Genomic DNA, 129,909 nt, shown 5'->3' on the forward strand with positions numbered 1-129,909 from the left:
GGGAAATGGGAAACGGGGAGGAGGCGGTAATTTTTCAAATAAATAAATAAATAAATAAATATTTAAAAAAAGAAAAGAAGTCACTTGGGGAAATGGCTCCTGCAAGAAAGGGTTTGTTGGTGCAAGTTCTGCAAGCCTTGGTGGTGGCAGTCAAGTCCTCTTACCCAGGTATCCCCAGGTAGCCGCACTTAGAAGCTTTCATCTCAATCTGAGGAATTTTTTATTAAAAAAGAAATATTTGGAAAAATTACTGAAATGACTTTTGATGCTGATAATGCTGTCATGTGCTTACTATACCCAAATGGTAATAGAATGACTGAACAAAAAGATTAAATAAACTGTGAGTGTACACACAGATGAGGCTGCCTTGGTACGTCAGCGGAGTTGGAGGTGCTCTTGTTATTTGTCTTACAGTCTTCCTTGAGGTCTTCTAAGATAGGATTGACCTTGGCTTTTGACCTTGACTAATGATTACAATTATTTTATCAATCCCTGAGAAGCAGCTCTTTATTACATCTTTGCTGTTGCATTTATCTCCTTCCGAAACACTCCAAAACCATGACTGTCTACTTTGTTGCAGCAAGCTTTGGAGCATCTTGTCTGAGTTCTTTCTTTTGCTCACTCATCCTTCCACTCGGGTTTAATGTCCTTTGTGGGAAGAGTTTCTTCATCTTTGATGGAAAATGAGAGTTACAACACCTTTCTAAGTCGGAGGCGAACCTGGATTGCATCACATCGTCCAGTTCTCCTTTTTAACAGACCTTCATTGGTGCAAGGATGGTAGCAACAGTGTAAGCCACCACTGTTAACCCATTTTATACCAACAACTTTTATACCCCAAGTCCCTCGAAGGTTCATCATTCGCGTTGAAGGTGATCAGAAAGAGTGGTTAGAAAGGGAGCCTTTGACCTACTTTACTGTTGAGGAAGCTAACCGATTAAACATCCAGTTGATCTTTTCAAGGTCAAACAATTACCGACTAGCCTGATCTCAATAGCAAGACCTCAGAGCTGGAGATGTGTCTTAACTCTATAGCACTTAGCTAGAATGCGAAGTCCTGGTTTCAGTCCCCAACACCTTTCTGCCAATTAAAAAAAAAAAAAAAAAACGTGGAAAACCCCACATGACTAGGCATGGTGGTACATGACTAGGCATGGTGGTTCATGACTAGGCATGGTGGTACACGCCTATAATCACAGTATTTGGGGAGCAGTGATCAGATGAACAGGATAGCATGGCTACAGAGTGGCAGGCTGGGTACACAGTGCCATCATGTCTTTAAAGTCAACAAAATAAACAACAAAGTGAGTCAAACAAATCATACTGCAGATAAACGGCTATAGGTCTTACAACTTTTAATGCAAAACCTACAAAATTATATCCAACAATTATGGAAATAATAGATTCTTCACTGAAAATGTGCAGAAAGAACAGGCGTGATGGTGGTCGAATGCACTAGGGTGGGCTGCACCCCAGGCTTGAGCACATACTGAATTTCCTGAGGTGAACAGGCATGGCCCCTGACAGAGGATTTAATCCTTTCATAACAGAGACAAACGCTAATCAAATAAACACAAAGCAAACACACAAGCGCACATTGTGGAAAGCGTGAATAGAGGCAGGCTGCTACGAATAGCATCTAATTAGTACAAATGACAGCTGACGTGGCTTTGTGCACATCAACTGAAGCTGAGAAACAGTACTACAGATTAACCTGGTTGAAGATGCTGAAGAAAAAGTTCATGAATGTTTTTTTTTTTAAAAAAAAATGTTTTCTTTCCCTTTCTGACTTAACAAATCTCTGCAAAACACAAGCGGCCGCTTTGTAAGACAACCTTGTCTGAGTTCTAATTTTGTCTGAAGAAACCTCTTGCCATAAATAACTCTACAAGATGACGTTTAAAAGGCTATATTCAAGAGGAGGAGGAGGAGGAGGAGGAGGAGGACGAGGATGAGGACGAGGACGAGGACGAGGACGAGGAGGAGGAGGAGGAGGAGGAGGAGGAAGAAGAAGAAGAGTTTAGCCACAAAAAAACATGAAGAAGAAAAAATCCATTATGGTAATACAAAATCAAAATACCAAGTGTTTTCCCTTTTTCGGGAACATTGTAGCCTTAGCCTACATTGGTGTATAGATTCACAGAAAACAGCAGGCCCAGGCTTCCGAGTGCCTGCAAAGTCAGAAAAATAAGAATGAGAAGAACCACTGGGGACTCAGACCGGAAGGGTACCCGGGAAAGCGACAGCAGTGTACCCAGACACCCCTTCATGCTTCCTAGTCAGGGGTTCCCTCCAAGGTTCTTAAGGTAAGTGTTAGAGAAAGCAGACAACTAAGAATTTTCAGGAATACCATATTTTCACTGACAGGACTGGACACATGACAAGGACACCAGCGAATCCGGACTCCTCACAAACAAAATGAACTTTAAAACTATTATTGGTGTGTGTTTACATGAAATAATAACTTAGGGACACATATCACGGTAGAGTACTCATTGAGCATGCATGGGGCCCAGTGTTCACTTCCCAATACAAACATAAATAATAAGGTAAGATATATTTGATGAAAACACCAGAATTTATGAACAAATTTGCGACAAGAGCAGTAGATTAGCTGACATAGACACACTGACTGTATAAAATAACTCTTCCTTTATATAGTGTCTTTTCCCTCTGCGGTGATAAATTAGGCCGACAAAATCGATTTAAGAGAGAAAACATTGTACCCCAGACATGGGACAGTTCTGCCCAGTGGGCGGTGCGCCCTTCCTAGATGAATGTAGTTGAGGACGTGTCCAAAGTCACACCTCCCAGGTGACTCCAGATTCTGACAAGTTAACAATTAATGCCATCACAAGGGGCAGAGCAAAATAAGGAGACCTTGTCCAACTGAAATCGGGCTGTCGTCAGTTTCAAAGCAGTTGACATAACCATAATTTACTGTTGAGGGGCTCATTGGAAGAGAGGCAGTATTGGGAGTGATAAGCTCAGAAGAGTACATTGAATTAATTAATCAAAGACATCAAATCAGTCAGACAAAATTCAAGACGCTCTACATCTCAGAAAAATAAAACACCCCTGGGCAAAGTGAAAAATATTAAAGCACATAAGGAAAGAGACACATTGCCTCCAAAGGAAAAACAACAAAATATAGCTGCATTTTCAAATGAAGCGTTAGGAGCCAGAAATAATGGCATGATGGTTTTGGTGTCAAAAGTGATGAAGTGCTAAGCAAGGAGTTTATAAACCTCTAAAATATATTTCAAAGGAGTATTTTCAAATGAAGAAAAATGGAATTCCAGGCTATGGGCTATTATTAAATTAACCACTAAAAATGCTTGTTTAGACATAAGGAAAGAGATTCCAGAAAGAAGCACGAAAAGGCAAGATTGGATTGAAATGGTATTTAAGTAGATACTAACTAGCTAAATCAGAAATGATAATAGTGTCTTTTCTGATTCAATGTATAATATATTATTATATAAAGGTAAAATAAAATATAACATATTTCCAGTGCTAAATTACCAAAAATAATGATAGTGTCTTCTCAGACTCAATGTATATAAAAGGTAAAATAAAATACAACATAGTAAAAATGCTAATTTATGTTAAATTAAGGGAAAGCCAAAGGGTTTGTGGTGATTTCTTAGTGACCATTAAAAGAATAACAGAAAAACAATTATGAATTTAATAGAATATTAAAAATATTTGATTTTTCAAATTGTTATTCTAAAAGAACATTTTTAAAAGGTATACAAAGAGTAAAATAGTATATAGAAACTAAAATAAAAATTATATTACCGCCCTGCAAAAAAAAAAAAAAACACTAATAGCGTAGACAGGAAGCCTTCGAAGAGAACTCCTAAAAAGAATAACGAGGATGGTGAACTGTGTCTCTCCACAGCTGATGGCTTCTGGGAGGGAAGGAGGAGGACTCAGCTCTATTTAAGTGGCTGACCACTGAGCATCTGACCATGCTCCAGTGGGTATATAGGCAACACAAATTGGACTTGTTTTTTGTTTTTCCTTGTTTTCTATTCTTTTTTAGTTTTACTTTTTCGGGGGTTCAGAAGAGTTGGGAGAGGACATGGAAGAACTAGGAAGTGTGATCTGGGTGCATGGTGTCAAATTCCTAGAGAATCAATAAAAAATTATGTTAAAATGATTATATTAGATTATGTTATATGAAAAAGGCCCATTTGAATAAAAAATGAACAGCTTTATGCTACTTTCAAAAGATGTATTATAAAAAAACATCAAAATAAATGATATGATGTAAATGGGTGAGAGAAGATACTAGTTACTTTAAAAAAAAAAAACAATGATTCCTAGAAATACCTCTTGCTTGTGATGGAAGAGCATAAATTTCTCCATAACATACTCCAAGTGTGCAAGCAGTGTTGGAGCCTAAACGGCAAAAGTGGACGGAGAGCATTCCATAGTTTGATACACTCCTCATGAACATTTTCCAACAGGCAACCGAATTCAAACAGATGCTAATACTCAAAGAACTCTACACAAAATTGAGGGAAACAAAAAATCGATATGAAGATATGGCCTGAATTTTTCCCTTATGCTGTGACCAGACACAGTGTCACTGTTTAAAACTCCACAGCATATGGCTGCACACATATTCTCAAATGCCAGGGAGAGTTGCTATGCGTATTTATCCCCAAATGTGCGTAAACTATGCTTCAAAATTATGAATGAGTCTATGAGAAAAATTAGGACATATTTTAATTTAAATAACAAGTCAACACTTCAGATCCAACAATGGAGGTAAATCAATGGTTAGAGTAAATTTATTTATTTATTTATTTATTTATTTACTCTTTTTTTAATTTATTTATTTCTTTATTAATTAATTAAAGATTTCTGTCTCTTCCCCACCACCGCCTCCCCTTTCCCTCCCCCTCCCCCAGTCAAGTCCCCCTCCCTCGTTAGCCCAAAGAGCAATCAGGGTTCCCTGCCCTGTGGGAAGTCCAAGGACCACCCACCTCCATCCAGGTCTAGTAAGGTGAGCATCCAAACTGCCTAGGCTCCCACAAAACCAATACGTGCAGTAGTATCAAAAACCCATTGCCATTGTTCTTGGGGTCTCAGTAGTCCTCATTGTCCGCTATGTTCAGCGAGACCGGTTTTAACCCAGGCTTTTTCAGACCCAGGCCAGCTGGCCTTGGTGAGTTCCCGATAGGACATCCCCATTGTCTCAGTGTGTGGGTGTACCCCTCGCGGTCCTGAGTTCCTTGCTCATGCTCTCTCTCCTGGTGCTCCTTGAGATTTCAGTCCGGTGCTCCAATGTGGGTCTCTGTCTCTGTCTCCTTTCATCACCTGATGAAGGTTAATATTCAGGAGGATGCCTATATGTTTTTCTTTGGGTTCTCCTTCTTATTTAGCTTCTGGTTAGAGTAAATTTAAAGTATAATATATATGATAGTAAAAAGAAGACTAAAAACAAATGATATGAGTGTATAACATTTTAAAACTATTAATTTTAAGGTAAACTATAAGGAAATAAAACTAAGAGTAGAACTTTTTAAAGCAGGACAAAATACTAAAGGAAAAAAATCAGCAAAATACAAAGTTGGAGATTTTAAAATACTAACAAAATTGAGAATAAGAGACCAATTAGTAATAATTTAAAGTCAAATAATCATATGATCATATTCTGAATATATGTGAACAAAATAGCCTGAAAAGATAAATTCTTGATAAACTAAAATAAGTTATTGAAAATGACACAAGAAATAGATTGTTTATGTGGTATTATTTCTGTTAGTTAGAACCTACATTTCACTAAGTCTTGAAACTTTTAGAAAAGGAAATTTAAAAACTTTTTTCTTAAAATAAAGCCACCGTAAGCTTATATGAAATGCTGACAAATATAATTCAACAATAGAACATTACGGAACCAAGATACAGAATTCCTAAATCTACACTGAGATATTAAAGATAAATAGTACCAAACAGTTCTCATTCCCAAAATGTAACAGTTGTTTGAAATTCAAACTTCAATTGATATGATACTCTCAGACAAATCTAGAGCTAGTCTAAAAATATCTGACCTTTATTCTTCAAAATGTCAGGGCATTGAATGAAGACAAAAATTCAGCACAACCCTCCACATGTTGAAGGACATAGAGCAACCTTTTATGGAAATGAAACATGTGACCCTGAGCTAACCCTGCACAGGACAGAAAAAAAATCAATAAGAGATACTATTTCAATCATTAGTTCTAATAAAATATGAATTATACTCTAAGTATATATTGTTTGTTTCTAAATTTGTTCACTGTAGTTGGACAAAGAGTAGACTTTAAATTGTGAAGTTCCTACAGTATGACTTAACTTTACTGACTTTGATACATCTGTCAAAAATTTACAGATTTAATTGTAGGTCTAAAAGACTTTTCTTGATGGGTCTATAAAACTGAGTGAGTTCCCTATGGCTAACTGCAGAACGAGGGGAGGAGGCACTAGGAAACAGACATGAAAACTCATTCCAGGTTACCTTTTGGTAAGGGCTCAAGCTGAAATGTCTTCTTTGATACCTACTTGGGGAGAGTGAGAACCCCTGTCTTCAGGAAAGGGGTCAGTGATGAGTTGCTTTGTTTTGGAATCTGCTTCCACAAAGCTTCAGTGTGATTATTTGACTTTGAACAACTCAGTTTTGTGTGTTGTCTGTTGAGACCTTGTACAGCTCATTCCCAAACAAGGGCCACTAGGAGTGTTTGCCTGTGACTACCAAGCCTAAGAGAAAACACTGATTATATTAAAATAGGCTATTCACATTTACCTTCAAATTGGCAACTGGAAAATTGTGAGCCAAACTAAGCACATGCAGAGTCAAGTCAGGAGTATTCCATACTGCCAAGAAAAGGACTGTCTAGGCCTCCCTTCCTGTGTGGCAGGGCTATGAATACACTATGTCCAAACCATTTTGTGGATTTTGCATGGTGAGTTGGCTCTTGAGCTTTCCCACCCACCCAGCCTATTGTATAATTATTTTCCCCCATTGCTTTTCTCTTGAATTACTCCCAAGACAGCAGAGGCATTTTTATTCAGGGACATTTTCACTCAACCAGCCAGTCCTTGTAGAACAATGAAATCACAGTTCTGTGAATCTAATTCTCTTGTGTTTCCTTCGCTTTCCTGCCTCCTCTGACATATGCCTCCCAAGGGCCGAATGTGAGAATAGTACCTGCTAATCACTAAATGCCAGCGAGAGGAGAAACCGCAGAAACCAAAGCACTTGCTTATTGCGGTAGTGCCAGAGACAAGTTCAGCTTCAGATAAATGTGTATCTTTCCCTCACAGTAGTGTAAAGTGCAATATGTGTGTATGTATATTTAATATGTATGTATCTTTGATCAAAATAGATTAGAAGACCTACTTTACAATAGAGGGCCAAAATAATTTGACCACGAGAAAGTAAGTGGCTTACGGTGAGAGAGGAAGCTAGGGGGCATATATGCTTAAGTGGCTATTGTGAAGAGATTAAATTCATTCACATGTGGCGGCTGTATGAATTTTTAGTTGCTATGGTGGCTGAACACATGGGCTCATGTTCATCAGTCTCCCATTACAATAGAATGGGAAAAAAGTGCTACAGAGCCCAAAGACAGAGCCAATAGAGGAAATCTCCATTGACATATTCCTACAACTTTCAGAGGATGATGCTATGCGGTGCCTCAGGTATGAGAGGTTTGTGTGTGAAAAGGTGAGTATTGAGGGGATGGTTTTCACCTGCTGGCTGCCCAGACAAAGGACTGGGTTTCCTGACCCAAACGGGATATTGCTAGGCTTATCTAGGAGCAAATGCTAGGCTTGGAAAATCAGATCTTACTCACGGAATGAAGAATACCAGAAACAATTTGAAAATAATCTATAAAAATAAATGATTGTTCTGGTTATTCTTTAACAAATACAGAAAATAGCTAACACCGACTTTTCGACCTTCATTATTTCCCTGAGGAGTCTCGCAACTATCTTTTCCTTAATCACCATCTTCCCACTGGCGATGACAGGAACGGCTGGGGGAGAGACTGGCTCTCCACAGAACAGGTGTCATCCTTCTCATTGGCTATTGAATTCCTCCTCAGCTGAAGTCGCTTTTGATGTGCATTTAAATGGGTCACAGGTATCTTCACATCTTTGGCCCATTTGGAGAGATCTGTGCACATCCTTCTTCCACAGTTTTCCAGCCATGCTCTTTCCAAGTCCCTGACTATCCAACCAACCCACTGGCTACAGCCCATGAATCAGTGAACAACTGCTCATCTGGCTATTCCTCCTTCCAAATAGAATTATAATAATGAATACTGCCCAAAGTCCTGCCCACTGTGAAGATTTCCCTTTGCCTTTTAGGGCTATGCAGTCAAGGTATTGTAATGCTGCAACTGCCCACTTCTGGGCGGGACCTGAATAACATGCAGAGCTAGCAATAAACCAGGCCCAAGTCATCTCTTCCCCAGTCAGCTGGTCATGGATAACACTCCATGAGGCTATCAGTGCCTGCTTGGCAGCAGACAGCATTTTAACTGGAGTTAAAACCATTCTTTTTTTGTGACTTCAGGACCTGTTTGGGCCTGGTCACAAACATACCACTTCCGTTGGATAGTAGATTGCTGCTGTGCACATTATAACTTGATATCTACACTTGGCTCATGATTGGCAGTTCAGGTTGCATGGTTATCTTGGCAGTCCACCGTCAAGCATTCAGTTTCCTCTAAGGCCCAGCAGCAGGCCCAGAGCTGTCTCTTAAAGAGACATTGGGTTTTTGCAGTTGATGGTCGAGCCTTGCTCCAAAATCCCAAAAAGTCCACTGTTTGATTCACCGGTAGAAGCTTGCCAACGGTTCTAAACTGCATCCACATCTGCTATGAACACCTTAAGCACCAACAGGTCTAGTTGGTCATATGGTCCAAGTGGTAGAGCAGCCTGGACAACAGCCTGGACCTGCTGAAGAACCTTCTCCTATTTCAGGCCCCACTAAAAGCTAGCAGCCTTCTGGGTCACTTAATGAAAAATATGCTGTCTCCAGAGTTGAATAGGCCCACTAAATGTTCTGCTTCTTTCTTGGGCATACAAGGGGCCAGGTGCAATAACTTACCCTTCATCTTAGAAGGAATATCTTTGTATGCCACACAACACTAGACTCCTGAGAATTTCACTGAGGTAGAAAGTCCTTGAGTTCTGCTGGTGTTTCTTCCCCGTCCTCTGATATGTTTCTGTGTTACCAACAAGTCCAGAGTGGTTGCTGCCTCCTGCTCACCGTTATGTCTTGCATAGAGTGGACCAATGTGACATTTTGTGAAAGATACAGATGAACAAGATCCCTTCAAACTAAGTTATGACACAGAGCTGCAAACTTAACATACCCTCGAGGTAAAAGTGTAAAGATACACTGCTGGCCTTACCAACTGAAAACTGATTGCTTCTGGTGGGGTTCTTATGTCCAGATGCCAAGAAAATGACATTTGCTAAACCAATAGCTGTATAGTTTGTACTAGGAGGTGTGTTCAGCAGCTGGAGTGAGGGCATTGAATCTGGTACAGCAGGTGCCATCAGAGTCACTACCTGACTGAGTTTTTCAGCTGTCAACTGTCATCCTTCATGACCCATTTGTCCTCTTCATTGACCAGATAGGAGAGTTAAAGGGAGAAGTGGTGAGATCCACCATCCCTGCATCTTTCAAGTCTTTGACGATGGCATAAGTTTCTGCAGTTCCTCCAGGGATGCAGTACTTACTGTTTTTGATTCACTATTTGCCCTGGCAGAGGTAACTCTAACAGCCCCCACTTAACCTTTCCAACCATGGTAGCCCTCACTCCACAAATCAGGGAACCAATGTGTGGATCCTGGCAACTCATTCTACATATCCCAATTATACATTCTGGGACTTGGAAAATAGCCTCAGGACGAGACTGGGGATGCACTGGACCTACTGTGAGTCACACTTTAGCTAAAACTCCATTAATCACCTGACCTCCATATCTTTAACTGGAGGGCCACGTGTTTTTGGTTTACCCAGAAATCAGTGTCAATTCAGAACAAGTATCCAATAGACCCTGGAAAGTCTAGTATTTTTTTTTTCCTTTTCCCAAGTGTACTGTTACCCTTGTTAAAGGCCTTAGGTCTCTCGGGGAAAGACTGTAGAAAGGCTAACAGTAAAACTTAAATTTTTTAGCAAAGCCCTTCCTCGGGGGTACCTGAACTCCCCTCTGTTCCAGGGCTTCTGGATGTGTAAACTGGGTCCAATCTGGACATTGGTTCACCAGCTGAGAGTCCCTCTCAGTGCAATCCACTGTGACCTTCCTTTCACTTGTTGGAGAGTTTTACTGATCAAACAAAAATTCAGTGGGCTTCCTATCTATATCATACCTGAAAACACAATGATTAATTAGCCAGTACCAAAGGTCCATACTAACCATGTCACCATAAAAACGACTCTGCCGTTATGGACATTAATTTATCTATGCTCCTTGTTACGATCCCTGTGATCACCATGCCTTTGGTGAGTCAGTGCTGCCACCTGGCCCCTGCTACTTAGGGGTCCAGTGAGGCCCATTCGTCCATCTGAGCAGCAGGGTCTCCAACCAGGATCTGGTACCAGGAAGAAGGCAACAACAAAGCTCTCCAAATGCGTTGGCGCCCTTTCCCTAGCTTGAGTCTCATAGAGTAAGAGAAGGGTGTGCCTTCTGGGCCTTCCCATTCTGAAGGATTAGGGTTCACACGGTGTACCCATTCTAACCTTGTAATTTCCCTGAGCCTTAAAATCCCTTCATCAGCACTAAGCCAAGAAGTATCTGGCATCTCCAACTGCTTTTCTGTAGGTCAAACTGCTTTTGACAATCAGTTCATCCAGCCATCCAAACAAACTTTTGACACCTTTTTCAACTGTGCTAGCTTCCATAGGAAATCAAGAATGGCCACTCAGTGAATCCATATCAATAAACTCAGCCTGACTGATCCAGTTTTAAAAATCCCTTCCCACACATCTTCCCCCGACTTCTCCTGGAATGAATTAGCAAGCTCTTTAAGCTCTTTAGTAGTCTAGCACCCTTCCTCGTGGACTACACTTCCTACCTCCTGTCTAGGAGCCTGCTTTGCCTTTAGTCTGATTATAGGTCTAGAAGCAAATATTGGTGGGCCCTGGGGGGATTCAGTATTATCTTTTCTGGCATTGCCTTCAGGAAAAAATCACTTCTGGGTTAGCTAAGAATGGAGTATTAATTTTCTCAGTCACCAGCAGAAGAGGTAGTATTTCAGGGACTGGGAGCGAGTGCATCTTCCCCTGAGAGTAGAGAGGAGAGGAGGGGTAGAGGGGAAGCAATGGTTGCAGTCCATTCTCTTCTTTGGATAGTGTCAATGGGCACTAGCATCCTGAAACTGATGAATTATGGAGCAACAGAGAATGGGATGATTGTAAGTCTACAAAATAGGTGAAACATTCAAAAGAGAAAAAAGAAAGACAGGAGGAAGGAGAGAGGGAAGTGAGGTGAAGATAAAATCTCAGTTAGTTAAGAAAAAGAATCAAGGAGAGGTAAAAGGAGCTTCTCGGGTGTTCAAAGAAACGCAGACATTGTGTCACATCTAGGAAACACAGTGGGTTAAGAAGAGGGTGCTTTGGTTGGCAATTTAAAGGGAGCAGAAGCCAATGAAAGAATGGCATGCAGGCTAATCATATCGATAACTTAGAGCAAAGTGTACAAGCCGTATGTGGTGACATTAAGTTCAATTAATTTAAAGTCGATTTCTGGTTGTTTTAAAGTAACACCATAAAGGGGAAGCGTGTGACAGCTGAGGCGCTTCCATTTCCTCCACATGAGAACTTTGATCTACGGTTTCCCAAGCACAGTGGCTCAGTTCACCACTCCACTTTATCTACCCCCATAGTGACCAGCAAATTACACTTGCTAGGCTTGTGGAACAGTGTGATTACCATGTTCTTTGGTGCGAACTTACAGTATTTGTCTGCAATAGTGATCCATTGGTGTGTGGATACACAAGAGGCAGAAAGCCTAGTAGATAGGATCAGAATTTCCGCTGTTTGTTGCCTTATACTTGGGGTTTACTAGGCAGAAAGTGTCCTTTCGCTCTGAATCTGCTGCCATTAGCAGAAAAATAATGGTTTGTAACTGAATTCATGTTCCCTCGGTGTGTGTGTCAGGGGGCGGGGGTGATTGTTTCATCTTAACTCTTAATTTCCTTTGCTACCGTTTTCCTCCTTTAAAATTACATGCTGTCTTACTAATCAGTTGCCAACAACTTTTCACATTATAAAACTACAGGGCATGTTATCTGATCTGGATTCTTTGGACGTGATCAACAATTTTAACACTCTGAAACAGCTCAGCATGTAAGCTTCCTGGTACGTTTGTCTTTCGGTAGCAAATAGCCAAATATGACTTACAGAGCACATATATCCTTTGCATAGCCAGAAGCAGATCAACGCACAACTTCAGGCAAGTATTTGATTCCCATCCCTAGAATAATCCCTCACTCTACAGGACGAGTAGGACCACACCTACTTCCAAAGAAAAGTTTCACCACAGTGACAAGAGCTATTGCAGCAACCCTGAATGAGGAAATCACTGAAAAAATGCAGGACCTTGTATAATCTGCTATGCTTTGAGTTTCAGGGTTTCTGCCTTTGGGAGTAATTATTTCCAAAGTCAGAGTTTCAACACAATGTTTATTTTGATAACAGTCTAAGTCACTAACTCTAGGGCTGCACTCTCTGCTGTCACCCAGCAGTATGAAGAATGCCTTTCTGGCATTCACACAAACCCCTTTGCTTCTGCAGCCATTCACAGCTTAGGCTCCTGAACAGGACAAATCCATTTTAAGGTAAGTGATCTAATCACTTCCTTTAAATTTGAATACTTAATTGTAGATCGGGGTTGGTTTCCAAGAAACTCCCCACACCAAGACTGAAAGTATAGCCCTCAGACTACCACCATTTCATTGTCTTTCTTTTGAACTAAGATGTAACTACTTTGCTTAAATCTCAAAAGAATCAAATGCTCACATACTCTGAAGAAATGTCCTTTTAGGGGACATTTGATATTAAGTCATTTTATGAGTTAAAAGAAGAGCGTACACACTCTTCAGCCAAGGTCAGCTTTGTGTCTGGACCCCCAAACTGCAATGAGCAGTGTGAGTGTCTCTTTTTGAGCCCCTGGGGCACACACGGGGCGTGGGGGGGGGGGAGACAGGGAGGCAAAAAATAAGAGGTTCAAGAAGTCTGCAAGCAAATGAAAAAGGAAGAAAGCACAGCTGAGGTTAAACTATAGCGTCTGTTGAGATCTGCAAGGTCAGAGTCACTGAACTGCCCTCCAGATATGTTCTTAATGTGAGTAAAGTGTGCCCAAAGGTGACGGGGTCTGATGAACTCCCTTCTTAACCAGGGTTCTCTAATGCTCACAACGCTATCTTCAAGGGTTCAGCCAGATTGTTGACTTTTGCAGAGGTCAAGAGGTGATAGCAATTACCAGAAAACTGCACAGTGACTGCTCTTCTACCCTGACCTGGAGTGGAAGGAGTTTCCCAACTATTCTCTCTCTCTCTCTCTCTCTCTCTCTCTCTCTCTCTCTCTCTCTCTCTCCNCTCTCTCTCTCTCTCTCTCTCTCTCTCTCTCTCTCTCTCTCTCTCTCTCTCTCTCTCCCCTTCCCTCCCTCCCTCCCTCCTATCCCTACTGAGCATTTGTTAATTTTATATTTCCATAAAAATGGATGTCCAAGTGAGTCTAATACTTGCATTGACTTTTAGTTACCCTTAAAGTATTTAAAGAAATTGAGAATGAAAAACATGGAACTATATATTTTCAGCTATGATAACAATAAAGAAATAGTTCTCTTTGAGTGGGAATTGTCCTTTTAACACACAGTCACCTTTATTTCTAGTTCATCTGTCGAATTTAGTGTCTGATGGGCACACTCCGCATCTTGCACACGCATGCCAGGCAATGTAGGCAAATGCCGTGCTACTGACTGACACCCAAAAGCCAGCGATTTTTTCATCAAAACAAAAAATGTTATGAAAGAAGATGCTGCCAGCCAGCTATGTTACTACCAGCTCATCAAATTAGTTTTGGTATCACCATCTTTTTTTTTTCACCGCCATCCAAATTTCTCCCCAGAAAAATTATAATTAAATAACAAGTCAGAATATTCTCTATGAACCTTGTCCTGGGAGTTCTGATGATAATAGGGATGAAAAGGGCAGCCATGATTTCTCAAGCTTCTATAAATCAAGGCAGATAGCATTTGCTAAGAACAGGTATGATAATGTCACGCAGTTCCACTTACCTCAATCATTTGTGTGCTAATTAAACTGAAAATTTAAGAACTTGTTTTCTTTTTACTATAAAGGGAAATTCTGAAAAGTGTATGTATGTCTCTGCCAAGAGCGACATTGCAGCATTTACTCTGATACTCACCCAGATTCTCTCTGTTGCCTGTCATCCCTGTTCTACTATGATGCTGGGGGTGCAGGGGTGGGGGGATACGAGTAGGGAAGTAGAGGAGTCTGTAAAGAAGACCCATTTTTATCATTCAAATAGGCTAGGGCTACAGCAGCTTAGGAATTGGATTAAAGGAGACAAAAGCATTGGTAGGATCTTCAGCATCCGCCTACCCTCTGCAGTCAGCGACATCGGCTTCTACTGATGCCCAGCGGCATCAGATATGCAAGAGCAGGTAGATCACCACTTACAATTAAGGGCATAGCCAGCATATGGCTGGGGATCTAGTTGCTGACGCCAACCCTTTCCTCTGATCCGGCAGAGAAGATAAAAGGGTTGAGCAACTCCTTAACAGCAAGTCCTCATTTCTGGAGAAACAACTCGGCCTTATCCATTGGCTTGAAATAAGATTTATTAAATAAGTAGTCCCATACTATTGTTCTTGACATATCCTTTTACCACAACTAAGAAATATAAGCTCATTACATTAAAATATAATCAGACACTAGCCCTCTGAGACAGTTAAAAGAACTATAATTCATTACATTAAAGTATAATCAGAAACTAACCCCCTGAGACAGTTAAAAGAACTATAATTCAGTAGGATAATTGGGCAAGATTAAAACTTGTATATTTAAAAAAGGCTTGACAGAACAGTTCTGCTGCAAAGAACATACTTGCTATCTCCATGTATATACATCTGAAATATGCTAACACCTAATTACAAAGTTACTGCGACTGCTTGTACTGACTGAATCTCCACAGTGATTATAATGGTTCACTGCAATTAGTGTATCCATATGGCATAAAACTGCACAGTCAACAGCGACAACAAAAAGAAAAATAGCTAGCACGGTGGCCCAAGTTGTAATAAGTATTATCTACCAGAAGTCTGAGGTAAGAGGTTCCTAAGTTCAAGTCCAGTCTGAGGTGCAGAGTTAAGAGGGTTCAAGGCTACAAAGAGTGACTTACTGAGACCTTGTCTCTAGATAACAAACAAAAGGAGTTCTGGAGACATAAAACATCACTAGAACGTTTGCTTAACACATATGAAGCTTTAGGTTCAATTTACAGATTCAGAAAACCAAGCAAAAACAAGCAATATGAATCTCCCTATTAATCAGAAAGATCTTTAAAGTGTATAATTTCTTGAGAAAGCCGAGCAGTGTTATAGGATTTCTTCCTCTATACATGTTTAGTGTGTGTGCATTCATACATATATGTAAGTAGATACAGGGCAGAATTTTCTCTCTCCTGGACACTCGTAAAACAGAGGCATGGGGGTGGTGTTCTTCTTTGAGAATCTGGTAGAATTCTGCCCTGCATCCATGGACCTAGACTTTTTGGAGTGGGATTTTTAGAATCTCTGCTTCAATATTATTAATTACTATAGTGCTACTTAAAGTATTTATTTCATCTAGATTTTAAGTAGGTCATATGCATCTAAAATTTATCCATTTCTTCAAGATTTCCCAGTCTCATGGAACATACATTTTTAAGTTATGCCATCACGATTTTCTTGATTTCTTTAGTATTTGTTGTAATGCCTCTCTTCTCATCTCTGATTTTATTAATTTGCATATTCTCTCTTGTTTGTTTAATTTGGTTAGGAGTTTGTCAATCTGAAATATTCTTTCAAGAATTAATTTTAAGTTTGGTTTGTCCTTGTTTTCCCAATGTCTTTAATTACATTGTGAGGTTGCTTATTTGAGATTTTTCTAATTTTTTGTTTTAATGTAGGCACTTAGAACTACAAATTTCCTTGATAGGACCTTTTATATTCCATCAAAGTAGGATAAATTTGTTTATGAAACAAATGCCTTAAAACTTGTTTTAAATTTACTTAAAAATAATATACATGTTAGGACAGATTATATAAAAGAAAAATAAAGTAGCACACATATCGCTTTATTTAATATCAGAACACATTTTCAATCTTCACGTGCTGTGATTTGGAGAGGCCCTGATTTTAGAAAATATGCGTGACTAATAGCTGCTCAGTCTTCAGTGGTCTTCAAGCTGTCAATTTGATAATTTAATATTTGCTATGTGGCGATTCTATGCTAAACATATTCTATGCATTTTACATAAGCTTTGTACTGGCATACAACAAGAGTAAAACTATTATTCCTGTTTTACAGATAAATAAATTGAGGCACAAAGGAATATTCCTTTTTGTTTCGGATGAAAGTGGATGTGTTAACTGCAGGAGCTTTGTATGCGTGCTGTATGTATTACTAGAGCTGTTAATAGCAAATTGTGAATACCAGAGAACAGTGATGACTTTGTAAACAGCTCCCAGATACTCAAGGCCCCACAGCACACCAGTAGAACATGCATGTCATGGCTTTTATTCTAACATTAGACCTGTAAAATCTTCTTGTTCTTAGGGTAGTATAACTCTGGAAATCTCAGTGCGCCAGGAATCTGATAATCAGGGTTGCTAGAAAGTCAGCAAAAGGATGCACCTTATCCAAAAATCAAGGGACGTGGTTGAGTTCTTGTCATGCTAACTCAATTGTACAGCCTTGAACTTCATGGCTAATGATGCAGAGAAGTATGACCTGAAAGCTTCTTCCTCTTTGTTTCTATTTTTTCTTTCATTTAAAAAAGATTGTTTTCATACACTATATTCTGATCATTGTTTCTTCTTCCTCTACCCATCTCAATTCTCTCCATCTCCCCTCCTGTTCAGATCCACACCCTTTCCAACTCTCCTCAGGAAAAAGCCATCTACAGAATAGGCTAGAATAAGGTAGAATAGGATAGGATAGATAAAAAACAAATCACAAGATGACAAAAAAACAGCAAAAAATAAAAAGAGCCAAAAAAGCACATGACAAACTCTCTCTCTCTCTCTCTCTCTCTCTCTCTCTCTCTCTCCCTCTCTCTCTCTCTCTCTCACACACACACACACACACATACACACACATTTACACAATCAGAAATCCCATAAAACCCAAAACCAGAAGCCACGATATATATGCAAAAGATCTATAAGTTAGAAAGGAAAAAAAAAAACTTTAACTTAACATTGTAAGACAAATAAACCCCGAAGATGATGCTGAGTTCATTTTGTGTTGGCCATCTCCTGTTGAGCATGAGATCTACTCCTAGGGGCTTGTTTGTTCCCCCGGTGAGCCTTCCTTGGAGAAAATCAAATTTTTGTTTATCAGTTTGAGTTAGCTTTTGGGTTAGGGATGGAAGCATGTGTCCTCATCTCCTTTCAGCTCTAGGAACCCATCTGGGGCAAACCAGACAGGCCCTGTGCATGATGCCCCAGTCTCTGAGTTCATATTGCTTGGTCCTGTTGACTTAGAGTCACTGTGGCCCTTAAATTCTTCCCCCTTCCTCTTCTACAGAGTTCTTTGATTCCTTGGGGGAAGGATTTGATGGTGGCACCCCATTTGGTGTTTAGTGTTTCAAGGTTTGCAACTTCTCTGATTATTGTCTGGCTTGGGTCACTATATTTGCTCCCATCTGCCAAACAAGAGGAAGACTTGTATGACAAGCACGTTAAATCTTTGAAGAAAGAAATTGAAGACAACAGAAAATGGAAAGAGGTCCTCAAAAGAACAATACTTAACTTCGTATGGAAAAGAAAAAAAAAAAAAACAGGATAGCCAAAACAATCCTGTACAATAAAAGAACTTCTGGAGGCATCACAATCCCTGATTTCAAACTCTACTACAGAGCTACAGTACTGAGAACAGCCTGGTTTGGGCATAAAAACAGACAAGAGGACCAATGAGGCTGAATTGAAAACCCAGATATTAATTCACACACTTATGAGCACCTGATTTTTGACAAGGAAACAAAAAATATAAAATGTAAAAAAGAAAGCATATTTAACAAATGATGCTGGCATAACTGGATATCAACATATATAGGAATTAAAATTATATCCATATCTATCACCATGCACAAAACTCAAGTCAAATAAGACCTCAACATAAAGCCAGCCACACTCAACTTCATAGAAGAGAAAGTGGGAAGTACACATGAATGCATTGGCACTTCCAAAATATAATCCCAGTAGCACAGACACTGAGAGAAACAATAAATGGGACCTCTTGAAACTGAAAACCTTCTGTAAAGCAAAGGACATGGTCAACAAGACAAAACGGCAGCCTACAGAATGGGAAAAGATCTTTACCAACCCCACATCAGACAGAGGTCTGATCTCCAAATATACAAAGAACTTAAGAAACTGGTCATCAAAAGAACAAATAATACAGTAAAAATAGAGTATAGATCTAAACAGAGAACTCTCAGCAGAGGAATCTAAAATGGGTGAGAGACACTTAAGGAAATGTTCAACATCCTTAGTCTTCGGAGAAAGGAAAATGAAAACAACTCTGAGATTCCATCTTACACCTGTAAGAATGGCCAAGATCAAAAACATGATGATAATTAATGCTGGAGAGGTTGTGGGGTAAAGGGAACACTCTTGCATTGCTGGTGGGAGTGCAAGCTGGTACACCATACATAGCTGTATGGTGATTTCTCAGAAAAGTAGGAAACAACCTTCCTCAAGACCCAGTAATACCACTTTTGGGTATATATCCAAAGGATCATCAATTGTACCACAAAGACATATGTTCAACTATGTTCATAGCAGCTTTGTTAATCATAGCCAGAACCTGGAAACAACCTAAATGCCCCTCGACCGAAGAATGGATAAGGAAAATGTGGCCCATTTACACAATGGAGTACTAGACAGCAGAAAAACAAATGACATCTTGAATTTTTCAGGCAAATACATGGAGCTAGAAAACATCATATTGAGTGAGGTAACCCAGACACAGAAAGACAATTATCATATGTACTTACTCGTAAGTCGTTTTTAAACATGAAGCAAAGAAAACCAGCCCACAAATCACAACCCCAGAGAACCTGGACAACAATGAGGACACTAAGAGAGACATACATGGATCTAATCTACATGGGAAGTAGAAAAAGACAAGCTCTCCTGAGTAAATTGGGAGCATGGGGACCATGGGAGAGGGTTGAAGGGGAGGGGAGAGGAAGGGAGGGGAGCAGAGAAAAATATATATCTCAATAAAATCAATTAAAAATATTTATGTATAGTTCAACAGCAAATGAATCCCTTTACACAAAAAAAATAATATTTTAATGAATTAAATGTCTTGCAAATACATATTACATAATTTGTCTTGTACATTGTCGCTAGTTACTGGACTATAATGGAGGTTACTGTTGGGAGCTGTGAATCCCCAGATCCTGAATTTCTTGTAAACAACTTGTTTTCCCCTGATCTGAGTGCCTACAGCTGCTCTGAGCACGAGACCTTCAGGAGTTCCTGATGGCAGGGGAATGGTTTCTGCTGCGTTTGGCTGGGGTGTGACTATCCCTTTATAAGCTGCCCTAAACACAATAAAGGAGGCATTCTTTTTTTTATTTATTTATAAAAGAGGCATTCTTGAGGCTTCTGGCTTCAAGGATGACCTGTGTCTCTGTCTGTATGTCTTCGTGTGTTTCAATCTCCAGCCCCTTGCCCGGTTCACGAACTGTATGGTGGTGCATAGAGTACAAATGGGCGCTGTGCACCACAGGTTACAATTCTGTTCATCTTTATGCTAAAATCTTTCAAAATAACACTTAATATGTATTCACATTTGAATTTATGTATTATCTTACCACATGAAAAGTAGAGAAAGAGAAATGATTTCTATAATAATATGAATCTGTAACTCAGCACTGCTTCTAAAGTTTTATCCCCTAAAGACACTGAATATCTATGCTGTTCTATTTCAGGGCCTGGGAATTGTCAGGGCATGGCCAAACATCTCATCTTGAGCTTCATTTTACTAATCATAGTGATTGACAAGAGCAAAGCCTGTTTTTGTGACCACTACCCATGGAGCCACTGGTCCAGCTGTTCTAAATCTTGCAATTCTGGAACCCAGAGGAGACAGCGGTGAGTATGAGATTAGTGATTTGTGCTCTGACATATCTCAAGGATGGAGTGGGTACTATAAAATAGATCACACTATGCAGTGAAGGACCGTTAGATCTCAAATGGGAACTTGGGACTTGAGACAGAATTTCAGTTCTGTCCTACTCGAAGTTAAAATGAAGTCTACTTTTTTTCTTTTTGCAAAATTAAAGAATTTCAAAGAAACTTGATTCAGTTTCTTTTTAGTTCGTACATGCCTACAGTTAGTGAGTTAATCATAGACAATTTTATAGTCATTAAACAGAGTGTAACAAAACCTCAGCTGAGCAGCACTAATAGCCATTTGCTTGATTCTTGGCATTATCACGATGGCAAGGAAACTGTGCTTACCTGCTAGGATTTAATACTTCGGTTCTTTCACCCTTCAGATTACTCGCCTATGCACCTTGCTTGTTTCTATTAATGTTCTGTACAATGGTAGTGCTCACATGACTTAAGGGAGAAACTCGTGTTTCACGTTTTCTTACTATTATAGCACTTTTAGAGAAATATTTTAGAAAAAGTGTTTTTTGTGAATCTCATTACATTTACCAATTGACTTCCAATAAACAGTCCATGAAGCATGAGAAGAGACCCCACTGTTCAAGAGGTCTTCTGTAGTTCTCCACTGACTGCCAAAGAGAGACCCTCCCTTTCAGTCAAGCACAGTCAAGCTGTGCCCAGGATACCCAAGCTCTCTTTAGCCTCTAAGTTCTGCTCTCCCTTCTTAGGTCCTTCGCTTTGCTACGTAGGGACTTTATGTGAGTTTTGTGCATTGTTCTCCCTTATGCCAATATCCTAATCCAACCCAGTCATTGTATTTATATACATCGGCATCTTTCAAGCACAGGACAATTCACGAACATCCTGCACAGTCAGACAGACCTGTACCCTTGGAAGGGTTTCTCACATGGGTTAATGGTTTGCCATCCCTGTCAAAATTCTCTCCTTTGAACTCCCATACTCGCCGCGGTGCTGTGCTCGGCTAAGTTGCACCATCTTATACATAAACCAACCTCCCTGGTTTCTTTATGAAAGGTTTCTCTTTTACTCTTGGTAGCCATTTTTTCTTATTTGTTGTCAAATCAATTTTGTTGTGGATTTGAAGGCGCTGTGAAAAGACAAACTCAGGGTAGCTTTTCTGACTCTTACAGGCAAATAGAAGTGAATGACTACTATCGGCAAAACTATTGTGACCAGCTTTGTACCAAGCAGGAGACCAGAGAGTGCAATGTGCAGGCATGTCCCATCAACTGTGTCCTTGGCGACTACGGGCCATGGTCAGACTGCGACCCTTGTATTGAAAAGCAGGTATGTGAGCTACAAGCATACCCAGATAGTCTGAATCGCACATGAGTTCCAGTGACCGTATCATACTTATCCACTCTCTATGCCTCCTGACACTTCTGAAAGGCTAAGAAATTCAGTTTTCATGTAGTGCTTAAAAGTAAACAGAAATAAGGGGAGATAAATCAAAACCCTGGCTCTGTGTTTTTCTCCTATACTCTGTCTGCCCATGAGAAAGATCCACAGCTTGTTTATTTTCCCAGCTGCAATATTTACCCTGCTCATACTCTTTCCTGGAAGGGCCACATCATATGACCCATGTCAACTTCAGACAGAATCCTCTGTTCCCAACAACTGCACATCAGAGAGAGAAAAGAAACTGAAACTCATTTGTAGAGACCAATTTCCGAGAACCGTGCTGCGTCCCTGACATGAACCACACAAACTTCACATCATAGTGTCCGTTTACAGGGGGATATGCTCCAGTTCCTTAGGGGCTAAGCATTTCCAACAAGGATGTACCACTAATTAATAATTGAACTGTATTTTGAACTCAAGTTTTTCTGCAATTTAAGACAGCATTGGTTAATCCTGTCATATTTCTAGTCTCTACTCCTCACCAAAATGTTTTTAAAGTGTGGATATTATGTCAAGCCAGTTTCCATAGTGACTTTCTTATGCAAAGGAATCTCAAAATCCGTTCCGATTTATCGCTTCACCCTGCCTGGGATATAAAAGAGCTACTTCATGCATGCACAGAGGAGAGTCTCAGTAAAGTTTTCATTTGTTGTTGGTATAATTTATAGTCCTTTGACTTCAGAGTAATGAAAAGCATTGGAAGCCCTTTTGCCCAGTTTCTCATTTTGCATGGTGGGAAACAGAGGCATGCCAAGTGGTGACTTACACATTATAATGACTGGAGGAAAGTATTAGTACCATTCGGGAGTTGTCACCACGGGGATGATTATAACCATGACGGGGAAAGCCATTCTTGGATGAATTTTCACTTTAACCTTGACCTTGCTTTGGAATTATTCCCCCTCCTCTACTTCTCTTTCAGGTTAAAGTTAGATCTATCCTGCGCCCAAGTCAGTTTGGAGGACAGCCATGCACAGAGCCCCTGGTGACCTTTAGACCCTGTGTCCCATCCAAGCTCTGCAAAATTGAAGAGACTGATTGCAAGAATAAATTCCTCTGTGACAGTGGTAAGATGCTCCGCTAGACTATTCAGTCTCTACTGAAACTACTGAGCGCCAGCTATAGCTAAGAAGGAAAAGTCCCTCCCCACTATAAGCAAGGCGGGGGGTGTTGTTATGCTACACATTACCAAGGCATTCAGGTGTGAAATTACAGCTTTCCAGATATAATCCTCTTGACCAGTTACCTGACCCATTGCTTAAGTAATAGTGTTCACATCCATGCTTTGTTATAGTGGTAGAGAGGAAGAAAGGAAGGCAAAGGAAAAGACACAAGCAGATAATTTAACAAATGGACAATAATAAACACATATCTATAATGAGAATAATTAAAAGGAAGGGGCAGGTTGGGGACCTAAAGACCGCCCAGTGAATAAAGATGCTTGTCACCCAGAACCTAGAACTGCAAAGATAGAGAGAACTGACTGCTGATATTTGCTCTGGCTTCTGCATGTGTGTATGGCACATGAGTGCCCATCCTCGGGCACACACACACATGCACACACCCCAAATAGATAAATAAAAGCTTAGTTAAATAAGAAGTGACAGATTAAGCTATATTTAAGACAAACTTTTAATGGTTTGTTAAGAAAAGACTGTTGGGATATTATTATGTCAGATGAATCCTAAATAAGATAAATTTTCATGATTGGTTCCAAAGGTTGTCCTCACTCCACAATAATGAGATATCATATTGGTTTAAACATTAACATCGTTCAAGTGTACTGCATGCTGAAATTTCTAAGAACTGATATTTAAGTTATATCAGAATTTTGTCAAATCTTGAATACTTTATTTATAGATACTCATCTGTTAATTACTAGCTCATTAACTCCCACCACTTTGGATAGTAAAAATTGAATTTTTATAAATGCTTTAGTGAACATCAAAATGACCAATATCAGCTTTATGATATGTGTGATTATCTTGTTGTTAAACTTCTCAATTGGCCTGGATCATCAATCCTCTTATATCAATATATGAGCATGATTGTGTTCCAGTAAAACTCTATTTACAAAAATGAATGCAGGTCAATTTTAGCATATAAACCATAGTTCATAGTAGTTCATTGAATTCCCACATAAATATCCAACTTTCAGTTAGAAAAACAATAAATTTCAAAGGGATAAACCCCACATTGCTTCTGTGTACTCTGGGTATACAGAAAAGTAACTAGCCAATTTTAAATGGCATAGATAATTGACTTAAGGCCTTGGAACTAAAATTTCTTCTTCCTTACACACTGCTTCCAACCTTCATGTTTGCCAATTTTTTCTAAATATAGATGGTAATGCTGATGTCAGGGTTTTCCTAACCCAGAAAAGAGGGTAGGTTTTGGGTGTAGGGGGGTATATCTTGTACCTTAGTGACGAGGTCACATCACAAGTTAATGTAGGCAGGGAGATAATAAAATCCTTGATGGAGTGGCTGAGAATAATCCAGACTTGCACAGCATATCCAAAATCCTAAAATCCAAGTTTAAAATTGAAAGGCAGCTATTTCAGGTTTTCAATGCAGTAACTATAGTGAACAACTGAGAGAGACTCATTTTAACAGATGATAAACCTATGAAATTAGTTATAGAAGAGATTGGTACAAATCAAGTGTTCACAAGCCTGCAAACATCTTAGATTCACACTGATTGTTAGCATACCATGGCTAATTTCAGACAAGTCAGCAACTGCAGGCGCTGGTTTCCAGGTCAACAGCGCTATGTCCACGGCCACTGTGTAAAAATTGGGAGGGCTAGATGCTTCAGTGGCCTGATGGCCAGAGTCCAGTCTCTGAGAATCACATGGCAGGGAGAGAGAAAATCAATTCATGCACATTGTCTCCTGACCTCATGTGCCCACCGTGGCTGGTATGTCATCACACCTCCAACAAAAACTAATTAAACAGAATGTAATAAAATTAATAATTAAAACATCCCAATTGTTGCAATGTCTGTAATTGTTGGTAAGCTGATGTGAGCCCGAACTCTATGCTGCCCAAGCCACATTACCCTGAGTGTTCAATATCTCTATATTCCAGCTACCAGTGGATAGATACCAGTTGATAAATCCCTGGCAATAATGTGGTTGACATCCTGTCGGAATAGGTGATGCACTGGCTTTTTTGGTTGTTAAATGTTTCCATTGAAAAGGATATGCTACTGTACTTTCCAAAAATCACCTAATATGAACAGAGAGGTTGGATGGACATTGATTTGAGGTGACACTCTGTCCCTTACTTAACAAAGAATGAGATTCATTATCCTGTCCCAAAAGGACAGGATACCTTGCAGGGCAATACATGGCAGCCTTACCACGGCATTAGCTGCAATGCCAACTTATCTCCCAAGCACTGAATAATATATTTATTTAGCCTTTTATATGTTTATAAAAATTATGTACAATCAATATAACACATAAATTCCAAGGAGAAAAGAAGGTGTACAACTTCTGGATGACTATATGGCTTCAACTAGCAACCCTCTTATCTATAACTTCACTTAGTGATTACAGCCACTCATGGTCAACACACATTGAACATATCAGTTAAATGAAAATTTCCAGAAATAAATGATGTTAACTTTTAAATTCCATGTCAGAGTGGAATGAGGAAACTGTGTGCCATCCCACTCTGTCCTTTCCAGTGTATTTATCACCTCTTCTTATAGCGTATACATAACAGATGGAACCTGCCCGTCATCTCAGTTATAAGATCAACACGCCAGTGAGCTGTAGCAGTACACCTGTTCACAAACCCTTATTTTCCTTATTAATGGCCACAGAGTACCAAGGTTGTGGCAGTGGTGATTCATGTGAGCCAAGGAGAAGCATAAAGTGCCAAGGCGCAAGTTCTCAACTTGAGGGAATCAAGGAAATCGTCTCCGGAGGATCCTCATACCTAGGACAGTCACTAACTCGTAAAGAGGGGAAAGTAAACTATCGCTAGCTTTCCTGTCACATCTCAAACTGGAGTTTTGGACAAAGTGTATGAATTTTGGACAAGGTGCTTAAGATAGGCACGATATGAATTCAGGGTTTAGTGCTCCCTGTAGTCTTGGATGTGGGAGGGTCTTAAAACTCGTTCTTCACAGAAAAGGGGGATTACTGCATAGGTATGCACTGACCTCAATAGATTATGCAACATTCAAACTGCTCTTCGCCTTTCCCCGCCCCTCTTTGGTATGGGCTATATTAATGGTTTATAAAGCTGCATTCTTTCTACTTTTTATTCCATTGATTCAGTATTGTCTATAGTCATCCTCAGCTGTGATCCAGCTTGCCTCCTAAACATCACTCAAAAGGTGTCTTTCCTCTTTCATCTCAGCACTTTTTGGCAGGTCCCTTCCAATGTCTAGAAGTATCAAAGCTTGGCAAAGAATCGTGTGCTCCAAGAGTATCTGTACCACTATCTAGGAAAATAGAAAGGAAGCACTACCCAAAACAGGAATTCTTCTTCAATCTGTTAGAACCAAGAACTGAATTTAAAAAATATACCGTGAGTCAGAAAGACACTCTTCTTTGTTTCAAGTTAAATAACCTAAATCAAGATCAAAAATATACAACAAACCCCTAGAGATATAGTTTTCTAAAAGTAACCTCCTCTAGGCTATATCTTAAAATTGAAAGAATCTACGCCCATCTTTTAATTTTGTATGATTATGATGCTCATGGCCATGATTATAATAGCTGTCTGAACATAAGACAAGATCTTGAATAATCTAAAGAATTATTTAGAATATTCTTTACCTTCTAAAGGGAAATTTTTAACCAAAAGATGGGAAACTTTGTGTTTTCAGGAGACTTTTGTAGCAATAAAAATTTTAATTCAACAGATACTCAAATTCCCCCCTCAAGCATTTATTTAGTCAAATCACTTATAAATGATTGCATGTGAGACACTGGACACAGGCTAAACTTGTCAACCTTGTAATTTGCAGTAAGAAGTACGTGAGGTGGCTGTTAAGTGTCTGGCTTCTCCCTCTCTACAAAAACTTTTAGATATTTGGAAATGTATTGTTGGCACAAGTAGATTGTTTGTGTGCTCATACTTATAGGGGTTTTAAACAAAAGTAATCTAGACTCTGCCATAGAGATCAAAACAAAATTCTGAACCAACTACCAACTTTCTTCAAACCAATTACTATAATGTAGTTTTAAATTTTCTTCTTCAAACAGAAAAAGGCAGAGAAGAAAATTCTATTATTGAAAATAGCCCAACAGCAACTAAACTGTCCTACGGTGACTCTTAGACTCTCAAGCCCTAGAGGGGACATCAGTTTATTGCTTCATTTAATGCTTACTTAACCCTCAACTTTCTCTTGATGTATAAGGCGTTTGTGCTTCACCTTAGTGAATGCTTTCCTAGCTGATAGCGGGTGGGTGACGCTGTGGTGCACTTTCTTGACCAGGGCGCTGCATTCCCAGAAAGTTAGAATGCAATGGGGAAAACGACTGTGGAGACAATTCCGACGAGAGGCACTGTGGGAGAACAAAGACAGTATGCCCACGGAAATACCTTCCCATTCCTAGCGCGCAGCTGATGGGCACTGGGTATGTAACATCATTTTTGTTTTCATTTGGGAAAGAAAAAGTATTCCTGAGATAATGAGAAGTCCAGCAACAACACACACGACCCAGACTCATGGCTAATAAACACCACACTGCTGCATGACATTTGGGTGACTGAGGAAATTGGTCAGGAAAAAGAGAATAGTGCTTATGGTTGTGTTGTAAGTCAAAATCCTATCAGGAAAATCCATCTTTTTGGTGTGAGAGAGTAAGACAAAATAAGACAGACAGAAAGAGAAGGTGGGAGGGAGAGAGGGGGAAAGAAAGAGAGTTCCTCATCACCTTCAAATGTGAGAATTGTTTTAGGAAGAGCACTGGACTCCCCCACCCCCTGTCACTTCATCCTCATCCATGCCAAACCCTAGCTTGGCCATTGGCAGAGTTAGAGTTCCTGACTGGCCCTCTCCCACCTGGCATATTCTCTCTCTCTCTCTCTCTCTCTCTCTCTCTCTCTCTCTCTCTCTCTCTCGGCTTTTTCCTTCTTCCTTTTCTTGTGTCTTAAGGCAGAGAAAAAAAATCCACTCCTTCTCCTCACTTTTTAATTGTTTTGTCTTTTTGTTTAATTCTGATAATAAAGTATTCAAAACAAAAACAAGAAGAAATAAGGGAGGGATGGAGGAAGGAAGAAGGGTTAAGCAGTCATAAAAAAATACAGGAAAAATAGAACCATGTGGGAGAAAAAAACAGAATAAAATGTGTGTCAGTGTGGCTAGAGATCCCATCCCATAGAAAATGTGATTTATGGGTAAATCAGTGATTAACCAACAGGCAGAAGGGCAACCTTGTGTTATCATCTTTTCTCACCTTAGTAATGAGAAACTGAACTTCAGAAAATTTAATTAGGTCTGCCAAGCCATGAATGGTAGTACCAGAATTCAAGGTCAGATTTCAAAACCAAATCTGTTTCTCTAACTCCACAGCAGCACCCTCTTAAATACTCAAAAACACCCAAGAGCATGCATCATTTGTTGACTGAGACTTAAAATCCTGATGTTTTTATTTCAGAAAGGCACTGGCAATTTAGCAAGGGGATCTACATTTATTATGCTATGTCTATGTTTTCAAATAGTTTAGAGAATATGAAAGAAGTCAAGGAGAATGGAACTAACTTCAGTTGTTTGAAATGTAAGAAAAATTGATAATCTCCTTTGTCCTCCATTCCCATGATGAAGAACCCATCCTTTAATTTGGGGTCAGAAAGAAGCCAATTGGCTGTCAGGTTCTGATGCTTCATGCTGGAATTTTAAAACATTTAACTCTTGGGCACGAGAGATGGCTCAGTGTGTAAAAGCAATGGCTGCCCAGGTGTGGTCATCTGAGTTGGGATCCCCAGAACACACATAAGAAGGCTGGAATGGCAGTGTGTACTGTAATCAAGTTCCTCTCCTGTGGTACTACGGTGCAGACAGGGGCAGGAGCCTGTACTGGATGCTCACAGGTCAGATACTTTGGGGTTCACAGTCGAGAATCAGAAACAATTGGTATCCTATCTCAAAAGAAGTGGAAGGCCAGAACAAACTCTTCAATATTGACCTCTGACCTCAATATGTGTGCCATAGCATGTATCTGTGGCACTCATGTGCCCTTACCACACACATGAATGCGAAATGAAGTTTTGAGTTTTTAATTTAATTTTAGAAATGAAAACACCTTCACTGATGTTATCAACATCACAGTTGCATACTGTGGAACTTTGAAGTCTGAAGGACAAACAACTGAAATGCAGTCTCATTTGATTTATAATAAAAACAAGTAGCTATTGGGCCAGCCTCTATGATACTTGTGAAGTAGAGAAGACATTAGTCCGAAGTAGTAGAGGACATTGGATTCCACACAGTTTTCTACATTAACTGTCAGAGCCAAGTTGTTTATGGTCACATACAGTCTCCCCGTGCGTATCTTGTATGACGACACACTGATCTGCCCTTCTGCCCCAGACTTTCTAATTGCTTCTCTCGCCCATGACAGTGCTTTAACATATTTTTTTTATCACCGTGTAGAAATGTCTTCCCTGTTATCCTTTGCCTGCAAGAAAATCATAGCCCCACATGCCCACTGATAACCACAATGTTTCAGATTTTCAAAAGTTTGCAATGTTCCGACTGATGTAGGGAACATTCTAACTGATCTCTTAGCCTTTGGGTCTAGTCTCCAGAGCTAAGATGAGGAGGACCGCATGCTACGTGGACTTTGGCAGACAAACTGTGGCTTCCTGACAGCCAGGGCTGTTGTCCCAAGGATTCTTAGAAATGAGCACAGGCTTGAGGACAGCCAGTCCTCTCTTTTTCTCTCCAGGGAGAGAGTCTTGAGATTTACTATAATTTCTTTCTAATCAACTGGCCCCAGCATCTCAGCCTCCTCTCCCTTTCCCTTCCAATATTTTTCTGCCCACAAAAGATATCTTCTAGGCGTCTGGCTGTTTTTAAAACTTACATCTTTCAGAGAAAAAAATTAACAATACTTATGTTCCCAGCATCCATCACTAAGCCCCATACCTAAAGCAAAAATCAAACAATACGAACACGTGGCTTGTTTTCTTATCAGGCTCAGCCAAAGCGTACATATAAATACATTTGGCCATGTGTATGTGTGCATATGCCTATCTTTTAGTTGATGTGTTTTTAACTAGCACAAGGCCACTTGCCCAGCATATGTGAGATTCCAGTTCCTCCAGCACAGAGAAAAAAAAAAACGATGAAATAAAGCAACACATTAGAAAGCTAAAGCGTTCATTGCTGGTGAGTATTTAAAACACAAAAATATGGGGGTCAATATACATCTCAAAGACTGAAAATACAGGAGCTAGAATCTTCTCCATAGTTGGTTTAGCTCTGACCAAGAAGCAACTTTGAGAGGAAAGAGTCTAATCTAGTTTATACGTTATAGCCCATCATTGAGGGAATCCAGGATAGGAGCTAAAGGCAAGAACCTTGAACGGAAGTGGAAACCACAGAAGAACGCTGTTTGCGCCTTGCGCCTGCCAGTTCACTCAGAGACATTTCTCATACAGCCCAGGCTCGCCTTTCCAGGCATGGCGCTGCTCACAATGGGCTGTGTCCTCCTCTTTCAGATAGCAATTAGGAAAATGCCTCACAGCCAAGCCACAAGCCAACCTGACCTGGGAAATTCTGCTGAGGTTTCTCCTTTCCGGGTGACACTGAGTTTACGTCAAGCTGACAGAGCTAGCCATGACAAGCTACAAAAGATTCCTCAGGTCTGCTCTGGTGGAGTGACCTTCATAAAAATCCTGCCTTTAAACTCCACAAGCAGCTTCACAGATGCCTGGCGACCAGGAAGTTAGTTTTCTTTTCTCTAGCACCTTCTCCCTGGCTACAGATACAGATCCATAGCAGGCGCCAGCTCTCTGAGAAGCATTCTTTACTCCTCTGGCATCCTTCTTAACTTATGATATGCAAATATAGGCATCACAGACACTTGTGCTTGTTCTGTTGAGTTCTTTAGGAAGCTCTTCCCAAATCAATTTCCCATAATTCTCCACTCAAATACCCACTGATAGAAATTCAAGCATGAATAAATGCAAATCTCAAGTTGTACTTGGAGCTGTTTGGGTGTGCTGTGCATCTTAGAGAACCCATAGAAACCATTCCTCCTCAAGATAACATTTAAGATATAGGATATATTTCACATCTACCGTACAATTCAGTCTTTGAAGCATACATATCACAAGTTGAGAAAACACACACACACACACACACACACAAAAAAAAAATCCTGAGTTGCAGGGTGCCAGGCTGGACTATAGAGCATGGTTCTATTTTCAGACACTGCAAATCTATAATTTCTTCGTATATCACAGATTTATATAGTCATCACCCGAATAAAATTTTAGAACATTTTATACTAATTTTTCAGAGTGACTACAATGTTTTATGTTTTCATTGTTATGTTTGATTGAGAAATCAGTCTCATTTCAGTTTGCCTACACATTTTTATGACGCAAACCTTTAATTACTGCTCAGTGTTGGAAGCATGTTACTGAGGCAATCCTATTTTAAATATGGCAGTCACTTATTTCAAGTCATTAGTGGTACTTTCTGGCCTCTAAAAAATTATTTATATATTTAGTATGTGTGTGCATGTGAATGTAAGTGTGTGTGCCTATATATGCACGTGTGTGTGTGTGTGTGTGTGTGTGTGTGTGTATGAGCATCCATGAACCACAGGCCACATGTGGACAATAGAAGATAACCTTTCTGGAGCTGGAAGACAAGGTTACCTGAGCAGGCATATATGGAAACTTAATGTATTTTTAAAGACTCTAGCATAATCTTTATAAATATCATTTTGGTCATCTACATAAATGCAACATTACCAAAGTTTTGATCAGAAACCTGTTTACTCAGATAATATGTATTAACCTCTCTAAGAAACTGGGAGACTATATGAGATAAATGAAAAATTTCCTCAAGCTATTAATAATTTCTTGAATACATGAATTTAGCTCAGCTAATCCTTAGTGCCTCAATTTCTTTATTTGTAAAATAAGTATAAATAATCCTATCTATAAAATATAGTCATTAAATGTTAAATTGTTTAATGTTTGTAAATCACTTACTATTTCCTGTTTCATAGGAGGTTAATAAATGATACATAAACATTTGATAAATAAAATAATTTAAATGTAATTATACCACAATATAGAACTATTATTACAATACTATTGTTTCCATATTACTATTTCATAATTTACTCTCTATCAATTTTCTTTTACTTACCTTAATATGCTTCCATTGTCTGTATCAACTTTATAAATGATAAAAACTGAAAGTTCAAATTTATTTCATGTTAAAATCCCAGAACTTTTTGAGTTAATGGGGCTGAGTTTAGGATAGCCAGTACTTTACAAATGATTCATCACAGAGAAGAAAAAGTGAGCCTTCCCTTGGAGTCATTTGTCAGAAGTCAAGAATGTCTAAGAAAAGGAATTTCTTTCATATAAGTAAGGTAAATTTTAAAGATTGCTCTACATCTATTGAATTCTTGAAAATTGCTTTGTTTCCAGGTTTCATATTCTGGCAGGAGAGCCCAGAGGAGATGTCCTTGATAACTCTTTCAATGGAGGAATATGTAAAACTGTCAAAAGTATTCGAGCAAGTAATCCATACCGTGTTCCAGCCAATCTGGAAACTGTTAACTTCGAGGTATGGCGGTGTAGTGTGGTGGCTATGCAAACATTACACACTATATGCTTCTATTTAATCCTTCTAAAACCCAATGAGGTCAGTATTATTTTCACTTATTTACTGGAGGAAGGAAAAAAAGGTAACCAATTTACCCAACATCAAATAAACATCTGTACTCCATGAACATATAACTTCAAAACATGTTCATACCCAAAAATGGATTATTTATTGAGAATATTCTCTTACCATAGATTTTTCACTCAGATAACCATGAGACAGATGTAAAAATAGTCTCAAGTTCTTACCAAAAAACAAACAACAAAAAACATGATAGTTCTGAATATAAAACACATTGGCTTGTCTCCTGTCTATTTTACTGATTTGCTAGTTTTCCTGTATGGTAATGAGCACCAGAGGGCAGTGCTGGATAGTGACCTAGGAACCAAAAAGAAGGGAATGTGGTGGTCTGAATAAGAATGGCCCTTCTAAGCTCATATACCTGAAGGTTTGGTCACCAGGGAATGGAACTGTTTGGAAGGATTAGAAGGATTAGGGGGTGTGGCTTTGTTGAAGGAAATGCATCATTAGGGGTGGACTTTGAGGTTTCAAAAGCCCAGGCCAGGCTCAGTGTCTTGCAGATCAGGATGTAGCTCTCAGCTACTTCTCCAGCACCATGCCTGACTGACAATGGCTTAAACCTTTGAAACTGTAAGCAAACCCTTAATTAAATGCTTTTTTTTATAAGAGTTACCTTAGTCATTGTGTCTCTTTACAGCAATAGATCAGTAACTAAGATAGTAACCAATACCTTTTTTGATTTTTAATAAGAAAAATGCAAAATACATTATGTTAGTCATCACATTTTTTCCTTGCAGATTTGACTGCTAAGGAGAATTTCGGAACCTAACAATTTGTGAGGCTTTCTTCATGGTAGTAGGTACTCAGTAAGAAATATGTCAATACTGCTTTAAAAAGACTTCTTCAGTGCCAACAGCAGCACTCATGGGCAAATGTGCTTGTTGCCGAAGTCCAAAGACTTAAGTTCAATCCACAGAACATACACTGTGAAAGGAGAAAGCAGACTCCTGTAAATTGTCCTTTATGTCTAAATGTGTACTGTGACATGAACCTGCCCACACATATAGACACAGGATAAATGAATAAATGCTTGCACGCATACATAAATGTAATGTTTTAAAATAAAAATGACATCTAAATACAGGCACTTTCCAATCTAGTAAACTCAATTTTAAAAACTGTATAATATACACTATTGGGTTTGGAAAGTGACTTAGGAACGAAGGCCACATTCTAATGTCTCTGGAAGACAAATAACAATATTCTTAGGGTACACAATTTTGAAGAGGCTTTGAAGAAAAAGATTTGCTTGTGATATTCTACTAGAGGGTCTTTTCTAATTCCCAAATAAAACTTACTCTTACTTACACTTACTCTTACGCTTACTCTTAAATATGCAATTTTCAACAGCAGTCGTAGCCACAATAACCTCAGCAGAAATCAACTTCACAGTTTACAGAGTGGCATTCCCATGATCCTACATCCCATCTCTCTCTTCTTAATGGGGATAAGGTCATACAGAATCTCTTCCCACCCTCTTTTGCCTCAGTAGTGGCTCTCTGAAAAATACTTTAAATTAAATCCAGCACCACACTAAAATCACAGGCAGTCTTAAAACTCGGCCTCACCATTGACAATATCATAAAGAAACACTTTACTCTGTATAATGAAGATATGCAAAAATAGCCTTCTTGGGGGGCTGAAGCGATGGCTCGATGGTTCAGAGCACTTGCTGCTCCTGCAGGAAGTCGAGTTTGATTCCCAGCACTACATGACAGATGGTGACCGATTTCTGCAGGCACCAAGCACATGAGCAGTGTGCAGGTATACACACATGCAAAATGCTCATACACGTAAAATTATAAAAATGTCGAGGTCCAGGGCACGTGTTGCTGCTGGAGATCATGAGGATGTCTGTGGTCTGTGCGGTCACCAGAAACCATGTGGAAGTCCATGATCTGTGACTGCGCTGACTGTAAAGGGTGAGGAAGCTACGGCTACAGTGGCATTGATGACTGCAGACTCAAGGTTGAAAAAAAAAAAGGACATAGAAGATTTCTGTGACAACCCCTACAACCCCAACCCCCCAAAAGTAACCTCCTAGACAGGAAGACATCAAAGATAACTATTAAAACCATGACAAGGATACTGTAGCATAGCTCTCTCCAATTGATGGCTCCTAGAAGGACTGTGGTTGGGGAAAGATTCAGTTTTCTTTAAGGGGCTGGCCACCAAGAGTCTGCCCATGCTCCAGTGAGCATGTGAGCAACACAAATTGGACTCTTGTTTGTTTCTTCTTCCTCCTCCTCTTCTTTTTCCTCTTCTTCTTCTTCTTCTTCTTCTTCTTCTTCTTCTTCTTCTTCTTCTTCTTCTTCTTCTTCTTCTTCTTCTTCTTCTTCTTCTTCTTCTAGCAGGGGCGGTGGTCATAAGGGTGGAGGAGTGGACTGACGAGGATTGGGAAAAGAGTGGCAACAGGGTGCATGATGTGAAATTCTTAAATAGCCCGTCAAAAATTATATGTGTGTGTGTATACTTACGTACATACACACACACACACACACACACACACACACACATACATATATACTAGCTCTCACAGCTTATCGTCTGCAAGTCTCAGGTTTTGTGTTCTTTCACTGATCAAGCTGCCTAAAATACTGCCTCTCCAGACCTACGTTTATCCACGGCATCTCATTAGTGTTGCATCTACCAACCCGGATTCTCTCCCTAACTAATGCTTTATTTTGTATGTATTCTGCTGGCCAGGTCCAAACTGTAGAAGATGACTTTAAAACAGATTTCTACAAAGATCTAGTCAGTTTTGGAAGGAAGAAAAATAAAAAAGGTTCGACGTCAACTGAGAAGAAAGACTCTATCTTTGTGCCAATTTTTTTTTCCTCAACGAAAAGTGACAGAACCCAACATAACTTCGCCATCAAGGAAGCCATTCAAGCCTCCCACAGAAAGGTAAGAAAGAGCTCCCCATCATGCGTTCTTCCTTAGAATTAATGCCTACCCAAGCAACAAGAAGCTGAACATGTCTATACATGTGGGACTCCTAAGAGGTGCTTAAATAGACTCGCTTTTTGTAGCTGTCATTTTAGAACTGAAAGGGGTATTGCACCACAAACCTTCCCTTCTATGAACTGAGCTGTGAGAGTTGGGTTTGTTTTATTTTCAGTTTTCTGTCCCATGTTGTGGTCAATGTGGATTTTTTTTTCTTTCAATAAAGTTTAAGGCTCGTTTTTATTTTTTTATTTACATGTATGTATGTTTAAGTATATGCCACGTGTATGTGGAGACCCATGGAGGCCAGAAGAGGGTGTGGGAACCCTTTGAACTGGAATGACCAACAATTTTGATATAATAGATGTAGGTGCTGGAACCAAACTCGGGTCCTCTGGACAAACAGCCAGTTCTCTTCATTGCTGAGCCCTCTCTCTAGCCCCCTGGGAAAGCTATTTTTTTAAGCATCTAGAAATTATATAAAGTAAAGCTAGGCTGTGGTGGCTCATGCCTTTAATCCCAGCACTCAGGAGGCAGAGGCAGGCAGATCTCTGGGAGTTCAAGGCCAGCCTGGCCTACAAGAGCTAGTTCCAGCACAGGCTCCAAAGCTACAGAGAAACCCTGTCTCGAAAAACAAAAAATAAATAAATAAATAAAATAAGTTATCTTAATAACTTATGTTAATAATAAATAAATAAAATAAGATTTTGTTTTATTATGATGTTGCCAATGGTGGGCTATTTTTTAGACTGCCTTGATTTTTAATGTATTTTCTTCATTTTAAAAAACCTTTTGAGACTTTTAAATATGAGTATTGTGTTTATATTATTTCCACCCTTCCTCCCTGCACCCAACTCCTCCCCTGCCACTCTACTCCCTCTCGAATTCAAGGCATTTTCTTCCTTATTTATTATTATACACACACACACACACACACATACTCACACACACACAGAATTTAACCTACTGAGTCCATTTAACACTGCCCACATGCAGACATGTTCGGAGCTGATACTTTGAGATTTTATAGCCTATGAGATATTCATTTCTGGAGAAAACTGATTCTCATTCTCTTAACAGCCATACCTATAGATTATTGATTACCTATAGATCCTAATCTAAGGGGTATGGCCTCGTAAAATTTACCCCATTCACACTTGGGTGTGTTGATTGGTGTGTACGTGATGCAGGTCTTGATGTAATCATAATATATTGAGATCTCATGGGCTGTAACTCTCCTGTTACGTTTAAAATACCTTTAAAAATTCTGCATGAAATTGCTACTTTTCAACTATTCTGCCTTAAAATTGTCACCCTTATATGGCTCAGCCCAATATCATGACAGACATAGAAGATAGAGTCCATCTGAACAGAGCATGTCTTTATTATAGTCGACCTAAGGAGAAAATGCTTCCTTAGTGCAAATCCTGAGACATGCCAGAAACTTGTCAATTGATCCAGGCCCTTCCCTTGAACCCAATGTGTGCTGTTGTTTTGTTTTGTCAATTCCAGATCTGACTAAGCTTATTCCCTGGGCAGAGAATTGCTTCAGAGCCAAACAGTAATCAATTCCGTGAGGCTTGGTGATTATCTTCTTTACTTTACAAAACCACAAAATACAATCCAAGCCCAGCAAGAACTCACGAATTGATAAAATGTATTTCTATTGCTTACTACCCTGGCGTACTATAACTTCTTGGTCTAAACTAGCCGGTTCCGGCCCTCACACAGTTACAGCGGGTCATGCCTGTGCTTCTGCTACGTTGAGCTATTAAAGTTGAGCGTATGCTTCCCACGATTGGTTCCATAAAGAAAACTACAAATATTGAACCTCCAAAAGCTTACTTTACGATACTTGCCTCTTAGCAAAAGAACAGAGTTGCTCCAAGTTTGGGGGCTAGTGGACAAAATTCAGTATCAGTGTTCACAAATAGAGTTGATGGGCACACACTGAAACACAAGCTTACAAAGGAGCAGTCGTTCTCTGACTCGATTGCTTCTGTAGCCAGTGCATCTGACATAACTGAACAGAAACTAAAGTGAAGTCAAGAACACACGAAGAGAAGAGACTGGAGAGCGGGGAGAAAGAGTAAACGATAGCTTTCTTCTATCCTTGCAATGTTTTTTGTTGTTGCATTCGCATTTTTTGATGTCATAATTATAGCGTACCGTTAAAAGGCTATTTTATAATTAACAGTTGCAACAAAATCTCTTTGCTAAAATACGCTAGTTATTCTGTTACCATTGCTTACATAACATAATTTGTCAGACTCGAGAGATCAGATAAAATACATAATTTGTAAACACAGTGTCCCTGAATATGCTCATAAATGCCAGTAGTTAGATGGGACAATGTAAAGGAATGAGACCACAACACAGAATCAACTGTTTAACCTCAAATTAACCTAGATAACAAGAAATGAAGAAACAAGCAGAAGTGTTTGAAAAAAAAAAAAACAATTAAAAAACCCTTCCCTCTTTTGCATATGAGTGGCAGAAATAGAATATAAAGAATTAGTTTGATTTCACTACTTAGTGACAGAAAATGTGGTGTTCTAGGGCAGGGTGTGAATTTGCATATTTTCTTCATCTGGCAATAGAGAGCTAAAATGTATAGACTTAATGCGTCTTTGTAGTTAGTGATTATCACCTACAACACTTCCAGTTCAGTCTTTTTTTAAATATTTATTTATTTACTTATTATGTATACAATATTCTGTTTGTGTTTATGCCTGCAAGCCAGAAGAGGGCACCAGACCTCATTACAGATGGTTGTGAGCCACCATGTGGTTGTTGGGAATTGAACTCAGGACCTTTAGAAGAGCAGGCAATGCTCTTAACCTCCGAGCCATCTCTCCAGCCCCCCAGTTCAATCTTTATTTAATCTTTTTTTTTTTATTATTTTCAACTATTAGCATTAGGGCACTCCAAATGGAATCTCACTGATGGTGCAGCTGTGTACAGACACAGTCATAAAGACTAATGTTTCTGATCACTGATCTCTTCCTTGGTGGAGAGTGCATGCCGAAGCCACATGGTGAACATTACTGAGATAGTCTCGTGTGATTAGCGCTTTGAACACGGCAGGCAAAGACACCGGAGGGCGGCTCGTATGTGAAAACATGCCATAGAGGGAAATTATTTTCATCCTGTGATAGAAACGGAGCTAATGAAAAGATGATGTTTAAAGAATAGATTCCTCACATTTTCCGCATCTCTGTCTCCATTTCCTTAGTTTCATTTTTGTTCTTATGCTTTCTGCCCCTTTTCCTTAGGATTCTAGCTTTGTTAGGATCCATAAAGTGACAAAAGTCTTAAATTTCACGATGAAAAGCACAGACCTGCAGCTTTCAGATGTCTTTCAGAAAGCCCTTCTCCATCTGCCTTTAGAATACAACTCAGCTTCCTACAGCAGGATATTCGATGACTTCGGGACCCATTACTTCACCTCAGGCTCCCTGGGGGGCAAGTATGACCTTCTCTACCAATTCAGCAGTCAGGAGCTTCGGAACTCAGGTGTGTGGCCTTTTGTGTGTTTGGCTTGGCAATAGCATGGGATATGTCTTTTCTCCTACTCCTTCCTTCTAGTGACTCTGCCTTGATTTTATTTTGATCTTTTTTGTTTTTGCCAAAATTGAGATAATCAAAAGCAAATATAACCAAAAGCAAACATGCTGAAATAAAATAAAACAATAAATAATAATGATGAAGATGATGATGGAGGAGGAGGAAGAGGAGAAGGAGAAGAAGAAGAGGAAGAAGAGGAAGAAATAACTATGTTTTACTTCATATGTATGAGGTTATGAAGTATGGCCCAATATCAGTCATGGTCACTTGAAGGAGATGATTGTTACTACCTCAAGACACACAAAAAAGCATAATTTACTTATTATAACATTTTATACCAAATTACATTTCACAACAATTTACAGTAAATTCAAAAGCAATTATTCTGTTAATGATTTTAAGTAAAGACCAATGGTGTAAGATAAAAGAATAATTAAGACTTGACAAGAGACTAAGTAAATGTGGGCCAAATATTCATTGCTGTTGAAATTTACAAGTGCAAAGTACTTTATTTTAAGAAAACTTTAAATTTTATGCCCTAAGGAACAGACTAAATATTTTAGTTTACATAGAAAGCTGCAACATACACCAAGCATGTTGGTTTCTTGAGTATTATCTAAAACTTTAAATACTAATTGTGATTATTATTATACATAAAAAATTTTAGTTGCGTTGTTTTTAGACACCTGTGTAACTTTAAATAGTGCCCTTCTCATAATCTCTCATGTGTCCCTTGAGATAAAAATTGGGAAATAATGGTAACCAAAAACCAACTCATGAATTCCTCCCAATAAGTCAAAAATTAATGGTCACTATGTTTTTGTACAAAATAATGTATATGTTTATTTTAAAATACAATGATAGATCAGCCCTGGAATCATTATTGCTAGTCCTCTATTCTTACATATCAGTAGAGAAAATATTGATGTGTGATATGCCCTGCCCTGAGTCCTTCCGAACCATTGGAACCATCCCTCTTGAAATGCTTCCCAATAAAGGGGATGAAACAAATAACAGTCAGGGTTTTCGGGAGAGGTTTTATAAACTGATCTGGTATATTGTCTAAAATCTCAAAAGACTTACACTGTGATGTACTGTACATAGTGCCCGCCCATTGTATTTCATTTCAGTCATTCTTTCTACTGAAGCAAGGCTTGCACCATTACTTGATGTTTTCTACCACTGAAAACGACTGTGCACAGATAGTTAGAGGAGCTCCTAGCCCTTGAACCCCATTAGGCCTGCAGATGAAACTATTCTGTCACTGCTGTTGGAGCCTAGGCAAAGGTTTCCTGTTCGATGAGTGTTCTTGTCAGACATACAGAGCAAAGGTTCTTACTGCTCAGAGACTAGGTCAAAGAACAGCGTGAACCTTTAACCAACCACCCAATACTTCAGTAGTCAAAGACCTGTAACCAAAACAAAAGAGTGACAGGCTTTGCTTTCCAGCTAAAAATTCTCACCTTCAATCTCTTTCTTTATAAACAGAGGTGGAGACTGACAGAGATACACCAAAGAACAAAGGTTGAGGTGTGAGAGGGAGCTAAAACTAAACCTTCATACATATTCATAAACATATACATTAGATATACACAGACATTTTATATATATACATATATATATAGTATTTACAGCATACATATTCGTGTGGCTGTATCCCATACATCCAATAACATTGTGTTCAATATTCTTATAATCTGGATATTTTTATGTTCAGAAAACTTTTGGGCTACAGTAATATTACCATCTTAATTATGATGAAAATGAAGCACAGTAGGACAGAGTAAATCCTATAAGAATGTAATTCTCCAAAGGGTGGGCATTCCTGCATTTTGCTCTCTATGTGAACCTTTTTTTTTTTCTCACTTTCTTAATCTAGAAATAAGATTAAAACTAGATTGTAGATTTAAGGTATTGTTAGGCTTTCTTCCACAGCAACTACACCTCCTTGCCTTTCGTTTTTTTTCTAAAATAGCTTGGGTGTTCCACAGTACTTTTCCTTCCACGAGAATGCAATTTAACTGAACCGCGTTTTGTTTGCATTCCACCACTGTCTCATTCCTCTGTTGCTCAGCGCCCCATCAGTATGCTAACAACTTGAATAAAAGTTGACTACTTCAGCACACAAGGTGCAAGAATCTCACAAATACGGAGTGGGCTGTAAGTCATGGGGATACTCTGAACAAGAGGGTAATTTTAAAGACCTTTTGTGAGGATGTCATCTTCTGCTTTGAATTTGAGGAGAAAAAAAAATAATCACCTCAGTATTTCTTAGACTAATGTTTTCTAAATTATTTCTAAGCTTTTACTGTATATTGATAAAGCAAATCGTCAAGCACAGTATTTTGACTCAAGCTGCTGACTTGCTCATTCAGAAAAAAAAAACAAGGTACTACAGAGACACTCATCCCTTTGGGACAACATAAAGACCATCAGGTGTGACAGGTCAGGTCCCAGAGCCCCAGGGAGACTCCCCCAGTCAATACGTGCAAAGACCACATGTGTGCCACTAATAGAGACCAAAGAGCATGCACAGAAAGTCACCAGTGAGACCTTGATTCTTTATTCACTGTCTTGTTATCACCATGAAACAGGGTCATCCTTCATTTCTTTAAGGATTCACATATGGTCGTCAAGTATATGAAATTAACTTTGCCCTTGGGTAAACCATTGTGTTATAATTAATTAGTCACATACATTTAATTCTAATTCATAAGCTTTAAAAAGAGAGTGAAGGAATAAGAAAAAAGAATTGTAAGCTGTAGATGCTTCAAAATTTGACTTAAAAAAAAAAACAGTGTTACCAGATATACATATTTATTCCTCAAGACTGGATGAAATAGCTATCTTCTGGGTTAGAGTTCAAAATGCAAATACAAGGGCTTCAAGCTAATTCTCACTCCTGACAAATAATATGTACCTTCAAATGTGTCAGACTTAACCCCTAAAAAGTAAAAGAACACTGAAGAAGGCCGACCTACTTCACATCTACGTACGTCTTCTCTGAAAAATCTGTGCATGTCTTCCCTTTGACGTCAGATCCGATCCAAGGTGTGCCTCAGGCTCTCACAATACTTGTCCCTGTGCATTGTAACCTGTAAGCGTAAGTGCCAGGATTTGAGAAAGCTGCCGCGTTCAAAGTGGTTAAGAGCTGGTATTACAGCCTATCTCCCGTGCAGTCAGATGTCTTGGGATGCCAGGAAGAAAACAGAAAGTATCAATTTCCTCCACATTGTCTCAGATAAGTAGTGCCCACTGTGCTTTTAGGTATGCTAGATCTATCTCTCTCTGTGCCACCTTGACCTCACAGGTAGAGTCTCATGTAAGTAGGCATAATTACGGGCACTGTGGTGGAAGTAGTGATTTGAGTATTCAAGTGTCAAATGCTTTGATAGCTGAGGGATGATAAGACATTGGCAAAGGCTGGGGATTGATAAAGGTCTTCTAATGGAATGGTTTCAGCCTCCAAGCTTCGGAGTTTTTACATGATATATAAGACAGTAGGGAGTCTGCCAATGAAATCAATACTGGGGATTTGGGAAGATGTTAATTCCAATTCCCAACCTGAAGAGACAGAAATTAGGTAGTACTGCTTCCCTCGACCCATCAGGGAAATGGCATCAAATATAGATTTATATTCAGATAGGAAGACAAAACAACCAATGAAGAGTCTGAAAAGTTCCCCAGTCCGGACTTTAGAATTTCTACTAAAAGGTTTGAGGAAGAGGGATGAAAGGAGTAACCAAGTCATGGGAAGGAAGCCCAAATAAATATGAAAATGAGCAGTGAGTGATGGACATGTGGCAAAGAGTCATTCTTTTTTTTTTTTTTTTACATAGTGCACAAGTGAAGGGACTCACACATGACAACGAGTCCAAAATGTGGGTCACACGGCGAGAAAGAGACTCAATGTTCAGGGCTACCCAGAAGCAGTGCACCACAGGAAACACAGTCCTTGTATCCACTGTGTACTGTGGCCCAAAGACAGGCTGGGAGAGACAACAAGAGCCCCTTGGGATGGGCTACAGTGGCCTCAGGAGTGCTGCCTGGGACCAGTAGCAAGGCTGAAGACGGTGGGAACTAATGGAATCTCTTCCATTTAGGATTTCCTTGAGACCTGTGTGGGGCTGAATCTCAAGGCAAAACTGTCTATTAGAGCTGACCAGAAGAGAAGCTGATGACAGTATCCAGCCCCAACAGTTGCCAGAGTCACAGGGTCCTCTTCCCTGAATTCTAAATGGTGCATTCTCAGGGGTTTTGCTTGTATTTCATTTCCCAGGCTTGACAGAAGAAGAAACCAAAAGGTGTGTCTGGCATGAAACAAAGAGACGTATTCTTCTCTTCTTTACATCTACAGTCAAGGAACACCAGTGCTTCACAAATAAGCTGTCTGAAAAATATGAAGGTAACAGCAGTCTCTTGGAAGTTGGTCCAGTGTGTCGTTGGTCGAGGATGTCCATTATTTAACCATATTGCCCATGACTACTATGTCATTGCTATTATTTCTCTGCTCCAAAACACCACGTGCCAAGAGGGAAGGTATAAATAAAATATCATTAGCACTACTTAAAAAAAAAAAGAAAAGGAAACTGGGTGGTGGTGGTGCACATCTTTAATCCCAGAACTCATATGTCAGACACAAGCGGATCAATGTGAGTTCACGGAGCAAGTTCCAGGACTACACAGAGAGAAACCCTGTCTTAAAAAAAAAAAAGTAGAAAAGGCTGAGGTGTTTTTTTTTTTATTCAAAGTCTATTCAATTCAATGAACAGTATACTGAATTTTCCCACAGATAGAACTCTTTATCAGAGTTCTTATCAGGCATTGAAAAGTAAACATGAGTATAAACCAGACATGGCCACTAAGAAACTTAGAAAGCCAAGATAGGTAGGTAACCAACCGTTAAAATCATAGACGCGTTATCAGAATGCTGGAATTCTTACCACCTGCCACCACAAAGGTACACCTGCAGAAACAGAGGCTGAATCTTTAAGATTTGGTTTATTCATATTTGAGATCTAAAAAGGCAAAAGACTAGCATATTTTGGAAAATACCTTATATCTCTGATCAGCAGAGTTTATGGGCATAACGGAAATGGATACGGCAAGCACAAAAACTGTCCCCCATGCCAGCGTTCAGTCCCACCCCTCTGGTCATGCCATCCACATTTCTGAGACGTGTTGTGCATGGCTGCTGATATCATTCCTTGCCCCAGTCCCTTGTTCTCTGAATGTCTGGGCTCAGGCCCTTCTTGGAACACTGAGCTTAATTACTGTGTGCCTGAGTGAGGCAAGGATTCCAGCAGGGGTATCTGGGCTGAAAGGTAGGGTGGGGAGCTTAACTCAGAACACACCAATCATTAACAATGTAATATTAAAAACACGTGTGTACTGATTCCTTTTTATAACATTCCGTCTTACAGAAGCATCTCTATGACACCGAATATAAAAGTTCCCCTTGTGGTCTTGTTCCCCATTAACTCCCATTATCTCATATTTACAAGATCCTTAATGTATAATAATAGATGGCGTTCTGACACTGTGCAAACTGGCTGATTGTCCCCACAGCTCCTTAACAGTGAGGTAATCCTCCGGCATACTTGGGTTGTGGGAACACACACACACGACACGCACACGCACTTATAACTTAATGTGAACAGTTTAGACACCTCTATGCCTGAAACAAATATTATAAACAGACTACAAATAGGAGCCAAGATTGAAGGCATTCAGTTAGTGTCGGGTAACCACGTGTGAAAACCATTTTCCCAAAACCTCTTGACTTTAGTTCTTTGTTGAAAGATTGGAACAAAAGACTCTATTCTTGTTTCTGGCTTTGAGAAAGGGTCTCACTATGAAGCTCAGGCTATCTTATAACTCATTACCCTCCTGTTTCTACTTCCTGCGTGGGAAAAATACAGATTAGAATACTTATTTTGATTCTGGCTATTTCTACTCTTATATCTGAAATTTTTCTGAAACCATTATTGATTCATCATTAGTGGTTTGATCATGATTATCTCTCATTGCCGAGGTGAACTATGTTCTGGTTTGTTTGATCTGATTCCTTGTTGGGGTATCTAGATTACATATGTGACATAATGAAACAAATTAAATCACCTGTTCATTTAGTTAAACTATAAAGTTCTGTTTTGTTTTAATTCTTTGGTTTTTTTAGAATTTCATACGTGATATTTTATTTACAATATTTCAACTCCTTCTTATACCCCCTCCAACTCCTCTCATGCCCCTCTTCTACACTCTCTCATATCTATGATCTCTTCTTCTATAACTGTTAATATATATTTACACACATATATGTTTATTTGTGTATGTGTGTGTCTACATAAAACCTACTGAGTCCATATAGTGTTGCTCATAGAGACATACCTTTAGTGCTAACTACTTGGGATTGTATAACATAGGAGGATGCTCATCCCTAAAGAAAACATTCTCCACTCTCAGCAGCCACTGATTGCCTGTAGTTCTTCATCTAGAGGTGGAGCTTTGTGAAATCCCCCAGCCACCTGGCATGTTGACAAATATAGTCATTATAAGGTCTTGTTTCAGCAACCATACTGAGATTTTATAGGGCCAACTTCCCTGACATCTAGGACATGCTATACAGCGGCAGTGACTCTCAGTCTCTGGATTTTACAACCTTTCTGGCCCATCTTTCCCAGTATCCCCTCAACCCTAGTACAGGATTGCATTAGATGTACTAGTTGAAACTGGTCACCGATGTCCCTTTACTCTCTTCTTTTCTGGCCAATTGTAGATCCACCTAATAGCCTCTGTCCATTGCAAAAGAAAGCTTCTTTGATGAGGGATGACAGCCAGGTTTTCTCTGTGGCTATAAGGATAACTATCTAAAGGGGATTGATTGGATTAGATACAAACCAAAAAGTTATGTTGTTGTAGGACCTAGGCAGACTTTGTGGCTGCTGGATTTTTAAAGGCTCTTTCTTATTAGCTTCTTTTTTTAATATTTATTTATTATGTATACAGTATTCTGTCTGTGTGTATGGCTGCAGGCCAGAAGAGGCACCAGACCCCATTACAGATGGTTGTGAGCCAACATGTGGTTGCTGGGAATTGAACTCAGGACCTTTGGAAGAGCAGGGAATGCTCTTAACCTCTGAGCCATCTCTCCAGCCCCTCTTAGTAGTTTCTTTGTCTCACAGTTATTGTCTGAGAATTATACAGTATTCTACATTCTAATAAGAGTTGTCCAAGATAACAGAGACTCAAGTGACCTTCAACAGTGAGCCGTGTCATTGTATGAGGAACAAGTTAGAGGGAGAGAAAATACAGAGAAAGCCAAAATTCTTTCTATATCAACCTTAATTGGGGTTTAAGCTACAAAGGTAATTCCCTCTCTGTAAAACTCGGGGAGAAAGCAAATGGCTGCTTTTTCTTTTCCAGAGGGGTGTAAGGAGAGTTAGGCTCATTTTTCAGAACGTTCTCCCAAGAGGCTGTCACAAGGAATGAAACCTGTGTCCCCATCCAGTCATAGTTCTGAAATAAATCAAACTGAACTGGCTGAAAAGAAATGTAGCCTTAAGAGGCCATAAAGACCTTAACCCAAAAGGGAGAGCAGAATAGGCCTGAGAGCATTTTTAAACCAGAGGCAAGGGTGCCATGGGCTCACCTGGACTTGAGGCTAAGACTTCGCCTCTTTCTCTGCAGAGCTAAACTTTTCCAATCATCTAAACAACTCGCGTTCTCTTCTACGCCTTAGAACTATAAATAACTTCTACTTTATATGAAATTCTTCATCTCCCTTGATTGATTGCTGCTCATTCTGCTCCAAACACACAGAAGTACAATCGCAGAAACTCCCAGATCTGAACTTTGCAGCCTCATGAGGAATAAAGATGAGAAACAAATGCAAGTGGTTTTACTGTAATAATTAATAGACAATTTTTAGTTGTTATTTTAATCAGCACTAACCTGTGTGCCATGTTAGTTAAAGATATCCATTTATATGTCAGTACTAGAAACATATTAGATACAAGGTTTTTTTTTCTATCTAATTTCTCTTACACCAGCAAGCCCTCCAAAACTCAGCTCAAAGTAATAAAACCCTCATTTTCCACTGTGGAATTTATCAAATCTAAATCCCCATTCATCCTGCTGCTCAAAACCTTTTTCTCTTTTTGGAAGGAAAATGGCCCAAGTCATTGAGTATTTTTTTTATTTTATAATTAATATTTTAATTTCCTCTTCTGAGTCACAGGAGGCTTGGGCTTTTGATATTTAAATTCAGACATTAAGAGCTGGACAATTACTTTTATCTCTCAGGAGACTGGTCCTACACAGTAAAAATTATGGCCTTCCAATCTATGAATACCCACTGGATTTATAAAAGTGCACTTGAGAGTTCAAAAGAAAAGGTTTGCCTCTTTTTCTTCTTTTCTCTGACCCGGTGCTGTTCATGTGCAAAGCCCATGACGCAGCTTGAACTGGGATGGGAATGGGGGAAATGGAGTTTAGGAACACAAGCAAAGTGATCATTTTCAGGAGTTTAACCCAGCGAGTATGTGTAGAACTCAAGGTGGAAGTCGCTGGCTCCAGTGAGGCGATGAGAGCAGAATCATTTAGTGTGTGAAAATACTGGGAAAAGACAAGGAGGAGCATTTTTTAACTTAAGTGTTTACTATGCTAACAATGTGATTTCTATTTTGAGGTCACCAAATCTTGAAATTGTAATTTTTGATAGGCAGTCTAGGATGCCTTTCCCAGTTCCTCCCTGCATCATTATAATTAGGGTCAGGTGCCTTCCTATTGGTTCACTCGGCAAGCTATTCATATCACAGCATTCAGCATACTGCGTTGTAACTTCTTATTTTCTTCACTACCTCTTAAGAAAACCTAAAATGTTGTCATAGTCTCTATGTTCTCTGTATGTAGGGCACTGCAAATGCTTAATAGAGCACTTTGGTAAACACATGAAGGGCAGAAAGAAAGAGAATGCGGGAGGAAAGGAAGGGAAGAAGAGTTAGGCATCAACATTGATCAAGTCCGTACTATATCCCAGGCCCAATTTTCTTGTACGTGTGAACTGATCTTTCCCAGTGTCTCATCCCTATGGCTGGCTGGCCTGTGAGATAATTTCATTAGGACCTCCAATTTGTAGATCAGGGAACGAAAGCACAGAGAAACAGAGAATGAATATACACAAACTAATAATAAACACGTCAATTTGACTTAAGCATAAGTTTGTAATATAAAGATGACTTTTGAAAATAGCTTTGGTCGAAACTCAACAGTACTTGCATGCTCAGTTAAAATATTTGCATGCAATCCTAGTAAAGACTCATACTAACTCACTTACAATCAAGATGATGTCTATATGTGATGGGGGTAAGCTCATCCCATCTTTAATCTTGAAAACTGTGACAAGGTTAAAGTTTTTTTCTGAGTTCTTTCTTTTTCTTTTTTGATGCAACATTCTTAACATACAACCTTTTATCATTTTGCATAGCTATCCCCCTTTCCCACCCTCTCTCCTCTTCCTGGGCCACTCTCCCCTACCCCACTCCACCATCCTCTCCTCAGAAAGGGTAAGGCTTCCTGTGGGGAGTTAACAAGGTCTGACGCATCACTTCGAAGCAGGACCAAGGCCCTCCCTTCTATGTCTCGACTAAACAAGGTGTCTCTCCAAAGATAATGGGCTCCAAGATGCCAGTTCAAGTACTAAGGATAAATCCTAGTCCCAGAGTCTGCCAGTGGCTCCACAGACTGCCCAGGTCCAAACTAGGCCCACTGAGTGGAGATAGTTGTGAGGCTTCGGCAGTTGTTTCTGTGGGTATCACCATCATGGTCTTGACCCCTTTGCTCATATTATCACTCCTCCCTCTCTTGGACTAGTCTCCAGAAAGCTCGGCCCAGCGCTTTGCTGAGGATCTCTGCATCTGCTTCCATCAATTTCTGGATGAAGGTTCTATGTTGACCATTAAGGTAGTCATCAATTTGATTACTGGGAAGGCCAATTTAGACATCCTCTCCACTGTTGCTTAAAGTCTTAGCTGGGGTCATCCTTGAGGATTCCTGGGAATTTCCTTAATGCCATGTTTCTTGCTAGCCCCTTAATGGCTCCCTCTATTCAAGATATCTCTTTCCTTTCTCTCCCTCTCTGTCCTTCCCCATTCTTTAGCATCCTGTTCCCTCATGTTCTCCTCTTCCCTCCTCTCTCCCCTCCACCTCCCCTTCATCCTCCCTTCTCTCCCACACATACACTCCCAATTTTTCTCAGGAGGTCTTGTCTATTTCTCCTTCCCAGAGGGATCCACATATGTCTTTCTTAGGGTTCTCTTTGTTTCCTAGCTTCTCTGGGATTGTTGACTATAGGCTGGTTATCCTTTGTTTTACATAATATCCACTTATGAGTAAGTACATACCATGTTTGTCTATCTGAGTCTTGTTTACCTCACTCAGGATGATTTTTTTTCCAGTTCCATCCATTTGCATGCAAATTTCACAATGTCATTGTTTTTTTTTTTTACCAATGAGTAATACTCCACTGTGTAAATGTACACATTTACACTTGAAAACTGTAAGAAGGTTAAAGATTTTTTTTCTGAGTTCTTGAAACTATAAAGAGATTCTGCATTTCCAGTAAGCTGTGCTTCCCCCACCCCAAATAAACAAAGACAAACATTACCAAAAAATTCATAGACTTAGTATTGGGCCTTACTTTCTGCAAGACAACAGAACAGTGAGGGAATTAAAAAATAAAATCAGAAAAGTCAAAAGGATGCTTTTTTAGCTGTGACATCCTGAGACATTGAATAACTTTCACCCTTGCAGGGCTCACTGACCAAATTCTAATTTTGTCCCCAACGTGGATTCACTATGTGAATCTCTCCTTGTATAGGATTTCTCACACATAAAATGGAAATTATTATAGTATTTATTTTGTGTGTGTGTGTGTATGTCTTGAGAATCCCCATTATGTGAGAACAAAATCCACCCTATGTTAAACATTAAGTTTGTGTCAGCCAGTTTGATGCTATAGTTGACCATGTGACATATAGTAAAAGGTTGATAGGAATATAACCTGGTGGCAGAATGCTTGCCTAGCAAGCAGAGGATCCTGGGGATAAGGAAATTGAGTTCTGAATTCTGTTAAAAATCAGTTAATAGTATTATATTAATGATTTTCCCTTCTTAAGACCCCACACCCAGCATATATAACATCTACTGCAATCTGTTTGTGAAATATATGGCATCAATCTGAATATTAACTATATGACAAGTTACTGTCCTATCCATCAATACAACATCAACATAAGGTCGATAAACATGCTGTTTTATCCTCTCTCCCCTACCCTACTGTTCTACGGAAATAAATACAAAGCATCTAAGTATTTCTTATGTCCTCCCTTTGAAAATAATGAGATTTCTTTCTTCATGCAAGAGTACTTCTCCTGTTTGACACCACCTCACTTGAGACTTTCTGAACAGTAATGGCGTGGTTAAGCCTTAACAAAAGTTTAGAGTTAGTACCGAGGGATGGGGCTGATTATCACCCAGTGATTCTGCTCAGTTTTGTCTCCTATTCATATCTGAGGTTGTAAATTTAAAGACATTCTTTCACTTATTTTTTTTAACCTGCGTTTGAAAGTTTCAAACAGTCAGCAAAAGAACACAATTTGTGTCATTCCATGGATCCCAAACTTAGAGGACTATAAATCCAAAGGTGGAAAGTTGGCTTCAAATAGTCAGGAGCAAAACAATTGGAGAATAGGGTGAATTTCCTTCCCACAGCTACCTGTTGCTAACTACGTGTTTTTTCAAACATATTGCTTGCAGCCTCAGTATCTGCAGTGACACAGTATCTACTTAGGACTGTCGAGAGAATTGTGTAAGATAACAAGTATGAACGAGCCTGGAGTGTGCCCTCTGCTGACTAATGGCACCATTGGCACTGTTACTCTAATTGGTCTTATTAGCCCCCTGTAGGGATAAGGGTGTTCTTTATTCTCTCTCTGCACTTACTCATTGGCACTACCTGGCTTGTCTTTAAAGTATGGATTTGCAATACAATTGCATGGATCATTTTCTTGACTATCTTGCAGGTTCCTTCTTGCAGGGAGCAGAAAAATCCATATCCCTGGTCCAGGGTGGGAGGAGTCGGCAAGCAGCAGCCTTGGCTTGGGAGAAAGGGAGCTCTGGTCCCGAGGCGGAAGTCTACTCTGAGTGGTTAGAATCAGTGAAGGAAAACCCCGCTGTGATTGATTTTGAGGTGAGACTAAGAATATTAAAGGTAAGGGGGTACAGTAGCTCCCCCCGCCACTCGGGGCTGCATGCCACACAATTCTCTTTCTTTCCTTTTCAGATGATAAACAAATATGTATCGGAAAAATGCCTGTTTTTAACAGACAGGCACGATGAAACTTTTTTTAAAAAAAATGTTAAATTGCACATCTATTGCTTTTAACTTTTAAATGAGCATTCTAGCACCGCATTTAAAATTGTAGCTGTGCATGACACACTGAGAAGGGGAATGAGTGAATAAGATTGCTCGCACTTGCCCTGGAGTAGCGCGCTTTTTCTCCCTGTGAAACAGTGGTTTCCATTTTTGTGATTTGTTTTGTGTGTGACTCTACTTTGTGAACACATTAAGAGAATTTTAGATCCATTAAATTTCCAGTTCCCATCACCATCGATTTGATTTTCCAGTCTTGTGTTTGTTGTGATTAGACCAAAAAAAAAAAAAATGAGTTTTGTTGTTCATGGGATACTTTGCATGATATTGTCTGTAGAGTCAGATTTGCCTATGGCATAACTACCTTCTAAAAGGCTCCCCAAAGCTATTATGCTGGTTCACTTAAATAGAGATAGAATAGTTGAATCATTATAAACATGGGATCATTTACATGATGCAGAAAAAAACACATGCGCTCCACAGATTTATGGTAGGAACAAAGTCAGCACTATACTAGATGGTTGTTTCTTTGGGCAATTAGAAAAGGTTATAGAGTAAGCACATTTTTTTTTTTTTTTGCCATTACCTGTGTTGTTACTATAATCCTCCCATTCATGTGAATGGCAAGTTCACCTCTCCTTTCCCACCCATTGGTGCATTTTCTCAACTGACTCCAACAAAAGCCAGTGTCCATCCTTAGCCAGCAATGAACACCCTCCTGGTCCTTTCCCGATCTCCCTGAATCAAAAAGTTAATGCGGTAACAACTGAGCACAAATGAGCATCGGTCATTCTTGGTGCCCTAGCTCAACACTTTAGCTGCTTAGGTTTGATGCTTAATAAGTAACATGACATGAGCCCAAATAAGCAACATGTGGTTTCCTTCAGGGATGGTTAATTCTACACAGTTTGCACCTGCCCTTGGGCACTGGGCTTTTTCTCTCCTGGCTCAATAGACAGATATCTATACTAGATCCGCTAAAAATCCCTTGGAAGTGGGAAAAACTGGTAAGCACTGATTCAAAGAGAGCTAGATAGTGGTGGCAAAATAATGCCCATATGGAAGTGACTCCATCCCTCTCTGTTATGTGTTCTTAGCTTGCCCCCATCACCGACTTGGTCAGAAACATCCCATGTGCAGTGACGAAAAGGAACAACCTCAGGAAAGCATTTCAAGAATATGCAGCCAAGTTTGACCCTTGCCAGTGTGCGCCATGTCCTAATAATGGCCGCCCCAGGCTCTCAGGCACAGAATGTTTGTGTGTGTGCCAGAGTGGCACCTACGGCGAGAACTGTGAGAAGCGATCTCCAGATTACAAGTCTGGTGAGTGTCAGGGATTGATTGTGAGGTCGGTGCCTTTCCCCCTCAGAAATATATTATAGGCTAAAATATATTTATAAGCAAATAAAACTCACTAGAAGCCTCCACCTTATAAACAAGCCTCCAAAAAATGAGATTGCAAAAGGTAAACAATGCTGGGCTCTGCTGTAACCTATGAGCTGCATGACACTGGGAAATTTATGTAACCTGTCCAAGCTACAACGTCCTCATCCATAAGATGAGGCTAATTCTACTATTACTTGAAGGTTGAAGTATGTGTGTGTGTTTAAACATTATAAAGAATTCATAGTATACTGCTTACAAGACATCGTAAAATTAATACATGATATGGTATCTTTTTTACTCTTTTACCATAGTGACAAAATGCCATGAACAAGACAACTAATAGAAGAAAGGGTGTATCTGGGGCGTACAGCTCCGGAGGGTTGGGATGTTGGGGAGCACTGGCAGTATTGGGTGGCGGGTTTCTAGAACAAGAGCTGAGACCTTACATCTAGAACCACAAACAGAAAGGGAGAGGGAACACTGGAAACAGCACGCAGCTTTTGGAACTTCAAAATCCAACCCCAATAAAACATTGTCTCCAGCAAGGCTACACCTCCTCAGCCTCCCCAAAACACAGATAGCAACTAGGAATCAAATATTCAAATGTCAGAAACTATGGAGTGCCTTTATCATTCAAACCACCACGTACTGTTCCTGGAGAATTATATTATTTTGTCTATTATAATGTAAAAGCAGGATTTCATAAAGGAATAAGTTAGGTCACAAGCACGGTTTTCATACACGGCTAAGTACATTAACTCAGATTTTCTTCAGAAGAGGGAGAGACCTAGGAGTGAGGACATGTTCTAATACGTATAAAGGTAAGACCGAGATATTGACTGGGCATTTATGATCAGTATTAAGACTCAGAGTGGTTATTTGGGACCAGGCAATCAGAACAGGAAACATCCACCTATAGAAAAGTAATCAAACAATGTATCAGACCCCCTCCATGAGTAACTTCTTGCAATCCTCACTGTAAAGCTGTAGCGTCCCACAAAGCCTGTCACAGAACAGATGTGAGGAAACTAGACCGTCTTGTTTCAAAGCCCAAACTTTTCACAGTAGGGTGGCGATGGGTCTTCCTCTGTTCCAGACGCGGTGGATGGAAACTGGAGCTGCTGGTCTTCCTGGAGCACGTGCAATGCCGCTTACACGAGATCGAGAACCCGGGAGTGTAATAACCCTGCCCCCCAGCGAGGAGGGCAACATTGCCAAGGCGAGCAGCAGCAAGAGGAAGACTGCACATTCTCCATAATGGAAAACGTGTAAGGCTGGGTGCCCGGGAACCAGGATCACTCGTTAGCATCTGCTACTGTTAATAAAAAAATCACCTAGAATTTTAGATGTGCCTACGCAATGGACGAGTGAAGCGCCAGATCTGCTGCTGCCCTTAGTTCGCTAAGCAGGGAGTCCTCTCTATTTAGTCAGTACCTGAATATTATAAATATATCAATATATATTTATATATTGCTTTAATATATGCATGCCTGTGTATGTGCACACACACACATTTATTTTTCCCTTTTAGTGGGCAACCATGCATCAGCGACAATGAAGACATGAAAGAGGTAGACCTTCCTGAGAGAGAAGCAGATTCTGGGTGTCCTCCGCCAGCTCTCCCTGAAAATGGATTTATCTGGGTAAGTCTCCTAACCATAACTTTTGGCTTGAGGTTCAAAAGGAGAACTTGAAATGTATGAGTTTTCTTTTCATTAGAATTATTATTTTTCTACTTTAAGAATATGTTATCTCAAAAGTACAAAGAGATATCTAAGAAATGCTGGAACACCCTATTGTCGTGATGTCCCTGGAGGTATCTACATGCCTGCTTATTAGTCAGGGAAGAGCCAGGTGATGTTGTCCATACCACTCAGGTCATAAGAAGGCGGTAGACTGTGTGAGTAGAAATGGGAGCTTCAGCACAGGGTAGGTTTGGATGGCTCCAACAGTCTGCAACTGAGACCTGTCTGTTGACTTCTACATCTGAGAAAACTAACACCCCGTCATCTCAGGCAGATTCTCTGAGAGATAAAGGAGATCTGAATATAACTGCTGCAGGTATTGAGTCTGTATTGTCTTTTTAGGTTAGAGATCTGTAGAACCCTTGAGCAGTCAGTACAAGTCTACACACACACACACACACACACACACACACACACACACACACGGGAGGAGGGGCGCAGATTCCAAGACAGGGAGGCTGGTTCCAAGTCAGGGTTTCTCTGTATAGTCCTGACTCACTCTGTAGACCGGGTTAGCCTCAAACTCATGTAGATCCAACCAGCTCTGTCTCCCAAGTGCTGGGACTAAAGATGTGTGCCACCACTGCCCTGCCCAATAGCATTTTAATTTTCATGTTTTTATCAAACCACAATATGTTTCCATGCTTTTTTTTTAAAGAGCTGAGCACTCACTGTCACACAAGTCTGTGACTTTAGATATAAATCTTTCAACGTGTGTATGTGTGTGTGTGTGTGTGTGTGCAAAATCTTCAGATTGGTCACAAAAAGCATACTCTATCCATTTTACATTTTTAAACTGAATAAAACTTTTAAATTGATCTTTTGCCAATAGTATACTTATTATCAGAATTCAGTAACATTCAGATCTCTAAAAGCACTCTCATATCAAGGGTCTACCGCCCGCATTGTGTATTCTAATGTACTGTGCCTAAAAACACTGTCAGAGATATCAAGGGCCCATCACCTGCATTGTGTATTCTAATGTGCTGTGCTTAGTGGCCTTAAGAGGAGGAATTTTGGAAGGAGGTAATTGCAGTCCGGCTTTATTCCAGGGCAGAGGTCCATGTCTCACCAATGCAGAGGAGGGCATAAAACACAGAGCAGCCACTTCCTCTCCCACAGTTTCTGGTTCACTAGAACTGTCTTACTTAGGATTTCTATTGCTGTGAAGAGACGCGATGGCCATGGCAACTCGTATAAAGGAAAGCATTTAATGGTGGGCTGGCTTGCAGTTCCAGAGGTTTAGTCCAGTATTGTTATGGCAGGAAGCATGGCAGCAGGCAGGCACACACAGCACTGGAGAAGCTGCTGAGAGTTCTACATCCCGATTGGTAGGCAGCAGGAAGTAAGTCAGCTGTGAGCCATTAGACCTAGCTTGAGCTTCTGAGGCCTCAAAACCCACCCTCCTAGTGACACACTTCCTCCAACAAAGCCCCACCAATTTCAACAAAGCCATACCTCTTAATAGGACCACTTCCTGTGAGACTATGGGGGGACATTTTCTTTCAAACCATCACAGGTACCAAAACACCAATATCCACAAACTCCCATATCGTGTTAATGCTTCTAGACTGGAACCATAAGACAGAGACCAATCCTTTAGAACAGGTGTCAGCAAACTACAGCCTAGAGGCTCAATCTAGTTTGTTACCTTAAAAAATTAAATTTGACAACATGGCCATATTTATTTACTTAGATATTGCATTTGACTGCTTCCAGGCAGTACTAGAAAACATGAATAGTTATGACAGATGCCCTATGACCAACAGCTGACTGATACACACCCTTTACAGAGCAACATTTTTTGGTTCCTCCTTTAGAACATAGATGTCAAAATTATATATTGTCAAACCCAGCTGCCGAAATAATGTTTAACATATTTATACCAGCTGCATGCAAGAGCTGTTAAATTATTGTTATTTAATTTTAAAAATTCACTGAGGCTTTAAAGAGGAATTCATTATGCTTATGGATCCTCTGATAAAATTAGATTATGTCTCTTACTCTATTCCCTGCAGCTGTAACCAAGTCCCACAGACTAGAACAATATATGTACTAGAGAAAGAGTTCTTTTAAACCTGGTGCGGTCACGCACATCTTTAATTCCACCACTCAGGAGGCAAAGGCAAGTGGATCTATGTAAGTTCGAAGCCTGCTTAGTCTACATAATGAGTTACAGGCTAGTCAGGGCTACTTAGTGAGACCTTGTTTCAAAAAAAAAAAAACCAAAATCAAGCAAGCAAACAAAAAAACAGTTGGGTTTCAGAAATAAGTTCAATAATTACAACATATTTTTATAAGCCATTGCTTCATTAGAAAAAGGGAGACAAGTTCAAAGCAATAATTTATTTCGGGAGAAATGCATGGATAAAAATTATGGCAAGAGGTGAGGACTGTAGCACAGGTTAGTTTAAACTAACAATTCAAATTAAGAAGTGCAAGACCCGTTTTTATCTTGAAATTTTTAGGGAACCCACATAAGGCAACACTTTATCCATTATCTAGGAAAAATTTAATGACTGATCAGTTGTTAGGAAATGAACAGTTGTTGACTGATTTCCAGTCCATTCATCTAGCATTTTCTATTCTAGCAACACTAGGTGTTTGTCACTTTTCTCATTGCTATGACACACGTCAAGGAAAGTATGTATATGGAGAAACATGAAAATGTTTACATTTTTGAAAGGTTACATGACAGAAGTAACTAGGGGAGAAAGGATGTATTTTTGCTCACAGTTTCAGAGAGGAAAGTTGTGATTGGATAGGCAACAGCCAGGGTATTGTGATATTTCATTTGTGTTTTAATAAATAAAGCTTGCCTGAAGATCAGAGAGTAAAACAGCTGCCCTAGTCAGTCTTACAAACCAGACAGTGGTGACACACACCTTTAATCCCAGCAGCCATGTTAGTTTGCCATAGAAACCAGCTGGAGGCTTCTGTCCATGGTGAAAAGAGCATGAAGAAGCTTGCCCGCCTCCTCACGGACTGGGAAGCACACAGAACTCAGGTAGAAAGTGTGAACTTGCTATAATCAATAAGGCTGAACCCCGGGGATACACTGCCTTCCACTGGACTCCACTTCTTTAAGGTTTCAGAACCTCCTGTAACAGCATCGCCACCCAAGGGCCAAGTGTTCAAACATCTGTACCTGCAGGGAATATTTCATATTTAAACCGTAACAGAAGGCATCACATATACAGTTCTGTTTGGTTGAATGTGTGTGTGTATGTGTGTGTGTGTGTGTTGTATGTCTGAGTGCATGTTTGTGTAATTCGTATATATGAGCGTGCATAGAGGGGAGAGGTCAACTTTAAGTACCCTCCGCTACTGCTTTCCACTTTATTATTTTTGAGAGAAGATCTCCCACTCAATCAGCAGCTCATCAGTTGGCTAGGCTTGATCACCAACAAGCTCCAGAGACCCTCTCCCGTCTCTACCCACCACCGATGCTAGAGTGATAGATATGGGTCACCCCATCTGGGTTTGGTATGGGTCACCCCATCTGGGTTTCACATGGGTGTTGAAGATCCAAACTCAGGTCCCCACACTGATACAACAAACACTTTCCTGACTAATCCCCACCCCAAAGCAAGGTTTCTCATGGTTATTTTTGTTGTTGTCCATGGTGGCAGGAGCATGAGGAGGCTTGCTCACATCTGCACAGACCCAGGAAACACACAGAGCTCAGGCAGAAAGCGCGACTGGGATGTAGCCTCTAAGGCCTGCACACCAGCCCCACTAAGGAGTCCTGCCTGGATGTAAACTCACAGAGATCTAGTACCTCTGCCTCTCAAGTGCTGGATAAAAGGCACGTACCATCATGCCCCAAAGGAGCAGGGTTTTTTATGAGAAAAAAAAAATAACTCAGAGAATGAACAGTTGAAAGTTATCTGTGAAAAAAAAAGATGTTGATGAAGAGGAGAAATGAAAAGAACGATGTTTTGGCTGTGTTTAGAAGTAGACGCTTAAGAAGACAGTGTGAGTGAGTAAATTCCAAGAGTATAAAATGGGCAGAATCCAGGAAGGCCCTACGATAGTCAGAGATGGACACCTGATCGCATTCCTAATTTCTGCTTTCTGTTTTAAATCTAGAATGAAAAGAAGCTGTACTCCGTTGGGGAGGAGGTTGAAATTTCATGTCTTACTGGCTTCAATGCTGTCGGATACCAGTACTTCAGATGCTTGCCAGACAGAACCTGGAGGCAAGGAGATGTCGAATGCCAACGTGAGAGAGGGGCACGCATTTGCGCGACTCCCCTGCAGAGTGAAAGGGTCTTTTACAAATAGAGCAAAATCAGTTCATTTTACTGTTCTTCAGCTACTGTGGTGAAAAGACTTAGTGAAGCAGTAAATGGAGCTCTGTTGCTAAAGTGCTATTTCAAAACACCAGACTTCAGCTCTCCTGCCCTTGCATATTAGCCTCACACACATAGTGCTGTGAAGTACACCTCTACAGACAAAATGCATGGAACCAGAAAACTTATCTAAGCACAGGAATCTGCCTTGTAAAACTGAAACAAATGTGTAAATCCCAACGAGATAATACTCAGATCTGGGATCTTGTATGGGTTGCCATTATCTCCAAATCACTATTCTTAGGGGAGGGGTACAATCACATCCTTTACTGGAAAAGACTAAATAACGTGTTTCCTGTGGCCACCCATGCTGTAGGTAGAGACTGAGATTCAAATAAGACTCAAGAAGGGACCTCAAACACCTCATGGGACCACTTAGCTAGAGTTGAGATCAGTTTCAATTAGAATGTCCTGCTCCTGCCACTCAACAGTGTTGTAATTCACCTTAAAAAAATACAAAAAGAAAATGTAGGAGTGGTCGGGAAGGTAAGAGAACTTGCTACCCATGCAGAGGATTCCCATTGCATTCCAAGAACCCCATGGCAGCTCACAACCATCTGTCTGTACATACAGGATATCTGGTGCCCTCTTCTCACTTCTTAGTCATGGCATCAAGCATACATGTGGTGCACACACACACACACACACACACAAACACTCACACATGCAAACACACATCTACATAAAGTAAAAAGAAACAAATCTTTAGAGAGAAAGAAAAACTCAAGAGCTATAAGAGCAAATTAAAAATTTCTTGAAAAAATTTTTCAAAAACTGTAACAGAAGTCGGATGTGTCTGGGGCTAATTACTCGGCAAATAGAGCTCAGCTGTAGAACAAAGGGGTTTTTAGTGGTGTTTCTGAGAGTTTGGGGGTCCAACTTTCACTGATTAAGAGGAGGTTCCACAGCTGAACAGAGTTAAGCTCGCTAGTATTACCTCTTTGGTCACCTATCATCTGCCTACACTTGGTGATTCTTCTACTCCGCTGAGCACATCTGAGATATTACTCTTCTTGCAGGGATCGAGTGCCTGAAGCCAATGGTTCAGGATGTCCTGACAATCTCCCCACTTCAAAGAGTGTATCAGATTGGTGAATCCATTGAGCTGGCATGTCCCAAAGGCTTTGTTGTTGTTGGGCCATCAAGATACAGATGCGAGGGAGACTCCTGGACACCTCCCATTTCAGAGTCATTGACCTGTGAAAAAGGTGAGCAGAGACTCTGGATATGGGCTTCTCAGAAGGTTTGGCTGCACAGGATGGGTAATTCATCATCTGCAACACTGTTGCTTCTGAAGTGGATTGTAGATTGAAAGGGAATGTGTAGTTTACCCTATGTCAATGACAAGGTAACTTGTTACTACCTGAGTGAATGTCTTTTTTAAAATTTTTTTTTTGAAAAACAGAAAACAAACCTATCTTTTTTTCATTTTACATACCAATCCCAGTTCCCAATCCCCCCTCCTCCCATTTCCTCCACCTTTCCCTACACTACCCCCCATCCACTTCTCAGAAAGGGTAAGGCACATCGTATGAGGGAGGACCAAAGCCCTCCCTACTATATCTTGGCTGAGCAAGGTATCCCTCCAAAGAGAATGGGTTCCAGGAAGCCAGTACAAGCAGTAGGGATAAATCCTGGTGCCACTAACAGTGGCCCTGCCGTCTTCCCTAGCCATACAGCTGTCACCCACCAAAAAACAAAAAACAGAAGAACCCAACAGTTCCCTTGCCATATAATAGCCAAAATGCAAACCATACAGAATAAAGAAAGAATATTAAGAGCTGCAGAGGGAAATGGCCAAGTAACATATAAAGGCAGATCTATGAGAATTATACCCAACTCCTCAATGGAAACCATGAAAGCCAGAAGGTCCTGGGAAGATGTGCTGTAGACACTAAGAGACTACCATAGAGGAAACTTTCTCAACCTAAAGAAGGATATCCCTGTGAAGGTACAAGAAGCTTACAGAACAGCAAATAGACTGAAAAAAAAAAACACCAAAAACCAAAAAAACAGTGGGTGCTGGGGATCCAAACATCAGGTCCTCGTGCTTGTGTGGCAGGCGCTCTACCAACTGAGCATGTCCTCACATGTCCTCAGCCTTAAGTTTTTAAGCTCTCCTTAAATTGACATTTTCAGTTTATAGCCAAAAAAATGACTTTCATTATGATCTTATCATTTATGTACACCGTTGTTTCTGGCTCATATGTGTCCCCACTTCCCTACTGCACCCCCGAGCTTGCTCTCCTCTCTGCCTCTTGTTGGTCACCTTCCTTTTCCTGTGTATTCTTCATTCTACTTCCAAGTCATGTATGTAATATATATATATATATATACATATATATATATCCATAGATGTGGATAAAGCAAAACACGAGAGAACATATATTATTATTTGCTTTTCATCTGGTCACTACCCTCTTTTGTACCCTTCCTCTTAGAGCTCCTCCTACGATAGAAAGCATGTGATATTTATACTTTTGAGTAATGTCTCACTTTGAATCAGAATTCTTGAGGATGCATCTGAGATTAGATATTACGCTAATTTCGCTGTTGGAAAGAGCAGAAACACACAGAGGGGAAATTAGACCAAGCTTCTGCATCAGCTCTCCTAACTCCCTGTGCTCCTTGCTGTCCTGCCTCTTCGTTCTCTTCTGAGCTTTCACAGTGGTTGAGGGAAGGGGAGAGAGTTAACCTTTCCACTAACCTTAAGTAGATAGACCCTATGGGAGCTGGGGAGAAGAGCAGGTGGATGCTGTATCTTGCATCACAGACTCCTGAGCATAATAATGATAAGTAATATGACTATCAGAGGAAGAGATATGCTTGGACATTTCAGGTTTCCAAAGTTAAAATGCTCTGAGTAGTATTTTATTCATAAGAGCAGGTATGTATACACACACATACACACATACATACATACATATATACATATATGCACACCCAACTCTGTCTTTGTAAATTTAAATTATAAGCAAGCAAAGAGACATGAGATTTCTTACATCTAGATAGAGGAAATAAAATATCCTATATACTTTGTCTTCCATGACAATAATACAAAGACCATAGTCAAAAAAAGAAAAAAATTTAAATATATTAAAGTGAGGTGAAGACACTTCGGGCTGTCATTTGGCCAAAAACAGACTCCTGGCTCTTTCCGTGTAAAAGGGTGCTCTCACCATGAAGAAACGAGATGATTGCCACTACTTTCCTCCAGAGTTGCTGTCTTCCTTCCTTTGAGGAGCAACTCTTTTTTTTTTTTTTTTTTTTTTGGTTTTTCGAGACAGGGTTTCTCTGTGGTTTTGGAGCCTGTCCTGGAACTAGCTCTTGTAGACCAGGCTGGTCTCGAACTCACAGAGATCCGCCTGCCTCTGCCTCCCGAGTGCTGAGATTAAAGGCGTGCGCCACCACCGCCCGGCTTGAGGAGCAACTCACTTCAACTGACAGTGACAAGGTGGTGCTCCATCCACACCACTTGAAAGTGGCTGCCTGACTACAAACAGTGGAGGCTCTGGGCCTCGCTATAGCCTGTGTGAGAAGGGCATAGAAGAACAATTGTATAAGAAATAATGGCAACCTCTTCGTGTCTACAGAAGTCTGCCCAGCTGCAGCCCACCTTACTCCTCTCTTCTGGCACCAGTGCTATGTATTACTCTAGAGCTACAATCCTCCAAGTTTGTCTAGGTTCTTGGCCATATTTCACCACATGGAATGAAGGCTCCAAAAGGAGATAATGGTAGAAAACGGAAATAGCAGCAAAAAAGGAACCCCAACGGTTGTTTTCAGTATCCAGTTGGGTCTCTAAGAAAAACCCGATGTTGTCAAAGCTTGTGCACAACAGGCTAAGTGAGAATCTGAGAGCCAGATCCCCTGTTCTGCTGTAATTTAATCAATATCAGCTTGCGGCTGTTAGCTCACATCATAACAGTTAACTCGTTCATAAAGGCGTTCTAGTCCTGCAGTGCTGATGACTCAGATCTAGCTCAGAGAAGTCTGGCTCATCCAACATGGTTGGGATGTCAGCTTTGTGTCTAATGCAGCTATTCTAAACATCCCTCTGGGATGTTTCCAGACTTCTCAGGAAACAAAGATAAAGGTTGTTCCTTACAGAGAATATACCCCGAGTATCAACTGCCCACACTAGTCCCCTTCCTTCATGTAGACAATATTCAATTCTTCATTTTAATTCAAGCATATTTATTTTTGGAATCTTTCCTTACTTTTCCCAGTTGAGGTCAGTATGGTATACAGTCTCCTGAATCCATGGTGCCTGTTTAAAAAGTTTCCCCTACTTTCATCTACAAACCTATTGATATACTATTTCATACACCTGAGGCAAAGGTCTTGCATGTATATTCATCTCTCCGGTACTATGTCTGGTACCTTGGTCCAAATCACTGCCCCCTTTCTCCTGAGTTACTAACATCATCAAAGAACCACCGTTGTTTCCTTCCTCCATCTTCACCGAAATCTCTCCTCACCCACCACCCACCTCCGGTCACTCTTTTCCTCCTTCCCTTCCTTCTTTCATTTTTAGTTAATCATAGAAGCCTGGTACATAGAATAGATAAAAGGATTAACCGCTATATTCATCTTGTATAAAAAATTGGACTTTTAAGCCATTAAACTCACACACACATACCAAATTGCAAGATTCTCATAATTAACACTCATAATGCTTGATCTCATGGATGTTATGTTTGCTCTTGTCTTCTTTGACCTCCCAGCAGGTTTCAACTGTGTTGCCTTTCTCCCCATTAGCTCCTTCCTCTCTAGCTGTTGTTGCCTTGTCTTTCACAGGTTCCTGCCTATGTGAGAACATTAAACATAAATCTCTTTAGACTAAGGTGCACCCTTGTGCTGGGGAATCCTACTCGTATCTGCAGACTTAATGATTCCTTCATGGACTTAATGAATTGAATCTGTACCACAGCTTTCTCTCCTGAGTTCTAAGCAGAAATATCCAAATTCCTCCAAGTCTCCTTTGTCTATGCATGCTAAGGAACCACAACCTCAACACGGGCAGAAAGAGGACCAGTTCAGCATCCTTCCCTGACTGAAATGATCCATCCTCTAATGCTTCCCCTTTCAGAAAAGACCCAGTGCCTCTTCTCTTATGTACACACGAAGAATTAAGGTTGCCTGCCATCATAGCTTAGCACAAGATTGGAAGAATGTATTTTAACACACACACATGGTTTATCTGCTTCAATCTAGTTTGCCACATGCACACATATAATTTATCTACTCCTCTCTTCTTTCACATCCGAACCCTTGTTCTAAATTACAATCCTTTTGGTGCCTGAATCTTTATAACAACACCATGGATTATGTACCACATCCCTCTTCTCTATACCTAGACCTCTCCAAAACTATTTTTCCACTAAAGTCAGAACCTATCTCTTTTTCAAAATCCAAACCTGTTATTGTCACATGCTTCCTTGCTTAAAAACCATCAAAATTGTACTGCTAAGGAAATAAAGGGAGATTAACCATTTATAGACGCCTAATTCCCATCATATACCAATTCTGGGGCTACATCTTGTTGCATGCTTTTGTATTTCTGCACTCAGCCACACTGGCTTTCTCTCACTTCCAGGAAAGTCACATGCCGTCTCGTTTTGAAATTTTTCACATGCACACTCTCTGCTTCTGACACTCTCCACATCCTCTCCCTGACACACACTCTTCACTGTTCCTAACCTTCCAAGTAACATCAATTTTTCTGATTGCATGCTCTCTCTTTAATATCGCGGATATTGTTAGCAATTCTCTACGTATTATTGTGCTGGTTTGATCAGCATCTCTCCACCCCCACAAGGTACAGAAAGTGAGACATAATTTGCCCAGTCCAGTCTCAGAACCTAAGAGAGTGCTCAGGACATCATAAATGATCCATGAATATCTGAAAGACAAATGAACAAAATCCTCACCACTTCCTCTTTTTGTTCATTTTGTTTTAGTTTTCTGAGCTCAACAACAATTTTAGGTTGAAAAATAGCAAAGGAAGTGAGCTGGAAAGGACATTTCCGATGGAATATTTCATGACAGCTTACTTAGGGAGGCCACAGTGTATGGTTTAATTCGAGAGCTAAATAAAAATCCTTCACCACAGCCTGCTCTCCTGAATCCAAGCTTATCACTTGAAACCCTCGAGGACACAGTTCTCTCTTCTCTCTCTTTTCTTTTGTTTCAGATATGCTGACAAAGTCAAGGGGCCTTTGTCAACTAGGACAGAAACAATCAGGACCCGAGTGTGTTTGTTTGTCTCCAGAAGAAGACTGCAGGTAGGAAGCACTCTGAATTGTGCTTGCAAATTGAAGAAACCAACCTAGGGTAGTCAGGTTGATGGAGAAGCTGACCTTGATACACAAAAGCAAAACATTAATATTCACATAACGTTCAGATGGGTTCATCTTTTCCTACTGGGGAGCAAGCTCTTTTAAATTATTTCTTTTATTTTTGATATTAAAATACAATTATGTCATTTCCCTCTTCACTTTCCTACCTCCAATAACCCTCCCGGAAGCAAGTTTTTTTTTTAAGTTATGTCCTAGTCTGACTCCTGACGTTTGTGTTACTTTTGTATATTTAAGCAGTCTAATTTTTGTGTTAAAAATTACTCTTGTCCATTTAAAAGTTTCAAACTCATTCTGGAGCACCTGCCTACGTGTCGCCATGCTCCCCCTCCATGATGATAATGGACTAAACCTCAGAAACTGTAAGCAAGGCCCCAATTAAATGCTTTCATTATGGTCATGGAGTATCTTCACAGCAATAGAGCAGTGATTAAGACTGTAAGTTCTTTAATTTTGTACAAAAGACACATGCTTTTCTCAACTAATATTAAAGAAAAATATTGAAAAAATTCAGAAGATAAAATCTGGACAAACATTTGTAAGTACCCAGTCCCCATTATCTGGGAGAACAGAGTAGGTCTTTTTCTCTGGTAATCCCACCAGTTTACATGAGCCCAAAGGTGGCCCAGTTTGTGCTCCTCAGCTTTTTCCACAAATGACTTCTTCCTTTTGGAGTCCTGTCACCAGAAGATACTTTCTGGAAACTACTCGAAATATTCATATTGTCCTTTTAACAAAGGAAGTTTCCTTCTGTGTCTGTGTACACCAAATCATAAGCATATGTTCTACCCCTGAGCTACACCTTCCAGTCCTTCCTATACCCATCATTTCTCCTCCTTTCGAGTGAAGACAGTGAAAGCAGCTAGTCCATGTCTTATTTCTTCTGAACAGAGAAAGTAGCCTTTTGTTCTAGGGCATAAACTCTACTTTCTGGAAATAACTTTACATATGGGGGCACTGACTGTTCACTCTGAAGCAGACACCACAGAAAGAACTCAGATTTGGAGTAATCCGAGAGGTCTGTGCTCTCAGCCACGAGAAGAACTGATCACGTATTATACATTTACATTAACGGTGCACCCGCTTCTCTGGAGTTGCAGAGAGTCAGTTAAGGAATGGCTTAAAGCCTCCTGCTCTAAAGCTGAGCCCAAACACATTTACAACGTGAGATAGTGATCTAGATACTGTAGGGCAGCAACTGAGTAGATATTTAGAGTTCCAAGGAGATACAGAAGACCCTGCGCTACACTGATCAGGGTAAGCCAAGACTGCGTTTGATGTCAGCAAAGAGAAAGAATGCGATGCTGGAGGGTGCTAGCAAGGACACAATCTCAAGAGTTTGCATATTTGATTGATGTAATTGCCAGGCATTAGAGGGACTTGGGAGATGGGGAAATAAAACAGGACAATTGGCTGGAGTCAAATCATAGAAAATTTTGGCTACTCAATTGTTCAGATTAAACATGAATTCACTTGCAAGCAATGCCAAGATTAGGACTGGAAATCAAAAATGTAAGTCTCAGAAACAATACAAGATGGAATGGGGTAGGGGGTGGAAGGAGAGAAAGTGACTGTGAAAAAACCTAGTGAGGAAACTTGAGTGGCTAGTTATGAAATTGGCTCTATGCCGTGTGTGTGTGTGTGTGTGTGTGTGTGTGTGTGTGTGTGCATTCCTGCCCTCCCATGTAACACTTGCTTTCCTTCCATGCACAGTAATTATTCAGAAGACCTTTGTGTATTTGATGTGGAATCCAGTCGATACTTCACTTCATCTGCTTGCAAATTTTTGGCTGAAAATTGTTTAAACAACAACCGGTTCCGTTTTGTACACTTTGGTTCTTGCCAAGAAGGCCCCCAGCTGGAATGGGGTCTTGAGAGGCTAAGACTCGCAGTGAATAGCACAAAGAGAGTTTCCTGTGGCTATGACACCTGCTATGACTGGGAACAATGCTCAGGTGAGCTACGGGGGCACATACATGCTGGAAACATGCTTAGTTGAGTTCTACTCGGGTGGCATGGTATATTCCCTCCCTGTTTATACATCATATTTCTAGAATAACCCGACTTTAATCAAAAAATTGTTTTTTAATAAAGTTTTAGTGATCTAAACAGAAAAGGCCAAAGATAACCAACCGCAAATTAATTCAGGCAAGCATCTTGCCAGCCTGTTCCTGTGCTCACGTAGCCAGTGCCCTCCTTGGATTCGAATAAGGGGAACGGTTTCCTGCTCTCCAGGTTCGGGCAGCTCCTGCCGGACTCCAGTGGAAGAGTCGTCCTGAGAATTACCTAATTTCCCCCATTGGTTCGGACTCAGTTGAGCCAACGTTCCTGTCTAGATGAGACTGGGCTTAAATGTGGGTACGGGTTGCTGAAACCTTTTCCTTAAATTTCTTTAATCCTTCTACTAGTGACCAGGGCTGTGCACGGCTGGCGGTTTTATCTAATCAGACAACCTGAGCCCAAGCTGATGTTTGCACTGGGCTCGAGCACGCTTTTTCCCTATGGAACAATCTTTGATTTTCTACTGCTTTTCTTTGTCGCCTGACCTATAAGGCCAACCAGATCTCCACAAAAAGTGCCATGACACACGTGTACAGGATCGCTTCTGTTCCAGAGGTAGATTCTAATTCTCAGAGCACAGCCTAGCAAGTAAAGAATTCTGAAAGGACTATTTGCTCAAAAATTGCTTGAAATTGGACTACCAATACTGTACTGACATTCTCATTTGGATCACTAGCTATAAAGATAGACAAATCCATTAAAAAATTTGTCCCTGGTGCCTGCCTCACACATCTCAGGGCTTGCCCTGCATACAATACACATACATAAAAGATAAAATGAGAGTATATTATATAGGATATTTTATAAATTTATAGATTCATTTAATATAACATGATATAAATATAACTTTATCCCATGCCCTGATATTATTGTCACATAATTTTTAATATCTACAAAAGTCTGCAAATACTAACTATGGTTAATATAATATTAACTATCTAATGTTTGTTTTGTTGGGTTGTTTTTTTTTTTGTTTTTTTTTTTTGGTTTTTTTTTTTTTTGGTTTTTCAGGCAGGGTTTTTCTGTAGCTTTGGAACCTGTTCTGGAACTAGCTCTTGTAGACCAGGTTGACCTTGAACTCACAGAGATCCACCTGTATCTGCCTCCCGAGTGCTGGGATTAAAGGCATGTGCCACCACTGTCTGGCTCAGTGTTTAATTAGTTTAACTTTCCCCTGATATGTTGGTATTATAAACAATGCTAAAACTGAAAATTTGTCACAAATGACCCTCAAATTATTTCTTTAACATATGCCTTAGAAAGTGAAACTTATGAGTAAATAATATTTAATGATGTTTTTATTCATACATTGACAATTCCCTACAATGTACTTTTATCATACTCTTCCTCTTCCCCCAAATTCCTCCCAGATTCTGTCCCTAAATATTATTTTTAAAGTACAAAATGTTCATTGATACAACGCATTAACCTACTTTCTAGAAATATTCTTATGAGAATATCTTGCTCTATATCACATACGCTACTCACCTGCTGACACCCTCACCAAGCCTTGAGGTTGTTACTCCATTAGAAGCTGCCAGTTTTCATGACGGTGAGGCACTGTGCTCCCATTCCGCTTAAGTGGATCACAGCTGCCATCACTTGTGTGAACCAAAAGGAAGCGGAGACTTCATGGCAGAGCATCTGCTCCAAGATAACACCTGCCCCTGGAATGGGAAGTTTCATATCATTTACAAAATATGGCTAGAGATTAGGATTTAACGTAACTCACATGAGCATCTAGATGCCCCTTATGACGCATTTTCAAGAGTTGTCTCTGAAATCTGGAAAGGAAGCACACAGTAGAAACCTGTGGAGTTGTTCCGTGTAAATCACCTGATGTTCGCAAGCATCCCCTTTCATTCGTCTGAGAGAAGAAGAAAATGCCTGACTCAAGTCCACACTACTTCTGATCAGTTTAAAACTGATAGCCAAAGTCATCTTCGGGCCACAAGGTGTGACTGTAACAGAGGGAAGATGTGACCTCACCTAGCACAGAGCAGCTGATTTAGCCCTCACTCGGGAGAGTAAAACACCCAAGTCTTCAAGTCAGCGTCACATCTGAACAGGGCAATTCCACGTAAGAGAGGGCCTGATTCAGACACCACCCAATGCTAGATACTATAAAATCTCTTGTAGATAAAACTTCTGGTATGCATATTTTAGTTGTTTGGCCAACAGCGTTATCATCTGACATCTCTCTCCGAAACAGGATTTTGTAGTAGAAAGGAGCTGCAAGTATTAGGCAGAATGCTTTTTATACACAACCATTTTCACAGAGAATTGTAATACATGGATATTATTGTCAGAAGTAAAGAAAGAGCCAGGCAGGGCAGTTCCGACCTGCAATCCTAGGACATGAATGGCTGATGCAGGAGAATTGATGAGTTCAAAGCCGGGCAGGACTACATGGTGTTTTCCAGGCCAGGCTGGGTTACAGCATGAGATACTGTCTCACTAGCCCTTCTACAAAAAAATAAAAGGGATTTGGACAGCTGGATGATTTAAAAAAAAATGGCCTCTGACTTTACTGTCCAGTTTGGAATTTAGGAAGATGTTTAATATTATCTCACTTTCTTCCTTGCAGTCACTAGCAAGGCATTTATGGAACTCTTCCTTTAGAGAGATTTTCACTATTTTATTAGAAATTCCTTTCAAACCTGTGTGACGTGAAAATAATTGCTGCAATATGACTTCACTGAAATATTTGCTTTACTAAATGTCCCTTCACAAAATAATCTGCCTTATTAAGTGTCCACAGATTCTACTAACACAAGTTCATTTTTAAAAGAAGTACTAAAAAGTTTGAACATTTAATTAGTATATCTCAAATTAGTAGAATGTTTAGTAGTAATAAAGCTAATGTATAAGCATTTCTTAATAAAAAGATTTGCTTATTTAATTAAAAGAATAATTTTGGTTCTGTACATAGTTAAGCAACAGAAAGAATCTTTTTCTAAGGTAATAATCAGGCTCAGACAGAATTATTTTTTTAAACAGCTGCTTTTTGTTTTATCCAATGACTTTTTTTAAGAAAAGATTCATTTATTAATTATGTATACAGCGTTTTCCCTACATATATGCTGCAGACCAGAAGAGGGCACCAGATCTCATTACAGATGGTTGTGAGCCACCATGTGGTTGCTGGGAATTGAACTCAGGACCTCTGGAAGAGCAGTCAGTGCTCTTAACCTCTGAGCCATCTCTCCAGCCCATAGAATTATTTTCTATTTTTATTTATTCTTTGATAATTTTGTACAGGTTATACAGTGTCTCTACATCATATCCAAATCAAACTTCCCTCTCCACTTCCCTTGGCCATACTTCAGGTATTTCTGTCTTCTGCCTCCATGTCCCCTTCTCCTCCTCATCACCCTCCATAACCCACTGAGTACAGTACTGCATGGTTGTGGGGCCATCCTCCTGAGCATGGACAGTCTACCAACAGCCACACCCAAGAAGAAAAGTGATTCCCTTTCTCCCAGCAAGCATCAATTACCAATAGCTCTTTATCTCATGAACCTCCCTTCCTTTTAACTGGCTTGTTTTGGCTCCAATTACCAATAGCTCCTTATCTCATGAGGCCCTCTCCCTTTTGTATGCCTTGTTTCATGCAGTTCTTATGCAGTTACCTGCCCTGGATTCATGAATGCAAAGGGCACATTGTTTTCTGAAGGCAGCATTTCACAGCATCCTCCCCATCCTCTAGCTCGTACATCCTTCCCACCCTCTCATCTTCGATGTTCCTTGAGCCTTCTGGGTGGAGTTAGAGTAATATAAATGTCCTATTTAGAGTTGAGAATGCAACAATTTCTTATGCTCTGCCCTTAATCAGCTATTAGTCTTTAAGTTGGCTGACTGCCCATGGCATAAGAGGCTTCTCAGATCAACAATGAGAACAGCTTGACAATATGTCCACTTAACCAAACAGCAGGGGCATCACACACACACACACACACACACACACACACTGTTCCTAAAGCCTCTGACCTTTCCAGCTAAGGGAGTGAATAACATTGGGAATAGCACCATATAATAATACAAACTAATCTATTTACAAAGAAAGAATTTAGAAATGTATTTTATAGCAAACCCACAAATTGCGGTCCTAGTAATGTTAAGTTGAATTGAATTCCATCTTTCTTAAACTATGTTCGAGATTACAGTGAACTCTTCACAACTCCTTTCCTTCCCTATTTAAAATGGAAATATTAAAAAAAAATTAAAGAGTCAAAAGTGGAATATCAAAGTAGCAAGATGTTCTCTTTTCAACTTAGAAAAGAAACGGCTCCCCTAGGGGAACTATTTTTATGGATATTAAATGTTCTTTTTGAATTACAAGAATATTCACTACCAACAAACCAGCCAACAGGAAGAGGAAATTCATTCAGCAAAAGCCCATTTAGCATCCCACCTATGGAAGTTCCTGTGCAGTCTGGTGAGGGGGCTGAACATAAAGGATGCTTTGTTCCCCTCAGACTGTTCACAGTACTCAGGGAACCAATATTAAACCACTCTTGCATGACTCACTTTAATGCAAGGGGGTGTGATAAGAACTGTAAGAGAGAGATGAGTCTTCCAACCTGGATTTGATAAGCATGGAAGTGAGAGGACTGAGTGCTGAAGGATTCCTTGCTAGACATGGTGGGAATGGCCCTTAGGTGCTGAAAATAAACAGGCTTGGCGCATGGAAGTCACAGTGAAACACACACACACACACAAAGAATGATGGCAGCATCTTCCCAAGACCTGAGAGGACTGGTTTTCTTAAGCAAGGTGGAACAATCCCTTGGCCTTCTCCAGTTCCATCTCTCTGACAATAAATGAGATTTTCCCACTACCTTTACCTTCTTCAGTTGGCTATGTACTGGCTAAAATGGGCAAGGTCCAAGTTCAACAAGACACTCTGCCTCTGCATGATAAGGTAGAGAGCAATCCAGGAAGATAGCTGATGGCAACCTGTGTCCTACATACACACATATAAACACACACACACACACACACACACACTAAAAAGTAAAATGATTGAGTAAACACAATATTTACATGAATTATGCAGTGATTAGGTGCCCCCAAAACTGGCTCTCATAAAGCAATCATCCAAATTAACTACTTATTAAATATACAGACCACAGGTGCAACCAAATAATATCCTAGTATGGAATGAGCAACTATGACACAGTTATATAAACATGTTGAAGCTTGTGGGTCATTTATTAAAATATCTGCCCCTACCATTTACTAACTGCTTGATCACAGGCAAACTTTTGAGATCAGTTTGTTCATCTGTAGAACTGGCATAAAATAGGTGTGTCATAACAGACTTATGGTCATAACAGACTTATGGTCATAACAGACTTGCAAGGGTTCAGCAAAGCGCGTAATGTGCTCAGCACAATGTATTGGTTCAGAGTTCATATCCAATAAATAATGACTATAATGTTAATAAGAAGTATCCAGAGTAAATGACAGGACACATCACAGATCTTGTCTTCATGGTTTAATAGAGTGAATGAGAGAAATAGCTCAACTCCTGATTGGATGTCGGCCATGAGGCATGGAAGGGATCAGCAATGGCCCTTTTCTAGAACCTTACTAGCTTAAGAAAGTATTCTCCTGTCTCAGATTCTCATCTCACCATCCAACAACTGTTGGGTCCTTTAGAATGTCATCGTAATTCAATTTTCACTTCCTTGCCACCAAGGATCTCGGTAATAGGGCTGGAGAGATGGCTCAGAGGTTAAGAGCACTGGCTGCTCTTCCAAAGGTCCTGAGTTCGATTCCCAGCAACCACATGGTGGCTCACAACCATCTGTAATGAGGTCTGGTGCCCTCTGCTGGCCTGCAGGCATACACACAGACAGAATATTGTATACATAATAAATAAATATTTAAAAAAAAAAAAAAAAAAAAAAAAAAAAAAAAAAAAAAAAAAAAAAAAAAAAAAAAAAAAAAAAAAAAAAAAAAAAAAGGATCTCGGTAATAGGATTAAGTAAAACCAAGCCACAAAGGACTATCTGAGATGACTCACGCTGTCTCTTCCATTGCAGCCCACACTTCCAAATGTGTCTGCCTGTTGCCCCCACAGTGCCCCAAGGATGGGAACCAACCCTACTGTATCAAACTGGGATCGTCCACACGCGGAAGAACAGTAGACATCTGTACAGTGGGAGCTGTAAGGTGTGCAAACAGAAAGATGGAGATACTGAACCCTGGGAGGTGTCCAGATTAGCACAGTCACTGAGACATGAATTTACTCATCCAAAAGCAGGGATGGGCACAAGGACAGGAAGCGGGGAAAGCCAATGGATGGGAACAAAGTGTAATGACATGTTTGTGATAAAATCCATTACTTTGTATGATAGCCTTAAAAAACAATTGTCAAAAGCATTATATGAAAACTGCCATGGTCATAAGTTACTGGAAAAAAAATTTTGTGTGGTCTTTAGATCATTACCTTCCCATCAACTCACCATTCGATCACCTCCGATCTAATGTTGTCCCTGTGTCATATTTCTGAGATGAAACGCCCGTATCGATCGGGTAAATTACCTTACACTGCACAAAATACACTGGGGCTTCTGAGGACCTTGGACGCCTGTGGTAAACATTATCCTCGCAATTAGAAACAATAAAACCGGTAACATTTTTCAATAGATCAATAAATGGAAAGCTTCAGAGTCCATAATACACATTACAAACACCCAATCTTTATGTTTTCATTTCACCAATAATTTCTCAGTTTCCATAATGTAGAAAGTACCGTCCTGTGTCCTTGGTGGTACTGTGGCAATCATTGGGGATAGTGTTTTTAAAACACCTAGTTTTGAGATGAATCATAACAGAGCTGGCCCTGATTTCATTTTTTTTTTTAATTTCATTATTTTCTTTCTAAATAGAGTTTTTCTGCAAAACAGTCCTGGCTGCCCTGCAACTCACTCTGTAGACCAGGCTGGCCTCAAACCCACAGAGATTCTCATGCCTCTGCCTCCCAAGTTCTAGGATTAAAGACATGGGTCACCACCACCCAGCTGACCCTGATTTCATAGTTGGTCAAAGGCACAGTCTCTCGCTTCTTACTCACCCTACAAGTGGATGTGCAGCCCTGTTTTCCTGTAGCTCTTACTCAGTGGGGCTCTGCTTCAGGGAAGGAGGCAATGAGCTCGAGGACCTGATAGAAGTCTTCCTATGCTTTGCATGTTAAATGCAGACCTTCCTCTTCTCATTAATCATAAAATGTTGACAACATCTAAAGACCTTGTAACATAAAATGAGAAGAATGAGGAAGGAAATACCCAGAGAAGACGTATTTCCAGGCGTTATTAGAGTTGAGTGGGCCCTCTCCCTAGGACTCGCCAGCCCATCATCCTCCCACTCAGTTGTGGAGGCTATGTGCTGCTCCTGCCTTCAGCATTCCTGAGACAACGGAAGAGGAAGATGCACTCGCTAGGACCGCATGCCGTAGAGAGCCAGCCAAGTGGCAAGAAACTTTCTTCAAAGCTGACTTGGCTCTGTTCCACCCAATTCCCCTGAGAGTTCTGTAATTCTTCCCTATGAAACAGAACTCAGGAAGGAAAGGATCCCTGGAGGGGAGGGGGATCATCCTGCAGGCATATACATTCTGTGTTTATAGGGCAAGTTCTAGTTCCCTCCTGTCTCCTGGGTAAAAAAAAAGATGCTATTTAAAAAAAATACTCCCGCAGCCACACCACCAAAGCCACCATGGAGTTATTTGTGGGGCAGAGGCCATCTCCATCTACAGTTAAATGTGAGCAGGGACGGTAAGAAGCCACCAAAAACAGCCTTTCTGCATGAATAGAACAGTTTTAATTAAAAAAGGAAACTGCCCGGCTGCCTTGGAAGGTAGAGAGGCAGGCAGCTGTAGACACTTACTGGGTTATAAAGAGGTACATGCTATGTGCAAGGGGGGTCAGCTCAGACAGAAGAGGTACTGCGGTTGTGGTCCAAAGCATTCGAGTGATGACTGACAGCTGTGGTCAGGAGCATTCAACTAAGGCTTCCGAAAAGTCTTCAGTTTTCGTTTCCCTGAAAAAACAAATTCGGGGAGGGTGGAGCCATGACCAACAGCTCTACCACTTTGGGAAGCCACTTCCCTGTGATCAAATAGTAAGGACCTGCTGCATGCCGTGGGAAGTGGGCACTGCCGATGGTGATGAGGTTTCTAAGAGGGTCATGAAGGTGCTGGTTCGTGCTTTAAGCACTTCCCTCTTCCAGGAGCTGAGAGCACTTCCCGTCCAGTGCTGAAAGCCAGAGATGCTTACCAGAACGGCTGAGCACTCAGAGAAAGCGGGAGAGAATAGTGAAGTAGGGGTAAGATAGGAACGACCCTTTCAGAACCTTGGTCCCAAGGCACAGAGAAGGACTGGAAAATTGGGAAGCATCACAGTTCCGATTAAATGAACACACAGAGAAAGACAGGCAAGTGATGGCCACAGGTGAAGTTAGTTTATAAAATGAGCATCAGCTATGAGATGGAATACCAAACCCAAACCAACTTTTAAAAACAGAGAGTGACTGGAAATCTTTGTGATCTGTTCCAGACTTAGTTAATGGAAGCAGAAATAGATTTGACAGAACATAGTGAAAGCAGGGGCTGTCATAAGCAAGGGTTACACGCTGGCTGCCTGAGACAACAACCATCTATTCTCTGACAGTTCCGCATGCTAGCAGTCTGAAGGAGGATGTCTTAAGGACCAGTTTCTCTGAAAACCTGAAACCCATCCTTGCCTCTTCTGGCTTCCAATAATTGCGGGCAGCCCTTGACATTCTTCGGTTTAAGGATGCATGCCTGCCTGCATCACTCCGTCACCCTGTTCATCTCTTCTTTCTGTAAATGAAAGAAGACCCACTCTCTTCTGGGACTCCCTTGGGCACCTGCATCCACACGTACAAACCCACACGGAGACACAAATGTATACGGATCATTAAAAATACGGTAAATCTTTTTAAAGTTCCCCGCCTGTTGTCCATAGCATAATCAAAGATCACACCCGAAATAGCATCCTTTTGGCTGGAAACAAGTCACATTTACTTTGAAGTATTTTTCTTTCCTTTACAAAAATCGTCCCTTTTAGTGATGACTACCTGATCTTTTACCTCTTCAGTTACTTTTGTCTCAAAGAACTTTCTTAGTCTGCAGTAAGCTAATTTACATACCTACCATTTACCAGTTGAATTCTTCACACCCCGATATTAATATTAATACAGCAATTTAGTACAATGGGTGTTAAGAGCTGGTAATAAAATTATCGAGAAGCTGAGAGCAGCTCCAGAGCATATTAAATACCTAGAATTTAGATTGGGAATCTCCGACTCTGCCCTAGAAGATTAAATAAATTCTATATCAAAGCAAGAGGTTTATCCTCCAACGCTAATGGAGACGAGTGCTGAGCATCTCTGTGCATTGCCTGGATGGCTGAAGAGTAAATCAGGTCTTTTATTTAAATATAGATTTTGACTTTGTTGATTCTGCAGTATGCGGACAAAATAACTGAACTCCCCCCATTTAAAGGACTGTATGGGTTTGTCAAGGTCTTTGGGATGCTGTATAAATAGGATCTTAAAATTCCCAGTACTCTAATGGCATGATGTTTCAGCGTAACTGAAAGGTTTCTCTTTCAATCTTTTGTAAAGATCTCAGTCTTCTAGATGTTTTCCCCCTTTCTACAAAAGACTTCCACAACATTCAATCTGCTTAGCTTTGAAGATTGAGCTTCGCTGTTGTTTCCAAGAGATCCGCCACAAGCTACACCTCATCCCATCCTTGTCTAAACCCTAATCCTCAATGAGAAGCTGATGGAGTGTAATGATTCTAATTGGCCTTGGGTACCAAACTGCGTCAAAGCTTGATTAATTGGATTCCAAATGGCCGGTTCCCCCTAAGGTCACTTTTGTTCTTTGGGAATACACCGCAAGCAGAATCAACGAGGCATCCTACTTCTAACCAAACAAATGGCCTGAAAAATCATAGTTTTTACCCTGTCTGTTTATGGATGTGAGACAGGTCACTGCTTCCCTATTTGTCTTCTTGACAAGTTCTGGCTGCAGAGTTTTAGCGCCACATGTCCACTGTCAGTTGATGAAGGTAGATGTCACCAATCAGGTGGCTCCAGGGGACAGATGGTACACTGAAAGTCATACTTACAGAGATTTATATAAAAGGATGTTTATCACAACATTATTTATAATAGCAATGACAGATCTTAAATATCCAATAGTAAATTATAGTCACAGCAGATGATAACAAGTATGAGGTCACTAGTATCTTTTTTGATGACTTTAATGGGCATGATAAAAATTTAAAAACCAGACTGTGAAATTTCTGGGTGTATATAAATGGCTCTCAGTCAGGCACTGTGGTATCAGGCACCTGTAATCCCATCACTTGGAAGATGGACACGTGAGGACTGGAGGTTCAAGGTCAGCCTCAGTTATATAGTAAGTTTGAAACCAACCTGGACCCCAAAAGACCTTTTCTCAAACAAAACAAAAACAAAATGAAATAAAATAATATTAACAAATATAAAATAAAATAATGCCTGGGAAAACAATATTGCTAAAATGTGAAGTAAGTTTTATTTTCCTCTACTCTTGTGAAGTCTAGGGTTTTTTTTTCCTCTTCCTCTAGATTTTCTCCAAACTGCATGAATTTTTAAACTGGACAAGAAAATTCATTTTTTCCTTCTTCTTGTGAAAACAGATAGTTCATTCTGCTGTGTACACAAACTGATAGCTTGGATATTGGGACCTTCCTGTTCTGGATTTACTCATATGAGGGATGTTTGGTGGTTCTTATCCAAACTTATGAGCCTCGTGTATATCAGTCATTCATTTCCAAGAAATTCCTGTTAGTTCACAAGAATTGGGTTTATAATCATGCAAATATTTGGGGTGAACTTAGAGGCTAATGTACAGGTTTTCAGGGTATGCTTAAACTAGTATTATACATAGTAGGAAGCAGTGAGTGACTATTAAATATTATAGATACAAATAATGTCATAAAATTTAAAAGATTATACTAAACAGTTAAGTTTAAAAATCAAGTCTAGGAGCTGGAGAGATCTCGCAGCCATTGAAGTACTTAGCAAACAAACATGAGTTCTTGAATTTGGATTCTTAATTTAAAAAAAGCAAAGCAAATGATCTAACAGACATCTACAGAATATTTTGCCCAATCTTAAGTGGCTGTTTAAGCTTAAATAAAGCTAGCTGAAGTCTAGTTTCCACAGGCAAAAGTAATAACAGTAAGGTAAATAGGGTAAAAGACCAGCTCACTCTATTTCTTCTGAATGCGGTTGGAGTGTGTGTGTGTGTTGTAATGTAGCTTCTGAACAGACTTTACAAGACGATTCATCCATAGTTCCCCAACTCTATATTGCATTGAGATGGCAGGTGCTTCATCATTCCATGTCCCTTGGTCACTAACATGAACCAAGCCCCAGACCCCTGCTGCCCTTCTGTAAATATGTGGAATAAGCAAAAGAAAAAAAAATAAACAACAATGAAAAACAAAACAGCTGCAATGACCAACAACAGTTTCTGTTTTCAGCTGCTGATATTCAGGGATAGTTTGCTGTGTCTTCGCCTACCTTACAGGTGTGATTTTAGCAGAAGTTTAGCCAATGGCCTGAGGCCGTGGAAAGATAATCTCTTTCACTTTCTGAAATAAAGTTCCAGACTACTTTTCTGTGGGCGTTCCTGAGAATGGAAACTGGGGCATTTTAACGTGGCCTATGATCACTAACATACTTAGGGGAAACTAGAGAAATGAAATCAAAAAAGAATAAAGGAATGATGATAACTCATTTTTAAGCATATGATGAATTGTGTCCATCAATCAGTAGAGAAATTGATTAAGAGAATTAAGATGCAATGATTAAATAAATCCTTGTATAGAGAATTTACCTAATAGGACTAAAAAAAAAACAGAAATGCAAAATTGTTGAACACTTTCCTCGGAAACTATTAGATTTCAATATCAGTATGGAATCTTGGAAATGCTTATTGTTTTTACAAGCACTGCAGAGTTAGTTAGACCTGCTTTATATTTTTTGATTACCAAATCACTCCCTTCGCATATTTTTTACCTATTGCTGAATTCCAAAGAACTCTGGAATTCTTTTAGTATAATGTAGAACTGGAGTCTTTATTCCAATGGCTAACAGCATGGTGGAGCTTAAAATCTAATATATATGCAGCAGCAGGCAGCATTTAGTTCCCAGTCTTCCCCAAACCCATTCATTCTCCCATCTAAAGGCCAGCATTTCAGAAGAGACTATTCCTAATTTCTGCCCTAGACTCAATGAGTGAATCTCAGTTGGTTTGAGTCTTTCAGCAGGATTTCATCTCCCCACCCATATGGCTTGGACAAATGTGTGAGGTGTGCGGGTCCCTGACTCAGGTGAGGAGGGGGGAATCATCAGGATAACTTCTAAGAAGAATTTTCTCATTTTGTTTATTGATTAAATTTTCTCTTTGCCAATTATACTCAAAGGTGTTTTAATTCAGAAGTAACCATATTCTTAAGAGTACACACCTTGTTCTTATATTACTACATAAGTTACATGTGACAGGTTGTATTACTACTTCAGAGTCAGTTTATTTATTTTTAAAAAAGGACTGAAGTTTTTGCTTATTCACAGAAAAACTTGAGCGTGGTGTCCTGAATGGCATGGTAGAAATCCAATGACCCTGAGGTTGCTATACCATGAGGAAAACAAAGACACACAGAGAACCCACATGCTCTGACAAAAAGGCATGACTTAACCCAGATCTTGGTCCAGACATAACTATTTGAATGAAGGAGGTTCCAGATATTCACAGTTTCCAAACGTTTGAAATACCTTCGGATGTTTGTATCTTTCTCTAGATTGCATGAAGCAGAGGCAACCCAATTCAGTGTTCTCACTCCAAATTCCTGATTCACAGAACCCACAAGAAGTACAAAGTAACTTTATACCAGTGAGTGTAAATTGCCTTGTTATATAACAATAGACAACCAAAACCAGTTCTGTAAGGACTGTAGGATAAATACAATGTAGCCAGCATGTATAAGAAAAAGGAACCAAATGTCCATCTCATACCGGAGTGACTCAGAGAAAAATGAATAATATAAAAAGTATGTATGTGTATGTGATTCTAAACACCCAAGTGTAAGGTTAAGCCCAGCCCATTGGGGGCGGGTCCGCCTGGGGCTAATGTTTACCTATAAATCTGCCAGGTGTGCACCCAAGCTTCCCTTCTGCTTCCTGTTCTCCGCGGGAACCTTGGTACTGTAAGTCTTTTTCTCCATTAAAGCTGTATATATTTTTTACAATCTGTCTGCATTCATTTACACTGCTACACCCAAGCATACACACACACACACACACACACACACACACACACCACACAAAATGTGTAGAGAACAGACAGAGAACTGATGGATTTGAATCAACTTACATAGAGCTATTCTATTTTGAATTTCAAAATAGAATAGAATGTTTACTAGAAATCACTTAATGATAAGTCAAAAAGAGAAACTATGGGTTTGACATCATAACATGGATGGAACGCCATATCTGTGAAAAACCACAACAATGTGAACCAATATCCAATTTCTGTTAAGCCAACTAGATGGTATAGACCACATAATTCCATTATTGTGCATGACTATTCTTCTGGAAAGAACATAATCAGAGTAAAATAAGGTTTTTCCATCTCAGAGTAGCAGATAAAAATCACAAAAGCACTGTGATTTTTATATAGAATATAGGATATGTTTTAATATGTACTTATTTTCTATCTGGAAAAAGATGGCTTTGCAGCTGCAAGACACTATCACAGCTGTAGATCACAGCAACTGTTTGTATAATTATTTAGAGGTTGTTAGGCACACAATAAACTGGGTAGAGGTAGACCTGGAACACTCAGCCCTAAATGGGATGTCTGCATAAAATCATTCCCCTTAAGACTTAGGGATCCCTGTAGAAGGTGAGACAGAAAGAGTGTAAGACCCAGAAGGGCCAGTGGACACCATTCCTCTAAATCAACAGGATCCATGCACATATGAACTCACAGAGACTGAGGTAGCATGCACAGGACCTGCACTAAATTGGGTCTTAGAGCTGAAAGGAGAAGTGAAAACATACCTTCATCCCTCACCCAGAAACTGTCTCCAATTGAAAACTTAATTTTCTCCAAGGGAGTCTCACTGAGGAAACAAACTACTCTTAAAGGTATACCACATGCCCAGCTGAAGATGGTCAACAGAAAACAAATTCGATGACATCTTTGAGGGTTCCTATTCTCAGTTGTGTCAGGCCTCTCTTAGCTTTTTAACCTTTTTTGATATATATTTTTTAAAATTTTCTCTCTCTTTTTCCCTACAGGTCTTTTTGCATATGTATTATGACTTCCAGGTCAGTGTTTAATGGTGTTTCTGAGAGTGAACAACTGGGTCTCGGAGTCTATATCTGTTTCTTGTGCCTTTTCTTGGGTTCTCTTCCCTCTGTTTGATTTGTCCTACACTGCCATGTTAGCTTTTGTTCTATCTTACTATATTATTTTTTATTATTATCTCTGACAATCCTGTTTGTTTTCTAATAAGAGACAGAAAGGCCATAGATCCAGGTGGGGGTGAGGTGGGGAGAGAACCAGGAGGAGTAAAGTGCTATAGAATACAGTACTTATACACTGTAAAGATTTGTCACTTGTATTGGTTTAATAAAATGCTGATTAGCCAGTAGCCAGGCAGGAAGTATAGGCAGGGCGGTGAGACTAAGGGAATTCTGGGAAGAAAAAGGGCAGATACACAGTCACAAGCCAAATATAAAGAAAGAAAAATGAGAATGGCTTATTGAGAAAATGTGCCAAGCTATGTAGCTAAACATAGATAAGAATAATGGATTAATTTAAGTTGTAAGAGCTAGTTAATAATAAGCATGAGCAATAGATCAAATAGTTTATAATTAATATAAGCTTGTGTGTATTTATTTGGGATTGAATGGCTGTAGGAGTGGGCAGGACAAAAACTCCCATCTACAGTAAAATGAGGGAAAATCACAATCAGAAGATACTATGTGGGGGAAATGTCCGTTTTCAATAAAAGGGAAAAGATGGGTTTTGTCCTTTTGGAGTCTTTAGAGAATATACTCTTTCCTTGCCATTCAGAGGCCATCTCCATTTCTTGGCTCATGTGTCTCTAATAGTTTTGGTTGTGAGCCTAGCCTTTAACAACTGAACCATCTCTCCAGCCCTGTGGGTCTCCTTTTTTATCTGGTCTCTGTGTCTGTTACACATTTCTCTACTCTTTTACTCTTTTCTTACTTTGTCTCACCAGAACCTCTATGGCCGTATTAGATCTACACAGAGAATCCAGGATACATTTCCAAACATTAACTACCTCTACAGTCTCTTTTGCCACAGGACATAATGTATTAACAAGTTATCAGGACTGGAAAGGTGTGTTTGGGGAAAATCCTCCATTGTGATAGTTTTTGGGAGCTTGGGAATTTTAAATTAATTATGAACCATTTCAGAAGCAGAAGACCAAAATCATCCTTTGTAAAACTAATACTGTCCAGAAAGCTTGGCTCCACTGGTCCCATGAAGTAAGACCAGAGCTGCGAGAATCCTCAAAATAACACTAGAAGGACTACATTTCTCTGTCTTGTGTCAATTTTATTATATATTTTTCTCAATTCTCACTTCGTAGAGAAAAACACAACAGTCAGAAGTTTAAGCGGGAGAAAAAATTTAAAGCTATCTTTGTTCTCTGAGCCTCAAGGTAAAATATCAGAAGAGGCTTGCCAGTCCTGCTTCAGTAAAGTGTTGATCCCCTCCCGGATCAAAGGAAAGGCCATCTGAGCTAGAAGCAGCTTGGACACTAACTGACTTAGCTTTAGCAGTGTGGTTAACACAAGGGAGGGTAAGGTTGATTGCCTTCTTCTGAGTACCACAAGGCAAGGGCTGCAATCAATCAAACTCCCCATCACCCTTTTAGCAAATGTAGGTACTTGAATTAAGATAATGGTGCTTTGGTAGGGGGGGACGACGCACTGCCAATACAATAAAGATCTGGTAGTGACTTGTGTTAAAAGGCTTTCCAAAACTCTAGCAAATAACTGAAATGATGTATACACAGAAAATTTGGCTTTCCTGGAGATTTCAGTTAATAATTGATGGGTTCATGGTATTTGAGCTTGTGGAAAGCAATGTATATCAATATTTAAAAGCAAGACTAGGATGAAGTGAGGGTGTGCACAATATGCAATGTATTTTATTTAAGATGAGAAAAATGTACTTCATGGCTAAGAACTAAAAAGGGGAACGACAAAGCCATAGTCTCCCAGTCCCCCTTAGAGGTATCTTCCAAGAAGTTAAAGCTTTTCTACTAAGGGCATCTCTTCAGTTTCCACTGTCTGTCAGTCACACCAAAAGTAGGGAACAAGCCTTTAACATGGGAACTTTGAGAAACAGTTACCCAAGCTACTATAGTTCCCAAATCTGGTGATCATGAAAATCATTTGGAAATCTTTTTAAGTAAATGTCTTCTCAAGTGCCACCCAAGACCTACTAAAATAGAATCTTAGAACCTGAATAAAGACTCAATAAAATTCCAATGAAGAAAACTAAGTCATATGATTTATGCCAGAGCTTGTACTGTCTGATTCCCTGTTCCGAATCCTCCATCCTCTTCCATTTCCTCTTACCCATATGAAAATCTCTACGCCCTTCCCCAGTTAGTGCTAATATGGTAACACAAGCCACCAGTGTTTTTTTTCTAAAGATCTTCTGCTTTACATTTCATATCTGAGCTGGAGAGATGGCTCAGTGGTTAAGAGCAGGCACTGCTCTTTCGGAAGTCCTGAGTTTGATTCCCACATCCAACATCTCACAACCACCCGTAATTCTAGCCCCCAGGAGATCTAATTCCTTTGCCATCCCCAACTCCTCCACTTGTATGCACATCATACACATAATTTAAAACAAAATAAATCTTTTCTAAAAATTATGTTTGTGTCCTCTAGTATTGCTGGTTGTACTGGCCAACTCTACCTTCAGCTTTAGACGCGGGAATCACAGAAATTCACACCCACTCATTAGATGAACCGTTTCATCCCTACATAAAATCTCCACAATGTTTATAATTTAAGATTAGTAAGGAATAGAGGAAAAATCAGAAAAGGAAATGACAGGCAATGAAGATAATTAGACTGCTACAACAAATGTGTCAAGTTAAAAGGGGTGCAATTTATAACTCAAGTTAGTATTTCTCCAAAGGTGGAAGCAATATCATCTGAACCAAAACAACCTTAATTATCCCTGTGCCACATGAACTTTACATACTTTCCTATGGCTCCCAAGAGGGTAATGAGGCAGCACTACAATTTAAACCAGCAAATCGCTTCTTTTATCCACAACAAAAATCTAAACCAAGACCATAATTAATGATTAAGTTTAGATGCACTCTGACACAGAGATCTTGACCCATGAGAACCAGGAAAAAAAATGTGTTCCACACAGGCGCTCTGACCTGAGGTATTACTTAAACAATAGTAATAATAATGTATTTACCATTGACTCTACGATAGGCATATCGAGAACCTTACAAGGGTTAACACACTGAAACCTAGCTATAACTCATTGAGATGAATACTTTTCCACACATTTTTACGACTTGGGAAAACCAAACACAAATAATTCAAGGGCATGAGAGGTTAGGAATATCCTTGGTTCTTATTATAAGCCTAAGGAATATAAGTCTCCTAACACAGAACCCTGAAATTCTTATTTTACCAGATTTCCGGATTGCCGGAACTCTGTGAACGCAATCCTTAAATATGTTAGAACAAGAAATAAGATTGCTAAAATTTTCAATTAGACAGTTAACTCTTTGCCTAGGAGAAAAATCTAGCTTGAGTTAGAAAAAAAAATCAGCAATTTGAAGGGTGACTAGATTCTCATATAAGTCCATGAAGATAAAGAAGTTGTCACCAAGGCAAAAAAAATCAAAACAAAAGGACAGATGTCAGCACGGGCTGAAGCATTCACTAAGCATTCCCCATCACCAGACACTGCGTGTGTTTTCTTTATGGATGATGATCTTAACAGTAAGGAAATTCTAATGGACAATATCTTACTATTTTAGGCCCACCATGCAGCTGAAGATGATACATTAGCCCATCTCAAGAGAATATTACTAACTAACACAGATTTCACAAAGGGCTGGACAGAGCATCAAGAATTATGCCTCAGTCCACAATGTCTAGGAATGCTGAAAGACAGTCCCACGTTCTTCCAAAAGTCCTAAGCTGCTGTTCAAGCTGGTCACATCCATGTCCTTGTTTAAGGTGCTCTTGCAGCTGTGCTCCGGCTCTTCTGTGTCTATCATGGATGCAAAGTAAATGCAGATCAGCCTTCAACAGACTCTAAGTGGTACCGTATTTTCATACCCCAACTCAGTTTTTCTGAACAACACTCACACACCTTCTTTCTTGGGCACAGTATGGCTCCAGGCTACTGTTTCAGCTAAGCTGATTGCTACTGAGTAGATCTTAGGGCTGGAGAGATGGCTTAGAAGTTAACACCACTTGCAAAGGGCCTGGGTTTGGTTCCCAGTACCCACACTGGGCAACTCACAATTTCTGTATTCTAGTTCCAGGAGATCCAATGCCCCCCTCCAACTTTTGCTGGCTGGGCACATATGTGGTGCACATACAAACACATAGGCACAGATGCACACATAAATAATCAACAAGAAAAAATTTACAGTTACTATCTCTTAAATGTCGAAACACAAGTTCTCTGTGTTGTGGTTGCTTCTCACATTTCCAATGTACTTAGGCAAAAGAAATGCCCAGCACACACAATGCACTGCTACCAGTAAAGACCCCTGATAGACATGGAAAGCAGTAAACAGAGGACTGCCCCAGTAGACACTGTACAAAGTTCCAATAGAGGCTCAATACCAGCATAAATGACAGAAAGGAAATATTCCTCAGAGGTCTCAGTCCTAAATAACCAGCCCTAAACACATGCAAATAAGGGCAACAGTAGATGAACTTCATAGGCTATCTAACTAACATATAATGTGTGTGATATCATCTCTGTGTGTGCACTATATATGTACATCACTATATAGCATATATTTGAAATAATTATAGAACAATCCATGAATTCAAGGGGAATGCAAAGAATTAGGAGAGAAAGAAGAGTGTAAATGATACAAATACATTGTATTCATGTATAAGTGTCTCCTTTTTTTTTTTTAGAAATAGTCCACAAGTTCAACTTTTTCTGATTCCTCCTGTATATGAATGGCCAATGCCAAGTTTTAAGGACCTGAAAAGAAGTTGATCTAACATTATTGCTATTTCTCTTTTTTCCCCTTATCCCTGTCCTCCTCCTCCTCGTCCTCTTCGTCCTCCTCTTTTTTCTGCTCCTCCTCCTTCCATTACCATCTCCCTAAGCAAGTGAAGCAGCATTTTAATCTGACCTGGGCACTGTACTACTTTCTCTAGGCCCTTCAGAATCGTCCTATCATTACCTCTCTCGGTCACATTGGAATCCTTGCCAGAGTGTTGAATACCATGTTTGAGTAAGCCCCACTTAAGCCACCAGGCTTTTCTATTTCTTCTATCTAGGTTAAATATCTTAAGAGAAAGCATTTCAGAATTTATGACAAAATTTAGGTATAAATTATTTGCAGATGAAATATATGTCTGGAATTCCGCTCCTTTTAAATGATTCCTTGTCAACAAAACAGTAGCTAAGATGTACGTGCCTGGAGATGCTAGATAAAATTAGAATACCAAAACATTGATAGGTTGAAGTTGATTGATAGACAAATTAATTAAAAGTTCATCATTACATATGTTCATGCGTGCATTCGAAATTTTCTGTAAGAAAATGATATCAGAGAGCTTCAAATCTTTTCCACGGAATTGCAAGATGAGATGATTTGTTTTTGTTTGCTTCTTAAAGGAAGACGGAAAAGAAGGTTTAAATATAATGAAGTGGAGCAACACTAAAGAAAAAGAGCAGGCAAGGAAGAAAGCAAAGGAGAGAGGAGGAGGCTACAAGGGAAAGAAGCAAAGAGTAGGAGGCCTTAAGAATAATGGGGAATAGTGGAGACCAGAAACTTAGATGTCACTTAAATGCCACCTGTCAGACATTTCTTGCCTACCTACACTCTAATTGAAACAACTTGTTCCCACATATGCAAACTACACATAAAAAAAATCAAGGGCAAGATCATTTTACTCATGTCACTCCTTGAAATCCAGTAATCATTTCTTTGAATTATTCTAAAGATTAAAGTAATGTGCATGACTGAGAAATTAAAGGTAGCAAGCAGTTTTTATATATTAAAAGTAATAAGGTGTCAGAAACCACAAATAATTTATCCATATGATTCAAGTTAATTAGAGTGGTTTAGCTTAGTAGCCCATACAATAAAATGTTTCTCTGTACTTAGCTCCTTCACAGTCAAAAAATTCAAAGAAAACACAGTAATATACATAATCTAGACATTCTGTGTATATTCCATCCTTACATGGCTTATTTTTCTTTTTTTTAAATATTTATTTATTTGTTATGTATACAATATTCTGTCTGTGTGTATGCCTGCAGGCCAGAAGAGGGCACCAGACCCCATTACAGATGGTTGTGAGCCACCATGTGGTTGCTGGGAATTGAACTCAGGACCTTTGGAAGAGCAGGCAATGCTCTTAACCTCTGAGCCATCTCTCCAGCTTCTACAAGTTTAACATTTATTTTATTATCTTTATTCCTTTAATCTATGACTGCCTGTACTCTTTTATATTATAACTATCTATACTTTTATTCCCCTCTCTCCTATGTGCATTTACCCAACACTGTGACCCATTCAGAGGTCTATTCCATCTGAATTTGTCTTTATTGCACATCTGTAATCCTTTTCTGACCAGGACCTTTTCTTAAAATGCTAACCAGCAGAACTAGGACTAAGGCTGCTTTGCCTTTTGGCTCTGCCCAGCCCAACATGGTGGAGGCATGCTCACTGCCTTTGTGAACCATGCACACCACCCCAGTTCCAGGTATGCAGCGGGCTTATGTCGTGCCACGAAGCAAGTTGTGGCACTCTGCTTACAAACCCATTCAAGCGCTCAGCCTCCTGAAAGAGCCAGAGTTGGTGCTGGCAGCACAAACCAGGGAGCTGTCATTTCTTATACTGAGTCACTACGCCTTTTCTTAAAGGAGCCCTGGTGCTCCTGCTCTCTGCCAGCAAACAGAGCTCATTTGAAAATAAATAAATAAATAAATAAATAAATAAATAAATAAATAAATAATAATGCTGGCTACCAAGAAGCTGTGCTAAACTCTGGTTTTGATGTTTCTAGAATTCCTTTCCAAGCTGTTTCCGGTTGTAGACAGTTCGTGGATGTCCTATGACGCAGAGCATCCTTAAATGTGTATTAACAAGTGTGATAGACCTGTCTGAAAAGGTGGCAGCAGTGCATAATTGCAAATACGACACTGGAGGGAAATACGAAGCTGGGCGGACAGTGAAACAATGGAACATTGCTAGCAGGAAGGGAGGAATGGGTGACTAAATGCAGCAGAGGGGAACTCACTTAAGGCAGTTAAACTCTGCTTAAGAACTCTGCAACACAGACGTGAACTCTCGTACTAATTAAGTGCTTCAGTGAACAGTGGCATGTCATCACTGATTTTCCAAGTGCAGTCAAGGAACCACATGCATGCAGAAGTTAATACACTGGGTACCACAAGGAAAGTTGTACAAAGATTCCGCGCTTGCTGTTTACTTTGTATGTGAATTTAAAACTTCTCTTAAGAATTGTGTGTGTCCTTTGTCAGGTGGTGCCACCACATGCCCCCTATTGAAAAGGTTTTAATTGACAGTCACATGCCCACTTACACACACACACACACACACACACACACACACATAGTATTCTACCCTGAAATCTTTGTCACTTGTGCCAATCTGAGAGCAGAAAGATATGAAGTACTAAAGCCTGCTGATTGGTTTTGCTCTTCTTTCAGAAAAGCGCGTTTATTGTTCAAAAGAAGCAATAATTGCACATTCTTATCACATATTAAATTTTGTGGCTTTTTTCTAATTATGGGCTATTACAGAATAAAATATAATTGATGCTGCTTTGACAGAACAACAATTAGAAAGAACCTTCAATTATCTATCTCCATCAACTGCTAGCCAAAGCTGGAATCGATAAATGATGGCCTGAACCTCCAAGAGGATTAAAGGATGAGAAATATGCTTCATTATAGTTACAGAAAATGTTGGGAATTACCGAAGGGTGGCAAATAGTTTTCAAGCATAAAATTAATAAAGAGATATGAAGAAAATGACAATTTGCGACATTTCTGCTCCTCAAAACAAAAGTCTCACAATTAGATTAGAAAAGCAAACTGTTGCACAAACAAAAGACAAAGGACCATTCAAATTACAGATCTGATGGGGTCTAGTGTGTGCATAATAAAAAGGTCAGTTTCCTTCTTATTAAATTCAAAATATGTTGTCCAAAAAAGCTGCCAACCCTCTAAAAAAATGAAGATTCACAACCCAAAATAGAGATTACCATAAAAATGGGAGACTATATCGTTGAAAATAAAATCAAAATCATTAGAAAAAGAGCTTGAACATTATATAGTGTGACACATACATGAGTGTAAATAAAGAAATTCATAATGCAAGAAATAATGAATTCATAATTTTAAAATGTATAATTAAAAATAAAATTATAAGTATCAGAGTTAAAGGGTTATTTAAATTGATAGAAGCACAAAAGATCAATAAACACATCTGAAAAGGAAATGAATGAATTCTAAGAATGCTAGGAGCTGTCCTGATTGAACAGGATGAAGTAACTGCAGCCATAAGAAGAAAGATGAAAAGATATTGAAACCCGAATTTTCAGGGCTGATACTGAATATCAGTAGTGATAGTTAATGACAGAAATTTCAAAGGCAGAAGGGAAAAAAGAATAGGAAATGTTTAGAAAATAATTCTTACAGTTTCTCTGGGGTTAAATGAATGACTTTCCTACTGAAAGAACACACAGCACACCCTGTGGGCAAAATAAAGAAAACAACGTCATCTTCAGTAAGTTTTCTATGTATAAATATGATTTAACAAGATAGCATTACATTTACAGTTTTGTATCCTGTCACTCTGAGTTCACATACAGGCTGATGTCCTGCCAGAAGGCACCGTAAACCATTTCAAGTTAATAAAATATTGAAATGGTTCCGTGGTATTTGAAAATGGTTGCGGTGCCGCCTCTGGCAAATTTGCCTTGGCTCTCGCACGCGGACTTCATTGTGTTTGGGCGACTGGAGGCCTCTGTGTGACACTATCAGGAAGTTCCAGAACTCTGCTCCTGCATAGTTAATCAACATCCAATCTGATAACTTAGCGCCTGCAATACACAAGGCGATAAATATTTACAATCATGTCATTTGTAAGTTAAGTGTCCGTGATGGCCGTGCTGTGGCTCTGCCATGATTTATTCATGTGTTTGTTATTTAAGAAACTATTTCCCTTTTTGTTTTCGCTTACTTATTGAAAATAGGCTCTGTTCTATACAGTACGTGCTGACCAGCTTCCCCTCACTCACTCCTCCTAGCTCCCACATACTTCCTATCTCTCCCAGATCCACTCCTCCTCTATTTCCTCTAGAATCTACATGCGAGAAAGAACTGAGTTTGCCTGTCTGACTTTAGATTACTTAGTATACTTTCCAGATCCATCAATGTTCCTGAAATTTTCACACTTTCATCTTCCTTTTCAGCTAAAGGAAAACTGTGTTGTGTGTATGTGCCATCTTTTCAGTGTCTATTAATCTATCTCTGAGTGTCTAGGCTGATTCTGATTCCTCGCTGTTGGGAGCAGGGCAGCACTGGCGTATCTCTGCGGTATGATGTGGAATCCTTTGGCAATGTGCCCAGGAGTGAAATAGCTGAATACCGGCCCTTTTCAACTGAATCTCATTGAAGGCTTCTTCTCATTCTTCTCCTTAACTTTGATGGCAGAATATCCACAAGGACTTTAAAGTTGGTTCAGTAGGTTAGTGTGTTTGCTATCTGAGTATGAGAAGAGAATTGCTGGAGCTTGTTTGCCACCAACCTACAGCCAAGTTTGGAGAGATCCTATCTCAAAGGGATGAGGAGAGGTGTGGGAGAAATGTTTTCTCCACTTTGTTGTCTTTGCCTTAAAGAGAACTTTCATTTGGTGTCATTGTTCCCTTCCAAATAACTTACAAAACATCTTTTCATCATAACAACCTATATTCTTCAGTATTTCAAACATTCCTTCTAGAAAGGGATGTTTTTAATTTGACAGTTCTACCGTGGTAACAGATTTGTTTCCATCCAGCTCCATAATGTCAATTTGGCTTCAAACACATCACCGCATGCACTGCCACTGTGAAGCATCCCTGGTATTTTAGAATTCAGTCTTCTGAGGCTCAGGGATCACTGTGGTGTGTCTGTAATTCGTGTTTATTTTTAGTTATGCAATTTTCATTAGAAAGCCACAAATCTATCTTAGCCCAGTTTAGACTCCTGTTCTGTCGGAAATATTCATGTTAGGAGTTTCAATGAACATGTTTTGAAAATAATTGAGGGAACTACTCCTGGGAAGAATATTAGTATCTTTCATTTGCTTCTTTTTTGTACAATTAAAAGAGTCCCTGTAGGCATTTGATTCATGTCAAGAAACAATAGCAGATGAGAGGTTCGTTAAAGACAGAAATTATGAGTATGCTAGATAAACAACAGCCTCATGATGCAAGATGTGAAAATACGTGGAGAAAGAACAGTTTACAAAAGAAGAGATCGAGCCCTCATGAAGCCCCTGCTGGTCCCAAGGATTTTATGTAATCTTAAATTCATACTACTATTATCCCCATATGTTGTGTGAGATTTACTAATGAGACAACATACACACACATACCCACACAACACACACACACATATGTGTGTGTATGTATGTATATACACATCTACTCAGCCCAAGCAGAGAACCTATGGCAGACCAAAGAAATGAGTTTACAAAAGCCCAGTGTTGTGAACTGGATTTGGATGGGTTACTTACAGGAGTGTAGATGTGGGATTACTTACAGGATCAGAAATTACTCAAATGCAATTGAATCACCAAAAAAGCCCATCTCAACATTGTGTAATGACTAATGGAAGCTACACCCCTGAAACTCTTCTCATGGCTTATAGACAACTCAAGTCTGAGAATCTCCTCCCGGCACTTTAACAGGTCTGTCTCCTTCCCCGGTGAGTGTTCATTGCTTCCCCAACCTTGGGGAAGGGCCCATGGGAATCTTGTTAAGTTCAGCTTTTCCCGACAGGTGAGGTTTGTTGACTAGCCAAGTCTCTGGAGCCTCACCACTCATTCCTGGAAGGGATGTTCCAACTGGGAGGAAACTGCTCTCCAACACCATTTCAGAGCTGACAACAGAGAGCAAATAAATGGCAGGACAAAGGTTGATGAAGCCAAGTGTCTTTAATTCCCAAATTAATGTCCTCTCCTGCCTTGTGTACTGTCGTGTATGCCCTGAATGAGAGTAGGAGCTAAGTCACGGGGGTAAATTACAGTCCTCACTCCTTCCTGCGCCGGCACCATTTCCCACAGAATTCCCTAAGGTCTTCTAACTGCGGAAAGAGGCTGACCTTTTCTCGCGACTCTGATCTTGGCCAGATCACTTGATTTAGCCGGTGGGATTTTGATGAGTATAGCAGACGCAAAGACTTGAATAATATTCGTATGACTGGGGTCAGCCTTTTGCACCTCTACAAGTACTACAGCAGAGATTCACCAATGCACGGGGGAAAATGAGAGGCCTGAGGCAGATCCACCCAACCTGGAGCAGGTGAACCCAGCCAGCTGAGATGCTTGAGTGAATGCCACCAAAACCACTTGTTTTATGCAGCGACGGCTGCCTGACTTCGCCATTCTTCCTCATTCAACACCTCTGGGAAAGCAAGAGCCACTGAGTTTGAGATTTGTTTCTATGCAAAAGTTTCAGCAAAATGAATATATAGCTAATAAAATGTGACCATATAAACTTTTCAACCTACGGGGGGAAAAAAATCACACTTTATAGAAACTGACACAAGGACTGGGGCTGGGGCTCAGTGACAGAACACTGGCCTGTTGGCATGATGCCCTATGTTTAATCTGGTGCCACACACACACACACACACACACAACTCATTTTAAAAAATAATTTGACTTGTGTGCATTCTTTATTCCCATAAGTATGTAATTTTGCATATTACTTATTTATATAAAATGAAGAATAGCAATCACTGAGTAAGCAGAGCAGTTATATGCCCATCTGCTTGCAGTCACATTAAATATTTCGCCTATCCCTTAGAGTCTGGAGTCCATTGATTGCAACAGTACTAGATCCCTCCTTAGTGTCGTTAGCTTCCATAGTCGTAGGTAGGCTTTTTGCAGAGGCCTCTGTGAGCTTCACGTTCTGCAGAGAGAGGATCTGTGGAAAGCAGGAAGGCAGTCTGGTTCAACGGGATTGAGTGGGGCATATTTATTTGGGGCGTATTTTAAGCAAACACTATTTGGTAAAAACCTATTCTGGTGATAATTAACTCAAATCTGCATTCACAACCAGGCAAATGTAAATCTCTTTGAGGAATTAAAGCAAGCTAAAGATAGGTCAGACATGACTACACTGAAATTCTTTGTAAAGACCATAAAGATGGGTTTTATAGATTGACTGAGGAAAAACAAATTTATGAGGGTCTGGGGGAGGATCCGGCCTGGTGTCTGGCCACACAGATCAGGCAAATACCTCCAGACTATTAAACACACATCAGCTCCCAGGCTTCTTGGGTAAATTATGAATTCCTTTCTTTGAAGGAACAAACCGGTGTGTTTACCATTTCAGTATCCCCTAGTACTTATCTGTGAACACAAAGACCTTTGTGCCCTGCAGCTTTTGACCAGGCTTACAATACCAGACATGAATTTCCTACTATGGAGCCTTACTTCCCTTCAATCAAAAAGTGTTTGGCGGCTCCCGTAACAGCCATGCTGCTATCTCAGCAGAGGACAGGATCTTGCCTAGCAGGTCAGTATTGTAGCATTCGGGGTCCACTAGGTAAGATCCTTGACCTTTTCCCCCAAGCCTTCTGCCATGATAAAAAGATAGCCAGCCAGGAGGAAGCTTCCCAATCATTTGATATTGATTTCTGTAAGTCAGGCCACCATAGTGTCTTCAGCAATAGGGTCTTAACCTCTAGTTATGAGGGAGACAATCAAGAGTAACAAAAGTAACGTATTTTCTTTTTAGTACGTCTGGGAGCTCTCTAACCAGAAACTCATAGGGAGGTATCCCATGCCTGCCATGGAAATTTTGTTTAATAATCTATAGCTTCTGGAACCAGCATTATCCCTCGACACAGGGTTCCTCCATTCAAATTCCATTTGCTTGCTTGCTTGTTTGTTTGTTGTATTCTTTAGTTAGTTTAAAAAGAACTGGGTTCCCACATGACTTTCATAGATCCTTATTTTGTCTCACTCTCATATCCAATTAAACTTCTCCACTTCCAGCAACACCCCTTTTCATTGCACATGTGATACGAAATCGTCTGTCCTTACCCGTCTCAACGCCTCTTCCTCTTCACTCCCTCATGGCTCTTTCCTAATATCTTCATGTTATCATCACAAATGTATTTCACCTATTTAGTCAGAATTATTCTTGGGTTATAATATCTTTTTGGGAGATATTTTAAATGAGGTTTTTTTTTTCTTTGAATTCTATCTTGGCAAATTTGTTGTCGGAACATAGAAAAACTTCGGCTTTCATAGGTTGATTTTTGTATTCTGCTACTTTACTGAAAGTATATATCAGTTTTAAGAGTGTTTTTGTTTTCCTGTAGGCTTTAAGATCATTTAAGCAGCCGGGCAGTGGTGATGCAACAAATCATTGCTTGCTGAGAATAGGGAGGCATTATGGGAAGACAGTGAAATTTTTCCATAGGAGCAGGCAAACTGTCCAACTCCCCTTTTAATGTTCGGTCAGCCACACACTACCTCAGCCCTTAAAGGACACAGGAGTCATCAGAAGGCTCCAACCAAGCTTAATGGGCTTCCTGCCTGTGTGGGGGGGGAGGCTGTACCCCGCAACCCAGTCTATATAAACAGGAGTCAAATAGCCTCAGTGAGAATAGTTAGTTTGGAAGATTAAGTAAACACTGTCTATCTGTGCATATGGTGCTCTGTTAATACATTTTCGAAGTGGCAAGGAAAATATTTAAGTGCCAACTTCAAAACCACAAAACTGTCTAAATATTCTCTTACTAGTGAAATACTTTGCCAATTTATAATATAAATAGGGTATACAGGCATTATTTTTAAAGATTTTTCTCTTTCATTGTATGAGTTCATTTTTATAAGAAAGTGTAGATGAACTAGACAGGGTGGATATCTTTACTCGAATTTTCTATTTTTTATAGTAACATTGCTTTTTTCTACTACAGTTGTTTTATTCCAAAGCCTGTTAATATGCGCCAAATGACACAAATAAATTTAATAGATTGGGCAGTTTATTTGATAGACAAAAGAGGGTTTGCTTATTTCTTTAAATTAAAGTTAATAAAAATCCTTATTAATATTAAACTTTTAAAGATATATCCACTCATTTCAGTGTGTGGGACATACCTGAGTCTTCTTCAGACTTGATGCTGTGAGGAAACGGGTTAGACTAGATATATAATGGCATAAGAAACTCTTTTGGGCAATGGCAAAATGGACTCAGTGGTTAAAGCACTTTCTGCATTTCTAGAGGATCCACCCACTCATGTGAGACAGCTCACGACCACCTGCAACTCCAGCTCCAGGGGATCACACACCCTCTTCTAGCTGAAAAGTTTCTGTACCCTGGTATTAAGCCAATCAAACCAAGTCCAATTAAGAATGAATAAATCCAGGTTTAATCTGAGTAAAGGATCCCTGTGTGGGCCCAGGGGAAGAAGAGAAACCCACAAGAGGAAGTCTGTGAGCCAGACCTTAAATAAATACCCTCAGGGGTGGAGCCACTGCTTGACAAGTTTTCTTTGGTGCACACCCACACCCACCCCACCCCCCCACCCCACCCCCACCCCACCCCCCCACCCCACCCCCACCCCACCCCCCCTCACAACCGCCGAGCTGGAGATTCAGAGCACAGGCCTCCATGGAGGCCACACACATTTGCAATACAAGCTGATAGACACACACTCTTAGGCATAAATAAAATATATCTAAGAACAAATTAATATTATAGAAAGCAGTAAGTAGGAGAGAAAAGGAAGTAACTTTAGCATTTATACAAAAATGAGGCAATCATGGCAGATGGCCCTAGGTAGAAGTATAAAAAGCAGACCATCATAAAGCATAATTATGAACAAGCTGTATACAGCATAAATTCACACAGAAGAGAAGACATTTAGAAACCACTTTTCAACTGACAGATCCAGGTTGTAGTTGTGACGCACAGCCACATGAATTTCTCCTTCATGGACCAGTTTCACCAGGGGCATCATGGGCAGCATCCTGGCCAAAAAAAAAAAAAGAGCAGCCTTTGTTTACTTTGCAGCAGATTGGTATGATTCATGGATGTTCACAAAAAAAGAAGTGAAGAAGAAGATTGAGAAGAGTGTGAAGAAATACTGCACATAAAAATGAGCAGTATAGTATGATGCGTATGTCAAGTTTATACACGATCAAATATGTCACAATATGGAGAACAGCCCGCTAGCTGTGTTTCACAAACCATAGGTTCTGCATTTGTGAGTTGCTCAGCTCCTTGTTTTTTGATGAAGCCACAGTCATGGCATGCAGCAAAGCTAAAGGCTTCACAATTTCAACAGTGCCAACCACTCTTAGCAACAGTCATTGATTGTAGAAACTGCCTGGTGTCAGTACCACCTGTGTGTGGAGTTTTGGTACCTATATGAATACCAATGGCATCATTTGCTAGACCTTTGCAATTTGTCTTCTCATGTGAATATATGGAATTAAAACTAATGTTCTAGAATATCCTCTTCATTGTTTGTGTAAATGAACTTGTAGGATAACAAGAAACAGGAATCACCGTTGTTACAAGTATATTAATGATAGCATGGTTACTTGCTATTTATGGCATCTTTTAAATTCTTAACTTTTAGTAGCTTCTAAAATATTTGAGAATGATATTGTATGAAGCCTGGAATGTGATTTAAGATAATTCATTAATGAGAGATATAGAGGAGTAGAGATGAAAGGAGGCAATGATTTTAAATAAGGAAACATGACTGATTTACACCCTCCATAATAACAATTTCCATTTCATATATCACTGATGTACTTTCCACATTTAAAGGTAAAATCAGATTCCAATTAGACATTCCTCTTCCAAAACTTTTTTCAACGACCAGCTATCAAAATTTCCAATTTCATTTAATTATACTTAATGTCTATCTCTAGGTATTTGCTTTTCATTCCAAACACCTGTATAATAAGCCAACCTAAGTTTGGTTCTGCCTGTAGATCATGGCCTCAGAATCTTTTTAAATGAAGAAGAGAAGTGTAAGGACCATTCAAAAAAGAGGGAGGCATCGTTTTAGGAACCAATTCTAGAACAACTGAATACTCGGGTGTAGAAACTCGCTGAAGACCATTAGCCAGGAAGGAAGTACAAATCTACACCAGCCTGGGATACCACGTTAGGGTTACACAAACAGTTAACCTGAACACATATTCTGAACATGCTATGTGTTGGCAAACAACCAGAACCTCATACACACACTGTTAACAGGAATCAAAAGGTTACTACCACTTTTGAAAACTAAAAGCCTCTAAAAAAAATTAAATAAATGATCACTGTATTCCATCCATAGCCAACTACTCAGGGGAGAAGTATGTATTCACCATATATTACAGAAACACTTGTATCTGGATGCTCATAGCAGAAAAAGAAAAAATGAGAAATACCTAAAAAAGTAACCAACAGATAAGTAGACAGAGCAATCAATTATAGTATATCCACACAGCAGGAAATGACCCAGGAAATGATAAGAAGCATAAGCTACTGATATTTATGAATAAATCTAAAAAAACATTTTTGCTGAAGTTGAAAACTAAACAAAGTGATACACATCTTATGAATACAGTTGCTTAAGATTCTAGAAATGGTACTTTTCTCATGACAAGTTCCACATGAACAGAAGCAGGAAGCTGATATTACAAATTAGAGCGGTGAAGCTTTTGAAGTGATGGATATGCCTCTTGATTGCGGTGGGAATTTCATGGGTGTATACTATAATGAAACTTTTCGCTACTTTTTCTATATTTTTATTAGCCTATAGTCATTAAAGTTAGGATTTGGTTTCATAGATAATTTCCTTCATATACAGCATGTACTTTAACCGACTCATCCCTTTCCTGTCTCCCTCCCTCCCTCCCTCTCTATCTTTCTCTCTCTGTGTCTGTGTCTGTATCTATATAACATCTAGAATCCACAAATGAGAAACAACATGGTATTTGTCTTTCTGACTCTGGCTTATTTCACTTTAACATGATGATCTCCAGTCAAATACATTTTCCAATAAATCACATAATTTCATTTGTCTTTATGGATGAATAAAGCTCTTTTGCTTGTACATACCAGATGTTTTTTATCTATTTCTCTACGGATAGACACCGAGGCTGAAGACCGCTACCCAAACATGGGTGTGCAAGCATCTCCATGTTGTGCTGACTCGGAGTCCTTCGAAGATTCAATTGAAATGCTTGTATTTTATTGTGTATGAGTCATAACACACATATACACTTTGGAAAGGGATGATCTTTTCAATGGGCTTACAGTTTAAGTAGCCTCATCCCAAGGGAACTCGCTCAGCCTTTCCACACGCCCCCTGTCATTTCACAGATTTTGATCACTGGCCTCTTGAGGCCTTCCTGCTGGGAGCCTTTTGAACACTTTTGTCTCACTACAGATGACCGTGATAACAGAAAACATTTACAAGGTTGTTTGCCCTGCAATTTACTATCCCTAGAGAATGAAGTGTGATTTGTGAGAATAATTCTCTTTACTACAATATCTCAGGAAGTTCCCCTGCTTAAAGTTATTTTCTTTCTGCTTGTGTACTTTCAGGTGTAAACAGCAAGGGAGGCTCTGGATATTTGTTTCTTATAGAGCTAATGCAGTATCAACAACAGCAAATAGCAATAACCCACTAAGTTGTGCAACACATTGTCCTAATGTTGCTATTGATGCTTCAACACTTCTCTCTTTGCGGGTTTGTAGTGGTCAGATGTTCTGAGTAACTTCCCTAAAGACCTGTCTAATTCCTATTAGTAGGCACGTCTGTCCTCCTGCCGTAAGCACAGTGGTGACACAGATTCCAGCCCTACTTTCTGAAACTTCTGCACTTCTATACATGTAGGAGGCAGATGAAGGGCTACAGACTTTAAAAAGAAGGACAAGCCATGCAAATGGGTTGTGCTTTTCAGTCCCAGATCCAACTTAGGGGTTTTAACTTGCCTTTTCTCCAACAAGACCCATATGGATCTTTGAATTCTGTTAGTAGCCAGAAAATGTATCATTTGTATTTTCAATCTAACAGTCTGCTTTCACTTCTCCATAAAAACATTTTTTAACATTTTAACTTAAAAATTGGTTACATTGTTAAGTTTTATAATAAACTTGCAAATAAATAAAAGCATCCCACACTAAAGAATACAGTTAGAATTGGTGTTTGAAATGAAAAATGTGGAGGTTCAAATCAATTTCTACACTCTCAGTATTGAAATAATTTAGGCACTTATCCACCATCAAAAACAAAACAAAACAATCCCTGGAAGAATTCGGACTCGACAATTAGCTCTCTGCCTCCTCTTATGACTTGTGCCCGCGACCTGCATTCAGTCCTTTCTCATCCCCTGATATTTAACCTTTCTTGTTTCTTTTTTTTCTCATGTTGTACTGTACCCACAGACACATTGTTTAAATATAAAATGGGTGTTCTTAGAATGCATAATATTAAACATGGTCAGAAATAAACCACAAGTTCTCTTTCATGGTGAATATAACCAAAAAAATGGTTTATAAACACTTCTTCATGACTCGGTTATGGGCCTTGGAAACTGTCAAAATCATGAAATAACGGAGTATTTTTAGCTCCTTATAGCAAATCAAGAGCTAAAACGATATCTCAGTGGGTAAAGACAATTGCTGCCAAACTTGAGGACCAGAGTTTGTTCTTCAGGACCCATATGGTAGGAAAAAAACAAAAAACAAAAAAACAACTCCCTCAAATCCTTCCCCACAAATAATAAATAAATAAATGAGCCTGGCGAAGGTGGTGCACACCTTTAATCCCAGTACTTGGGAGGCAGAAACAGGCAGATCTCTATGAGTTCGAGGCCAGCCTGTTTTACAGAGCTAGTGCCAGGACAGGCTCCAAAGCTACACAGAGAAATCTTGCCTAGAAAAACCAAAAAAAAAAAAAACAAAACAGATAGATAGATAGATAGATAGATAGATAGATAGATAGATAGATTGATAGATAGATAGATAGATAGATAGATAGATAGATAGATAGATAGATAGATGATAAAAAGAAAATATAATAAAAGTTTTTAACCTATCAAAAGACAAGAATGCATTTATTTCTTTATAAAAAAAAGATTGTTTTCTTTATAAATGCAAGTTAATCACCAGTGAGCAATGGCATCATCTTTTACTACTTAAAATTGTGTCACTAATTTTTCCTCTAAGGTGTATTTACCCTGGGTGTTAGAAGACCCAAATAATTTATTTTAAAAAGCTGAATTAATGAAAATAGTCCAGCTAAGCATGGTGCTTCATGCTTGTAATTCCAGCACTTGAGAAACGGAGGAGGGAGGATTGGGGTGAGTTTGAGACCAATAATACTGTCTCCAAAAGAAAGAAGAATAAATCAAAATTATGTAGGTGGGGTGTGAGTGTGTGTGTGTGTGTGTGTATGTGTGTGTGTGATAAGAGATGAGCCCCTTAGTCAGAGGATGGGCTCCATTTCTCAATAACATAACATTCGAGGTGAGGGGGCCTTCATCCTCATATGTGCATCCATCCTGTTGATTTAAGGGGCCTTGTTTCACTGGTGTCCTCCATTCTTTCTGCTCTGACACTCTTTCAGCCTCCTCTTCTGCAGGGTTCCCTGAGCCATGAGGGCAGGAAGTTTGTGAGGACATCACATTTGAAATTGAGTGTTCCGTGTCTCTAACTCTCTGCATAATGTCTGGCAATGGCTCTCTGTATTTGTTCTCATCCGCTGCAGGAGGAAGCTTCTCTGATAATGACTAAGCAAAGCACCGATCTATGAGTATAGCAGATTATCATCAGAAGTCAGTTTATTGCCTTGTTCTTTGGGGGGTTTGTTTCAGAACAGTAATATTTGCTTTTACACTTCAACCCTGGACCACCTCGTCTCAGGTTCTTGGTCACCAAAGCATCGTTGGTGGTTATGGGCTTCAACACAAGGAGTGGACCTTAAGTCAAACAGATAGTGCTTGGTTACTCCTACCATTGCCCTAGCATATCTTGCTGGCAGGACACCATCATATATCCAAGAGTATGTAACTGGGTTGGTGCTTAGGTTTCTTCTTTGGCATCATGTCAAGTACCAAAGTGGCCAAGCTCATCTCACGTTCACCCATAAGGATGAATGTTCTGTGGAGGCACCACCTCTACTTCTCCATGTTCATTGAGTTGTGTAGGTGTTGTCTTCAACAATGGGATATTTCTATCATTTTGTGGAGAGCAATCTATCTTGACTAAAGCCTGAGTTGTTTAGGGGGAGGGGGGGAGAGTCCCCATAGGACCCCTTTGTCTAGTAACTCAATTAGATGTGATCTACCGCTGGTACTGAAAGCTTCATTTGGTGACAAGGGTGTCCAGCTGGTGTTCTGTCTCCCCAGGATTTGACGATCTCTTTTAGGTTGCTTTCATATATGTGTATATTTTAGGAAGCTTCTACTGAATTAGGTTTCTATGCTCCCTCTCAAATGGCTGTTAGTTTTCGCTTTCTCTCCCTGTATTCTCTCCCCATCCCCCTCTTCCCTCTCCCTTCCAACTTAATCCTCCCATTTCAGTCACATCCCCCACACCCTCCGTCCATATGTATCTATTCTATTTCCTCTTCCTAGGAAGATCGATCTGTTCTCCCCAGCCCCGTATTCTATACCAAACCTCTGTGACTCTGTGGTAATCATTGACTTAACAGCTAAATCCATGTAAGTGAATACATACCATAATATTTGTCTTTCTGGGTCTTGGTTACCTCACTCGGGATGATTTTTTTTTGTTTCATCCATTTATCTGCAGATTTCATGATTTTATTTTTAATAACTAAGTGATAACCCATGGGTAAATATACTGTATTTTCTTTATTCATTCATCTGTGGAGAGGCATGTAAGTTGTTTCCAGTTTCTGGATTTTATGAATAGAATGAAAATAGTTAAGCAAGTGTCTTTTCAGTAAGATAGAGCATCTATTGGGTGTATGCCCTAGAGTGGTACAGCTGGTTCTTGAGGTAGTAAATTTCCATCTTCCTGAGGAATCACCACACTGGCTTCCATAGTGGCTGTACAAGTTTGCACTCCCACCAGTAATTTAGAATTATTCTCCTTACTCCACAATCCCACCAATATTGGCTGTCATTTTTTATTGACCTTAACCATTCTAACAGCTATGAAATGAAGTCTCAAAGTAGTTTGGATCTGCAAACTACAAAATATGAAAGAATCCATTTAGTTGACTTCATGACCATTTCCTTAAGTTGTTCTATTGCTCTAGCTAAGACTTGAAGCACTATATAGACTGGGTATGGAAAGGGTGAGAAACCTTGTCTTGTTTCTGATATTAATGGAATTGCTTTGATTTTCTCTTCATTTAAGTTGAATCTGGTTATAGACTTGCTGTAAAACTGCCTTCAGAATTCACAGGGTCTACATGGGTCTGTACCAGATTAGGGGTCTTAGAGCTGAAAGAAGTGGACACATCCCCCAAATCCCTAATCCAGAAACTATTTCCAATTGATAACACTTGCAAATGAAAATGTAGGGATTCTTACTGGGGAAACAAACTACTCTTAAGGTAGCCTGCATGCCCAGCATAGATGATTAAAAGACAATGAACTCAGTGGTCTCTTCAGGGGTTCCTTGTCTTATGATGCTGTGTCAGAGCTTTTCTTTTTAATTTTATTTTTATTTTATTTCATTTATATATTTGTATTTATTTATCTTCTCTTTGTTACCCTATAGGTTCTTTGAGTACATATCATGACTTCCAATTTTGTGCTTTGTGGGATTCCCAAGTGTGTGAAGAAGGGTTTTTTTGTTTTGTTTTGTTTTGTTTTGTTTTTGATATTCGAGACAGGGTTTATCCGTAGCTTTTTGGTTCCTGTCCTGGAACTAGCTCCTCTAGACCAGGCTGGCCTCGAACTCACAGAGATCCGCCTGCCTCTGCCTCCTGAGTGCTGGGATTAAAGGCGTGCACCACCACCGCCCAGCAACAAGGGGGTTTTTATGTCTATATGTTTCTTGTTCCTTTTCATGGGTCATATCCCTCTTTTTTCTTTGTCCTATTCTAATGAATTAGTTTTATTTTATTTTATTTTATTTTGTTTTTATCCCTTAGAAGTCTGTTTGTTTTCTAGTAAGATACAGAAAGGGAGTGGATTCAGATAGGCGGGGCAGTGGGGAGGAAGAGGGAGGAGTAGAGGAAGGGAAAACCATAATCAGGACAATTACATGAGAAAAAAATTATTTTCATTAAAAGAAAAATTTATCCTCAAAATTCTGGCCAAGCTCTAACCAGTAAGCACTAAAGAACCATGTGCTTCCACCTGAAGCACCAGGAATCTTAAAAGGCTCCAGAAACTCCTCCTGGTGTCCCAAGTTTTAAGACAAGTCAGAGTTCTTCTCCCCAAACCTGTCAGTGGCAAAGATATACCTAGTACAAGGGACTCTGAGTAACAACTTTTCCAGTAAACTGCTTCATAGTGGTCTATCAATCGAGAATGAAGTCATTATATAAAAAGCTATGGATTCTGAAGGGATTTGGTCCTCCAGCTCTCTAAATCCCTTCAGGGATACCTTTAAAACTGTGCTCTTCATTTTAAAATGCAAGTCCCTTCGTGATCAGGAGAAATGCGGCTGCTGTTAGCATGCATATCATATTAGTAATCCACAGCTAACAGGTCTAGGATTTTTTCATCAAGGAATATTAATTCAAGCTCGGTCAATAAATTCGGGTCTGACACACACTTGCCTTAGCTCAAGATCCACAGTGACACTGCTTGGGTTCAATACGTGCTCGATCCTCAGTCGACACTCTCTGTATTACCAACTGCTGCCAGTACAAGAGGGAAGGTTTCTTCCTACTGTGTTTATAGACAGAAAAAATAAGAAATTCCCTACACACCAAAGTTCCCATACAAAGCTGCACGTATAGTTTTGTTTATTCGGAGTTAGGGACACTATAAATGATTTGGGGAATTACCATAAAAATTGGAGGGGTCACTTGGCATGGGAGATGATCATAAAGTCAACTAAATGGATCTCTTCATGTTTTTGTAATTGAGAAATCAGATTTAGTCTAGGGCCCTGGTTGATTTCCCCAGTAATACAGGGAGCCCAAAGTCGAGACACGACATTGAAGGCGGAGAGTTACTGCTAACCCGGAGAGGCCCCCTAGTTCTTCAGAAGGCTCCTTCATAAACAAATGTTGAGAAATAATGCTAAATTCCCCAGTACACAGCATCCTCGTCAGCCCTGAGAATTGCTATTTAACATGCTTCTAGAGCCTCAGAGGAATCAAACCTGTCTTGTGTTTGTCTAGTGTAAGGAGAAGAGGAATTGAGGAATTGATGCAAGAAAAAGTCCCCCAAAAAGGGAAAAATTTACAGAAAATTGGCTGTTCTGAGAATATGGGGTTTTCTAATCTGTTTAAATGTGCTTTCTCTGAAAAGACATTAGCCCAAGAAAATTTGTTTTGATTGTGCTGATGAATAAATGACAAAGTTAATATAAATCAATCATTGCCTAACCGCCCTAATTTTCTATGAAATCAACAAAATCTTTATGCATGGAAAGGCAGAAAAGTCATTTGTTACCATTCAAAGAAAAAAGAACATTATAACAATTCCCTAAATAGCTAGATTCTAATTATTAACTTTATTACACAACCTTCAATACTCCAAAAATGTATTATTCCTTACCTTTTTCATCTTTATAATTTTTTCTAAATTTTTTGAGACCATAATTACATCATTCTCCTCTCTCCTTTCCTCCCCCAACTCCTCCGAGGCAACCCCCAACACACTCTCACAAAAATTCATATCTTTTTCATTGTTAAATATGTGTGTGTACATATACATGTGTGTATGCATGCATATACATTTTAAAATATATACAAACCTATACACATACATATAAACCCATATGTATATACTTAGGACTACACAAATATGTATATGTGTATTTATAAATATGTAAATGTAACATGTTCAGTCCAAATGACAAGACTTATATGTCTATGCTTTGGGGACAGCACTGAGTCACTAACCATCACAATAACGCTAAGACTCGCCAGTCCTCAGATCATTTTGATAATGATATGAATGAGTCAGGATGCTTTAGAAGAGCCGCTGCTATGCTTGACTGTGGCAATGGGCACCCTCAAAAACGTTGTTGATATTTTTATTTATTTATTAGTGGGTGTTTGGACAAGGATCATGCTGAGTGTTTCTTATACTTTCAAAGTCATTCCTCACTAAAATATACATCAGTCCTCTTTTAATCCAGATTCCTGCTGCCTCGTTCTAATTCCCAAGCCTGAGGTGGAGGGAGGGGCCTCCAATTTACATTTCAAATAAGAACACCAGGTGCATCTTGGGACAAGGTGCTGTGGAGGACAGGCTCAGGAAAAATGATGTTGAGTTGGAAATTTGAGACAGGTGTGTGTCTACTAAACGAATGATTAGCAAAATCTACTCCAAATGCATCAAAGGCCCTAAGGTAAGGCCTGAGATTCTGAAACTGATGGGAGAGGGCATAGAGTAAACTAGGCAAAGGCGGGACTTGCTGGAAAAAACTTCACAGCTCGGTACATCATAGCAAGGATTGATGTGAAATTAAAAAGCCTCTGTACAGCCAGGAAAATAAGAGAGTGAAGAGACAGCATATATAGAATGGAAGGAAAATCTTTGCTCACGACCCATCTGATACAGATTGATATCTAGAATGCATTTTAAAAGTAGGATCTAATTAAATACTGAAAAGGCAAAACAACCCAATCAATAAATGGGATAAAAGAAAAAAAACAAATGCTGATAAGGATGTGGGGAAAGAAAATCCTCATACACCGCTGGTAGGAGTGAAATTAGTGCAACCACTCACAATGTGGAGGGTGGGATTCCTCGCGAAACTAAAGCTGGAACTTCCATACGATGAGGCTGTGGCACACCTAGGTCTATGCTCACGCACTCATCCAATCACAGAGATACTAGCACATCCGTGTTCACTCCTACACTGTTCACAATAGCCAAGGCGTGGAACCGGCCTAGATGTCTGCCATGAGGAGAGTGACAAAGGAACGTGCTGCGTGTGTGTGCAATCTAGTTACTCAGTCAAGAATCAAAAGGAAAATGGGTATATTGGGCTTTGTCATAGTAAGCAAAATAAGCCTAGCTCAGAAGACAGATGTTATCTGTTTCTTCTCATTTTTGGGGTCCTGGACTTCTTACATACATGGCATGACATGAGCAGAAGGGAGACGGGGGGGGGGGGGAGTGAAAAGAAAAGAGATGGAGTATGAAGAAAGATGGAGGAAAAAAAAGAGGATGGGTGATATGGTAAAAATGCGCCTGACATTGTCTCTGTGAAATCTAACACCATTTATAAAAATATATACCCATAAAAACCTCAAGTGTAGAATGACTAAGTCAAAGGCTTAGTTTTAAGCACTACATCTTTGGATCTAAAATGTTTCCTTAATGAAAATAGCCTGAGAGGCAGCCATCAAAATTGCTATGAGCATCTTCCATTCACACCCAGCCATACAGATTGTTAAGGCTACTTCACAGTACCATCATCTTCCCTGTTCTGGAGAATGCAATCACACAGATTTAGGCTTCACAGGCATTTGGACAAGATTCAACTCCACCTTATGAAAACACCAAGGCCAAGAAATCCATGTAAAAAGTCATTTGAAACCAAATAGATATAAAGGAGCCTGGAAAAGCCTGAGCCTGTGGGAGGAGTAAGATTCTGCTAAGTCAGTGAGGAGTGGTGAGGAGGGGGCCAGAGTGGTGTGGCCTTCTCTCTGTGTCAGTTGGTCATTCCTTGCAACTGCCCCCTGCCAAGCATTCCGGTCCACTGAGCATGCCCAGTTGTGTGACTTTCACCAAATAGAACTATCAGGACCACCTAAAAGTGTTACCAACATCAGGCCAGTAAAGTGGCCACCAGAACAAATCATTCTGAAACTTGTGATCAATGGACCCAGCAATGGAGAAAGCATCTCCTTTCGTCTATAATAATGGTTTGAGTCCTACTTTCTAATTTCTTCCTCCTCGGACATACTGGTCTCCTCCAAAGAGACAACATTCGGTGAGATGCAGCTATCTTGCTTAGCAGGAGCTCAGAAGCGAAACAATGTGATGGTGGTAGAACCCGGCATCATCCGCCTCAACAGCAAAGCCATCACTAGAAGCTCCCAGATCACCCTGCCGATCAAGTGAGGAAGGATTTTCACTTAGGGGACCTTATGTGAGACACTTGCCAACTTGCTTCACTGACGTTTTAGCGGAACTGCTTCTGATACTTAGGTGCTATCTCTTGTAAAGGCAAAAACAGCCAAGACAACTCCCAGCATGGAGGAATACACAGGTAAGCATCTCTGGGTCCTGAAGAATAATAAGTCTAATATAAGATAATACTTTTTTCTGCATGATTATACACCTCAAAGGTTTTCTGAAAAGCTTTTGCTGAGGTCAGATTGTTTCCCTCTATTTCCTCTTTATTTAAAACTAAATAAAATTAAAATGTTGTGAAGGGCCAGTGATAGACTGGAAGGCTGAAATAGTTGTATTTCAATCGACTTGAGGGAAAGAGTGTGTGTATATATATATATGTATGTATATATATATAGTGCGTGTGTGTGAACATGTATACATATATACATATATAGCTGCATGTGTAGATATGTACATATATCTATATACACACACCAGAAAGATCAATTCTTATTTAATTTCGAACATTTTACAATCTTTGAACAATATTTTCTTCCAATTTTTAAAAGTGCTATCTTTTGCTTTGCCTAAAGTTCTACACTAACAGGGTATGTGCTTGACTCAGAGGCTCATGGGAAATCTTCACCCCTTCCTCCTGCCAGTCTGCCATTGCTGCAGTCTTTTGATTCCAACTTTGCTGTTGCTGTCGCTGATATTGGTGGTGGCTATAGTGGTGGTGGCGGTGGTGGCGGTGGTGGTGGCGGCAGCCGATGCAGTGGCAGCATTTAATTACTTTCTATAGTCTTTTATCAAAAGATGTGTATTTCTGGAAAGTGCAAATCCAACACGCACAGTGTCATGAACACAGGGCCAGAAGAAGGTCCTTGAAAGCACAAAAAGGCAGATAAACAAGAAGAAAGAAAGTTTGGGAGGAAAGCAACAGGGCTCATTAAGGGAGGAAGAAAAATCAAGAAGTGATTTCCACTGTTTCTTCTAATGCTAACGTCAGGCATGAAGGATTTGTCTCGCTGAACCTGCAAGTTACCTTGCTAGAGGCCATGTAGAAGGTGCTCCCCCCCTTGATCAGAGCCCTAAGTGGGAGTCCAGCAGGTTCTATCTGCCCCTCCACGCTGATCTTTGGTTTCAGAATGATCACTAGGTGTCTGTTAGTGTTGAGTCCCTTGAGGATAGGAAACATAAGTGCAATAAATCACATCAAAAGTTAGCAATGAAAAAAGAGACAGAGCTTTTAAAAGGGGACAAGCGGAGGCAGACAAGAAGTGAATTTCTGTGACTGCTGCTAATGGGGAGATGCGATTTGATGCGTGTTTAATTCTTCGTCTGTGTATTTTAGAGATGTTTGGCGATATTAACCTCACTATTGGGATGCTGAGTAAGGAGGACAACATTAGCAAGGTATGGAAAGACTGCTTTCCCGTTCATCTCGAATCCAGCAACTGAGACATTCTATACACGCTCCTCTTTGCTTCTAGTTTCTCTTACGTCATTCTATATTTTAGAAAATGCATTTGTAATAGCAGTCATTGCGGTGCTGAAATAATGGTATTTAGCATTTCAAGAATCAGAAGTTATGAAGAAATATTCTTGTTCATAACCATATGAAGGCAGAGGTGGAGAGAGGGGAACGCCGGTCCACAACCATGGGATTTAGATTCTCCTCCTTTGTAATGAGCGGGTTGCTTTGAAAATGTGCAGACTCCCCATGCTCACTTATCATGCTGCCCCACAGTCTGAAATTTCTCTGGAAATGAAAGGTTTCTCAGGCATCAAGAGCCAAAGAACAGTTACGGCCTTTCCCAGAACACTTTTCAATGAAGTGGAGCACTTGATTCTCTCCACATACCATGTGTTATGTAATGCTCGTTCCTCACAACTCCACGATGTTGTATTTCTGTTTTCATTTGACAACCGAGAAAAATGAAACACTGGATACATTGTGTGACTCACCCACGTAAGGACAGACGCAGCATATCCTGACAGAAGCCCATCTCACGCCAGCAAATCACCCTGTAACTGTCCAACATTGCCTTCTGGGAAAAGCAGTGTCTATGGTGTTATACTGTGTCTTAGTGATGTTCTGCCCTGCTTGCGTTTTCTTAGCTTGAAGAAAACACCGAAGTCTAGGCCTCACTGCCAAGGATTCCAGTCATTTCCTTCAATGACAAGACAGGGCATAGGAAGCTCCCAAAGAGGGTCCTAACATTAAGTCTGATTAACAACCATTTTAGGAATCTCACAGAAGAAACCAATGCTTTCGTGGAGCACTGTTTCTCAAACACTCAGAGATACTTAAGAAATGATTTCTCTACTGATTAAGTACAGAGATAGGGTTTTGAGAGGAAAGACCAAACAGTAGTAAGTTTAGCAAACACCTCTAGGCAGCTTTCATGCTGAGGGGAATTGATCAATGGAAATGGGGGAAGGGAAGACAGCTCAGCAGAGAGAAACACAGACTGCGCTTGCCAGAGACATGATTTGGTTTCAACACCCACACCTGGTAGCCCATAAGGGCCTACAGCCCTAGTTCCAAGGCATCTCACTCCCTCTTCTGGCCTCTGTAGTCACTGCACTCACAAGTACAGAGATACACACAGGAACATACATATAAACAATATAAAATAAAAATTTTGAAAGAAATAAAAATGGGGTCAAATATGGTTGATTGTACCTTTGATCCCAGCATTCAAGAGGCAGAAGCAGGCAAATCTATATGAATTTGAGGCCAGCCTGGCGTATGTAACAACTTCCAAGCCAGCCATGCCTACATGTACGATGTCTTGAAAAACAAAAACTGGAAATGAGCCCAGATGTGGTATCAAAATAAAAAATAGCACTAAAACCATTGGGTGAAGGTCTTAGCTATGATCAAGAACTCACAATCAAAAGTGTAGCATCAGCACTCAACAGTAACCACAAACGAAGCTCTCTGTGGCTCTTTCCTCAGTTACGAGTCTATTAGTAGAACCAATAAGTTCATAAAGCATTGTTGTTAGCATTAATAAAATGTTCCAAACAAAGGGGATATCTCAGTTGCAAAACATGGTAAAGGCTCCATAAGGTAACCTTTGCAAAGAGAACAAAGCCTTCAGAAATCAGAAAATACACATGAAACAAGGCAGGGTCTTTCAGATGCTTAGATAAGCTCAGAAAGCACAAAGAAGAAATCACACTGTGCCTTTTTCCAGCACTTTCCTCAGACCAGTCCTATAGACTAATATAAAGGTCGCTATCTCATACCATAAACACAGATGCAATTCCTGGAGGTGAGTGCTTTAGGCAATTGGAGATCTGAGAACTCCGGTGTCTCTTTCATCTTCCACAGAATGAATCAGCATTTTCAAGATTTGTAGAACGCCCTAACATGGATTTGTATTCAAATCACATGTCACCCAGAGCTTCACTGCTGTTTAAGAAGGTCTCCCATATTGTCTCAGAAAAGACATGGATGAAAAAGAAAGCCTGTAGCCTATAAAGAAATCCTTGGGATTTAGCTTCACAGTGCAACAATGTCCTAGATGACAGGAGGGGGTCCTTAGTGTTGTAACAAAGGCCCTAGTTGAAGAGTAGCAATTCAGGTGATGGACACTTTCTTGAGAACTCTACAATAAGAATTGTCAGACACTTTGATCTGAGAGGCAGACACTGACTGCTCTGTCTCTAATTCAATTACATATTGTCTTAGAGATGTAACAATAAAATAAGTTTTAGAAATAATGTTGCTCTATATGTAAGCCTTTGGCTACTAAAGATGAATATTATGCTTAGAAAGTCTAGACCACTGTACAGCACATATAATTTGCTTAATTGAACGCCAGGCGGTGCTGGCGCACGCCTTTAATCCCAGCACTCGGGAGGCAGAGGCAGGCGGATCTCTGTGAGTTCGAGACCAGCCTGGTCTACAAAAGCTAGTTCCAGGACAGGAACCAAAAAGCTACGGAGAAACCCTGTCTCAAAAAAAAACCATAATAATAATAATAATAATAATAATAATAATAATAATTTGCTTAATTGAGAGTTGTCATTTATTTAGGCTTCATCTTAGTTTTTTTATTTTTGAAACTCTAATTCTTTTGTACCCCTCTCTGTTAACAGGAAGACATTTACAGTCGTCTCGCTTCTTTTATTCAGAATATTGACATCTTGGATGATGCAATAGTCCAAAGGTTGATTTATTGTACTTCTAAGGACATGAGGGATGAGGATGTAAGTTTGGTTCTTGGTGACGAATGTGCACTAGGCCTAGTCTTGAAGACTTTGGGTGATTCAAACATACCATCTAAATACACAAAAGTCTTTCCATCATGGCTGCCAGAGCCAAACTGGCATATTTGTTCTTCAGGGTAGCTTACATGGGTACTTGCAGTGTCTCTTGGTTACCACTGCATAGATTAGGGAAATGAAACAAATGTAAGAAAGACTTTAGAGGAAATACTATCCAGCCATCTTTTATATGAGGAGGTTTATACTTGAGAGAGTTGATTTCAGCGGAGCACAGCCAACTGCTGACAGGAAGAAGACCTAGGCCCCTGTTTTCTTGGGTCCCCTAGCACTTCCTCTTCTAGCACTACCCGCCTCCTTATCTTGCATTGTCTCATTTCTTTCCAGATCTCAGTGCACGAATTCCTTATGCTCTATGTTTAATCTCTCTGATGCTCTTATGAGTACAGTATTTTTTTTTGTATCATGTTGTGGTTTTATTCTCGGTGATCAAATTAACCTAGTTTACCATCACAGTAAATAGACATTACTCTCAATATTTCTAAATTTTAAAATAATTAAATCAGAGCGACACCAAAAACAAAGCTCTAAACCCTGACCCGATTTATTTTACCATAACTTATCCAACTGTGGTGCACCGCGCCCATCTGTGCTCTCTGCGCCACCATACAGTCCGTGAACCAGGCAAGGGGCTGGAGATTGAAACACACACAGACACAGAGAGAGAGACACGGGTCATCCTTGAAAAAGGAATGCCCCAAGAATGCCCCCTTTATTGTATCCAGGGGCAGCTTATATAGGGATAGCCACGCCCCAGCCAAATGCACCGGAATCCATTCCCCTCCCATCAGGAACTCCCGAGGTTCTCGTGCTCAGAGCAGCTGTAGGCACTCAGATCCGGGGAAAACAAGTTGTTTACAAGAAATTCAGGATCTAGGGATTCACAGATCCCAACATCCAACCACAGTAATTCACATTTCTTAAACATAAAACATAGATTCTGCCATCAAGGTACCTGATCAAGTAGCAAGAAAATAATGAGCTAGGATTTGTAGCCCATGCCTGTAACAGCACTCCATGGAAAGCTGGGACAAAGGGTCAGAGCTAAAGGTCAGCCTAAACTACATAAGGGAAACTTTGAAGAGAAGGAAAAGAAACGTGGTTTGGCCCCAAGTCTAGAAGAACTGCATAAAAATTGTCTTCACACTCCCTGTTACCTAAACCCACCTGAGAGATTTGTACTATGAATTTGAAACAGTCTAGTCTTCCTCTGTCTCAAATCTAGATGGACTTGGAATATTACATAGACTATTTCCCCCTTTTAGACTCTGTCTTCTACATATTTTTTTTTCCTTTTCAGATGCCCAGAGAAATCCGAATGCTGGCTGGTGAGGTATTGGTGTCTCTCGCTGCTCACGATTTCAACTCTGTGATGTACGAAGTGCAAAGCAACTTCAGGATTTTGGAGCTGCCCAATGAGTTTGTTGTGCTTGCCCTGGCTGAACTGGCAACCAGCTATGGTATGAATGGAACACTCCAGATTTTCCCTAGGAAATAACTAGGCCCGACTAATTGCCTAAAATCAAAAAAAAATAATTAAGACAAAACCATGAATGTCTATGTTCCACTGCACTAAAGAGCATTGAGAGAAAGACATGAGGCGTGTTGTGAGCATAGATGAGCCTGACGGCCAGCCATTGACTCAGGATGCACTAAACATAGTTGAGCTCTCCTCCAACCTCCTCTTCTCCTTCTTCTGTCTTCGCTCCTGCACAAGCACATTCTCCATGAGGTATAAAAGGCCAACAACAGGACACTTATATGAAAAATGGTTTTCCAGCTGGGTGAGGGTGGTGCACACCTTTAATCTCAGCATTTGGGAGGCAGAGGCAGGCGGATCTCTGTGAGTTTGAGGCCAGCCTGGTCTATCAAGTGAGATCCAGACCATCCCACAGAAAAACCCTGTCTTGAAAAAACAATATATAAAAGTTTTTCCACCATCTGTTTCTATGATGCTTTATTGAACATATACTATTGAGCACCTGTCATATTTGCTATACCTTGGGGACAAGGTAAGGCTATATAGGAGATATGGACATTAATGAAGCAACAATCCAAAGAAGCAATTGCTTGTTGCTAATCAACATGTATAGGATGCTACGTTGCTAGTGCTTTTCTACAGACCCACCACACCTTGATCAACCATATTTAGGCTTCTGGGGAGGGGCAGAAGAGCAAGAACACAGTCTTCCTCCTGCCCTTCACCTGTCTACTGTGCGCCATCCAGTCCTGAGATCTTTGCTGTAGCTACAAGGAAGAGGCTTGAGAACGTGAGTGACACATTTTCCTCTTGTGCCTATCACTGCAGTGTCCCAGAGCATCCCCTTCATGATGATGACCCTGCTCACCATGCAGACCATGCTCCGGCTGGTAGAGGACAACAATATGAAGCAGACTTTCTGTATAGGTGGGTACCCAGAGGATTTATATGATACTATGGTTTATATGGTGATATGAAGCAGACTTTCTGTATAGTTGGGTACCCCAAGGATTTATATCATGTTATGATTTATATGATGATATAAAGAAAACTTTCTGTATAGGTGGGTAGCCCTAAGATTTATTTTTTGCTTAAGGCCTAGACTTGCTTCCAGGACACTTCTCAGACAGTGCAGAGAGATCATGCAAAGTTTTCTATAAATTTTTTTTAATCAATTCTGCTCTGCCATCAGTGTGTAAGAATACCAGCCATACCTTAATCTGGTTGGCATGTGGCATTGACTATTGGTGTAGGAGGTCCTTCTATATTTGTGTTGCTTTCATTGGTTATTAAAGAAACTGCCTTGGCCTAGTTGATAGGGTGGAACTCAGGTAGGCGGGGAAGACGGAACAGAATTCTGGGAAGAAGGGCAGAGTGGCAGATGCCATGGTTTTCCATCAGATGGATGCTGATGCGGCTCATGCTGATAAGCCACAGTCAAGTGACGATACACATTAATGGAGATGGGTTAAACTAATATGTGAGAGTTAGCCAATAAGAGGCTAGAAATAACGGGCCAGGCAATGTGTAAATGAATACAGTTTCTATGTGGTTATTTCGGGCATAAGCAAGCTGGGTAGTGGGACACAGCCTGCTGCTCTCCATAGTACAGACTATTAGGTATATTCTTCTGAACAGAGTATCTCGTAGTAATAGTATATCATGATAGTTTTAATTTACATTTTGTTAATTATTAATTAAAATTGCCAAAACAATGTTCATGTTTATTTGATGAGGTTTTAAGATGATTTAGAAACTTTGCTAATTATCTATTCTCTCTTTTAGAATAAATTGATGGTTCTTCCCAACTATGTTTTTCTTAGTCTGTGGTTGTATTTTTTTAAATGTAGCCCTTGAAAAATTCAGTAAGGCCATTTACAAGTATGTCAACCACTGGAAAGATTTCCCCTACCCCAAACTGGATGCTAACCGGCTCTCTGACAAGATCTTCATGCTGTTCCAGTACATAATGGAGAAATGGGCGATGCAGGCCTCACCCGTGAATGTGAGTGGAACTTCAGATAGGATCAAGTGGCATCCTCACCCCCCATGCGGGTTACACCCGATTTAGACTTTAGTTGTATCACACACACACACACACACACACATTTAGTGACCTTCTTTCATTTCTTGTCTACACTTTAAGTTATTAAAGCAATTTTTTGGGGTTTTCAAGAGAGAGTTTCTCTGCGTAATCCTGGCTGTCCTGAAACTCTCTTTCTCTGTAGACCAGGCTGGCCTTATTAAAGTACTTTTTAAGAGTCTTTGAGAGTTAAATAAGCAAATATGAAACTTTTAAAAATTTCTCTTTTCTTGCATCCTAAGTTCAGTTCTCATGGGTATCATTAGTTATGTTTTGGGGGTATATCAAGTCTATCAAATTTTCAAGCAACTTCAAGTCACTGCTTCTCCATTGTCCCATCCAAAGTTTCTTGAAAGGCAACAACATGCCAGATCCAGATGGAGATATATTAGATTGAACAAACTAAAATCACACGCTGATATTCTAGTATGGGGGGGTAGGTAAATGAGAGAATGTCAACTCTTTTGTGTTTCATATGTCATAAACTACATTTGGTTTGAATAATTAAGAAAAGCAATGGGCCCAAAAAATTCTTTGGTGTCTCTTGATAACACAATTAGATCAATAGTGCCAAAAGAATTCACTCAGCTGTGTGAAAATACTGCAATTCTTTATGATGAATGAATTACAAAATACTTTCACAAATGTAATCCATCCTTATTTTGCTTAAAATAATTTTCAATTAATATATATTTGAAAGCAGGTTACTTATATAAAAGAACCACCACAGTTGACCCAGTCTCAAGTGAAATAAATGGTGCTACCTGGAGCCCCTGAGTTTTGTGGGGTCTTTTGGTTTTTTTAGTATTTTTTTAATTTATTTATTTTTTTTATTTTTCCATTCAAAAATGTACACTTCCTCCCCTCCTCCCAATCCCCTCACGCTCCCCCACTCACTCTCCTCCCTCCCCCTCCCTGTTTGAGAGAGGGCAGGGAACCCTGCCCTGTGGGAAGTCCAAGGCCCCTACATCCAGGCCTAGGAAGCTCTGCATCCATATAGACTAGGGTCCCAAAAAGCCAGAACATGCCATAAAAACAAGTCTCAGTGCCTTTATCAATGGCTTCTCAGTCAGCCCCCATTGTCAGCCACAATCAGAGAGTCGAGCCCCTGAGTTTTAATATAGTTTGTTATCAAATAAAACTTCGCAGATTACCACCTATATTTCCTACAGAGAGGAGGCTATCAAAGTCTTCATTAAACTGTCTATTTTTATTTTAAAAATTAATTTTTTAAGAAAAAGATAGTGGTGATACCTAGATTTTCGTGATCAATATTTGTCATGTATTGTGTGCTGGAAGTTGTTCATTTCCAATGTCAAATGGAAGCTAGACCACGGTGAACTTCCGGGAAGGATGGGAGGCAAGAAGTGGAGGTAGGAAATTTAGAACAGAACATGTCAAAACTTTAAGAAAAGGAGGAAAGTAAGCAAAATATGGTAGGGCAAATGGTGTGAGGGGAAGGTGTCAATATAACATGGAAAATTGTGTGGCATTCCTCTTGGGGTTTCATGAGCCAATGTCTACTCATGGGAGACAGGGAACTGACACCAGATGAGGTATCACCAAAGTCCATCTCGGTGTTACTCACGGAATACAGTTGTTAGTTTCAGGAACAGAAGTGACTTCTGTAGAACAGCTGTATCACCAAAGTGCATCCCAGCCCAGCATGGATGACAACTCATGGAAGCTAGAACTTACAGTGTGCTACACAACCTGCAGGTGGCTCTATGGGTTGAAGGGTGCCCTTGCCAGGTGTCTCAGCTGAGTTGAAACTCTTCCAGGCATCTCAGCCGGTTTCTGCTTCGTTCATGAAATTGAGTTTGCCTGAGAGCATCTCTCATGGTCACCTTACAGTTTACCTTGCCTAGGGAAGGAGGGACCTAGAGAATTTTGTCAGTTTCAGGAACTTCCTGAAGTCACTGAGTTCTTTGTTTCCTGCACTTAATGAGCTTCCCCAAAGGATGGAATGTTTCACCCCCTTTTAGAACTTTCCTCCATCTCCCTATAAACAACTTGGGTCTTGATGAGCTGCCCTGCAAAATGAAAGATTGTAATCTCAGATACTGAAGGGTTCTGTCACTAGAAACAAACTTCCCTGCAGGAAGCAATGGTTCATCTCCCCTTAAAACATTCTGTTGCTTTACACTTCACATCTTGTGTCTTACAAGCTTCCCTCCAAAATGGAAGGTTCTTAACTGGAGGAAAGTGCTCTACAACACCGTCAGGTTGGTCTTACAGCACTCTTTACCTATGCATTTTCCACAAAAAAAAAATAGAACTGCTTCATTTCTAAATGTGGTTTGTTGTTGTTGCTGCTGCTGCTGTTGTTTTCTAAAGGAGATTTGTGTGTTTACACAGTCCCCAAAGCACTCAGTACACTCAGTACGCTGGAAACTATACACAAAGCTGTATACAAAGTACAGTCTCAACAGTGATCTTCATTTATTGCCTCCACAGACTTTGGCCATAGTCAAGGTCCATGGCCCCACCGTGAGCCTGTTGCTGCATCGGGAAGACTTTTGTGACTATGCCCTGAGCCAAGTGCCCTGGCTCCTGAAACAGTACAAAGACAAGGAGAGTGATTTCTATGTCACACAGGTAAGAGGAGAGACCCTGTGGGTGACATTTGAGGACATTAAGTCTCAAAGAGCTTTGGGACACCTGTTTAGTAGCTCCATTTTAATACTTGGGGGGGGGGGAACAGGACATGTGCAGAGTTTGTCACGACTGTTGATGGCCACTCCAAGGGAGAGCAGAGAAGCTGATGAGACCAGAATTGCTAAGGAAACCTCTAACTGCAGCAGGCTCGGGTGTGTTCTTCTCCCAAAGAGTAATCGTTGGCCTTTATCTCCTGTGCGATGGCGTCCCTGGCGCTTCACCCACCTAACCCACAAGTGCTTCCCTTTCAGAGTCTCAAACTGATACTGACAGCGGCAGTCGTCTATGACATTTTCCTTCCCAAGAACCTGAGAAGATCCATCTGCACCAGTTTGCTCCACCAGGTAGGAAGTCCGTGCTGTCAAAGCTGCTTGTTCCCAGGACACTACTTCTCTCCTTTTGACTCCTGTCTGCTCCCCGATTGTTGTTCCTCCCTATGCAGATCTGCAGAGTTCCTGAGCCTCCGATAAAGGAGAACAAAATCGAAGCGTCAAGCTGTTTCCTCGCTCTAGGTATGACCCAGCTTCCGGAGTGTTAATAAAAATATTTCAAAGTGGCAAAGACGGCAGAGTGTGCTGACACTGGAATTGCTGCCACACATACAGCATGTTCCTAAAGCTCACAGCATCCCCTGTTTGCCCTTCTACTCGCAAGAAGGCAGGATGAGTGGCATGGGATAGGGTGACCAGTCATGCCAGGTTGTCCCCGGACCAGGTGGTTCCAGGTAGAGAGAATTGTCTGCTACCAACCACAGTATTTTCTAGGAAAACAACATAAATTTCTGACCCTATAAATAGGAAACTGCTATTCCTCTGAGTATATCAGATGTATGACACTGTCTAGTCCAAAGTCACAGTCTGTTTGTTGTGTCCTTGGTCATTCCCTTAATTCCAAGCACTTTAGTAAAGAATTCTCTCTCCTCTTCTTTCTCCTTTTCTTTTTCTTCATCTTATTTTTGCATCGCCTTACTTATGTCTCCTTTCTATCACTTGGTAAATGCCTGGCACAGATCACAAAGGAGACGCCAAAGTCCCTGGACTGGTGTATAAAACCACATTTGAGAACAGCCATTGGGTTCTTCTGAGAGCCCCTCTCCCAGGTCATCTCTCTCACTTCATTGCTTATCTTTATGGTTTCCAAGTATTTTTACCTTTTTTTCTTCCATTTATGGATGTTTTGCTTGTGCGTCTATCTGTCCACTGTGCATGCAGTGACCTTGGAGAACAGTAAAGAGCATCGAATCACCTGGAACTGGAGTTAGAGAAGCTTCAGGGGCATCACATGGGTGGAGGGCATCAAGCCAGATGAGCATTCAGTGCTATGAACTGCTGAGCAAGCACACTAGTCCTCTCTAGTCTCTCCTAGCTCCTCTGATTGTATCCATTCTTCTTCCCAGCCAGCCTAATTCACTTTACTCTGATAACTTCCTTAATGAACGGTCCTCCCTCTAGCCAGGCATTGTATTGCTCCGTCCTGTAGCTCTCTTGCTTCTAGACTGGTGAGGCATCAGTTCAGTCTCTCGATCCATCTCCAGTCTTCTTGCCACGCCCCTTCATGTGTCTCTTCTTTTCTTATAGGGACACTAGTTCTTTGAATTAGAACCCATTCTACTAGCCCTTCTCTAGGTGTGTCTACCAACATCCCTAACTTCCACATGAGACCAAAGTCACAGGTATGAGCAGAATAACCTAGATCCCGCAAGTTTCTAGAAAACAAACTGCTTAACTAATTCAGATTACTATGGAAGCCTAGAAATCACAAAACTAGCCACAGAGTGGCCTCAACAGTCCTCATGAAGAAATTCCTGTCTTACCATTTTGGTAAGTACCTTACCAAAAGGAAAATGAGTTCTTGGGTATATTACATGCACATATTAAAATAACACAATGTGCAATTAACAGATGCTAATATGAATGTTTTGAAGGCCTCCCCACAAACTTGATATTTCTAAACCTGCAGCTCACACCAACCCTGCAGACCTGCTGGAATTTTTGGATGAACAAATCAGAAGTACCAATGAGTCTGTTCGAACAGGAATTTTAACTTTGTTACAATCAATGATCAATGCTGAGGGTAAGTATTCGAGACAAAGCCAGGATGGTCCAAGTTATCAGCAAGTCGGTAATGGACCCACGGTTCCAAAATCGTGTGCTTCATAGGCTGTGCAACATCCCATAAAAACCGAAACCATCTTCCTGGTCTTTTGTCATCTCCCGCATTGAAGCGGGTATTTTCAGTCACTCATCTTCTTCTGTGAAATCTACTTGCGCATTTCATTAAGGAAGAAAGAAATTTGAAGAATTAAATTTACAATTTGGAAGATACAGCAATTTAGTGAGGTGGCTTACTCGTAAATAGTGAAGGAGTATAGAGTTCTCAGCCTTTAGAACAAGGTGGAAAGAAAAGAATAAAAATTTAAAAAAAAAATAGAACAAGGTGGAATGTGAGTGATCACTGTATTTCATTGCTTCCCAAATCACGTTTTTATAATGGCGAGCTTGTCTTTCAATAACTTTTGTGGTTCTAATTTTCCACTTTACTTTTTTCTTTTTTGGGTACAGTTCAAAATAATGATACATTACAAAGTGGTTGTTATCATGCATTCGGTAAAATATGAGAATTCAGGTTTTTTGTAACATGGTAGTTTTTAAAATCTAGTTGTTGAAAAATCAGCTGATAACAATACAAAGTAGTCTAACGAATTTCACAGCCAACACACCTGTCATAGTGTATTGACTACATGCAGGAAATGAAAGAAACAGACGTAACATGTAAAATTCTCATGGTTAATGATTAGAAAAGAAGACAGCTGGGGGGATGAATAGCAGGTGATGTTAATACCCAGAGCCTTCCAATTGTGTGACGTAATTATAATGGGTTTTTACCCATTCTAGATCGTACTGTATTCCTACTGTGTTTGAACTCAGTTTCTCTTTTTGTCTTTCAGAGCCCAAGTTTAGGAATCACTCGACTTCAATTGAAAAAACAGTCAAAGTTGTCATGAGTGACCTCAGTGTAAAAGTAAGAAAAGTTAATAGCTTCTTTAACTTGATTGCTCGTGGCTTCAGGAATGATTGGAATTATTCTTGTTCTTTGCGGATCTAGTGTGAAACTTCTTTTTAAATTGCTCAGTGATCAATTTCATTCTTAAAAGAACTCAAGTCCAAAAGATAAATTACATCCTAATTTGCATATACTTCTAAGGCTCCCTAGTGGAACAAAAGATGCGTGCCCATCACAACACTGCAATTTTCTTCAAATAGATTTCTTTTAAGTTTAGTGATAAAGACATGGGCCAACGAGATAGCTCAGTAAGAAAATGCACCTGCTGCTAAGCATGACAACCCAGGAATTAATCCTGGGGATCCACACGGAAGAAAGAAAGACAGATTCCAGCAAGTTGTGTTTGTATCTCTACAAATATGCTGTAGCATGCACACACAAAATAAAGAGGTGGTGTTTTTTTTGTAAATGAGATGAACAAGAACAACAATAGACATTCACAGACCAAGGGAAGCCAAGAAGGCCTCAACCCTACACAAAGAACAACAACAACTAAGGAGTCCTGAGAGTGGAAGAAATAGGCTTCCTCGGGGAAGAGCACACCAACTGTTATCCAGTACCAAAGGGTCAGCCCTGAAAAAGCCCTGAGTGTACATATGTGTGTAATGACAATTAATACAAAAGGAAGCTATAAGTATGAAAAGAGCAAGGGGAGATATGAGAGAATGTTTAGAGGGAGAAAAGGGAAAGGGGAAATGATGAAATTGTATTATAATCTCAGAAATAAATAACTTTTTAAAAATATAAAACATCTTTTCTCCCCACCTACCCCAAAAAAGCCATGGGTCTTTTCCTTAGCATAGATGTCCTGCTTTTCAACCTGAGACCATCAAGAAAAAATCCTCTAGGTAGAAGACTGCCCGATGTCTCCTATGTCCTGATATTCAAGCTTTTCACATGCAAAAAGTTTTTTTTTAAATTAACAATTATTTTAATTTGCATATGGAACAATACTTTGGAACCAAACCCTCTGTAGAATCCTTATGAAGAGACAAATCTTCTAAGAGATTCTGGAATCAAACGTAATGCTATGAAAATGTGTCTTTAAGTTCTCCCCTTTGGGTGGTTCATGACATTGGCGGGAAATTGGAAGGTCGGCTCCTCTCTGTGAAGCAGGAAACATTTCAGGTGTGTGTACTCTTCCACCAGGTGAGGAAGACCACCTTGCTTCTCATCCAGACCATGTGTGAGAAGGGCTATATTGAAGCTCGCGAAGGCTGGCCCTTGATTGATTATATCTTCTCCCAGTTTGCCGTGTCCAACCAGAACCTGGTATGAATGCACTACGGTTTTGATTGTTATTGATTCAATGGAGCTCAAAGAATACTGTGCTTCCCAAACAGACCCTGTCTCAGAGCCCCTGGTTCTCTTGGGTTCCCTTTCCCTTTCACTAATGTCATTTCTCAGTCAAAGTGAACACGCTGTAGCTTAAATAAATTTTATTTGAGGAAGGAGCCTCGTTTTCGTGTTTTAACCAATCATGTATCTTCCAGTTCATTTGTCCCAAGGTGCCCTTGCAGGTGGGGACTTGATCACTGTGTCCCATGAGCCCTTTGGTGGAATCGTCAGTCGCAGAGTTTGAAAATTCACCAAATTTAAAGGAAATTGTTTGACCTTTCTTAAAGGAGAAACCAATGAAATCTAACTCCCAAGAGGAGGAACAGGAGGAGAAATCTGTTCAGGAAACAAGCCTTGAGGTCTTAAAATCTCTGGACCCATTGGTGATTGGGATGCCCCAGGTAAGGGACTTCTGTTACCCCTTAAGTTACTGTGATCACCTGTTTAGGGACATGGATAGCTTCTGAGTAAAAACTTGAGTTTGCACAAGGTGTGCTCTTAGCTTGTTTGATATTCTGTTTGTTAGAATTGCAGTTTGATCCCCAGCACACAGCAGAGTGAGGTTCCTCAAAACTAGATACGCTTTCTAACTAGACAACAGATATGAGTTACTTACATGTAGATAGCACATTGGAGTTCATAAGAATTCTGACATACTTCTTCTATTCTTATCCTAAGCTACCTAGAATTATGCTAAGCAGACAGAGTAGTTTTAATGTACCCAGGCTCAGAGCTCGTTGGAGATCAAGTTAATCTGATTTTCAAAGAGAGGCTCGTGAGAAACTATTTTTCTTGAGCAAAAAGAGTCTGAAAATAAATTTTAATGACTCAAAATCCTTGGCAGAACCAGAAGATAATAGAACCTCCTCGTCCTCCAATTGTAGTGGATCTGAGGCTTCATCTAGGCTAGTGTGTGGCTCTTAAATTATTTGGAATAGTTGTTTCAAAAACTGCATTTTGAAGCCACAACCCAAACCTAATAAATGAGTATATCAGAGACTGCAGTTGAAAAAGTGCCCGTATTTCTGGTGCACACTAAAGTTGGAAACCTTCTGATGGAGGAGCCCGTAAAACAGGAAAAAAAAAATCCCAGAACTTTGAAAGGAGCCTAAAGTTTACAGAATCTTGACTTGCAGTTGATGACCTAATAAAACTGTTACTCAAAGACAGAATACAGAAAAGAGTGAGAACGCGGAAAAGTGACCGCGGAGCTGCAGAGCATTGGAACAATAGCGGCCCAACTGTCCTCTTCACCTCATTCTCACTTAGGGCACTCTGACTTCAGTGTTGGGGTGCAGGGGAATATGTGGGGTCATTTCAGTTGTCACTTTGACAAGAAGAACTCTAGTGTTGTCGAGGAAACCCAGAGTCAGGACTACCCATAGAACCTCCAGCCATCACCCCGAATGAAGAATTTTCCTGCTCCAAAGTCAAGAAGCAACTCCAAAGGAGAAACACTCACGACAACTAGCACCCAAACACGAATGTGTAGATATTTTATTTCTTGATTTCTCTTCGACTTCACTTGAAGGCTGAAATAACACACAAGAGACAAATGTCTAAAGCAGAGGGGGAAACATAAGTGATTGTTAGGAAGTTGTGGAAAACAAGAAGTAACCCTTCCCATGATTTCTACAGGTGTTGTGGCCACGAATCCTGACTTTTGTGGTTCCCGAAGAATACACGGGAACGCTAGACTCCCTGTTTAACATCATCCGAATTCTGGTTATGGCAGAAGAGAAGAAGAAGCGTGATATCCAGGAGTCCACTGCACTTGTCATCTCTACGGGAGCTGGTTCGTAGACCCATCAATAAAGCAAAACATTTCCATTCTGGGAGACTCATTTCAGAACGGCCACCAACCGCACTTTGAGCTCCCACCCAGCCCCAGTGCGAATTTTCCTGGCCCCCTACAGCGATGATGAAAATTGCTTTCTCTTTCTAGTGAAACTCCCTTCACCGCAGCAGCTACTGGCCCGACTTCTGGTGAGTTACAAAGAACCAGAATGTGGGATGAATTGAAGCTTATAACACGGGTAGTTCCAGTTAAAGTAAAATTTTGGGAAGAATTACCTAAAAACTCTAAAAGAAACACTAAAATGGAGTGATGGATGATCTGCTATGCCTGTGGCATTCATGAACATTTATTACTGATGAGATTACCTTCTCACTCGGAACCTCTTATTAAAACATAATTAATTAAAAATAAGCACAGGATGCAGGTTCCGATCCAAGATAAGCCCCCAGAATTAAAATTAAAACAAACATGTACTGAACCTCATCCATAAGTACCGTCAATGAAATCTCATATCTACCGTGTATTTTCCTCTTCTCCCTATCAGGGCACCTATGTACCACGTAGGCAGACAATATTCTATGTGTCCTTATTTAATTAAATAAGGATATCCAAGTGTTGATTCTTTCCATTAGTTTTTCTGTTCCTTGTTTCCATATTTGTTTACCCTTTATCCTCGGGGCAAAAAAAAAATGAAAGAATTGTCTAAATATTAACTTTGCCCTTGAATAAGACTTGAAGAGACTTGGGTTGTTTGTTAGAAGAGCATCCAATGTCGAACGAAAGGAAAGCAGAGCGATAAGGCAAAGGTAGGTAAGCCTGCTACAGTGTCACCTGGTAACCGTCCCTCCTCTGCCTTCAGGTAATCGCTATGCTGGCCAGCTTAGGGAAATTATGTGGGGCCAGCGCAATAGGACTTCTGAAGTTGGTGCCGGAGATCATCCATCCGAAGCTGGTAGACCTATGGAAAACACGCTTGCCTGAGCTCCTGAAGTCTCTCGAAGGTATGAGGGAGTATGGCTGGATGTTTATGCTAGGAGGCAAGACCACAGAGAAACGTTGCACCACTTGCTTACCTATAAATCCAGAAGGCAAAACTGCCCAGTTTAGGCAATTAAGGCAAAGAGCTTGCCAGATAAGGTGGTCAGCTCTGTTTTGTTTGTTTTGTTATACTTGACTCTTCACTCTCTAGTTCTCAAATAGTCGTGGTGAGAAGAGCAGAAGGAGCTTTATAGGATCTTTTCTTTTTGCCCTGAACTTTTCCCTTATATAGGAACATTTTTCTTTGCTATTATCTAAAAAGCCACTACTTGCTGATGTGTCCCTCTAATTCTAGTATTTCAGAGATAATCAGAATGACCTTACTCAAGGTCATTCTCTTCTACATAGTAAAGTTTGAGGCCAGCCTGAACTACATGAGAAAGTAAAAATAGGGCCTGAGTGTTGTCTTTCTGGGTAAAGACACTTGCTACCAAGCCTGACAGCCTAAGTTGGGTCTCTGGTGTTGAAATAAAGAGCGGCGGGGCTGCGTCCCCAACACCCCGGCCGCTTGGCTAGCTTATGCCCGAAATAACAACACACAAACTGTATTCATTTAAAGAACTGCTTGGCCCATACTCTAGCCCTTATAGGCTAATTCTCGCACCTGGACTAGCCCATTTCTAATAATGTGTGTAAGCACCCCAAGGTGCGCTTACCGGGAAGATTCTAGCCTACATCCATCTTCATCGCGTGTGCCTCAGAGAGCAGAGCTATTGCGTCTACCCGGGAGAGCTGAGCATGGCATCTGTGCTCCCGAGCTGTCGGCTCTCTCCCCGGAAGCAGAGCAGAGTCTGACCTCACTTCCTCTTCCGCCCCGAATTCTATTCTGTTTACTCCTCCCATCTATGTTCCAAGCTGAGGCCAAGCAGTTGGTTTATTATAACTTAACCAATGAAATCAACAGATTGATATATGACACTCCCACATCACTCTGGAACCTGCATGGTCGAAGAGAAACAATTCCCAAAAAGTTGTCCTTTGGCCTCCATATGTGTATGGTAGCATGTGTGCATGTATACACATACACAGATACACACACACACACATACACACATATGCACACACACAAGCTTTCCAAAACAAAAAAACAACTGATAAAAAGTATTGCTCATATTAAAATGTTAAAATAGACATTATAGAATGTAGTCATTTCAGTCATTAATTCTGAAATTCGCAAAATAACTATATTTCATCATAGATTAGAGACACTCTGTGTATTTGACAAAAAATTTAAAGTTTTGCCAGCATAGTAAATTCCATTTCAAAACACTCATCCTGAACAAAGACAGTCCCTGAGATGGAACCGTCTCATCCACTAGATGTTGAGTCAGGGAGAATCGATCTCTACGTGTTTGAAATTATTACATCTGTTTTCATTTCTAGGAAATGAAAACAGAAATGAAAACAGCACTGCGCTATGGGAAGCCATGCTGCTGCAGGTAAGGATGCTCATGAGCAACAGGTGAGCATGGATCCTGGAGAGCTGTTGATGATGGAGGGTGATCAGCTCGGTGCCCCTCTTACTAACTAAATTAATAGCAAAAACAAAAGTGCATTCCAAAGAGGAGGGAGCATCTTGGCTTGGGAAAATGACCAGCATGTTCAAACAATCTTATAAATCTTTAAGTCATAACAGAAACAATAATGTTGGTTTAACTCAGTTTGACTGAGTTAAAGGGTATTTTCACTATTTTACTTAACTAGTTTTCTCTCTCTTAAATCTCGATTGTTCAAAATTTTTATCCCCTTCATTCCTTTCTCATTCATGAAACAGAGATTTATGTGAATCCCACTTCTGTGCTCCAAAGGGGAACTCTTTCTTCTCTAACGGCTTCTCTCCATCCTCACCCAGCCCGGGTGAAATTACCTGGCGTGAGTGAGAAGGAAACACGGAACACACAACAAACCTGCTTAGGAGTTTATTCGGGGGGGGGGGGGGTGCAGGCCTGGGGATCGGTGTGCAGAGAGAGAGCGGGAAATGGCTCATCCAGCTTTTAAAAGCTGCCTAGCACATGCGCACAGGGGGCTGGTGTGACTACGTCACCCTGATGACGCAGATGACTAACAACTCACACATGCACGCAAGGGTTTAGCTGAGTCATACATGGATGTAAAACCACGCATGCGCGCACATGAGTCACACAGGGTCCTTTGTGTCTGAGGGCCTGTCTGCACATGCCTGCCTTTAGAACCCAGAATTGCAGCCTTATCTGTGGCTGAATAATTACACCGGGTTTCTAAAACCCAAACAGCCTGTGCTGTGTCCTTTCTCCAAAAAACAATCTCCCCTGTAGTCAGGAAACTCCCTGGACTTTCATAACTAAAAGTGCCGTGGGGGATGTCAAGCTGCAGGCAGGAGTGGACAGGACATTTTCGTCACAGGAACCCTCAGCCCGTGGAGGAGCCTTTGGACAAGAAGCTTTTGGTATGGCAGGTTTCCCACTGTAATCTGTCCGTATAGAAATTTCCTGTGGCTTCTTAAAAATGGCAGTTTTCAGGCTAGCAGAATGGCCCAGCAGATAAGGGTGTTTGCCCCAAGACTGACAACCCAAGTTCCATTTCCGTTCCTCCACAGTGGAAGAGATCAACTCCCACGAATCATCCTCAAACCTCCACACATCCACCACTAAATAAATAAACAAAAATGTTTCAAAAATTCAGTGGTCTCCCCACAGTACCTCCTCTGCCTTTGTTCAATGCTTCTTCCAAAATCAGCATTTCTAGGAGTGGTACCCAAGAACTGCTGTGTTTCAAAGACTTGTTTTTTGTATTTGTTTTTTTGATACAAATGCACTGGAAGATCTGAAGGTGATGGCCCTGCTCAGCTGGTCCTTGGTTCCCAGTTCCCTGCTTCTCTTATGCCCTCCTTCCTGTCTTAAAATCCTCACCCTGTTTTCACCAGCTACTCTTTTAAAAATAGTTGTTTGCAATGGGGAATTTCTCTCTTCTAACAGGAAGCCTCCAGAACAGGTCGCTTCCTTCTTCCCGTCTTGAGCGTGCAGCTCATCTTTTTTCAAAGCCATGTAGCATCTGTTCTTCCCTCAAACTTCCCAGACAGTTTCGTTTCTTTTCAGCCCGCTAGCTGAGCTATGGTTTTTAAATGCGTACAATCTTTTCATGGGCCTTTGACATTAAGTGTTCTTTTCTAAGCTTAAAGAGGAGGAAAATATAAGAAATAGTATGTTTTAGACATCCTAACAGATCTTTGTCCTCCAATAAGATAAAGATTCTTTTTAACACATCGTTGCATGAGGCAATACAAGGATTCAAGAGTCTTTTCTATGATTCTGTGTGGGAACAGCTGGTAAGTTCAGAAGATCTACTCAGAAGAGGGCCAGTTAGCAGAAATGCACCTGTGTCTTTGTTTGGGTCTTGAAGATAGTCCATATTCCATCCCCTACTTGACAGCTCACTCTCATATTTTGTAGGCAATAAGCCACAGAAACATTGACTAATGGGGTTTTTCCAAATCTATCAAAACTTGAAAAATGTTAACTGCAATTTGTGTTTCTGATTGTATTCTATTTTAATCTTTGTGTGAGTTATAAGAAAGGAGAGGAAGGTGCTTGCATAAGGTGATTTCTACATATATATATTTCTGTCTTAACAGGAATTCAAAACATATCAGATTGTAGTTTTAAAAACAAATGAACAGAAATGTCCCAAAATAACAAGTTACTTAATGAGAAAAGAATGATCCCAGATATGAATATATACATACATATATAAAGCTAAATATATATATT

General features: G+C 40.1%; 2 protein-coding genes across 2 annotated transcripts in view; both read left to right on the top strand.

Moving 5' to 3' along the window:
- The first annotated feature begins 12,709 nt into the window (after positions 1-12,709).
- Positions 12,710-74,092, top strand: C6 (complement C6). The gene is made up of 18 exons (XM_050138941.1): positions 12,710-12,852; positions 20,246-20,408; positions 21,581-21,737; positions 22,774-22,918; positions 27,309-27,450; positions 32,492-32,630; positions 35,457-35,657; positions 38,972-39,212; positions 43,543-43,668; positions 51,347-51,513; positions 52,794-53,019; positions 54,179-54,350; positions 54,614-54,725; positions 58,920-59,052; positions 60,202-60,390; positions 65,379-65,469; positions 67,255-67,496; positions 73,653-74,092. Exons 2-18 carry the CDS (start codon positions 20,266-20,268, stop codon positions 73,832-73,834), a joined length of 2,808 nt encoding a protein of 935 aa, XP_049994898.1. The 5' UTR covers positions 12,710-12,852; positions 20,246-20,265; the 3' UTR covers positions 73,835-74,092.
- A 34,452-nt stretch (positions 74,093-108,544) lies between these two features.
- Mroh2b (maestro heat like repeat family member 2B) overlaps positions 108,545-129,909 on the top strand; it is a 55,902-nt gene continuing 34,537 nt past the window's right edge. Inside the window, exons 1-17 of the mRNA XM_050138930.1 lie at positions 108,545-108,560; positions 109,761-109,822; positions 112,520-112,630; positions 114,006-114,165; positions 115,014-115,112; positions 116,036-116,190; positions 118,726-118,866; positions 119,178-119,270; positions 119,369-119,438; positions 120,886-120,999; positions 121,874-121,947; positions 123,139-123,261; positions 123,615-123,728; positions 124,966-125,122; positions 125,273-125,313; positions 125,985-126,136; positions 127,560-127,602. Coding sequence (XP_049994887.1) covers positions 108,545-108,560; positions 109,761-109,822; positions 112,520-112,630; positions 114,006-114,165; positions 115,014-115,112; positions 116,036-116,190; positions 118,726-118,866; positions 119,178-119,270; positions 119,369-119,438; positions 120,886-120,999; positions 121,874-121,947; positions 123,139-123,261; positions 123,615-123,728; positions 124,966-125,122; positions 125,273-125,313; positions 125,985-126,136; positions 127,560-127,602 — 1,725 coding nt within the window. The remainder of the gene's footprint in view (positions 108,561-109,760; positions 109,823-112,519; positions 112,631-114,005; positions 114,166-115,013; positions 115,113-116,035; positions 116,191-118,725; positions 118,867-119,177; positions 119,271-119,368; positions 119,439-120,885; positions 121,000-121,873; positions 121,948-123,138; positions 123,262-123,614; positions 123,729-124,965; positions 125,123-125,272; positions 125,314-125,984; positions 126,137-127,559; positions 127,603-129,909) is intronic.

Source organism: Alexandromys fortis, unplaced genomic scaffold, assembly GCF_014885135.2.
Source record: "Alexandromys fortis isolate MF-2015 unplaced genomic scaffold, M_Fortis_MF-2015_v1.1 scaffold_37, whole genome shotgun sequence".
Lineage (NCBI taxonomy): Eukaryota > Metazoa > Chordata > Mammalia > Rodentia > Cricetidae > Alexandromys > Alexandromys fortis.

Excerpts from the sequence above, each read along its gene's own strand:
- C6 (XM_050138941.1), top strand. The coding sequence starts at position 20,266 with ATGGCCAAACATCTCATCTTGAGCTTCATTTTACTAATCATAGTGATT. Across the intron at positions 32,631-35,456 it reads TGGAAACTGTTAACTTCGAG|GTCCAAACTGTAGAAGATGA; the intron begins GTATGGCGGTGT and ends TCTGCTGGCCAG. Across the intron at positions 39,213-43,542 it reads TCAGGAGCTTCGGAACTCAG|GCTTGACAGAAGAAGAAACC; the intron begins GTGTGTGGCCTT and ends TTCATTTCCCAG.